Source organism: Atractosteus spatula, chromosome 4 (assembly GCF_055471065.1).
Source record: "Atractosteus spatula isolate fAtrSpa1 chromosome 4, fAtrSpa1.hap1, whole genome shotgun sequence".
NCBI lineage: Eukaryota > Metazoa > Chordata > Actinopteri > Semionotiformes > Lepisosteidae > Atractosteus > Atractosteus spatula.
The window spans coordinates 53819489-53963667 of NC_142709.1; the positions used below are offsets into that span (position 1 = coordinate 53819489).

At 37.8% G+C, this 144179-nt stretch overlaps 3 protein-coding genes across 3 annotated transcripts; 1 reads left to right on the forward strand and 2 right to left on the reverse strand.

Moving 5' to 3' along the window:
- Positions 1-10662: 10662 nt before the first annotated feature.
- On the forward strand, positions 10663-25427 carry gmnc (geminin coiled-coil domain containing). The gene is made up of 7 exons (XM_088914191.1): positions 10663-10815; positions 11854-12007; positions 18622-18824; positions 21460-21634; positions 22163-22248; positions 22855-22971; positions 23231-25427. Exons 1-7 carry the CDS (start codon positions 10663-10665, stop codon positions 23888-23890), a joined length of 1548 nt encoding a protein of 515 aa, XP_088770317.1. The 3' UTR covers positions 23891-25427.
- A 35313-nt stretch (positions 25428-60740) lies between these two features.
- On the reverse strand, positions 60741-62653 carry LOC148836570 (uncharacterized). The gene is made up of 2 exons (XM_088914192.1): positions 62629-62653; positions 60741-61450 (listed from the first exon to the last, which is right to left on the reverse strand). The coding sequence occupies exons 1-2, from the start codon at positions 62651-62653 to the stop codon at positions 60741-60743; spliced, it is 735 nt and encodes a 244-aa protein (XP_088770318.1).
- Positions 62654-63906: 1253 nt separating this feature from the next.
- il1rap (interleukin 1 receptor accessory protein) lies at positions 63907-89590 on the reverse strand. The gene is made up of 13 exons (XM_088914846.1): positions 89470-89590; positions 88243-88335; positions 86164-86311; positions 83577-83665; positions 72564-72855; positions 72168-72357; positions 71185-71362; positions 70861-70932; positions 69289-69418; positions 68618-68766; positions 68293-68436; positions 66832-66975; positions 63907-65943 (listed from the first exon to the last, which is right to left on the reverse strand). Coding segments are annotated over exons 3-13 (1749 nt in total). The 5' UTR covers positions 86166-86311; positions 88243-88335; positions 89470-89590; the 3' UTR covers positions 63907-65584.
- Between the last annotated feature and the right edge of the window lie 54589 nt (positions 89591-144179).

Consider the following 144179-nt stretch of genomic DNA (forward strand, 5'->3'; position numbering starts at 1 on the left):
GACAACGATGTGTTACACATTGCAAGAAACATGCTGCTTGTTCAAGGATTGAACTCTGATTAAGACAAGAAATTGGAGAGTTGAGCTAAGAGGACAAAGAATCTACAGTAGTTCTTAATTATTTTTGGCAATTTTTGCTTTTAGACTGCTTTTTATGGTAAATTAAAATAATCACTTTTAATATATACTGTGTATCTTTCTTCTTCATTTATCCAATGGTACTGCATAGAACATTTCAGATTCATGTTAGACAGTGTTTTGGAACAGACATATTAAATAAAGCAGCTTCAAAATCTTTTAGATTTTCTCAGGCCAGTTGTTGAAGGCAGCCTGGCTTAAGAACTTGGAGAAAGATATTTGTGAATTCTAACTTTATTTTAGATTGAATTAGTTTCCTTGCAATAGTATACAGTAGTTGGCCTATATGAAACTGGCAAGATGTGCACTTTCACAACTCTGTTACTCTGTTTCTTTTCTTTAGAAGATGTAAATTAATTAATTTCTTCAGATAAGCAACAGTCCAAAAATGACAAACATCAGACATGAATGAGACAGGAAATAACTTTCATTGTCAGCTTAAACTGACAAGCAGTGGGTGACACTGGACTTAAAAGATGTCTAATTTACTGTGTTAATCCAAGCAGAACAAGGTTTTTCTTTTTTTTTTAATGGAGATACTTTCTTCTGACCTGGGAATGCAAGGTCAAAGTCCAGCATGGGTTTCAGCAAATACCACACATAGTTAGTTACCTGCTACTGTCCAATAAGCAAAGCATTTCAGTGTGTAGGAAAAGCAGAGACCATGCAATAACACAAAGAGGTATAAGAGGATTATATTACAAATTATGCGCTAGTTGACACTAGAATATTTGTTTTTGTTTGTTGGTGGTGCTGTTTGGTAAATGGTTTTGGTTTCTATTGTTTCTTAAGTTTAACAAATAAAAAACTTGTGGATCCATTTTATTGACACGTTGCGCTTTTTTGTACAAAGGATCCTATTTTCACTGTACTAAATACTTTTTTGTAATTTAATACTCGGTAAGTAACTGCACCCAAGTCTTTTGAGCTATCTGTCAGGCATTGTGTAACAGCTCACAGGATGACTAAAACCCACATTTTCCACATTTCTATCACAAGATATACTATGCATTTGTCATAGACAAACTCAAACAATTAAATACATTTAATTGAATAATTAAATACAAAACATAAAATAAATGGCCAAATAACAGCCAATGTTATTCAAAGAATGTCACAGAGATTAAGCAGTGAATTATGTTTCGAAAGCTATAGTACACTCACAGTGTCTCATCAAAACAACAGATCACAAGGAGATTAAGTGACTTTGCTTTGACAGAGAAAATGGAAGACTTGGGTCTTGAACCAGGAACTACCTAATAATAAGCCTTCCGCCTTAACCCCTATATCTTCTCCAACGACAGGCAAAGAAGCCCTTTTATATGTTGTTCCGTCTACATCCATATCCATATCAAATGAATGTGCTTTTGACATGCTCTCAATGTTGCGCAAAGCAAACATTTCTATAAAAAAAGGCAATTATTGTATTTTACGGGCTTAAAATGACCAGCTAATATGAAAGTAATGAAAGGTTTTGAAAGGGAAATATAAGTATTTCACAAATTCCCGGCAGGATTAGGGCAGATTATGTCTGTATTGTGGTGTGCAGGCAGCAGCACCGAGACCCCCTGTAGTCTGGCGCGAGGACTGGTGGCCCAAGTCTCAATCTGTACGTGTGGTGCGCGCAGGCCGTTTGCCCCCCTGCGAGCTTAAACTTGGCTCTCCGCTTTAACTCACCAACACTTCTAGGGGCGGCAGCCTTTCGAACGCCACCTGTTTGATGGAAGTTAATAAAATCATTTCTTAATCTTTTAATTAAAAGCCAGAGTTGGAAACAGGACTGAACCAGAAGGTTGAAATTGTGCCTTGAAAACCATTGCTTCCACGTTGCAATCGCCAGCAAAAATCTGCAGGCTCTCAGCGGCACGTAGGGTGTAGATATTGTGGTTCTTTGCACAAACCCAGAGACAAAGGAAGTTAGTTATATTAGTTTAATGGTGTCTTGGTTTGTTTTTTTACTGTTTTTATGTGGGAATTTATTATGGAGTTTGGAGTGAAATTTGGTTCAAAGGGTATGTTCATTGTAATTCAGTGAAAAATAAAATGCATCATCATTACACTTAAGAGTACTTGATTTCCAATAGTGCTGTTGTGTTGCTTTGTTCTACCCAAAAGAATGATAACAGTAGAAGACACTGAGCTACTGTCTAACTCTAACATACTCTCTTTTATACTTTTTACCCAAGCATGCATTAGTAAACTTTAGCTTCAACATGAGCCGCCCATTATCTAATCATCCCAGTTTCGAATTTTCCAGGTTGTTACTAGAAGAATCAAGTTAGTACCAAAGCACCTTCATAAATTTCTAGTATAACAGTCAATGTTGCCAGTTTTCTCAATATTGTACAGTATGATCTAGTTTAAAAGAGAATCTTTCTGAAAATCAAACCATCCACACATTTTCTAACCACTTTATCCATTTTAGGGTCACAAAGGAGTCAGAGTCTACCCCAGCAAGCCACAGCTGCAAGGCAGGGTACACCCTGGGTGAGACACCAGTCCATCAATGGACAGAAGGACAAACACACAGACACACACCTGCACTCACACTAGGGCCAGTTTTCCCAGAAGACAATTTACTTACCAGTATGTCTTTGGACAGTGGGAAGAAATCAAAGTGTGCAGAAGAAACCCAAATGAAGATGGGTAGAATATATAAACTCCATACCAAAAGCAACCCAGGTCCAGAATTGAACCCAGAGTCCCAAGGGTGAGACAACAGTAAATGCTAACCACTGCACCAGCATGCTGCCCATAAACTGGTTTCTTTATCTTGTGTTCACATGTTCTGCTACTTCAGTAAAGCACTTGGGATTTGTTTTACTATAGACAGCAGGCAATTGCTACAGTATGTGTATACTGTATACGGGGAGGGTGTATTCTCACAGCATGGGGGTACCACAATGTAGTAAAAGGTAGAAACACTGGCTGACAGTTCTGGTAAGAAAATATCTTCAAGCAGCAAAAAAGGCCCAAATCTGGCCTATTTTGAAATCATCCCCACAGTGTTTCACAGCTTTTGTTGCAGGATGAAGTACAGGAAACATTCCAAATTCTACTTGGCCATGCAATGAGCAAATGCAAACTTAAATATTTAAATGCCAATAGTAGAGAAAAAAACATTCTTGTTTTCAGGGTCCCTAACAACGATCTCCTGAGCATCACGTGAACTCCAGTAAGCAAATAGGGATGCTAAAATAGTTTAATGACATCATTGGGGTAGAGCAACAGCATGACTGCATGTTTAACACTGAGCTCTGAGACAAGAGTTTTACTGCCACTCGATATTATACCATTGTTTTACTTTGGTGTTGTTTATCTTAATAATGCCAAAGTAAGGTTTAGCTTTACTTCCTTAGCACGTGTGCACACACAACCAGATGTGAAAGGAGTCCTCTTTCACCCAGGAATTTATTATTTCTTTTCAATAACCATTGTCAGACAAACTACAGCTCTCACATTACCATAATCTTCTATTTAAGTGCTGTTTTATGTCCAATCTGTTATACTTATCACAGAATAAAAGGAGAAAGCATGGTTTTCTGATTGTTTGAAAATGATGACTCACTGTGAAGGAATGCAACTTATCCATGGCAGTTGGTGGTTAACATGGTAGACAAACATTTCTGACTTGATGTTTTCAATCCGAAAGTGGAGCTCTACAGAAATTAAACACTGGTCCAGATTTGCATGAGCAGTAGTGAGATCATACTGTTTAAATCTATGCTAAAAATGTATTTGTAGGCAAAAATATTGTTTCCTTTAATTAAAAATCAATTCATATGTGACTTTGTACTCCCCTCCAAAAATAAACTGATAGTGAGTTATACAAAACTCAAGACAAGTTCAATCGAAAACACATTAATTGTAGAGGTGTTTAGTTTTGAAGACCAAAGTGGTGAAAGGTACTGTACCATCTGTAAAACTAATCATTCTCTCTTTATAATATGTGTATTATTTAACATTACTCGGTGAGTACTAAGAGAATAAATAAATATACAGTCACATCTGTATACTAGTTAACTTTTCCCTCTCAGAATAATCTAAAGGAACCCCTTTTTCCATAACAGACTTGTCTTCTTCAGAGCACATGAAATTATTTTGTACTACCATCTTAAGTTACGCAAGTAAAATTAAGGTTGAAAAGCACAATTCCCTCTGGTAATTCTAGGATGCGAAAACCCAATCAGGAAGTTGAGTCCGTTGTGACCTTTCCTTACAGTCTGAACACAGCAAAGTTTTGGGCATTAATCCAAACAGATCAATTTGAAGTGTACTTCAGTTAAGGTGTAAGGACACTTCTCTGAATGGCAGAGTGCCTCTATCTTTTTCAAGAGCCCTTAACCTACCCTCAATCTAGATGAAGCTGAAATCTCATTATGAAATGTCCTGGCTGACTACAGAGTTGCACGAAGAAGTAGTAACTGGCTCTTAAATGAGTTCTTCCATCTGTATTGTCTGGATTAACGTAATGAAATAAATAATCTTGTATTCTGGCAAACCAGAACAAAGAGTATAAATTATTGTATTTTGTCAGTGTATGTACTTCAACCCCATTCTTACTTGTTCTTGAAATGTGTTTGCTCTGAGAAGAAATACTGTACAATTACAGGACAAAAGAGGTTAGCAATTCAATTAGAATAGACTTTAAGTGAAAGTTTAGTGCTTTATTCCATCAAAGATAACTTTGTCACACTTTTCTTCAGGGGTTGCAATTTACATGCTAAAAATGGAACAAGTCATTTTCAGTTAGAGGCCCAGCTGTGACTACACTATACTAATCACTATACTACTGTATAGTACAGTACATTAATCTACAGTATAGTTTATATTATATTAACACACTTATAAAACCATGAATACTTTAATTTGTTCCATTAATAAATTGTTAATAAATGTATTTGTTACTAAATCTAAGGTGCTACAAAAAGCTTTATAAAGTTTTAGTATGAAATTTGTAACATTGAATGATTTAATCTGACATTTATCAGTGAAATAAAACCATATGTAAATGAGTTACTTTTTATACATTCTGTATTTAGGTAGTCTGTATCTGTCTATACTCATGTCTGTGTCCTGAATTTTGTTAACAAAATGCAAACTTTAATCATTCTCATCTGTGGAAGAGACTGCACTTTAATTCCTGTTTCATGACAGCCATGACTACAAAAATCCTGTCTTAAACGTAGTTCAGTTATTATTATTTTTTGCTACACTTCTTTTTGAAGAACATTTATGACTGTATCACTTTGTTTTTTGGTCTTTGCCTTTGAAAAAAGAATTCAAGACAAAGTCATGCAAAATGGCCACCATATGACACTTCTCAACTACAGATAACAGCAAACAGTTTTTTTGTGCACCAGTTATGATTGTGTGAGGTATTAACTTTTCCTATGTAAACACAGTACGTGTACTTAAATATACATGACTATTGAAAATCGATATTGCATTCTGCCTTCTAGTGTTGAATTTTAGTTTTAGAAAAATAAAAATTAACCATTTTGGTTAAACTGCTGGCTCAGGTTTTAGATCCATTTTCAGAGACTTCTATTTTCCTTTTCAGGGTGATTTCAAAAGGCATCAAAGACTAGAAAAGACCAGTGAAAGCAAGCACAATACCTGTGGACAGTAGGGGCTGCCTTACCCACTTTAAATGTAATGCATGCTGTAGTTCAGCTGCTCACACAGCAAGACTTTTGACTTTGGTGTCAATAAGCTGCTAAGCCAGTTATCTTTCTCATGTTGCAGCTGAGCTAGTTAATCTAAATGGCCACCTCTGAGATAATTGTTTTCCTTAATAAATAGCAAAGTTTAATATGTTCACAGTAGTAATCCCTTAATAACCATAATGCTTCACTGTTGTTACCTTGTCAAAGGTTGATGTTGTGCATCTTAAAACATAAACCAAATGGAGTTGGCAGTTAGTGGCATCCTTAGCTCCTTTACTGAGGTACCAAGTGAAACTTTACAACATTGTTATGTAAACCTGATGGGAAAGTTTAATACCAAAGATTTTGTATTAGGTGGAAATTATTTTTCAACTCCAAATGTAACCGCAAAGAAAAAAATCACTTTTTGTCAAGATTTTAGATACTGTTCTTATCATGATTAAATGTATTAAAATATTTTTTTAATGAATGTCAACAGAAACACAACAGAATGCACAACAGAATGTAGGACTAGCATTTATTTTGGTTTCTTTAATCAATATTGTTAATAGTGATATGGTTAATGTGCATACAACAATACAAATGTATTTGTCCTCTGAATTTGTGATTCAGGCAGGGAACTCATTTTCCTGTCTTATAACTCAGATTAATCCCTGCCCCTCCCTTTGCTAAAAAGAGCTCTACAGATAAGATACTGGCACTTGTTAGCTGATCAATAATCAGGTACATCGATTGAAAGGCAAGGAAAGATATTTAACTCCATCTACTAATCTGCTGCCTTCCTGGCTCTGTCCTAGAGAGATTTACTGTATACGCCCTCCACTCCCCAGACACTGACCTTGGACAGGTGCACCAGCCTCAGTGGTGGTTTAGGGACAAGGGTAGCTTGACAGTATGAAGCTAAAGGACAATTTTACATCATAATCAGCTATGCAATAAATACCTAAATACTTAATGCATCTGTAGCTGTATTAAACAAGCAATCACAAAAAAAATTCTGGCTGGACTTTACAGTACATCAGTTTTAGTGAAGAAAACCAGTGGTATATATTTGTTAAACAAGGTTAATTCACTTACTTGCTTAATTCACTTAAGTAAGTAATACAGTGAAATGCTTGTACTGTACAGTATGTGATCAGAGTTTGTATTGTATTCTTACTTCAGCAAAGCATCGAGTTACTGATGAAAACCTTGCACCAACAGAAGATCAGGTGGATTTTTGCCTCAGTGACTGCAGACTGTAATTTTAGAGCCTGGAATTTTAATTATTTTTGTTCCTTGTTTTGGTAACTGCAGTGTGTGATGTGTTTGTATTAAACTATTGATTTTTATTCTATCCTATGCACAAATGGCTTTTGTATTTTTTTTATGTTTATTCCGGTCTTTCATTGTATTTACCTCAAACATATGAGTAATTTAAATTAATAATTATTATAAATGTATTTTTTTTATTATAACAACACAGTGTGTCGTAATGCTGAAACCAATAATTTTAGAAAATGACAAACTCATGATGTACTTTCAACTTTGATTGCAGGACCTTTGTCTGGCTTCTTGCCTGTCCTTGTACTGTTCTGCCTCTCCATAAGTAGAACTCACACAGTTCTCTCCAATACCAGAACTTTTATCTTCCTGTTTTGTCCACATTCTTCACACAAGTGAAACCAAAGGTGAAATAATCAATATTTGATCAAAATAAAAAGAGCAGGCGGCTTCACAGAATTCTAGTACTGTTGCCTCAGAACTCTAGGATTGCGGATCGGATTCAGCTTGAAGTGTCCGTCTGTGGGGAGTTTGCACGTTCTCCCTAAATTTGTGTTGTTTTTTCCCCCGCCTAAAAATACACAGGTTTTGTTTAATCAGCTTCTTGAATTCTGAGAATTAAAGGGGTTGTTGGCCTTTCTGATGTTGAAAATGCAGAATCCTTTTCTTCTCTCATTCATGGGGTCATTCCAGTATTCTTTGTCTCACCTGCAGAGCTGTGCAATGGAATCTACTTGTAATAATTAAAGAAAGTTCAGGTTTCATTAAGGACGAAGTGAATGCACAGTGTTCCTCCAGGTGTACATCAGCAGGGCACCTTCAGCTTTCCTAAGAACTCAGGAACAGATACAAATGAAGAGGAGGGCAGCCAGCCCATTTGAATGTTCATAAAAAATAATCTCATCCAGCCATTTTGTGAAAGAAGCCGGGGTATCTTATCTGGTGTAGGCCTGGGTAGCTTGCTCCACACTCCCAAAATACAGAGGTGTCTTTCCAAATTTCTCAAAAATCTGGAGATTTATTGATACTATATCCTCCATCACAGTCACAGTGCACCTACTGTACTTTGACTAGTGAGATATAAAACTGCTACCGATGGAAAGACAGGGGGTTATAATGTGTTTATGCCATAACACACACTTGTAACATACTCAAATGTCATCCTTTTTACTGGACTATGCGAAAATGATACCCGTCTTTATACTGCCATCTGACACAAAGGCGTTTTTTGAAAATCTCTCAAAATACAAGCAGACAAGCTCTGAGAGTGAAACATAAAAGCTGAAAGCACAATAATCCTGGAGATGCCAATTTTCAGCCCTGTCCCCCCTCTCTTTAGCTTTTCCCTTCGGTCACGATCCCCCTTTCCTTCCCGCCAAGCTAAAGGGGGAAAACCACCGGGGCGACGTGTGTCCCACTGAAACCAATATGTCTCTTCTGGTCAACACAAAGGGCTCTGTTTAATAGAGCCCTGTGACTCACAACAGCCTCCCCAGTGGGGGGAACTTAACTTCCCCTCTACAACAGGCGAGGCGAATGGTGTTTGTAAACAGAGCCCTCTACCCACACGCGGGGGCCCTGAGAGTTGGGCTGGCTCGTTAATTGGAAGTCAGCTCCCCATGGTCTCCCGATTGTCTCCAGATAAAGAAGCTTAATGGCATGGGGGGGAGACAGACAGATGATTAAGGAATAATAATAATAAAGTTTTCCAAAAGTGAACTCTTTTCATGGTTGTGGCAAACTGAAGGTCCGGGCAGTGGAGGAAAAAAAAAAAAGCTACTTGGCTTTCCTGGGGTGGCAAGAAGTGGCAGGAATTAAGACGGCTGAGCTCTTCTCCCATTTGTGTTTGGCTAATTGGAGGTTAAATTGAGCTGATGAATCGAGCCGCAGTTTGAATGAACAGAAGGCGCTGACTTTTTAATGTCCTGATTGATGACAGAAGTGCTAAGCAAAAAGGGAAAAGCAGCAAAATCGGGTCTTTCAAGGGTGTGAGATTATATTCTTTTGTGTTGACTTTTGTACCCCAGTGACAAAAGAACATTATCCTAGAGATACCGAGCGGGTTGTTTGTTTGCTATACTTAGTCTGCTTCGAAGAAATTACAGTAAACTGCTTTGTACTTCTGAACCTTGATTGGCTTTTCTTTAGAAGAACAAAAATTAGTATAAAAATAAGGAACTGAATGATTTTTTCAGCACAACAAACTATAATTCCTGGTGCATTGTAGTGTTGAAATTAATAATAAGAAACGAATAAATGAAATACTTCTTTGTAATTTTATGTTTTCTATTTTACTAGATCAGTGCTGCGGTTTTCAGCAACATGCATTTATCTGAAAAGCATTTGAAGACCTTAAAATGTTGCATTTAAATATTCCTTACAACTGATTTCACAACCTTAGACCAATTTTACACTCTATCTAGAGATTTCCCTTTAGAGAAAAAAGCTACCTTCCCATAAAAGGATTCCTATACTGTAGCTTGACTTACTGTAGTTCCATAGATGTAATTTGAGCAATGCAGCTCACACACATACTGGCATAAAGATACATAGTTTTCCAACAATTGATTTTGTACATTGCTGTTATGAGAAGAGTAAGAGTAAAGTTACACAATACTAAAATTAAATCAAGGTTTTGTAAGTTAAGAATTAAAATTGTGAGAAAGGTTTTTTGGTCATTATTTACAACTATGTCACCTGCAAAAATGTGATCCTAAATAAGCCTTTCTGAAGATACTAACACCTGAATGGGCAATGCCTAGTACTGTACTGTATGTAAAATGTAGAGAGACTAAAATTGAAATATATCATTAAATATCTTTAAAACATATCCATTATTCCCTTTCCACATGTATTAAATGACAAACATTATAAACACTGTCAGTTGTCCTACAATAGGCTGTCTATTAAGCAAATAAAAACAATAAATATCAATTGCAGTCAAGCAGTACTACAGGTCAGATAAGCCATTTATATTGTGTGGTAAATATGTTGAATGAAATCAGATGGGCAAGAAAATCCTAACATTGTGTGTAACCACACACGTATTCTATATAAATATGGTATATGTATGCAAACACTCTGTAAATATGTACTTTATTTTATTAAAATGGGACATTATTGAACTACAATTACATGTGTTTCTGTTATTTTATACTCTTCCCAAAAAGTATTTTTCTTACTTGAATTCTATATTCTAATAGTAAAAATATATTTTCTTTTTAGGATACCAGAGCACAAAGGCAAAGCTTAGAATAAAGCACAATTACACTGTTAGCATGTAACAGAAAATAGATTTCAAGAAATAATGTTTATAATCATGAACAAGGATTTAGATCCTTCTAAATTTTAGTGTAAACAATATCTATCATCCAAAAAGCACTTGAATTAAAATGTATTCCTAGTAATGGTCATTGCATCCTCATTGCAATGGTACTGTCTATAAGCATAGCACACAAGACAGAGCCACACCATGGATACACCAGTCCATCTCAAAACACAGAGCATGATCACACCCTAGACAGTCCATTACACCAGTCCATTACAGGACACACATGCATGGGGACAGCTGAGAGACTCCAGTTAAGCCTGCATGTCTTTTGAAGGCGGGTGGAAATTGGATCACCTGGAGAACACCCATGAGAACAACATGCAAACTCCACAAAGAATGTTCCCCCAGTCTGGCACCCCGGACACAAGAGCTGTGTGGAGCAGCACTTGCCATCCCAATACTGTGCCACCCAGGGTACAATATTGTACATTCAGACACAACAGGCGACACGTCACACTAGACTGTACGGACCTGTACTGGTCGGGCTCTGGAATTCAAACACCCAGGATCTCTAGCTGGACACTAGGAGGTGTCCAAACGAAATAGAAAATGAGAATTTCTTAGAATGTGTAACTAACACCTACAAGTCCGTATTTTATCGATAGCTACAGTTACGACAGTTACATTACGTTCAATTTTCATAACGTCACTCTGTTACATTTTAGATAACCATGGTTATGTTCAAATTTTACCACACTACTGTCATCTGAAATATCACAGTAACTTTTTACATGCAATGAATAAAACAGTACAGACACCCATTTGTTTTGACGTATTCACGATGCTTAGAGTTCACAATAAAATGAATATAGAGATCATGCAGTTACTTTTTCCTACAACATGCCCATTACCACTTCAGACCTGAAATACAGTACCTCATCATTTGTACCTCTCCTTCCAATTCATTTTAAACTGGAAGCCACGATGTTTTGTCTTTGAATTCCTGTGAAGCTACCAGGGAATTAAGTACTCTGCTTTTACCCTATAAAAATCACATTTATGGTACCAGGAAAATCGGTATCACGTGACAAATGAAAGTAGTTTTCGACATTTGTCGTAACTGGGCACAAATGTGATGAAATGTGAATGTGTCAAATTGGTTTCCAAATTTTATTCGTGAGTAAAGAACATGAAAATCAAAAATTATTCATGATGAAGCGCAGAACCTCTGTTGAGAGCGCAGTTTTGAAAAGCTGTATCTTCCGGAAAGAATGATGTTAGATAAAAGATAATTGACTCTTTAAACAAAAAACCATAATCGTTTCAAAGGATATTGTCCTCTTCATTACTTTTGCAATGCTTAGGATCGATGTTTAGTATTATTAACCGCACAAGGCTGCCCAGTCCGTCTAATGACTTTTCCCGTCACGTTCTCCTTCAGAGCTATTCTTTCGCAGAGACATTCCTCTCCGTATTTGGAGTCGAGGTATTATCTCGTGTCCTGCTGTTCAGGCACCGCCGCTGGGTTACCAGCAGCTCGCAGCAGACAGCCCGGCTCGAACTACCTGCTGCTCGCGCACAGATTACCTCCTTTTAACACCATATGGACGGCCACCTTTCAAATTCTTCTTTCAATTCCACTTTCCAAAAGTTAATTTGGTCAGCGGTGAGTCTGAGGCTTAATAACCTGCTGTCCTGCGAGAAGGACCACTCTCACCTGCGGACGGACTGAAGCCCGTCAAACTCTCACACCCATCTGCTGGAGTCGGATCCTGGCAAAACACAGACCACTTAAAATAGTGCATTAAACCAGTTTATGAATATATTTGGAAACAGGAGCTACTGCACTTTTATAAAGGGGCACTCATTTAACCTGTATTCTAGCTAGACTTCACTAAATGTGGAGGAACAAGTAATAGGTTTATACCACGATGAAAAGAGAAGAAAGGAAACGTTGTGTTTCCTTTCTTCTCTTTTCATCTTGGTATAAACCTATTACTTGTTCCTTTGCAGCTTGTGCATGCTGACACAGCTACCCGCCTGAACTACTTCACTAAATGTGTTCTTTTTAACAATTAACAAGTTAACAAGTTAATATAGCCCAATATAATACAGCATGAAATTGGTGGATCAAACTTCTAAATCAGTACAAATTAAATCAGGAAGAGCAGCTTCATCATGAACAGAAGTCTTGTTGACTGGCTCTATTTATTCAGGTCTATATCAAACATATACTGTATCTGCTCCCTCTCTCAGAAGCACTTAACTGTGATTCTTCCTTGAAACCTGTTAATTATTAAATGCTGCCCAATTTATTCCTGATTCAAGCCAAAAGACAGTGCCATGGTGATCAGTTGAATGGGGTCAGGTGTATCTGTCAGAGGTAAACAAGAGAAGAGTACCACACCCCAATCTACATATTTTACTGATTCGATATAAGTGACAGGTGCATAATTGAGAAGAGAATACATGGCAAAGTAATGATTCATTTTCTTGAGATGCAACAATCATTTTTTTTATATATATAATCATTTAGAATGTTAATGTCACCTAAAACACGGGTTTAAGATGACTAATATTCTAATTAACTGAACAGAGTGCAAAAAATATTACAAGCTGTGATTTAGGAAATAATATGTTTAAAAATAAAAAGACATGGAAGAATGTGGAGGGACAATCTTTCAAAGTCCCAGTAATTGCCACACCGGCAGAATTAATTTTTATCTACAGGACTAGGAAGGATGGAAAAATGTAGTTTCTTCAAAACATTACTATTTCAAGCCAGGATTTTGCTGTTATCTACAACTGCCTAAGAGCCATTACACTTAATTTAATTATCAATAGGGCTTTACCCTAACGTGTATGTAAATTACAACGCAAGGATTCACAGTGCTTTCAGTTTCCTGACAGCCATAATTCCTGACTTTATTGATGGAAGGATCCAGTCTTGGTTGAAAAGACATTACTTAGATATGCAAAGGAACAAGTAATAGGTTTATAAGGGTATAAGGGTATAAGGTGTATTACTTAGATATAATGTGGTAGTTAAACAGGAAAAAAACTGGTTAAACCATTTTTTACCATCTGCCTCAAGTGGTAACCCTCATACCTAAGATGCTCAGATTATGATTTGTTTAACGACATATATCAGAATGGGAGGTTGATTTTTAAGTTTCTGATCTATATGAATTATGACTTTTCTGTGTCAATCCTGAACAGGAAACAGGAAAAACTGGTGATGCAGAAAAATGAATGGGTCTTGCCCAATGGGATGAACAACAAGAGTTTCAATATCAAAAGTTCAACATGAACAATAAAGATTCTGGTTTATGTGCACATCTAAGGTTTGAAACTATGAATAATGCATGCAAAAAGATAGATTGTTTTGAATTTGTCCCCTTTTATCCAAATGTATTTCATAGACGTTATAACATATTAGCTATTGCTATCATGTGGTGTGGTTAGATAACTTAAATTTCCTTTTAAAAAAAGGGAGAAAACTCACAGCCCCCAGCTGTTTGTTTAGAGATCTCCTTTTTTAAATGATCCTCTCTTGGGTATCTATTTGGAATATGTTTACTAGTTAACTACAGGTTGCAGATTGACAGCCTGTCACAACTGTTGCCCAACAAATCCTTTTGGTTCAAGCTTTTGAACAGACCCCTGTCATTACAATTACCAGAAGATTAAGGATGAGAAGAACAGTTTGGTTAAAAAAAAATCTGAAAGGAGCTCTTGTAAGTCCCTAAGCTCATAAAGGGCTAGACATCTGTGCTCTGACTTATAGGTTAAACTCCCAGGTACAGTAAGAACATGTGTTTCACCTTTACCTAATATGCTTTATTACAACCCCTGAGAGGGAGGCCAATTAAAAGTCGACCAGCCAAGTCAGGGCGAATTGAGTGGCGCGTGCCGAGCTTAACCACGAGGCTTCAGTGGCGGCAAATCTCTGTTATTACCAAGCTGTTGCCGAATGGAGCATGCTGCTGTTTAACAATGAGAGTACATTAAGATCAAAACACGCCCCTACTAAGGTATATCAGTGGGGTATTAGACCACACCTTCGCCTTGACTTGAACCATGAATCTCACAGCTCCTTCCTCCCACTTTCCAGTAATAACAAGGTGTCTGCTGTCTCCCTCTGTCCATCCATCCATATGTTCATAATTAGTTAGCGTTTAAAAGCCGACTGGGACACATGTAAAGGAGAACAGTGTTTCTCTCACATGGGTGTTGAAGACATCACATTCCCACTTGCCATGGAAAAAAAAAATCAAAGAGGAGTGACCTCTTCATTTCCAGATTTGTGGTCATTATTAAGAGAATTAAACATACTATTAACTCAATAGCCAACAATAGGTTTCTAAAGCTGAAGTACAAAAGCTCAAGTCAACTAAAACAAAGTCTATTTATAAGACTCCCAGGGGCTAAGTTAACAACTAGTTTCAGTACATTTACCCAGGCTGTTCTTTGAAACTGGGCTGTGAAATCGTTCTCATCGATAGGTTATGACGCCCTTATACAGTACTAACAAACAGTTAGGAACCTGTTGTCTAAAATGAAAGCAAGCTCAGACATTATTTGTGAGATATTCTTTAGTTCATGAAAGGAACTCTAAAAAAGTTTAGTTTACTTTATTTTTCAATAAATTTAGTTTAAGGTTAAGTTGGACTCTTACACTTGAAGGTCAAAGTTACTGAGTTTTTAGCTAAACTAATTATGTCATCTGTACATGATTTAAAATGATAGACATCTGTTTAGATTTTGTTTTTGTATTATAAAAAGAATGCTATGAATGACATGTTTTACTAATAGATACTAATACATGTTATTCAAAATTATTTTTTGAGTAATTAAATCTATTTATATTACTCTTATGGATATAAGGTAATATTCTGCCCTTTCCTAAAGTATTCTCTGTGTATATTTCCATGTTGCTAATTCTTGTTATTCTTCTTTAGATTTACTAGGGAATTTTGCATATGTGTTTTGATTAAAGAATACCATATAATAAATAATTCATATTCCTGACCAGATCTACCTTTCTATTTGTAGAATGCTTACAATCAGAAAAAAAATGTTTTTGGTTTTCCCATAGTGGTCCTTATTTGTAAACATATTGGGAGACCTGCAATCAATTTTAAGCATCCAAACAGAATGTGAGTGCATTTGTGTGTATATTTGGGCAAAGTTGGTGTGCATAATAACCTAGCAAAGAAAACACTTTCACAGCTGAGGTATTAAAGAACAGCCTATCAAATGTGCTGAAACTACTGTATTTCTTACACTTAGCCCCTGGGAGTCTGATAAATAGACTTTGTTTTAGTTGACTTATTACATATCATTTTGTACCACCCAAGAATAGAATTCCCCACACTTGATCCAAATCAACTCCAGCAGGGTGAAATATTTTTTTTTCTTCATACTTGGGCAAAGAAGATTACAAGGGGACTTGTGAGCAACCTGAAGAAGGCTCCAAGGCCGAAACATTGTGTTTTCTTTCTTCTCTTTTCAGCATGTAATAAACCTATTACATGTTCCTATATAACATATATATACAGTATTTGTGTGTTTCTTTAAATGCATGTTAGTGGTAGGCATATGTGTGTATCAGGATTAAATACTCATACTGTATGCAGTTCAAAATTTCACAAAGCTGCTTTACGATTGCTGCTCAGGAGAACAGTGATAGATTTGAGTACACAAACACTGACACCCACTCTTACACATACCCAAGTCCTTCACGCATGACAAAGTAATTTTAAAACCTGACAATTAGGAGAAAGAAGACCCCACACACCCTTGGAATTTTACATCTTGTGCCAAATGACACCTATTCAGAAATAAAAAAACAGGTTTCTATAAGAACTGCTAAAATCCTTTAAGGAATGTGGTGGCTAACCATTAGAAAGGAAAGCAGTTTTGAGATTTTGTCTTTGTGCAGCACAGTTTCACATCTCAAAACTGCCCTGACACCTTAAAGGAATAACAATAAACCCATTGCTTTCATCTCTGTGTTTATTTTCCTGCCTCCGATTGTTAGTTCCATTTGAGTTTTAGCTGGATGACAGCCACACCTTTGGTGAGAAGTGTTGCACATATTAATAAACATAATACAATATTTCGTACAGTGTTGATATAAAAAAGGTTTGACACAGCACACTAAAACTAAGAAAGACAATCCTATCAAACAGAGCTGTATCATACTGTATTATTCAGTTTTTAAAGCTGTTTTCTTATATCAATGAGGCCTCACATTAGATATTATCACCACCTTCACAACAAAGGGTGTCTTCCTCAACAAACCTGTTTCATTGCTTTAAGAAGAAAATGGCTGCAGCTCGAAGCTTATCATCAAGCAATAGTCTCTGATAAAGGGGATAGCACCCACCCCCAACCAACTGCTCAGAACTACAAACATCTCCAAGGTGTATATATAAGCAACTTTAAAATGCATGCTAATGACCCATTTCTTTGTCACTGAGCTTTGCATACTTATATAAAGGTACAGTAGGTTTATCCAGATGATGGCCATTGCCTCAGATGAAAGGGGTCATTGCTTTGAAATTGCAATTTAGGTCCACTTTAAATGGGTTTCAAGTGGTCTTTTTAGTGCACATTTGTGAGAAGTTCTCATTATTGAATTGCTGTGTACTCCCCACCCCATAGCCACCCACAAGTGTTTAATGTCAATACATCCTTTCATTGCTTAATGTTACATAATAAGTGAGGAAGCTTGCAACTAGGAAAAGTGGAAATATGAAAGATGTATGGCAAGTTTAACCCAGTGGTATCATATATGGTCTTATTTTTATCATTGAAGTAATTTGTTATGCAGTATTTCTCTTGCAATATTTTATAATGGTATGTTATGCAATTGTAGTCGCTCTAATATTCCTCTTGAAAAAGATATGCAAAGTCTACTTAATGTTAAAAAATAAAATCCATTATTATTTGACATATACTGTATATTGCATATATATGTCACATTCTTGTATATGTGCACCATGGTGCTTTATTTCATATACTGTATATCCACAAATATTTGAGCAATATTGAAACTAACTTGTTAAACAAGCTAATTTGTTAAATTAAAACCAACGTTGATGTTTTTCATCTTGGTAATCTTTCTTGTGTATAAAAGTGACATTCAATTCAATTAAGGTCTTGAAGAGCAACAAGCCTGCAGAATTTAAAGCAAATGTCTCCGCGGATCTCAAATACAGATGCGAGTGGAATTAACTTTTGAACTGCACATACACTGTAGTTTGTAGAGAAGAACGCGAGGTCGAAAATTGCAAGCTGTTCTTTTTTTCCTCCGCTAGATGTCACTCCTATGAAAACAGCAGATAGTAGGTGTCAGACGAAATGGTGGGCACTGGAAATCGTATTATTAATATTTATTATCGATTATATATTTTGAGTACTTTTTAAAATTGATTTGATATTGATATGTGAAATCTCATGTCAACAGCTCTGGGTCAACAGACATAGACATGATTATTATTATTGCCGTCTCTGTATTTCCATCCAGTGGAGGACCAGGGTGAACCCTTAGAAATGTTTAATATTCTCTTTCCCTCTCACCCCTTTTATGAGTATCCAATTCAAAAGAGCGTCTGTGTACAGATATTAACATACTGATGCCAGATCGTGAAATGTGGTGATTTAAAGCCACAATTATACCATGTTGACAGTAACTAAACTTGAATTACACTCATTAAATTATCAGGTCAACAGTGATGTATAAACAAGTTATTCAAAATTTCTAACCATGCTTTACTGGAAAAAAGAGACAAGTTGTGGAAAAGTATAATAGTCTAGCTGGTTATTAAAAGTAAGAGAAAAACATATGCATAAAAGTGTTATTTTTATTGTGTTTATCCTGTGTGGTTATTGCCTTTGGATGACATTATATATCAGTTAGGATGCTTTAGGGAGAATTTTCTAAGTCTTTACTTACTAAAAATATTACTTTTGTCTAACAAATCGTAATTTATTTCTTATTGTTATCCCCAAAACATACAATCAAAAACATTTTACAGAAACTGACATAGGTCTGGTGCCTTCAGTGGCACAGTGTGGGGGATGGGCATTTTTTAAAAAGTATTTTTACCCCAAGTTTTACAAAGGTTTTACGGAGCTGTCGGACGCAATGTGATGACGTCGAACTGTAAACTCTCCTAACCTTTCAACTTTTCAACATGGCCGCTGTTACAACCAGTTTCTCTAGAAAAAATGTTCATTTTATCCAAATATTAAATTATTGTTATACTCAAGGCCACCATACGCCTGTAGAACGACTTGTTGCCCTCGGGGCTTTGACACTGTCGATCTGGACATACCTCCGTTTTGTGCGTTTTGCAAATTTCGGCGAGAAGGTGGAAGTTGTGTGGTCCAGACTTGGACTTTGGGTACCACAGAGCCTTCCTAGCAAAATAGCAGCAGCATCCTACTCCCGCGAGCATCCTTCCGCCCCAGAAGTACTCTCGCAGATTCCCTCCATACGAAGACTGTAAGGCGTCTTCTGTAAGTATCACGCATTCTTGATTTAATACTTGATCTTTCTAGTCCCAAAAACTAAAATATAGTATCAGATGCGATTAGAAAATAATAAATGCCTAGACAATATTCTGCATCTTTTTTTTTTCAATTTCCACTGGTAAAAATTCACGATGTTAATGTTTCTCCATAATGAACAAAATAGGCGTTCGTTTGCATGTTGACAGCTGTCTCTGGTGTGTGATTTATATATCGGTTAAATTGTAGGGAGAAATTTTACACTACTTCCATTTGGGCAGTAGCTATGTTGTGACATTTCATTGAGTGGTGTATTTTTCGTGTGTAATTTGTGGTGACATGAGTCTTGTGCTGAAATATTCCTTTGTATAAGCCCTGCAGGTCATTTTTTGTATGCGAGAGCTTTGAAATGCATCCCATCAATGAAGTGGGCGAGACATTTTAGTAGGCACATATGTGAAGTTACTCTTTATGACCTGGTAAACACGTGTTCTCTCTATCTCTTGACAAGATCAGGTTATAAGTTAGCAGCACTACCTTCACATTGTTCTCGACAGCAGGTCACGACGCCTTGAGTTATAATGGCCAGTTTGTCTTATACATGTATACAGCACGGTTCTAATACATTGAAATACATATTCTGCAGCAGTTTTTATAAGACGGAAAGCCAAAGATTAATCGAGTTAAACAACTGGTCTATAGCTGCGCACAACTTTTCAGATCCATTTTTATTTACCGGTAGAATAAATTATTTCGTGGCCCCGTTTTAATACTTTTGTTAAAATCTATGCATATTTTTATGCCATCAAGATGTTAAGGCCATGTATAGCGTCTTCAATTTGAGTGTATCTATAAAATCTCCCCAGTTTTGACATAACCCTAACTTTGAAACGCATTAAATGCAATGTGTCAACTCTTTAGCTGGCTCTAGACTTATTCTCATCTATGTTATTGAATCAATTTATGTATTTTTGAAGTGGAATCGAAGTCCTCATTTGTGGTGCGAGGTTTGCTTATCTCGGCTTCAAGTTTGCTGCTTAATCACGTCACGAGCTTGACAGCTTCACACCAAATCAGATTGCTAGATGTAAGGGGAGTCCTGAGGCGTCACTGTTAGTTGATGTAGATTACAACTCACCTCCCTCAGACAGCTCAGTTCTCTTTAAAGGTCTAGGGAGCTCTGAGGAATACCCTTTGTATCCCTTCCTGCATAATGGTAAGCCTCGATTTAAGTTCTCGAAGGTCTTGATAGGATTTGCAGAAAGTGATATGCAGTATTTAATAGAGATGTTGGTGCATTTTCCCCGAATCCTAAAGTGATTAATTCTCCTCTGCAACGGTTTTACTTACACCTGTTCTTTGTGTGCGCGCTGCTGTGTACTGTGTGTTAAGATGATTGCAAGGAGCTGGTTGTTTTATTTTGACTGAGCTTTGCTATTCTCGAACCTGGGGCATTTGTTGGTGTTTTGCAAAACATATTTTGGGGCGTCCGGTATGTGTCCGTCAAGACAGTTGGTGCAGGTTTAATCACGCCGTGTGACTCCTGACTATGACTAGGACTGGAGTTTTTCATCTGCGAGTGGGAAACGCAACAGGCAAACTCAAAGCACATGATACTCCTCAGTTCTTATTGTTGAAAAAACGCTAAGGTCATGTGTGACCATGAATATCGTTTAGTTAATTTATACGTCTTAACGAATAACATGATAATGTTGTATGCATTTGAGTTTGGTCTTTGCTCACTGGTCAAATGTGAGCTTGCAGTTCAAAGCAATTACTGTCATTACTTGGCGAGTAGCACTTGAGAGCAGTGATTGAAACTGGATCTTTGAAAGCGTATTTTTAGCACGGGTATGGCCATCTTGAGTTTAATTCATATTTCTTATACCGGAATATATTTTAACAACAAATGGAATTAATTAAGGCATGCATTTTTATATGTGGTGTGAAACATCAATATGTTGGGAATACTAATGTTTTGGTTTTTAATGCCGTGCTTTGCTTACAGGTAGTTTTGTCAGATATAGTGCGAACTGAGAAAGAGCGCTGTTATGTTTCTATAGCTGGTAATGGTAAAATACGCAAATAGCCACGAGTTCTTATGACCATACAAAACGCGGAGAGTTCCTTGCGTGTTTGGCCATTTATTTATTTTTTTCCTACAGAATAATGGTCTTAAAACAAAAACAGTTTAATGAAACTTTAAACAATGTTCACACTGCTAGGGAAAAGCATACTTAAGGGTTAAGTTAACTTTTTTTCTAGATTTTATGGGAGATTTAAAACCCAGGTCGACCATATATAATAATCTCCTGCGTTCTTGCACATATCCATGCTTGTACGTGTATTATTACCTGTTATAAACCCCAAAGGAGTACACGCACGTCTTGAGAAATTACCAAAATTGTTAAAATCGTATATCTGCACCCTTACACAGTGTATTTGTCTCCGTAATTGTAATGATACAGCGGCATTCTTTCCAATTAAGTTTTCAGATGCTTCTCAAAGCGTCTGCATAACGTATTTTTTTTTTACTTTGGTTTACTATTAATTTCCACTCGTGCTGCTGCTCATTTTCAACTCCTGTTCAATTTGCAGAGCACTGTACTTCCCTGCCAAGACCAGTACTTTGTAGGGGGCCAGAACTATGATTGCCCCTATTCCGTCCCGACGTCAGCAGACGGTGTTGACGTTTCCAAGGAAACACTGGTCTCCTTTTGGGCCGCTGGTCTCCTGGACAACACAGCCTGCCAGCACGAGCCACAGCAGCAGGGTAAGCCTATTAAAATCAATATTAGTAGGCGACCATAGGGAAGCGCGCCATTACAACGGGCGCGCTGCGCAAACCCGACTGGAAAACAGTTTGACAAGTTGTGTTCTCAGCAGTGAAATCGATGCTCATAAAGAGAATAACAATGTTAAACCTCTTTGAGTGGCTTAGCTTGCTGCGTACATTTGAACTATTGCATTGCATTCTTCATGCAGTTTAGTTATTATAATGTGTATGTTCCCTTTTCTGCAATCTGACCTTAAACCCAGGCATTGATTTATAATCATTGTAGTAACTACAGACCACCTATTACTTATTTTATGTCCGATTTTCTTCACCTCTTTATTCCTGGTGAGAGAGAGATGTCAGTTTAAGTCACTGGACCACTGTTTTCATTTGGGGTTTTCTTTTTATTTCAAAATTATTTTACACCGTAGATAAAGTGTATTGATATAGTTGCCATAAGTGTGAAAATCTTACTGATGCATACTGTACAGCACGCTGACCTGTTTGCTGTTTTCTTTGCTCCAGACCAATTTTGTTACTTTGATTCTGGAACCCAGCATGACTTTACTTGGAACGACCACTTATCACCACATCTGCAGAGAAATAAGCAGGTATTTATTTCTTTCAAATTTGAGGTTACCTCAGACAACCCTGAATATGGTTTAGAATGATGTTTCAATGTAGTACAGTATATCAGAACTCTGTTGTTGCATGACTTGTAAATATGCATATGTTAGCAGATAAATACCACTATCATTTTTATAGTTTATAATTCTCTCATCATGTGGGTGTAATTTTCACTTTTAAAGAAGTCTGTAAAAATCTTATTTTGATATCTCATTTAGAAATCACAAAGAGATTCTAGTTGGCATTTCCAAAGTGTAAATCTTTCTTTGGCATTTGAAGAATATAATTCAGATTTCAGTGCTGTGCACTTGAAATATTTGTTAAATCTCCAGTTTTATGTGCTGTAAGACATTTAATTCTAAGATAACGGAAACAAAGCTAATCAGCAGTGTTGGTTTTTTTTCTAAATCACACATTTGACTCAAGTTGTCAAGCACTATAGAGTTTAGCTATGAGAAAATAAGCATAATAACCCCAAATCATTTACACTTCGAGAAAAACAGCATGACTGTCTCTGGAAAGAGAAATTATTAAATGTCAAAGCAATGATCCTAACTATATCACTCCTCTCTCTTTTTATTTTGGTGAAGCTTCAGGACACTTTGCTACAGAAAGAAGAAGAGCTGGCGAGGTTACATGATGAAAACAACAAACTGAGAGAATACCTGAACTCTGCCTTTGTGAAATCTTTGGAAGAAAAAACTATGGTAACTTATTAATGCATTCTGAAAAGAAAACACAACTACAATGTCATAAAAATATGTAATATAGAACTGTTTTAAATGGTTGATTGTTTTTATGTGAACTCCTAATGCCTATTTAATTTGAATGGACGTAACAGGAAGAGTTGCATAATATTAATCAGTTTAAAGTTGTTGTTTTTTAAATGGAGAGCCTGCTGAAAAAAAAGTTATTTATTGTCCATTTCTCCATCAGTAACGCAGTCCGTTTATCGTTCTTGAACAGAAACTTCTGCACAGCTCTCAGGGAGGAGAAGGAAGATTGAAAAAGAGGAAGCGGAAGTCGGAAAGCGAGGGAAGCTTCCGGGGCCTCACTGCCAGCCAGCTGCTCCCCGGGACGAACCGGAAGAGGACGAGAAGGAACCTGTCACTGGAGTTCTGCTCTGCGGAGGAGCTTGCCAGTACTCCTTCTGTCGACTCCTGGGTCCTCCAAACCCTGGGTCTGAAGGACATCAACACAATCGACGACTCAGCTAACTACAGTGCCAATTCAGACGATCGCCTGCCGTCTTTAGATGGTCCGAGTGCCATTCAGACCACTAGTGCAATGGACTATGCCAGTCATATGCCCTCTGCTGCAGGATTTTGCCCGGAGCCAAGGGTAGAAATGGACTACACTGCCAACCCATGTAGCTTAGATTCAAGCTGCCTGCTACAAGCTTGCATCGGTCAACAGCAACCTTTGCCAGTTAACACTGCACCTCCTCCGTACGTGTCACCTTATGGATTGGACATTTCCAAAAATAAAACAGAAGTCGCCTTTACCATGTCCCTCAACCCCCACAGCAATGTTAAGACACACAGCTTTGAGCAGGGCCAAGCATTCATACGCAGGGACGAGCAAGGTGGCTGGAAGTTTACATGGGTCCCCCGACAATCCGATTAGCTTCAACTACCACTGCTGTTTGCTGAAGAAACCTGTATTGTTTACAAACTTAATAATGCACTTGAATAAGCTCAGATAATATTTGAGCTATTCATTAAAGTAGAGCAATTGTTTTGTCAGTGTGTGCGTGTGGGGGGTTTACTTTTATTTATTTTTATAAAATATTTATAGTTACAGACCCTAAGCTGATTAATTTTGATACAGTTCATAATAATGTAGCATAATGCACAAAGTAATAATAATGTAGTGCAATTAAAGTGCACTTAAACATGATTAAAGCAGGAGCTAAATAAACTACCTCATAAAGTGCACATAGTTTGAAATGTGCTCATTAACAATGGCATTAAAAATAGGTTTTGATATAAAAACTTCCTGCACATATCAAAACAGTTTGATGTCCTTAAGAAGAATCAGAAAGTCTAAATTGTTATACTTAATTTCTGATCTTGCTATTTGCATCTGTAATATGCAAATTTTACACCTTTAGTAATTGTCTCAACTGTACTGTAACACAGTATGATGCACTATAGTTACCTCTCTATCCTAAGAGACTTATTAATTTCCATTGAGATTTTGAAGAGCTTTTGCTAGTTCACTGCCACAATATCACATGCAAAGGTATGTGTTACTCTTCTCTAGACCTTTAGCAACCTTTATGTGGAATCCCCCACACCTATAATTCACTAGCAGAACAATGACAGAATGTTAAGTTGTTTCTCCAGTTGGGAACCTGCATGACAGTTTTTGAAAGTAAGGGATCATCATTTTTTACAGTAAAGATACAAAAAAATCAGGTACAAATACATCATATTAGTACTTTCTCACACAGGAGTTTCTGTATTTAAGGTAAAAAAATATTTTTAATTAAAATCCATTAACAATACAAAAACACCTACATTCTTTACTGTAAATTAAGAAACTAAATACAAAGTAAAACATTACATTCCATAAATTTATGAAGTATCTCTAAATTGCATTTTCCTTAAGATTATATATAACAAATGTCTCATTGCCTGTTTTATGTGTAATTTACCTCATTAACAGGGAGATAACATTTTCAATTGTTTAATTTGATAGATTACGTAAATAAAGACAACCCTTAAAGCTTACATCTTATGTTTTTCTTATTGTTATTTTTTTCATTTTGTGAATGCTGCATTTTCTTTTTTTAAAAATAGCATTGGAATGACACATGGAACTCCTTTTTACTTGAATAACCTAGTTTATTTGTCTCATAAAAAAAAAAAAACTTTATTGCCATAGGATTAAACTAAAGCAGTTTGTAGCTGCTTTTTAAAAATCTGCTGCTGTTGAAATGTTTGGTTTTTTTCTGTCCTGAACAAATATTGTCTTTGGACACTAAAATATGTCATTAAAATGTGCTTTGTACTTTAATCACGATAACATTTAATGTAATTTAATTGTGCATTTTGACGTCTGTGACTCTTGTAATATATTCTAATTGTAAAAAAGACTAATGGAGGATAGATTTTTAATTTTTTTATTATTTTACTATAAATAAATAAAACCGTCTAACTTAATCGTCTGCTGATTTTTAATATGAAGTCGAGCGGGTAGCTTGAAAAAGGAGCCACGCAGAGTAATGGGGTTTATGAAGCAGGTAGGTACCGCTGGTGTCCGTGTTCTGTTGGGAACAATAAGGGCTGTTCCAGATCTGCTGGCTTAGACCGGTCAGAGTCTTTTGATCTTTTACCCTTTACTCCAACAAGACAATTAAGCCTGTCCGCAGGTAAATGGGCGTGCATGGACCTATTTATTTATCCGCATTGGGAAAACGGTAATGCCCAGACAGAGTAAAACGCACTGCAGAATGCAAGTTGTCCACTCTGTTAACAAAGCCCTTCCTCAAAATAAATCAACTCCAAAAGGACCATTTGCTTCAGGTGTTTTAAGTTTTATGCTGTGTCACTAGAAAAATTAATTACCACTTTACTTGGATGAGCGAGTATTAAGAACAAGATGTTAATTTCGAGTAATTATAGTTTAGCAATATGTATTACGCTTCATTAAATTGCTCATTAACAGCGCAAGAAATGTAGGATACCATTACTCACGTCTACGATTTTAGATTATATATTTAAAAACGGGGAGAATACTGTAGGTTTCCGTGATGTAACGCTTCCTCGAACATTTCCCTTCGAAGTTACCGCAGTTTAGGGGAGATGGGGGGCACAGGTGTTGGCGGAAGGGTGGCCCCAAGGTTCACAAAACTCGAATTTGATTGGTCGGAGGGTTTTGCGGAAATAAAGTCGCACACTCCAGAATGAACCTTGGGTCAAAGATTTGTTCAGATAGAGAATGATCGAATAATTGCTGCATATAGAGCTATAAAAAAGTATGAGGTATTCTTCTTTGCATTAATATGTTGTTAATGACGTTTTACTAGCATCTAGAAAGGATGCTGGCTAATTATTTTCTACAACGACGTTGAGAAAGCACTTTCTTAAGTTATATATTGCATTATATGGCCGCTGTTAGACATTTGTGTAGCATTCTGGAGATAGGGAATTGTTGTCTTAGATCACTAAATTCACTTACAGTACATTTAAAAAGTACCAATAAGTGCATGCAAATGAATTCCAGTCAAATAAGATGCAATTGTACAAAGCAATCGCGGCACAATAAACTATTTTGCACGAATGTTTTGGAGGTTCTGACGTTTTAACCGTAGTGAATGTATAAAGTCCATTCGCTCAAGCAGGCATTTTAACTGAATATTTGATGGCAGCGCCTGTTTTTTAACATCGTTTTGTAATTTTTGCCCCCCTTCTCCTGATCTCCATCAATTGCAAATACAGCAGGGCGAGCCTGAAATCCGAGAGATGGGTTGTGTCTTTGACTCCCAGACGTTGTGGGCCGTGGTCTCTACTCCGCGTGCTTTCCCAAGAGGAAACCGTAGTTGGAACACCTTGACCAGCCCTCTCCAAACCAGGATGTAATAACAAGGTAAAATTTGCCGCATACATCAAGCAGATTGCAAAGGTGAAACATTATGAATGACTATCAAAGAGCAGGTTCGCAGAAGCACGGTCCTCTTTTGCCCACCTGGTAAAATATATATTTAACTGTTTAAGATGACACCGCGTAAAATGTCATAATATTGTCAACACAATTCAATTTTTGCCTTGTTAAATAACACTAGAAACCTTAAACTTAAACCTTCTGCATGCCTTGATGATCAAATTAAAGACACAGAATAAAACCTTTCTTGTTTTCACAGCTTGAGCCGCTCGTTCCGACCCCAACACGCCCACACACACACTTTTTAATTTATGTGTTTGTTTTACAGCCTGTTTTTCTTGCGTTTTTCATAACCTTTTTACAGTAGCAACAGGTGGAGCAGTATTACATTAAAGTGCCTGGGTAGCTTGAGAGGAATATTTATTGCCGTGGTCAGAGTGTAACAGCACATTGCAAGGAAAAGTGAAAGGATTGTAACATCGTCATTATTATCTGAAACGTTGAAAACCACAAGCACTTGATAAGGGCAAGCCCGTGGTTAAAAGACACTTGTCAGTTATTTAAACACTTACTACTTAAGACTTACCTTTAAGCTGACGTTAAAAGTTATGTGGAATCTACCTAATCCAAAACGGTGCTTTAGACGTTTTGCTGGAAGGTATGACATTATTCCCTCCTCTCTTGAACTACAGCCAAAAGGCTGAAAGACATTCCAGATAACATAAGACTTGGGTATTTTCAAAGATCTTATTCCAGGCAAAATCTGCTTCCTATTTCTGGAAGTACAGTAAATGGGGAAATAAAGCTTTAAGGATAAAACTCCTAGCCCAGGCTTTTGCATATAGTGGAGCTAAAAAGGCTCTTTAAAAATCAGTCAAAGTTATCTTATTATTAGCAAAATAGTGCTTAATAAAAATTAATAATGAGCCACCAGAGACTCATTAATTTAGCTGTCAGAAGGAAACCTAGGGGAAAGAGTTAGTGAGATGAGAAATCTTTTCATTTTTTGTGTGTTTAAGGATACTTTTTAAATTGGTAAATTATGTTCACACTTGAAATAATCTAATTGCTCAATACAAGAAGAATTTTAAAAAGCCCCAACATTTTTTTACTACACTACTTATGGTCTACAAAGTAAGTAAGCTACAACTTGCTATAAACAAAGGCTTTGATTACTCTGAAGTTCCTATCCATTTTGGGATTAATAATGTAACGTCTTAAAGTTGCTGTGTACAAACATTAATATATAAAAACAATGTTATGTTTTACAATGAAGGAAACATGTCGTCTTATTGTAAACATAAACAGAACTGAAAAATGGAATAGACTACTATCCCTGCATTTTGTTGATGTGGTATCTTAGAGTGGTATCCTGGTTTAGCATGGTCAAAATATGGAAATTTAATGTTTTTTTTAAATTCCCACATCAATTAAACCAACCTGTAAATCCTAGGTCATACTTAATAGGTCACATTGATGAGGATAAAACAGAGGGGTACAGCCATACAGTATGTTACACACATACAGTATACAGTAACAGTATAAAAGGTTTACAGCAACAGAGGGAAAACTTCACAATACAGGTGTATCAGCTGTGATTTCTAAGAAGCTTACAATTACAGTGTCTAGGTGCATTGTCTGAAAGGTGTAGAAATAACATTAACTACATATTATTTGATTTGTTGGACTTAGAGCAACATCATGCATTTTTTAAATGATGACAAAAGTCTTCAACACATCTTCTGAATATGCTTTCCTGATTTTTGACATCCATCAAGACCATCCTCAGCTTTTATTAAAACACAGGTTACTACCGGGGCAGTAGCCAACCTTTCCACCCATTGAGAGCCATTCACTGTCTGACAAGATACCAGCACCACAGTTGTGCCTGTAGGAGGAGCTGTGTGTCCCTCATTGATGAAGCTGCACGTGAACAGACACCAGGGACTTCACAGAAGCCGTGGGTTCATGTAGAGCTTAGAAATCCCAGCACTTTCAGTACGACTGCCACTTTGGGACTGCCAGTATAAGCGTTCCTTTTTCGAACCTCACTTCTATTATAGTACCCTTGCAGAAGTTGAAGAATTGTTGAATCCGCTGATTCATTCAGTTTGGCTTAGTGATACAAACCCTGTGTCACACAGGGAGGATGAAGACTAGTCCAAGTGCCAGAGCCATCCTACAGGCTGGCTGGTCAGGCCTTAAGCTCCATAGAGCCTTGCAGGAAATCTGACTCCCACTGGAGGGGGGATGCGTCTCTCACTGACCACACTGCAGGTTCACATCAGACTGCACTGCACAGGGCATCCAGCACTTACAGGTTTTTTTTCCATATTCGCTCTCAGTTATGTGTTGTATATAATACAAATATTAATATTTTAAACAGTAGAAGTTTCCTTTTAACAATTCGATTTTCTGACTTTTTAGTCAATGAAAACCTTAAACATATTCCAATTAGGAAACTGGGTTCAAGTAAAGGTTCAGTTAAGTGAATTAAGGTCTGTCCTGACTAACACAAGCCCTTCCAGCCCATGCTGACACTCAGGCAACAGTGCACTGGTGTTTGGGACATCCTAGTCACAGCTGACTAGTGACTTAGTCTAGCTTCATCCCAATGGTGTTTGTATTACAGGGCTTGAACTGCACTCCACGCAAGAGCTTTTGCTTATTGAGCCAGTTAAAAGCATCATGACACATTAGACCTGAATACAATTAATTATCTCAGCAAAACAAAAACAGGTGTCTCTTTGGTGAGAGTTTCAGTGATTAATGAGTACTTCATTATGAGTAGTATATAAATCAATTATAAGGCATGTGTGATGTTAATAAAGGAATCTGTCATTCTTCTGGCAAGGCTTCTGACATCCTTAAACCACTCCCACGCAGCCTTCTTAAGACGTTGCCTTTAGTGTTCTTTTAATCTAAATAGAAATGAATTTCATAATTACTAAACCAATATGTGATCATCCTGTACCTGTTTCTAGAAAGGAACAAAAGAATGTGTTTACATTCCTTTTCTGCCTAATCAGTTGTGGTTCCTCTGCAATGAAGTTCTTTGAAAAAGACAAGGAAGAAAAAGGTTAATTATTTATCTCTGTTTTCTAAAGCAAAGGAAAGTGGCAGATGTTAGAAGAAAAGGGCTTTAATTTAGCACATATATAATATTTAATAGAATGAATTATATACATTATAATCATAGAACACATTTATCAGTGATGTGGAGCAGGTCTGTCCATGAAGCCTGATCTCCTCAGATCCTAGAAGCTTAACAAGGAAGGACTTGGATAGTGGTAGGATGGGAGACTAAGGAAAGCTAGGTTGCCACTACAAGTGCTTTTGTTGGTGTTGCCTCCCTCTGGTCCAGTAATTTCTAACCAGCTCCCTGGTATGGTAGTAGAATAACACTGAAGGAAGGAAGATTGTCCTTCAGTTGAGACATTAAACTGAGGTCTTACCTATTTGTGGTCATTAAAGATTGAAAGGTCCTAACTGGAGTCTTAGGTCAAAGTCTTATGTCCTGGCTATAGACTTCGGGCATTATCAACCCTGTCTACTGAAAATTCAGCCTTGATTCAACTGGTGAAATAAACTCCTTATCTCCGCAGCATTTTGCTTCTGATTTGCAGCTCACAAGGCAGCAGGAATACTGTACTTTGTATTGTTGCAAAAAGTGTGAAATAACATCATACAAGTATTATTTTCATTTCATTCTTTCATACCACTAACTGCTCGTATTTAGCAACTCTTTGGCTAACTCCAGACTTGGATTATTTTATGCCAATGTAATAAGGATATTATAAAACAGGGGCACCTCAAAAAGTAAAATTCTTGCCTGTCTATCATTTTATCCTCTTGTCAATGTTCCATTCCACAAATGGATGCCATGCTAAAACCATGTAATTAACTCTCAACTTACCAAGTAAGTTCTAATGACTCCCAACTTACAGTACCAGATAAGTTCTAATGACAAAACAGGACAGCTGTCTGATCATTAGTTTGTCTCACTGAGTTGCAGTGAGTTTTTATACCCACAATAGGCCTGTTTGGTAAAACATCAATAGTATACAAAAGCTCTTTGGCCAGTTAATTCCAAGCATAATATGTATCATCCAAATGGCAATATTAAAGGGTTGACTGTTCCTGTTTGCCCTTTTGTTCTCTTGCTGATGCACGGCCTGTACCACAAATTGTGCCTGTAGCAGCACAGAAACTGATCAAAGCACAGAGTAAACTACTATTGTTCAAAAACTATCCAAATTATCATCCTGGGGGAAATTCAACAGCAGTATCATACAATGGTGCTTCTGTATAAATGCTTCTGTATAAATTACTATAGCCACACGACTGTCATTAGTCAGTTGTATTATTGTATTCTGAACATTCAGACTGCTTGTAGTCCAACGTTGTATGGACGCTTAACTTCAACAATCTTCCTGGGCACCTGCTAAATAGCATATTGCAATATTATAGTACAAAATGATAATGAATAGTTTTTGGAAGCCTTGAAAAGGCTCCAAACCTTTGAAAGAAAATACATGAATGCAAACTGTGAATACGGGAGGTCTTCGGTTTAAAACCTTCCATATGATTTGTATTGCAAATGAAGAGTGGTTGTATTATCAAAAAGATTTCTGCATTAAAAAACTGAATATAAACTGGCATGATTCCATTCCATAGTTAATCCCATGGCATCACCCACAAAGCAGAGCAGCACGGATAAAATGTATAAAGTGCCAAGTGTACATTTAAGCTGCATTAGGGCATTTTTCATCAATCATTACATAGATTTCCTTATTTTTTAAATGTATTTTTCATTTTATTTCTACCCTGTATTTCTTTACAACAGCTCCCGTACAGCTCGAAGAGAATGAAGAAGGGCAGGGATACTCAGACAACGCATACATTCAATGTTTTGGCTTGCTGGAGGCTCCACAGTTTTTCCCGGGAGAACTGGCACTCATTGGAGGACCACATCTCCAGTTCATCCAGGAGAGCCTAGTGACATGAACCAAGTTAAAGCCTGCAATGAGTTGCCGTAGAGTTCAAACAGCACTTTACTGTCTGAGACACCTGAAAGCCTCCTGCTCAAAAGTGATTATTTATCCCACTGCTTAACAAAATCAGCCATGCTTCTGCATCAGTAATGTTGCAAAGAGTGTGCGATAACATCATTCATGTATTAGATTCATTTAATTTTTCCATCAAAGTCCTTGATTTTTCTGATTGAACCACCCGTTTAGCGGATATGTTTGTGAGCCACAGGTAAATCTTAATAACAGGATTCCCCAGGGTGACACAAGGGAGAGTGTCATCATTTACCATGATGAATCTACAGTGCTGAACTGATGTACTCTTAAATAAATCATCTTATTTTAAAAGGAACAGACCCATCACACAGAATTTGGCCTGTGTTGACTCCGTGGTCCTCCTCTGTATGGGAGTCAGCATTAATCAGAAATGGATGTGCTTCGCCGATCAAGGCAACTGTGGATTTATTTCTCAGGACTAGTAGACGTCCACGGTGAAGCTGCACGTAGGGGTCATACTGTATGTATTTTAACCGTCTTTCTTTACTGGAGAAGAAATCTTCTCATGACGAGTCTTTAAAGCCTACACATGTTTTACAAATGTGATTTAAAAAGAGCTTCCAAAAACTGTGCTGTGCAATGTCAACAGTCTAATTACCTCTTCCATGGATTTTCATTGTAAATATTAACTTCTTTAAACAAATTTTACTGCTGACAACAAGCCGCTTTGATCACTTCGTAATTGTTGAAACCATGAAAGCAAATCAATCCTGTGTTCCTCCCCTCCCTTTAGACAACTTTAAAGAAGCTTAAAAGTCCACTCTATGGATTATGACTGCAAACATTTATAATTATAGTGTAGTGTATGTATTTTGGTTTTAATGAGTGTAATGACTCACTGTTCACAATTAAAGGATAAATTGGGTAGTACTCTTCAGGGAAAGAGTTATGCCACTCACAGCGCATTGAGTATCAGGAAAGACAACATTTTTTCAATTGTTAAGTGAAGACCTTGAACTGATTTTGTTTGACACTGAAAGAACTGATTTCGCATTACTTAGAGTCACACTCAACACTAGAAATGAGAGCATAGTTTTTTATTGTGCTTCTTCTTTACCTTGTATTATCTTAAAATATTTGGTGGTGGTTTAAACTGCTCCCTCACAGTTCCAGGGTACTGGGTTCAATTCTGGCCCTAGACATCTGTCTGTATGGAGGTTTCATGTTCTGCTCATATTTGTGTGCGTTTTCTCTGGGCATTTTGGTTTCCTACCACATGCAGGCTTGGTGTGTTTGGGTTTTCTAGACTGGCCCTGAGGGCTTACTATTGGTGCCCATTAACCAAGTTTAATAATTATCATTCATTTCAAATAGTAAGAGGTAGGTGCGGTAGCATAAAGAGTATAATCATAAGCAGTAGTGAAAAGGTCTTGCAGCTTTATTGACCAAAGTGTGGAGCAGTGGTTAAGGATCTGTTAGAGGAGGGTTGTGGTTTTGTGTCCTGCGTGCAGCTCTGCTGTTTTTAGCCTTGCATAAAAATACTTCACTCAGCCCAGGTGTGTAAATGCACAAAATGTTAGTTGCTTTGAATGACAGCATCAACAAAATAAATATTGCCTCAAAATAGCAGAACGGTTGTGATAATGTAAAACAGCTGCCTTAAATTAGGCTTGGTTAAAAATCTGGAGTTTTATTTTAAATACTGTATCATATATTTCTTTGGCTTGGACCTACAGTAAATCCAAACATGTTTCTCCTTGTACATGTTAAAAATGTTTGGTCATAAGACAAATATTATACAAACGTGTCAAAAAAGAAAAAGAATAGACAGCCACCCTAAAGGTCTGAATATACAGTGTCTTGCAAATGATTTCAGATCCAGTTTGTAATATTACAGAAGGATGCTTAGACATTTTTTAGAATTAATATTATATTCTAAAACTGAATGCTCAAACTGTAGACTGAAGTTAAGTTACAGTTAATGTCAACAAAAACTAAAAAGAAAAAAAAATCATGTTGATTGCACAATTATTCAGACCTATAAACTCAGTATTTGGTGGAAGAACCTTTGGCAGCAACTATAGCCACAAGTCTTTTAGTCCTCTACTGACTCTGCACACTGGCCTGGTACAAATGTTGCCCACTCTTCTTAGCAAGTTTGCTTAAGCTCTCTCATGGGATTGCTTAAGTACAGCAGGTTTCAGATTCTTCAACAGATTCTCAGTAGGATTGAAGTTAGGACTTTGGCTTTTCTTCTTACGCCACTGCTGTGTAACTTTGGCCTTGTGCTATGGATCATTGTTCTGCTGAAAGGTCTTTAATAGACGGAACCATGTTGTCCTTTAGTGTTTGCCTTTTCTCTGTTTAATGTTGCTTCTATCTTAACAAACTTTCCAGTTATTGCTGAGGGGACGTATAGTATGATGCTGCCACCATCATGCTTGACTGTAGGGATATTGTTTACCGCGAGATATGCTCTATTGAGTCTGTGCCAAATGTAAATTTTGGCATTTAGACCAAAAAGTTCCCATTTCATCTCTGACTATACTTTTTGTCACATCTTTCAGGATCCCTCAGGTGCTTTGTTGCACATTCCCCGTGAGTTATAAGAAGGATTTTCCACTCTGCCATATAGGCAGGGTTTGTGAAGTGACTGGGATATTGTTGACTTTTTCCACATCACAGAATTCTGCAGCATTTTGGCAGATATCATTGGCCTCACAGATGCGTTCCTCGCCAGTTTCCTCCTTACCTGACTGCTGAGTTTGGAGGGACAGCCTAATCTAGGAAGTATCTACATGTTACGATGCACCATGAACAGTCTTCATGGATACGTTTTTGCTTGAAATTCATTGCATGACCATATGACCTCGCAGAGGCAGAAGTTTTTATTCTGAAATCATAAGAACACTGTTATTGCACACAGACAGAGGATATTAAACTAATTGTCTCAATCATTATGGTAATTTTGTGCACCTAAATTAAGGTTTGCCACACAAAGGGTTTGCATACTATTGTATTCATGGATTTTAAGTTTTCTGTCATATAATTTAATTTACTTCCTTCTTTTTATATTTGCTTTGAACGCATAGAGTGGGTTTTGCAAATAGCAAATGTTAACTGCTGCTTTTATGTGCCATGCCTACAGCTTTTAAAAACAATAAAATGTGAAACATTTTTCTTTCACATTTTTCTGCTTTAAAAACAAGACACGCAATGGTCTGAACCTACAAGGGTGTGAATACTTATGCAAGACGCTGTAAAAACAATCAGGGAGGAAACGGTCACAGTTAAGGCCTTTTTGTGTAGACGTCTGAGGCGGCGGCCTTGCTCTTGCTTAGATACAGCCTAATGCGTCAGCAATTCATCCTTTCTGTAAGAGTTCGTGAAATATTTGCGATCTTGAGTGTAGATAAAAAGAGGCTTTATAAAACGAGTTCAGGTTATGTACTTTACAAGTCTAGGCCATTATGTATTTTAATGCAAGTTCTATATTTATCCAGTGGGTCTGTCTGTAATTTTATTTTGCCCTTTTAATGCAAGCCAGCTTTGGTGTTATTTAAATAACTCTAACCACAAATATGTCTGATTTGAAGGAAGCAACTTTTAAGAGCAGGGCCTTTCTTTGGCTCGATCAGTATTGTTCTGAGGAGCGTAGCTGGTAACCAGCACTGCATGTACCAGATGTCAGTCTTAGGCAATTGATTAAGTGAAAGCAGTTGAAGTCAGTATAGCATTAACTCTGGTCCCCCACGTGGCTTCCTCCCGTGAAGCTACATATTCATTTTAAATGAGCCCATCAAAGTTGCTCATGTGTGCAGAAGTGGCAGATTCAGTCAAACAAATTGGGATTAACCTGTAAATCAGTCCAAGTTGAGAAATTTAATTTGGCTGTACCTGCTTTGTTGAAAACAATTGCACATGACATTCAGACTCCATGCAGATGTTAAAAGTAATGCTAAAAAAAAGGCTGAAAGCAAACTAATCAATGCATAAGATTGTGAACTTGAAGTTTTAACTGACAATAGCAGAATCCTTGATCACATGGTTAAAAACATGATGCAGCAGACTGATCAGGTCCACTCTGATCGATTAGCAGCTTACAGTAATCACATGTGCAAGATCGACTAAGTGACTATATATTTGGTATTTTATCTTTTTTCTCCTGTTCTTTCTTAATTCAGAACGCTCAGAGCTGCATTATTATATATGGTATAGACAAATCTACATTTTCTAATGTTATAAACTCAATGTGTGAATAAGCATTTTATCCTAAACAGGTGTTACATAATGACAGTCCTAAACATTAGGACTATTGGTCTGAAACAAGCTTAATTCCCCAATTAATGTAATAAATATAGTATGTTAATTATTTGTCAAAGACATGTTTTCTACTTTTAATGAGCTTATCAATCCTTCTATCATTATCTCTGTAAATGTTCTTAGGAATAGTAGCCATCTCTACTAGTCCTTATATCTTATTTTACTTTTGTAAATTAATTAGAACTTTGATAAATGTAAAGGGTATATCACTGACCCAAAGCACAGAACAAAAAATATTTACTGCAGTTATTAAATCAGTGAATATTTGGGTATAGAAAGAGGATGCCAATGAACTGTACCAATGTTCAAATCAACTCTTTCCTGCTGTCATAAGATTCTTCTGTTTCTGATTGTTCTGATGTCTCAGGAAAAAAATGAATCGGAAGAATAACTTATTTGGTCATCTATTATTATTTAACTTTTTTAAATTATATTTTAATATAATTTAATGAGCTGTTGTTTCAGATTTAATTATTTTTTCTATTTAAGCATCTGACTGGCATTAGAAAATAGAAGAAAAAGTGTGGGGTAACTCTTTTGAAACTACAGAGCCTTGACAGACGGGAGTTAAATTTTATCCAGAGGCAATGTGTCTTTTTCTAATTAACAATACTCATTATCTAGAAACTTAATTGGATTCTACCAATACATAATGTATAATATACTTCTGTTCAATCTCTAACCCTTAGCAGCATGTCAGACACAAACTGGGGGGTCATAAGTTGACCAAAACAAACATAAAATGAGGTTTCCTTAGACAATTGTATTCATTTTAGTTTTAACGCTGAATTCCACAGTGTTTAATGTTTAATGTTTTTTTATTGTGCCATTTTGTGTCAAGAGTGAATGTCGTGAAGATCATTTAGGATGTGCCTCTAATTTTCAATCTGTTTTATGAGTAACTACCAAAGTGGATAACTGCAGTAGAAACGTAAAAATTCCAGCAAAGAAAATACCATACAGCTCTCTTAGTAATGTCTGTGTTTTACATAATCACATAAAGAACTGAGAAAGCTTTCAATTCCATTGGGTTCTGTGATCTTCAGTTTCAACAGATGGTAGCTCCGTGTACTTGAAATTGTCATTATGTTTATTAACCAGGTGGTCTTTTCAACTGGGCTTCTATTTTTACTTAAAACCCTTGATCCTTGCCCAGGGTGACTTACAGTGATTCTGAAGTTTTATATCAAGATCAGTTATACAAGGAAAAAATAGAAACACTAAAGACACACTGCAAAGGGTTGTGGCAATGGCAAAGGGGATTATAAGATGTGATTTACCATCAGTTGGTGAGATTCACACTATCTACTGTTGCAATAAAGCCCAACCACTCAAGCCAAAAACTGTTCTCCCCACTGCGCTCTGGCAAGTGGTACTGTATCAGCAGCCATCCTTATTGCAGTAGATAACTCTCCATCACCGAGGAGAGAGGGCGGCGAGTGAATCCTTTCTCTCTGCAAAGTGGGAGAATGAAAACAGGCAGAAAAGGAGGAGCAAAGAGGGCAAGAGAGGGTGTTGGGGGAGAGAAGAGTGTGGCTTTCGAGTTAGAAGAGAGGAGCTGCTGGAGGAAAGGGGAGCCCAGAGAAAAGATGAGCTGAGGAGTTCAGGAAGAGCTGGGAAGGGTTGGGACAGACACCAGCTGTCCATTCCTAGTCCTGGAGGGCCAGTGTGTCTGCAGGTTTGCAAGCAGCAGCACCTGAAATGCTTTGAGAAGCAGTCAAAGAGGTCCAGTTCAGACTGTAATCAGCTGGTTTAGCTCATTAAGAGTTTGCATTTATTAATTTGGCGGATGCTGTTAGCAAGTCACAGCTTATGTGTGTGATGCTGCATGCGATCCTGGCATGCTGCAAAGGGTGTGGACAACAGTAGCATAAAAGAACAATAAAACCATAAAAAAAACAGTGAGAGCAGCATGAATGAAGTGCTACATTCTTGCACAATGCTAAAGAGTTTCAGAGCTCCTTGAAAGACAAGAAGCAATAACATAAGGCCATAGTCAGTAACCCATAGTATTGGATAGTCATGAGCCTCTGAAGTTAGGTATATCTTGAAGAGATAAGTTCTCAGTTTCTTGATGAAGGTGACAAGTGAGTCCTTCATTCATTCCAAGTAGGACTGAAATCTCACAGACACAGTGGTCCTCCTGGACCAGGGCTGGACACCTCAGCAGTCTGGACAGACACTTGTAGAGTAGTTGGAAGGGGCTGATTTTGCTGATCTGTGGACAATATAAGTGGGAGAGGATCGGAGTGTATAAGAGAGGAAAATTAAACAGACGCAGGAGAGGGAGGCAGCACAAGCCAAGCAAAGAGAGAAGGGCAGGCTCGGTGGAGTGAGCAGAGAAAGGTCAGATTTGTGGTCAAGCCTCAAGTCGTGCAAGACGGGACGGAGAGCCGCTGGTGTTCTTCTCTTTCTGAAGGGATACATAGGGTTAACACAATGCACGAGGCAAGTGGTCCAGTTACAGAAATTTAATATGTTGGGAGTCTAAAATATGTTGGGCAACAAGTGAAGGTGGACTCTAAATGAAAAAGATGACAAGTTTCACCTACCATACTTTCACTCTTCTACAAAGCATGGTAATATTCAGGGAAGTGAGAAGTAGTGTCCTGGAGTACAGTTTGAATGTGCTTCCCAAACCTGACAATTATAAAACAGTTCACTGTCCGGCACATTCGCCCACTCATTAAACTGTTTAGAATTAAAGAACTTTACTGTAGAATTAACTTTACTTTACTGTAGTTGTGATGAAAATATTCAATAACACCTATAAATCACTTTAGGAAAATGAAGATAAGCCTTCAGACGTTAAACAGACATAATTTAAAAAGGCAAACCTGTCCAAGATGGAAGTCTTAACAGTTTTATTTTCTTTTTTACATTATATTATGCTTTCCACCTGTATTTAAATAATTTACTAACCTACCTAATATAGAGATAATACAAAAAACCATGATGATTTGTTTGAAAAATTGCTGAAAATGTGCTTCCACAAATTTACAATGCTAAAGTTAAAAATGTGTGAACTCATTGAACTCAATGAGCTCAAAGTCCAAACGGATGTCAGTGCTGGTTGAGCCCTATGATCCTCTCATCAGGTCATCCAGGGGAGAAAACAATGAAGGAAGACAAAGATTAGAGTGTTAACTTACCTTTCCTTACCTTACTTTCTCAAACAGTGGCAGTGTCCTCCTATAAAAAAAAATTTGAAAAAAACCTTCGGCCCCACCGTCCACAGTCCCCACTGCTCTTCTGAAAACACTAGAGGAAGGATCTCTTTCATATTTGAGGACCTTCCTTCCATTACACTGTTATCATTTGCCCTCTCAAGAGATTGGGGGAAGGCTGAGCCACAGTCTCACTAGATCAACATTAAACAATCTGAGAAATCGATGATCAGAGGTTCCCAATGAAACAATTATAGGGAAAAAAATCCTATAAAATTTCACATTTCTAGACTGTCCTTCTAAATTATTGGGAGAGTGCTTTACTAGCTTGTGTACATCACATAAATGTACTTAGGGCGTTTTCTTGTTAGCATAGCGTTGATAATGCCTTCTTATGTAACTTGTGGTTTTCAAATTAAAACATTATATTGCAGTTGTGTCTGAAGGCCTTATGATATGCACGTTTTTAAGTAAATAATCTATCCAAAGAGTATTTAATGCCTCAAGAATGCAAGAAACATATTGGGTATAAAATAGGCACTCTGGTCAATAATTAATCAAGATTAGATCCTGGTAGCTACAACAATCCAAGAATTTTTATTGGTGGGATGAAAGTTGATCATATCATTGTGGTCTTTAATGATTCTTTAAAAATAAATTTAAAATTAAAATGTACACAGTGCAATTCACAATTAAATGATTGCAGTTTCCCCATCTTCTTTTAGCATTGCCAAATGCAAAGTACAACAGAGTGCTCTATTTTAGATCTGTTTTCAAAATGGTACGTAGAAACAAACACTGGTTCCATATATACAGTAGTTGCATACATTAGTGATTTATTAAGCATAATTAATGTCATTCATGGTTATTGAACCTAATCTAGTAAGTGATAGTTAAAGATGTTCTAATGAATTAACCAATGTAATACATACTGTAAGGTGACAGTCTTCGAATATGCTTTTGTGCTTTTCTGAAGTATCAAATCAGTGTAAATCATCAGTCAATATATTCTTATTTACCACCTTTCAATACAGAGCATTCTCAAAGCATTTTACAGAAATTATACAATAAAAACAACCTAAAATATACAGTAAAACCCACCATCATCCAAAAAATTAAATTAAAAGACCTGAAGTATTAAAGGACATTGAAAATGTACAGTATACTATATATTAGGCATATATGTTTCCTTATTGGAATTCCAGTATACATTTTCATTGATTATTTTTAGTTTGGAACATCATGTTTGCTAATTGAAGGGCTCATAGCCAAACTGGTTTGCCAAAGAATCATTAGAAGTTCTTCGTTCTTGTGAATTGCTAGAGAAGGAAATGTAGTTCTGTTCTACACTACAAACTGGTTTTCACCCTACATTTCACTGCATGGGAGACATTTGATTGAATCAATTATGAATACAGTATGTGCAAGGAAAGGTTAGCAACAGAAAAATGAGCTGTTTTAGGTGGTACAGGGGCATGGTCCCGAGTTTGAATCTTAGGTGTATTTTCTCCCAGTGTTTGGGTGGGTTTCTCCAGGTTCCATTACACTCCCAAATTTAAAAAATTTGGTGAATCTTAATCTAAGGTGAATCTCTAAATTGTCCTTGTTTGCTGGTGTCCTGTACAGGGTGTAGTCTATCCCAATCCTCTGTGGGTTAGGCTCTGTGCCACAGTGGCTCTCCTCAGGAATAAGAAGCTTTCGAAAAATGGATGGATAATGACCTATTTTCACTTGTACAGTTCTCCTCAACTTGAACTCTACCATTCCTACAGTCCTGCACACTTTCTTGAAAGTTAGTGCCAAAGCAGAGCCAATATTAATGAAATACTCAGGGCAGTGTTTGGTACACCTGAGGCTTATCAAATAGTGCCCTTTATCTTTTATTTGTCTAGAGGTGTATGTGCTTTTTTTTAAAGCATTGTAACGGCTCGGTCAGTGAACATTTGAAAGGCACTGCGGGCGGCAGGAACAGAAGACGTGTGCCTGACCTTGCACAAGGCGTTCTCATCAAGCATGTGAGGCACACACCAGCTGGACTCCTCCCCAGCTCAGGAAAGAACTGCTCGGAATTCACACTCCAAGGGTTCTGGGAACATCGAGGCAAGGTCGGGGTTACTGTGGCCTTCTCTGCTGGGGCAAATATGTGATCTATCTTAATTTACCCTGTGCTTGTTGCATTTGGGCATCTGTCTCAGACATGGCTGTGGGTGCAAAGAATAGTAAATGTCTGAAGTTTACGCCCACATTATTGCAGTGCTCTGTACTCTTTTTTTTAACAGGTTTCCTTACCTTAATCTGCCTTTTATCCCAGACCTTTACACATTCTCTCCTTCCTCTACAGCAATTTGCCTCCTGAAAGCACAATGTAGTGCACAATTAAAGACATTACAGCTGGGCGAAAAAGAATAATATACAAAGAACCCCTTCAGGTGCATAAATAATCCTGCTAATTAAAAGCAATTAGATAACAACAAAAGGACAATTACCAGTGTAATTTACATTTTTTTAAAATACATAGAACAAAATAAATCACAATTTAGGTAACCCAAAGAGCTCTGTTAAAATGCATGCAATGAATTCAACATATGTTGAAAAAAAATATTTCATGTTTTATATTCTGGTGGGACTTTGCATCACTTAGTCCTGATTTGACAGGATCATGCGTTTGAACCTCCTGTAAGTAGGAGTTATGTTGCAGCTTGGGCCTATCAGTCTGAGGACATGAAGAAGCAAAATCCAATTTTCTAAAATGTAAAATAACCAACTAGGACTTGAGCTTCAGGGCAAAGAATAACTGTCAAGAGACTGCAGGAAAACACACATGAAACTCACAAAATTGTTGTGTTTTTTTTACAGTGTTAAAATGTTGATGCTGTCACAAGAAACAAGTATGAGTTCACCAATGTGCTTTAGGTTGTTAAACTGGATCGATGAAATATCCAAAAAGGGGTCTCAGTTGCTGCCTTTGAAGAGTAAATGTCATAACTACACAGGTGTTGAAGCTTTGATCCAGTGCCCGAGTGCAATTAGTCAAGTGTTTCTGCTATGTGTTGACAATTAGAAACATTCCAATGTTCCATATTCCCACTAAGCAGTGTTGAAAACTAATTCAAACTGGAATGTTTGAAACTTTAATATTTATTAAAACATACATCTATGGCAGGTCAAAGTTCCCATCTTTATACCAAAAGGATATGATGCATGTTGTACAAGTTCATTTAGAGATGGTTAATGAATAAAAAAGGAAGTAGACAACATGGTTTGGAGGCTGTAAATACAGAAGATTATCATATCAATCATAGATACCCTAAAAGAGGTTGAGATGTCATAAAAGTAATGTTGTTTAACCCTGAATAAATGTAAACCAGATTCGGACCATGCAACACAAAAAAATAAACTTCGTAAACATATGCAAAATGTAAGATATCTATACATATGTTTGCAGTAGAAAATATGAGAAATTAATATAAGAATATAAGATTTCTAAATCAAACAATTCATTTATTTAAATGACAATTCATCGCGTATTATGTGCCACCTACTGGCATGAAAAACACATTGCACTACGTTATGAAACGTGTTTCAAGGGGTAACAATTTTTAACGCATAATATTTTAGCAGCAACTAGTTCATGAACTTGTATGTTTATCTAAAAAAATAACTCGTGTAACACGGGGTTACTATGAATGTTTTATTTTAAAGCATTTGAGTCTAAAGACGTGAGGCGTTTTATACACCAAAGCATTTTTTGGATAAAACTTTAAATGCTTTACGTAAGACCTATGGTGTTCTTTAACTATATCACATTTTTCAATTAGATTTTAAATTGTTTAATTTGTAAGCAGGTGGCACAGTGGATAGCATTGCTCCCTCGCTGCGCTGGTCCCTTGGTACAATTCAGACCCTGAGGCGCTATCTGCGTGAAATTTAAATGTTCTCTCGGAGTCGAAACACATACTGCTAAGTGCAGTGGTTATTAAGAAACTTGACGGTGGTCTGACTGTGTGCGTGTTTGTGCCTGTATGTGCCCGCGATGGCCTGGTGTTTTGCCCAGGATGTACCCTGCATTGCGCCCGTTGCTTGTCGGGACAGGCTCCGGGTCCTCCCGCGACCCCTGTACTGGTTAAAATGGTTAAAGGTGGATAATTTATAAGCTTTTGCATTGTCAGGCAATACATTACGTTTCGGTAAGGCTCCACAGCCGAAACGTTGTGTTTTCTTTCTTCTCTTTTCAGCATGGAATAAACCTATTACTTGTTCCATTGCATCCATTTGTAGTGTTTAGGCAAAAAGCGAAAAACTACTCAGTTTCGCTTCTAACTTAATTTGATACATTTAAAGATTATAGTGTAAGTGAGTAATACGAAGAGTCCGTACCACAGGTACTGTAGAAGTAAAAAAATAACATTTTTGGTCTTGTAGTTGCTGCTTTTCAGTGTGGAACAAAATTCTGATTGCTGGGTTTCAGCTCACAAACTGACGCAGCTTCCAACTCCAGTAAATAAGAAATAAACACCCTACGTGCATACAAATCCCCCCCAAAAAAAACTTTTTTAGAAATGGTATTTTACCTCGAAGTCAGTGAAAGAAAGTCCGCGGTGTAGAAAGCGTATCTAGTCATTCGAAGTCAAAGTGTTATAAAAATTTTAACCATTTAAAAAGTGATTGGCTGCAGAGAACATTTTCCCTGTAATCCATATTGAACAATACAGTAAACACTTTCGATTGCTTGAACACTTTTCAGCTGATAAGCGTTTCATTTTCGATTTGTGATCAAAATAATCTTTATCAAAGAAATTTATTTGAATGTTCTCTGGATAGTGATGACATTGTAATGATTAGAGATAAGAAAATCTGAGTTTGAGAATTTCATCACATGACAGAGTATGAGTTAGAGGCCTTGGCATAGGAGATCAGTTTGTGTGTTGAACAAATACTGTAGAAACTGTAAAATGTCGTATCGCTGCAGTTTTGTTGGACTTTAAATTCTTTCTTGAATTGTCGCTACAACTGTGTTTTGCGAGGTATGTTCGGCGCTGTCCAGCACAGTGTACCTCCTGAAGTCAACTGTTAATCTGTGAAGCAAAACCTTGTTTACGCTTTGCCTATTAACGGTAATAGGCCAACGTTTTAAATCTTCGTACCAACCATTATTTCAATTTAACTGAATTTGTCTAGGGTTGAAAGATCGCATTCTCTCAAATGTCAACGAGAATTTGCCGTATTTGAAATCCAAGCATTATGAATTAGCTCGAACACCCACTGATATTTTAACAGGTAAATCGAATACATTACAAAATACTACAAAAGATATTCTCAGTGCTCGATACAAATATGCGGACATAAAAATGACATACACAAACACACACAGACAATAGTGCACGATTCACAATGTACAGTACTTCGAACCTTCTCAGAATAAAATCGAGAACACGTCACATACCGCTGAAGTAAAAGATTACTTCAGGTTTCCGACTGTAGTCGCTTGATGGTCGAAATTTCACAATCAGTAATAAAAGAGGATTTCGTATTGGTAGTAAGACACTAACGCCTACAAAGTTGAAAAATGCAAATTATTTATTTATAATAGATGAAAATCTATTAGAGTTTTAACATATAGTGAATGGGTCAGCAATTGTACTTCGTTAGCCTAGATTTTTGGCTTTCTTATAAAACGTTTAAAGGAATCTTAATTAATTTATAGCTGGACATTTACCCTTAAAAAAGGCAAACTTACCCGAGAGATATGAAGTGCTTTTTTTCTTTCAAGTGTTCTCAAACTTTGTAAAGAAAGTGTAACTTACCGCTGGCAAATATATACTGTACCACGTCCGCTATCACAAAGTTTGCCATCTGTTGCTGTTTTACACCAGTCTGAGATATCAACCCCTTCCCCCGTCACAAGTTAAAAAAAACACAAAATGAAAGACAAAATCCTTGCTAATTGATCAAGTTAAAACACCTGTTCAAATATAGGGACCATTGTGAGGCAAATCACGATTCGGAGTAATTTTAACAAACTAAGAATTAAGGACCAAAGGTAAATACATATTAATTCAATAAATAAAGTGGTGTGAAAGTGAAATATTTAAAAATTACTACTAAAATAAAAACAGACACTTTGTGATTAATGCCGAGAGATATCCTTCCAAACTGTTAGGTCGTGAACAATTTGACTCGTTAGTCAAAAAGAAAGAAGAAGTTGCACAGCCTTGTGGATTACTTTCAACTTAAAAATTCTGACGAGGGATGTTAATACTCACGGTTTCTGTACAGCTAGGGTCTAGATTAGAATCAGTGGTAAAGTTAGGAGCTGCATTTGTGAAGTTTACAGACAGGTTTAAATTGGAATATCATGAATGCTACAGGAGCCTTTCAGCAGGTGCTATACAGTAGCTGCATTCAGAACACACAGCTACATCATTGATATAATTTCTGCTCTGATCCTCTGAACTGTAAGGAGAAATAGAGTATCTGGTGCAGAATCCACATTATTTCAGTGAAATCCCCGGCTTCAATCAGCATTCAGTGAAATTATTTTCATGGGAGAGTTTCTTTGTTGATAATTCTAGAGTTTACCCATACTGTACATACTGTATACATGTACATATTTATATACATACATATGTCTATATATCTTTATCACATCATTATCACTTTCAATAACCGCTTATCCAGTTCAGGGTCACGGAGGCCCAGAACCTATGGGAAACACGGGGCACTAGGCGGGGTACACCCTGGATGGGACCCCAGTCCATCACACACACACACACTCTCACACTAGGGCCCACATATTTACAGTGTATCTTTAGAATAATTTAAACTAATATAACAAGCCAGAATCAGAAACATTGTGAGGGTTAAAATATACAAAGGTTTGAAAGAGAGACAAATTGTATTTAAATGACACAGTTGTTTTACAATTAGAACAGGTTTTATGGATAGTTTTCTCATTCTTTACTTCCAACGGGAAGAAGAGGCGCCTTTTCAGATTTCTGCTCTGCACCTCAATTAAACACAAAGCACCACTGTGATATTGAAAGCAATGATTTTCAAGCAATGCTTTAACAACAGGTATGTCCCCATAATCCTTAGAAAATATATAATGGCAGTTAGAATGATTGAATGGAAATAGAAGGCTGTGTCCTTGATGGATATCAGTTATGCTTCATTTTGGATGAAGTTCAATCACAGTAAGAATTGCGTTCTGTAGTGGGTTCATTGTTTGCTGTTTACTTTCTTTTATATGGATGAATTTTAAATGTCTAGTCAGGAATTACTGGCTTGGAAATATTAGCCTTCAGAGTCCCATGATGCTGAACTGCTTGATCCGGACAGTTGTCCATTTTGTCAAGATCCTAAGTATTGGCATTATGCAGCTATCCAGTTACACAAAGAAGTGTGTGTGGAAGGGGATTTATCTTTCAGTTTTGTCCATTATTTAGGAACAGATGACCAAAAAAAGCTACAGTCAAGCTATGAAGATACATTTTTTAGATGTTTTTCTTATCTCAAGCTGCAGTGTAAAGGAATGAGAAGCATTCATTTTTCCACTTTAAAGTATCTTTATGTTAAGTTATTACTGATGTCAGCTTCTCTTTTGTCCTAAACTGTTAAAAAAAAACATTAAACATAAGGGATGTTTGTGAGATCTTATGAGCAAAGGAAGTATTTGATAATTTGAAGGGTGTGAGGATATCGAATTAAAGTATTTTTTGTATGAATAATAATGTCCATTATAATTGCTATTTATGCTTGTAGACTATTATATTATTTCAAATGGTAGCGTAGGCAGATAGGCACCTCAGAAGCCAGAAGTCCCGTTTGGCAGGATTAAATTGTTTTAATGCTAATCCTTGCAGAAATCAGGAATTAGTAAAGAAATTCCACATAGTCATTCACATATTATGCCCTTGGAATGATTCACATATTATGCACTTGAAATTTTTTATTCTCTTCACACCTATGTAATTATTTACTCCCCACACTAATACCTTCAGAGAAACACCAAAGCCACTTTGTAAAAGCAAAGTGTTTAGGAACTTGAGGTCAGATGTAAATTCTGTTTTTGTGCGAATGTGGGACACTTTAATAAAGGTATATTAATTAATTTCATTAGACTGGAGATTTCTAGGAAGTGAATACAGAAATGGCGCAAAGAAGTATTGATTCCTCCTCTTTGTGTAGAAGTGCAAATTTTATACTTCAGCCCTCCTTACTTTGTTGTTTTATTCTTCCGAAATGATAACCCATCACTCACTCCAAGGCAGTAGGGTGAGGTGCTACCACTACAATCACACTTTCTTCAATTACACCTGCCATAAATGTTGTTGAAATGCAATGATCAACATCTCTTAAGTGTCTCCAAGCATGTGAGAGAGAAGAATTCCATAAACTGAAGTTCATCTTCTTTTTTATTATTGGCTTATCTTTTACAATCAGAGAAGCGTGTTGTCAGTCATAATGTCAGGCTCTAATTCTTCCTTAAAAACAGATAGTGCAGCTATGTGCAAACATGAACTTTGATTCTTTCCTTTATCCACCTGCACCTGGTGATGACAGATAGGAAGAACAAGGCATTCCTGCTGCACCTGCTAATATACAAACTGTAAAAGCTAAAGCAGAGCCTAGCATGGGCAGGGCCTCCTTTTGGCACACAGGGTGTACATTTGTGTCTGCTGCTTCCTGCTTGCATTTAGCTCCTTTATCTCAGTATCCTTCAGTGAAACTATAAAGGAAAGGGAAGGAGGAGAACATCAGACATACAGTTGCTATCTATAAAAGTTGCTGGCCGTAAAGTCCTGTTGATAATTTGGAATATCTTTATCTCAGATGCCATTAGTTTTATTAATATAGTCAGTGAGCAGTATCAATGATCAATGTTATTATATTGTTTTGTTATAACATTGCATAACAGGGTTCATATCACATCACTTTCAGTAACCCCTTATCCAATACAGAGTCGTGGGCGAGCCGGAGTTTATCCCAGGTAGCACTGGGCACAAGGTGGGATACACCCTAAACTGGACACCAGTCGATTGCAGGGCTCTCACAGACACAGACACAGAAATGCCAGGGCCACATAGATATCACCTCAGGCCGGAATTGAACCCAGGTTCTCTGTGTGAGGCAGCAATGCTGACCACTGCACCACAGTGCCACCCTCTAACAGTTTTGTGACTATAAATTAGAATCCCCACAAATCTGTTTCTTTATATAAGAACATGGAATGGCTCGTTGTCAGTCAAAGTATACCAGTTTTAACCTTAAGCCAGTACAGGTCAGTGTTCTGCCACCTGCTGTGTGTCAGAGACTCGCAGTGCTCACCGCACAGTCGACGTCGAAGGAAGGATTGATGCAGCGCTCATAACTACTGTATTCACAGACATCTGGCAAGACCAATGTGTTAGCTTGGCGCTTTTGCAAAGCAGGCTGTATAGAGCCGGGCCAAATCAAGCCAACCCCCTCTTGACAGTGTAATTGCTCTTTAATCGCTGTTAGCCATCGTTCTTGACTCCTGCACAGCTGATTTGTTGCAGTTACCATATCTGTGTTCCTGATGTCTATCCATCCATTATCTACCCATTTGATTTATGCAGGGGAGCTGGAGCCTATCTCAGCAGAGCAAACACACACACATACCAGGGTCAGTTTTCTTAAAAGCATACCAGTGTGTCTTTGGACTTCGAAGGAAACTGGAGCACCTGAAGGAAACCCACATGAACACAGGGAGAACATACAAACTCCATGCAGATAGTATGGAAATCATAGAGCTTGAGGACCAGTTTGTCTGCAGGTTTTTATTCCAACTTATTTCATAAGACATTATTGGCATTTAATGGGGCAAAAATGTTTATTTTTTTCGGGTGCTTGTGCTCTGAAGAAAACCTGCAGACTGCACGCCCTCCAGGACCAGGACTGCCTTTCACTATGCTAATGCATGACTAACCAAGCGTGTGATACACTCCCTCTTGTGGTCATTGCCACAGTCCTGTGCTTAAATGAGGAATGTCTAGATATGAAACTAAGTTAAAAAAATGTTTATAATAACCTTTTCTCCTAGTACTCTCAGTATTAAAAGAAACATTATCACTTATAATTACCATAAATTCACTCAAAAATAAATAAATTTCTTTTTGTGTTAAGCGTTATGAAATTTTATTGAACAGCCATGGCACAGTTCTAAATTATCAGAATAGGGGGAACACCCGTCTGCCACCATCAATTTGTAGCCAAAACGTGCCAGTACGCTCAAGACACATCAGCTGTCGGTGGGGAGGAGAACAGAGTAATGAAGCCAAGTCATAGGTGGGGATTATTAGGAGGCCATGATTGGTAAAGCCCAGGTGGGGAAATTTGGCCAGGACACTGGGGTAACACCCCTTCTCCCTGGGATTTTCAATGACCACAGAGAATCAGGAACTCAGAGTTACGTCTCAGAACTCCGAAGAATATCGGCTTTGTGACAGTACAGTGCCCCCTTCACTATACTCGTGCATTAGGACCTACACAGACCGCAGGGTGAGCATCCCGTACTGGTCTCACTAACACCTCTTCCAGAAGCAACCTTTGTTTTGCCAGAAGATCTCCCATCCAGGTTTTGATCAGACTCATAACTGCTTAGCTTGTGTGTGACTACTGTTGGAAACAACTCAAACTCCGCTCCGTCCTTTGGATGAGATGTAAAATTGAGGTCCTGACTCTCTGTGGTCATTAAAAATCCCAGGGCGTTTCTCGAAAAGAGTAGGGGTATAACCCCGGTGTCCTGGCCAAATTTCCCATTGGCCCTTACCAATCATGGCCTCCTAATAATCTCCATCTATGAAATGGCTTCATCACTCTGTTCTCCTCCCCACTGAGAGCTGATGTGTGGTGAGCATTCTGGCGCACTATGGCTGCCGTCGCATCATCCAGGTGGGGCTGCACATTGGTGGTGGTGGAGAGGAGTTCCCATTACCTGTAAAGCGCTTTGAGTGGAGTGTCCAGAAAAGCGCTGTATAAGTGTAAGCAATTATTATTATTATGTAAACAACAGTTTATGTTTACTTTATCTCTTTATCATTGTTATTATTGTTGACTTATTTCATGTCCAATTGCATTGCACTGACAGAGATCTACAATTTCCTTTAGCTGAGTTCACATCACACCACTTTGATGAAGTACAGTATTAACAATGGATAAGTGCTTTTGTCTACAAGGAAGGTGGCTGGCACGTGTTACACCACTGTTTTCAGGTATGCAGTTAAGTAGTTGCTTCCATTATTACACCGATGGAGACAAACACCATCCTCTTTTCAGAGAAAATGATTACCTTCACCAACAGCAGTGCCACAAAATAGGACACTGGCACCCTAATCCAGGAGTACAATGCCATTTCTACAAAGATTCCTTTCTTTCACTCAAATATTTTTCCAGTGAAGAATGTGGGGAGTTTATTCAGAAATAAAATGAGTTCAGGTCAGTAATAAAACAGAAGCAGGAGAACAATGGGCATTGAAACTTTTCGTGAAAACTTAACCCTAAAATGGAGCCACTTCGGGCCTTCTTGCAATTAGTTGAGTATTGCTAGAGCTAGATAGTGTTTGTGACACAGAAAAAACAACTTACATACTTTTATAAGCCTCTGTTTTGAGAGAAGCATGCAACACTTTCTTTTCGACAATTCATTCATCCATTTTCTAACAGCTTCATCCAATTCAGGGTCCTGAGGGATTACACTCACACCAGGGCCAATTTTCCCTGAAGCCATGTCTTTTAACGATGGAAGGAAACTGGAGCATTTAGAGGAAACCTACGCGAACGCAGGTAGAACAGAAATTCCATGCAGATAGCACATCAGAACCTGGTTGTTATTTAGGGGATACTTTTCATCTGGACAAGAAGTTCCATAGTACTGCTCCAGTGTGGTGATTGGCACCACTGTGCTGTAAGAGGTGCCACACTTTGGGTGAGATGATAAAGTAATGTCCTGACCATCTGCACATTAAAGTATTATTTGTGAGGGTAGAATTGTTAAACCTGTTGTCATAGCTAAATACCTATTTGGGTTTTGTCATGTGGATGGATTGTAGGGTGGGTCTTGCCAAATTTTCTCCTCAATTTACTGTATATAGTGAAGTATTTTCTCACTGCTCTTTCTGATCAGCTGTGTAGTGGGGCTTCTGATGTACTGTATAATGGCTTTTGAGTGCCACAAATATGAGAGCACTCCAGGGGTAAATGAAATGGATCCTTTCCCTTATGTGAAGCACTTTAGGAATCTTTGGGATTAAACCAGTTTTAAGAAGTAGTTATTTGTAGGCTCTATGTGACACCTTAGTAAGTTATTATTCCCAGACAACAACAATCTTTCTTACCTGATAGTCATTTGACTAACAACATAGAACAACAATGCATGTCATCACCTGTCAAAGGGTAGCGAATATAAAGTTTACTATGATGAAATCCGTAAAGACTTTTGTTCATTGCTTGTTCCATTAATTTAGTATTAAAGTAGCGAGAGAGTATTATATTTCTTGAAGGATGTAAGCCTGCCAATAATGAGAAAAATGTTAAGGGGGCAGTTTTTCAACATTTTTCTCTATTTTATTTAGGAACAGTGTTTTGCCTCCTGCTGAGGAAAAATTGTCAGAGGAGAACTTGGCAGTGGAAAGTGAAAAATGTTGGTTACAAATTTTATATTCATTAGATCTGGCTCCAAGCCAGCTGTACTCAGCCTGCGAGATTAAAATACGCACAGCTTCTGCGATGTAGACACTTGTCTGTTGAACATTTCATACCCTTCAGAATGATTTAAGGCTTTAGGTTGTTCTCACTCACATTGCGTTCTGGCACCTCATGGTAGTACATTGGAAAGACATTTGGGAGGAGGTCAAAGTTCAATTTTGCACTTCCACTCTCCTATATATAAATACTCCCTGGCTACCCCCAGCTCTCTTTGCATTTTCACTAGCCCCCCTCCCTTCACCCCAATTTCACCTTTACAGCTGCCTCCCGGGTTCATTCCTTACAAGTGAAGGGGGTTCCGACGGAGCTGGCCAAAGATCAGCACTGTCATTTACTTAGCCAAGTGAGTATTAAGTAGTAGTGAGCCGTATTAAGCTCACTATCCCTTTGTATTTGTCATCTTGTTTTGTACTTTTAGAATTTAACCAAACTACTGAATTTGTGTTTTGTTATCTTCAAGTAAGTAGATTTAAACCAAATATTTGTAAAGGTAGGTCCTCTTGGAAAAGCACTTTTAAGCTAATTAAAATTATGTAGAAAATAGCTTAGTCAAATTGCTGGATATTTGTTCATGCTTTGTATCATTACATTAATCATTCCAATAATATTAGCAAAAAAAATGCAAATCACTCTTGAGATGAGTTATATTTGGTACATGTTGACAAACACAAAGAACATTTAAATCATATGTCATGGACTGACATATTAATGGAAGTGAATCTTTTTAGTTTTCTGCATAGGCAACTGTAAATAGGCTTGATACATTCCTCAAAGGTATTTTAGTAGAAGGAAGAGGGTCTCATGGAAGACTCAGAGCAGGAAGTTTTTCTTTATAATAATGATTGTTTGTGTCTGAAACAAGCTTCTGCCTCTGCTGTTGAAACTGATTTCTTGGGAGACTTCCAAGTAATGGCTTGAGGCTGGATGACATTCTTTTATCCTTACGCGACAAGCAACCAAACTAACAAGATATACCGAATGGCCTGCTCTTGTTTTTTAACTTTTCTTTAGTTCTTAGGTTCCTGTATCACATCAAAACAATGTTAATGTCCTAAATCAGTCCTAAATACATGCCCAGAATTAATCCAGCGTATTCCACACATCCAACAATTCCTGCAGAATCGGGAATTTACTCTTAAGAGTCAAGACATGAAATCAAGTTAACTTATAATGAGTTTGATCTCCCGTTGTTTTTGCCATTTGTCTAGCTTGTAACCTACTGCTTTATGGAGGTCTTGAACAAATACCAAACATTTTGTACCAGTACCCTGGTTTATTTTAATAAACAGATGGATAAGTTCCTTGGATCAATTAACTATTAACTACCAAACAAGCTAAATGGGCAGTAATGGCCTTTTCTTTTCTATATTCTTAACGTAGGACTGCAAAACAGCCAGCAGGTCTTTGGAAGGTGGGAGTATACAGGAGTGCCCAATGAAAACACATGCTAACATGGAGACAATGTCTAAGCTTTACGCAGAAGGCAACCCAATCCAGAACTGAGCCAAGGGCACAAAAGCCTTGTGGCAACAGTGGTGACCACCTCCATCACCATGTGGCCTGTGGAAGAGATCTCCAAAACTGAATAGCAAAGCAATATGGTTCACAGTTTCGTTTTGAGATTTAAGAATCACTGTCACCTCCCTTCAGATTCAGTAATTGCTGCTCGGTGTGTTAAACACCATTAAAGGTATTCAAAATGCCGGTCAAGGCATGAAAGAAATCAGCATCATAATTTAAATAAAAAAACAAGGACTCTCATTCCTTAAGAAAAAAAAACAAAACAAATATGCAGCTCAGTGAATTTCCTAGTTGATTAAATTGAGTACCTCAGTTAAAACATCAGTAAATGAATGGCAAGTTGATCAAAAAGGAAAAATACAATTTCCAAACATGCTAAAATGCAGAAACTAAAGAGTGAAAGACAGTGTTAAAAACGTTTAAGGTTTTTTTTTCTTATGGTAGGTTAAGGAGGAGAATGTCTAAGTAAAAATACAGTAACACAGCCCTAATAGTATTAAGTACTACTAATTTTGAAGTAGGGGAAGAAAAATATTATAAAGGCACAAACCACTTTAAGGATAGTACTTCATGTTTCGCTATTGTCTCCTGATTGCTTATCATATTAGACCTTATTGTTGTTTAGCTGTTATATCAATTTAATAAACCGCACATTAAGTATGTTAATCTGCTGTCTGACAGGTTTGTGGTTGTTAGTGATCAAGCAGGTGTAAGTGAATATGGAGTATTAACACTTTCTCTCAAACTGTACAAATTGCCATTTCACTATTTACATTGAATATCAAAATTTGCACGATAAAGATTGCTTTGATCTATACTTTAGAACATTGTTTTATTACATAACCTTAATTTGCCTGCTGAAGAATAATTAATTATTAGATGTACACATTTAAGATCAAATCTTCTTTTAAAGCAAATCAAATTATTTTGAATTAACATATGAAAAGTTCTGACAATTGTTTTTGGCACATGATCAGGTTATGTAAAGAAGACATTAGTAGGGTAATGTAAGGGTACATTCATCAACTTTCAAAGCTTTTGTGTCGTCATTAACAAAGGAACAAAAATGACTCCAAATCATGTATTAACTGAATATATTACAATTAAAAAGAACCAAGCTGTCAATCTTGAAACAGGCCATTGAATAGTGGGTACTTTGTCTGAAAAAAAAAGTCTATGCATGTTTGATTTAAGAGATAGCTATATAATTTCCATTACCTATCTACCAAGACACATGAAATGAAAAAATAGGAAAATGTAGAACATTTAAAAAGCAGCAAATCACAGTCTGGAGTTTTGTTTTTCAGTGCCTAGCGGCAAAATGCCTCTACAGTTTACTGTCTTTCCATATCATTCATTGTCTCCTCCTAATTACTTTAATGCACTTCAAGGAAAATGAAGTACTCAAGCCACTTTTCTACTGTTTTGACATTTTGACACAACATAATAAAATGAACAAAGTTGATGGCAACTCATCTCTTTTGAATTGTATTATTATGTGGGTGGATGTACCTACCCTGAAGCAAACTGCATTTTTCCTCTTACATTTATTTTTGGGGATGTCGTTGCATTGTTCTTGTACTGCTGCATGTAATGCAAAATAATTGACTGTAAAATGTTGTTGCCTGTGTATGAAAAATGGGACAGAGCCAAAAACACAATTTGGCTAAGCACCTGTTATTGACAGTTATGGAAAGAAAGAACATACCAATCAAATGTTTCAGTATATCACTGCAGAAACATACTGTACAGTATATATTAATTTTAGAAATGCCTGCTACCTAATGCCAAGGTATATTTTTTAGTCTGTTCATTGGGTTTTGCACATCTGTTGTACTGCCAGACCAGGAAATACAGTACAATCAAAGTTGAATTAAGCATTCATAAGATATGTTTTATTGAATTTCAGTAGTTCAGTTGGATCCTAATCAATGTGATAAAGGAATGAAATGTGTAGAGATTATTTGGTGTGACTTGATTAACTTAGGGAATGACAGCTTAGTCATGAGGTCTATAAAATCAAGAAGAAAGTGTTTGATCAAAGAAAATAAATGTAATAAAGAGAAATATGTCTCATAGCCTTCTATAGTTGTAAAGTAATCACCTCTGCTTTCTATATCTTGGTTTCCTAACAGTAGGAAAGATATTCATATTTCATTCAGTCTTGAAAATTTCTTTAGGTGGTTTCTCTGAAGACAAAATTCTGAGAATGACAATACAGTATAGCTGTCATAAGTCGTGATGTATGTTATTCTGGACTCATCTAAAATAAGAGGCTGAAAGATGGAACACTATGAAATAATTTAGGGGAAAATCTTAGACCGACAGAAAATGCATGAAAATATAGTTTTTGTCAGTTGCTTTACACTATTGTAAACTTCATACACATGTATAAAATATTTTTATAAAATATCTAATGTAATACCACAGCCTCCTGGTTTTCCAAAATTATATATTTATCCATCTATTTGTCTTTTTCATATTATTTCTGTGAGCACTTGATGGTTTATAAAAAATTGAACTTTATTTTCAGCTATATGCTTTTTTAAACAACTTACCAGTATGGGGCACACACTGTACTCTGAAGCTGCTTTTTTTCCCCCAGTGAGAGACCCACAGTGATCACAGCAGAGTTTGCAATGACGGAGGAGAGATGCAATTCTCACAGACAACAGTGTCTCAAGTTCACCTGCATCCAGCCAGTCTGGCAAAAGTATCCTGGCCATGTCAAGTCACCTAACCCAGTGAGACTTGTCCAGTTGGGTGACCCTATGCACAGCTGGCAAACTGCAAAGCCCAGTATGAGCTGGTAAAGGAATAGAAGATGCAATTGGAACGAATACCTTTACTAGTCGACTTGGGACTGTCCAGACCACACTTTTGTTTTTTAAGTTGCCTCGTTAATCCTTGATGGAATCAGAGATACATGCACATTGTTCCATTAAAACTTATTTCCAGAAAAGAACATAAAGCATGAACTTAAACAGATGATACAGATTGCAGTTTGTCACAAATAGCTTGGAATAGCTTGGAAAAGTTTTCTTAAGAAATAATAACATTATCTAAATCTTTCATTATTGTATGTAGTCCTATAGTCCTGCCCAATCTCTTCTGAAGAATAAGAATAAATTGAAATTCCATACTACTTATTAATAAGGATGTGGATGGATTTGTGTTTGTTTAGAAATGTGCATAGCTTCTGCCTGTGGCTACCATCTGTTTCTTTCCTATCCACCATGTGCACAAAGTGGAGTCCAGGTGCCTCAACACTTGAAGAATGAATGCTAATTGTTTGAAATTCAGAAGCTTGTCTGACAAGTTGAAATTCTACACCCGTCCTATAAAGAAAGGTCAGTCCACAGCTAGCTACCTTTTAATCCATTGCAACAGATTCAGTGACAGTGTCACTATAATCATCTTAAAGTAAAGTTTCTTTGCATTCAACTAGGCAGCCTTGACAATCATACATGTTTTGTGCGCTAATTCCTAAGAGCCATCAAAACCCCACCATAACTTTAAGCTGGAAGAAACAGATATCTTAGATACACACAATAAAATGTAAAACTAGCTGTAAAATGCAGCTGCCGTTAGAAAAAAATCTTATTATCTACAAAATGTATTTACTTTAGGATGGGGAAATGGTTTAGAGTTCATCTAGGCCCAGCAGACAAAATCTCACAGACTGCATACATTTCTGTTATACAACGCCTTTTTAAGGCAGGTAGGATTCCTCCGAAGAGTGAAATGTGATGAAAAGCAAAGTGAACATGTGCTGTTAAAACTTTTGAAGTCTGCCTTTGGCAGAACTGTCAAAATGTCATATAAGAAACAGTTAAAGCTCAGTGCTGTTAGTCATAGAGCAAAGTAAGACATTTCCTCGGGAAACATTGGCAAGTGAGCTGGAAGATCGTAATGACAGATTTTTGTTACAAAGTATCCTGGGCTAAAAGCCAGCTTGTTTTCTATCCAGTAAGAAAGAGAAACCAGAAGTAAAGAATGAAAGAGAGAAAGAGATACAGATAAAAAAGGAAAAAGATGAAGAAGAGAAGAAGAAACAGGCAGAAAATGAACGAATGGCTCTTTGATTATGCTAAATGTTAGGGCTGACGAAAGAGCTTACTGTCTCTGTGTCTGTCACGCCCTGTACACCTAGAGGGTGCTCTACTTCTCTCCTGTTCCTAGTTCCCTGTGATTATTCATGTCTTTCTGGTGGGTCTTGTTGTGTAGCCTGTTTACTTCCTGTGTCTGCTCTGCTCCTTGCTCAGCTTTGACGGTACGGATGTCCTGAGACCCGCCTAGCACCAGGTCGCTCCTGTCCATGGCCTGAGGGCATAGGTTTCTTTACCGACATCGTCTAACCCCGAGCCTGGGCTAACCCCCGTGTTGCCCCTTTTACCACTTCGCATAGGGTCTCTACTGGTCTCCTTGTCATTCCACAGCTTGCCTTTCCGACATCCGTGATAGTGTCATCTTCTCAACAGGACACCATGTAGGGCTCATTTCAAAAGACACAATGTAAAGAAGACATCTTCCCATCAACGAATATTAAGTGATGTCAAAATGAAGTTTATTCCATTCCCATGAGATCTGGCTGATTTGTGGTGTGTTGGTTTAGCTTCAGCCTATCACGTCATCAGTCTTACAGTACAGCAGAATAGTACTGGAACAGGAAAATCAAGTACTGATCATCAATGTTCACAATTTCATTGAAAAAGCTACCAACAAAAAATGCGAAGGAAAGGATTCTGCATTTTCATAACAACCCCTAAGAAGAAGACAGGATATGCCTCAAAATTTTGTAGGAGCAAACAGAAGTTTGTGGAGGCAACCGAAACCCTCTAGAGGGTTAACAAAGGCTGAAGTTTATTATAAATTTAGTAGACATTATAATTATCCTAGTGGTTACTTAGTGGTAAATTACGTTAAGTGGTTTGAAAGTTTTAAACAATGACATTCTAAATTAATAAAATTATATTCAACATGCATAGAGCACATTTTAAGCACTCCGTGTGTAATTGTACTGTATATTGCATGTTTTCTGCCTTAGAGCCCATATTAGTTTCCTAGGCTAATCAGGCTGCTTGTCCACTGAACAGCAATATCCACCCATTTGACATTCTTTTGCAGTTCAAAAGGTCATTTTAAAAATGAAATACTTTTAGTTAAGGTATGCAGGTCAAAATAGCCGATGTTATGTAAACACTGAAGAAAAAGGTCAAGTGTACATTGAAATGATTCATTATTAACCACAATAAAGTAAACTATGTGATAACTTCGCCCGTGGCGTGATGCTGCATTCCAGCTGGCTCACAGAAAGACCCAGAGCTTCATTGTATCTCTCAGAACTGTAACCAAAACCAAGAAACTAATTACTTGCACTTGCTACATCTAATTGACTTGATTCAATAAACTGTATTTGTTATGAATACAGTGTATAGTATAAAGAGGTATGCTGAGCAGCGTACTACCTGAAAGTTTAATATTTTACAAAGGAAGTACTATTTCTAGTATTATTGGCATTGATTCCAGTAAAACCTAATAGCACACAATTATCCATTGAGTGGATTTGGTTTAAAGTTGCCCTAGATGTATTATGTAATTATTGTTGGTGTGGTGCTATGACTGGCAGTATCATATTTTAAAGTCCTGTGCTTTTGCTGCCTGTAATATCAGAATAATATGCAGTGGTTCTATTCAAATGATAAAAAAACATCATATTTCTAATATACAGTACTGATGAGGGACTGAAGGTCTGAAAATATTTCTTGTATATATAAGGTATATATAAGGTATCAGAGTAATTGCTGGGATCTGTTAATTTAACATTTTCTATAAAAGACAGAATAAAGACAGAGTCAAGACAGAATAAAGACGACTTGCTTTAACAGCTGCAGCAACTAATTACCTTCAACAAGGTACTAAGAGTAGAAGTAATCACATCTAATGATGTCCAACACTCAAAGTGTGAAACCAACTTTTATCACATGTGGAAGGACAAGGACAAACACTTGCAAACACATCATAAACAGGACAAACATTCAAAGTGGAAAAGAAACTTCCTTCTGAGCCTGTGTATATTATGTAAGAGCTGGAAAACCTTTGCAGAGCATCTGTTTTGCAGGACAGACACAACACACGTTGCTGTATTTATACTGAGGCTCAATTATTGTATTAATGTATGATTATGTATTATGTACGTATATTGAGGCTCTTCTAATGAAGCATTTCCCACAACAATTGTGTCCATTTAAAAATAGTTTCTCTCTTGAGGTTTTTTCTTCTAGATTTATACAAACAGAAACAAACTTTCCTGTGTGTTGGGTCAGTGTTACAGCCATGTTTCTGTCTTTCAGTTAATATAAATGCAATTTTGAGGTGAATAAATGTATTGAAAAATAAGAAACATTAGCTTTCTTTTATTGTACATTTTGCCTTAGTCGTGTAATTGGAAATGCTGACACAATACTGTACTTTCCATTGCATACCAATAACCTCTTCACTGCATTTCAGAGGAAAGAGTGACATCTAGTGAGATTTTAATATTCTGCAATTCTAAAACAAAGTGAAAAATTGTATTGAGACAGAAACTAATCTCTTACGCATATAAATCACTTTAAATATCTGAAGACATGGGTAAAGGTTAAATCGGAACAATCGAGCAAGTAAAAATTCATGCAATCAAGCACCTGAACTGCAGCAGGCAAATAAGTCACTTGTATTCAAAACTTAAGGTACAGGCCTGGAGCTCCTTCTATGTGAAGTCTGCATGTTCTCCGCAAGCCCAGTGTGGGTACCTCCAGGTACTCTGGTTTCCTCCTACATACCAAAGACATGCTGTGCAGACCAAACATACAGTACCTAGAAATGCTCAAACCCCATTCCCCTCAAATATAAATATATTAAAATAAAATCTGTTAAAAAAAAGGCAAGCGCTTTAGTCATGCACAAATCCTGAGGATAATGACAGAATTTGTTTTATATCTCCAATGTATGGAAAAAATGATGTGCTATGGAGGACTATGTGTCTTAAGGACTAGACCTCACATTTGAATTGATTTATCAAGGCCTAGCAACACACCCCTCTCATGCGGGAAGAACATCATTCTAGAGAGCACACAAGTTGTTATTGTTGGTCATGTCACAGCAGCACTGGTCAGTCTGAGAGTGGACTGGTTGTCTGTTGTGCTCAAAGGATGGTTTAGGCCTTGTGTGGGTCCAGCTCACCTCTGTGCCATAGGTTACGGATTTACAGAGCCTTGTCTGCCACACAGGCTGTGGCATCCCTTGGCTCAAGAAATTAACTGGGTCCTTACGCTCCGAGAACCTCACACAAGCCCTGCAGGTCATACAAGGACCATTTCTCTTCCTCGGCCTCTCCCCTGTCCTGAGGCCCGCCGCAGGCTTTGAGGCAGGCCTTGTTTTTCTGGGCTCAGAGGGCCCCTTCTTGACTGGAAAGGCGCCCATGTTCAGGTCCGAATGGGAGGAGGTGCTGTCAATAAGGCGGACTCCCAGGGCCAGCGTTCTCAACGGCAGCGCCAAGCGGAGGCGGGTCCAGAACCGGGAGCGAGGATGGCTGGACTTCTCCCCTTTCCACTTGATGACCGTCGTCTGTTTCAGCTGAAGGATTTCGCTGGAGGGGAAGCTAACAGGCTTGTAGCGAATGGCGATTATCTTGGTGTCGGCTGTGTGCTGGCAGAGCAGTCCTAATCTGCACTCAAGGAGGCTGATGCTCTTTTCTGTCATATAATCTGGACTTAGAATCACAATTAGCCTGCGGCTTTTCTGTATAAACTTTAAAACATCTTCAGGTATATCTGAAATCCAGAAAGAAGAGAAGCACTCATTTACAGTAGGTACTCAGAAACCTGCTGAGGCTTCCTTTACAACATATGTCACAATAAAAAACAAAAACATCTGGAGGCTGGATACGTATGGTTACATGTGAATAGACAGCTTTTCTTAAATGTATAATGTACAGTACACTCATCCCTCATTAAACAAGCACTTCACTTACAGTACAAGAACTCACTAAAACAAGCAATACATATACATACCTCTTTTGTTACACTAGTGATCTTCCCTCGCTAATATGAGCTCCAAGAGAATGGCTCCCTCTTCCATCATCATTCTCTACCCTCGGCTGTTGTTGTCTTAACTATCTTATCAGAAACAGTAAGGCTATTTTACTAGTTACAGAGTTGAATAGGATTTTGATTGTATAATTGTGAAGTGTTTCATTTTGATTATGCATGCTATAAATGCACAGTATCACCAAACAGCTTAACGCTCTGTCTTTACTTTTATCATTATGGATTCCATAACTGCACAAGATTTATTAATTGATCATTTTTGCTTGGTAAGACATTTTCGATAAGTTCACATTGTTTATGTGTACTATAGAGATCATGCAAATTTTATTTCCTTACATTACAGATTCATAATACATTTTAAACATTACAGCACACATGAAAAGTGCTGGTTAAGTCTACTTATTGTAACATATACTAGCAATTTAAGGTGCCAAGCTATTCAAATACAGAATTTCAATTCAATTTAGAAAAGTGCCTAAAGTGAACTGATTTATGTTCAGTTACAAGCACTTGGAATGAATCAGAGACTTGCATGCATAGTGTCACATTTTAAAGTTTTTTCACCTTTAAGGAGACATTTTGGAACCAATTGTGCTCGTATAACCAGGGATGAGTGTATCTGGAAAGAAATCTAGTTGACACTTACATACTCAGTCAAATACAAAAGGTGTTTTTAGAATTACTCATTTAAGAACAGTGAGGTTAAACAGGTTAAGGATTACTTAAGACTTCCCCAGATTCTATTTTGCTTTTTTTCACCTGAAAACACTCTGGAAATATACTGCAAGGAGTGATTGTTCATTCACCCCAAAACACCTCCGGTAATTATACTGTATTGCATCTTTGGAAAACAGGCATATCTTTGTTCCAAGCCCGTGCTAAATCCCCATGAAACTACAAACCAAACAAAAAGGAGATGGCCGGCATTCATGCCATCTACATACCAGGAACAGCAGAAAAGCATTGTCAGGATATCATTCAGAAATTTCTTGTTTCTTCCCCTTAAGTCCTTTACAGGCTTTTACTAAGCAGTCGGTTCACAAACTATGAGGAAAAACTGGTTTGACAAGTTGGAATCGTAGAAACTACAAAGTTATGGCTGGGCTCTTTCTCCGTAAATACTCTTGCCAACTGGAAACAGGCAAGGCAGGAATCTTAATCACATTCATCCCCAGACTGGCCCTGATAATTACGGTGTAGAGCATCTTTGGAAAATAAAAGAGCCTCGTCTCATGTCCCTGTGATACCCTCACGAAACTCACACACCAGGAGAGTATTATTTCAAGTATTATTATTAAGGAGAGTATTATATACCAAGATTTTAGGTTTCAACTATTTGAGTAGATTTGGTAGGCATGATTCATGCATTCTCTAATTTAATCCAGGCAGGCACAATTCACGATTTCAGGTGATTGGAACATACTAGTGACAATAACTTCCAATAGTCACAAAAAAGTCAGCATTTTCATCTGCTGCCCTTCTCATTGTCTTCATGTTCACAGACGGAGAGCCTGAGTAAGACCAGATTGTTAATTACTGTAATTAGAGTACAGGATTAATTAGTAGGCTTGCATACGGGTTTGACATCAGATGCGAGAGCCGATGTGAGATGTTCCACTCAATTCAACTGGAAACCAAGAAGGGAGTAATCACAAGGAATTATACTTCATTAACCTCGGCAGACTTTTTAAAGGTCTGGGGGTGAGAGTCAAGAAAACCAGTTCCAATAAATTCTGCGGTTTTCATCAGTCCAACCAGCTGGGCTAAAGGGGTTTAACTAAATGGATTCATAAAACGTGATGTGATGTGATGTGATGTGATGTCATGGTTGTTTAAAAAAACATGGATAATGATCATATATTTCTACATCTTATTTATAATGTAATTAATTCTTTGGAGTTTGCCAAGCCACAGTGGTAAATCCAATTCTCTAGAATTTGTACTATCAGTTAGTATCGAGGACAAAGCACTCCAATTACTTAATTGACACATAATTCACCCTCCTGCAGAGGTAAGAAATGATTAGTTGGCAACAAGGTTGGAAATGGAATGAAAAGGCCAGGGCTCCCCTTTTCACAAAATGATTCAGAAAGGGATGAGCTCTGACAGCTGTGGGATTTCCAATCTGTGCAACAAATATATACAAGAAAAACAATAAAACCCTAGATATCACCATCACACCAGAAAGAAAAAAAACCTTTATTTTTATGCATGAAATGCAAATGAATACTTACAGTTTATACAACATCAAAATACAAGAAATTAACAAATGACGAGGGGATGTGAAAATATATTTACATGTCAAGCATTTGAAAAGTCATGTGCAAAATAATCATAATGTCACTATATGAAAGGCAATGTACATTAAATAAATTGTCTCTCACAATTAATGATACAGTATTTACAAGTCTCTTTATGGCCTAAACAGCTTCTAGACTTAAATATTTATCAATTGTCTGCTATTACTATATGAAAATGCTATATATAAAATTCATCCATACTTTTTAAATTTTTACTTTGTATGAAACATTTCTTTCAGAAAATGAATACATACTTACTGCCTTTGTATATCATTTGTAATACAATGCTACACTATTCTTAAATCTCACACAGCAACCACTCTAAATATATCACCATTTCAAGTGATCGGAGGTTGTACTCTTGAAAAAGAAAGAAAATTATAAGTAAAATATGCCTTGACAACACTAAAGTTTGTGCTTTTTATTAGTTTCTCAAATACTTTGTAAACTGATGGATATATTATAAAAAAGCTGCAATCTACTGACATTTGGTGTTGGATGCTCTGATTCTGTTAATTTACCATGACAAAGCCATACTGCTTGCTTAATTTATTTTTTGGTTTCCCAAGCTTACTAAACCATTTTCTTTAAATCTCCTAAAATTACCAATAACTAAATGAATGTCTGGTTCACAACTGGCAAAAGTAAAAAAATAAGCATTTGAAAAAATAACAAACTAACAAAAAAAAAGGCCATGTTACAGAAACTACAGGTTACAGAAATTATAAATTGATATGATTAATGCTTACACAATAAGCAACGCAACAATATGGCACCTACACAAGAAGACAGAAGTCCAAAGGGCACAGACAGGACACAAATACAAACTTCCAAAAACTGATAAAAAACTTTTTGTCTTACTACATGTGAAATTAGTGCCTACAGGTCTGTGACACTATATTATAAAATCATTTATAATTAAATGGATACCTAAGTATAAAATAAGCTTATAAAAAGATAAGATAAATATACTAAAATATACAAACTTTGTAGCAAATTTGGAAAGGCACAGTAAATGTAAGTGAATAAAATTAAAATAGGAGTAAATAAAAAATAAACGCAAGAAAATTCTGAATAGGGAAAATTTGGTAACATTTACAAGTGCATATAAGTTGCATTTCATGTTGTTGTAAATACATAAAGAACTTTTTTGCGGTCAAATAAAATGTAATTGTTCACATACTGTTAATCATCTAGTTTAAAGCTTCTGTAAACTACGTGTCCGGGCGGATCGTTTTCAAGATGTCTGCACATGTGTTATCGCACCAGCGGCGTGCCCTTGTGAAGTTGCAGCCTTTGGCATGTCTTTTAGTGTTATTGATGAAAGGCCAAGTGAGGTTGCCAGTGCCTTTCAGTACAGCTTTAAGCCACACCACACCACAAGGATCCCACCACAGCATCCTAAATGCAAGTAAACATCCTGGAATTGAATGTACTACTTCAGGTTTCAGAGTTCGTTTCTGTTTTAGGTCCTCTTAACGGTAGTTTTAATGAGTATTTGTGCAGTTTTTGACCTGCTATTTATACTATGTGATAATATACAAATAATTCTACAACATTAAACTAGTAAGTTCTGGTTGGCTTTGTCGCAGGGCACTGTCTCTTTCACCTTCTTCACAGGAAGCTCCACGTGAAGTTGTTTCCAGAACCTGGAAGATGTGTCTTTGGATTTTTTCCCCTTCCATTTGATCAGAGTCAGGGCCAGACGTGCCCTCTTCAGCTCCTTTACATACACTGCCTGTTTCACAGGCTTAAACTCAACCAAAATGACTCGGAGCTTTCCGGTGAGAGCCATGTTATCGATGCCGGCTTTCAGCTCTAGCAAGGCCTGGGTGCCCTGCTGGAGATAATTTGGACTCAGCACAACAATGAGACGTCTGCTTCTCCGAACGAAGCTCAGGGTGTCGTCGGTTATGGCTGGGGAACAAGGCGTTGGAAAGTGAGGTTCTTCTTCATCGACGGCAAGAGGCTGCAACTCTCTAAGCACCTGCTGCTTTAGTTTCAAAGAATGTGACAGAATCCTTATGACTTAGAAAAGCTGGTGTTAAAGTGGGGTTTATCACTAAGGACGCTAAACAACAAAAAATGCAAATAAAAATCCATTAAATCGATTCATGCCTTGTAAAGAGATCAGCAAAGAGAATAAAGCTGATCTGGTGTATTCTCATGTACAAATTATACCTACGATTCGGAAAGGGTAAAATTAACGTGCCAGTTGCATGCAAAACAGAAATATGAGTCAGAAATATTCCTGTCAAACCTGATTAATTTTAAAAAAGGCACCAGAAGATTTTGCCTCATTATTTCACCTCTGAGGCTGTGTGTACATGACAACAGAACCCTCCTTTCAGAAACCTCTTTTCCTCAAAAAACCTTCTCTCTCACAGTGCCTCTGTCCCTTTCCATTCAAGTCCATTCCATGTCTTTATTACAGCCTATCCTTATTTTGCTGAGATACTTCCTTCAGAAAGATCAACTAAGTGACTAAAGTACCAGCTGGATCAAAGTTTTGCAATGGAATTAACAGGAAATGGCAAAGTGGCCTTCACTTTTAAAAGATATCAGAAAAGTAAAGTACACTGTGCTAATGAAATGGTACATGGAGGCATAGTACAAACTGTGGTAAATCACAGCACAATCAAGTGCACGTATGGTATTACCCACAGTAAAACCACACAAAATAGAAAATACTATGGACATTCACCACCACAAACATTCATAAGATTAGCCTGAGCAGCCCCCACCTTTGTCTGGACAAAATCCAATGATTGTAATTGCACCCAGAAATCTCAGCAATATACTCACTCCCTCCAGGCAGGCTGTCTCTGTCAAAGATGCACACTTTATATCCCCAGTCATTCTCCAGAACAGTTCTGAGAGTAAGAAGCACAAACTCCTCCTCTTCTGTGTTCCTGGCATAAGAAATGTAGATGTCGTACTCCTTCCCATCTGACAACCAAAAACAAGAAAAACTCTTCAGATTTATTAAGATCTTTGATTTCTGGAGGCTATGGCCAACACATTCTTAGACAGAGCAAGAAGCAGAAGGTTTAGCCATTCAGAATCTCATCTATTCAGACTAGTAAAGCATTACCCCACATGGCTGCCTAGCAAAGGATGACTGGCTATGATTATGCCCCCTAACTCAGAGAAGAGTGACTGTCACTTTTAACAATGTACTTATACTGTATGTGGTAAAGCATGTCAAAAGATTTTAAAAAGCAAAAATAATCAAAACCTGATGAAATTTGTGAAGGGATACAATTGTAATTTTTTACTCTATCGTGTATGTCTTTGTTGTAGAATGTATATATCAGGCACAGATATGTGTATCTAGAATTATGAAACTGAAATTTAGAAAGAGCTAATCTGGATATCTAAATTTCTACATGTATGACAAGCTTTGTATCCTAACTTGCTTGTAATGAATAAAAGTGACGATTATTGTTTCAAAAGTCTGTTGAATAACAGCCATCTACTGGATCATTACATGTACTTGCTATCCCTTTATCAAACACACAAAATCCCCATTTCAAATGATAAAGATCTGCCAAATTCTCATCCATGCCGAGACATAAATTACAATCAACATTAATACTTATCAAACTTCGGTATACAGCTCCCCTCCACAAATGTGTATTTTCCAAAATGGACAAAAATGCTCTGTAAACTATTACTAACACCTATAATTTTAAAATGATACACAGACTGTAAAATCTACCTTTGGTTTACATATCTTATTTAGACAAACAATTCGCTTTGTAACAGCAATCTCTATAATCTACAGTAATACAGAACTCAGATTTACACTAATCACCACTAAGAAAATATAGCCTGAAATTAAAAATAAAAATGTAATTACCTCTCTTAGGTAAATAAAACTGGATCATCAAATCTTATTTAAAGCACCAGATGGGTTATTGGATACTTTTAATTAAATGTAAACATTTGTTCAAAGGAATAAAAACAGCTGAAAAACAAAGCTATGACTATCATGTGAGAAATCTTACAAACAGAAGTCAAATTTTTAGATGATGACATAATGAGATTCTAAATGAAGTGAAGAAATAATTTATTGTACCTTTATTTCACAATGCTTTTTTTTGTAAAAGGAGCATATATCTTCAGGAACCATAAGAGAATTTATTCAAAACTACAAGCAAACCAGTTTGGTGAGCAAATTATATTGAAAAGAAGCTGTTTTCCAGTCAATTGTTAGGTGATATTCTGCACTCTGGAACTCAAAAGGGTAAGAAAAAGGCCTACCTCCTATGGTCTCATCAGTTCCAAAGTAAGCTCGGTACAGCAGCACCAGTTCCAACCAGTACACGTGGTAAACCACTATTAATATAACCATGATGAAGAGGGTAACACCAAGGCCGCAGCCAAGTTCTATGGACGGAATGTAAGCTGAATGGGAAAAAAAGCAGTTATGAGATTGGTCAGTAAAGATCAGTCATATTCAGGCCAACACCCAAATACAAAAAAGCCTCGTTCTCCAAACACAGCATGAGAGAGAATCCCGACTTTCGAACATGCTAAAGTAAGCTTGAACTTTCTTTCTTAACTCAGTTAGCTTAGAACCACTTGCCTTGTGCAGCAACTCTGGCCTTGCTGTTCACCTCTCCCAATTTATTTTTTGCAAAGCATGTGTAGTCTTTTTTCAGGTCCTCGGAGGTGAACTTGTCAATCTGCAGGATTCGTCTTATACTCTTGTGCCCCAGCTGTTCATGAACTTCACTGGAGGAAAAGGAAACTGCAGTTTAAAAGGGCATTGCTGCTCAGAGGTTTATTCTTTTTGTTTTGATGGGGAGGGTCCTGAAACTGAGGAAAATGTCGTGGGTAACCGAAAATCTTGACAAAGTTTCTTCAAACGCGGTGTCATGCAGGCATTCTTTGAAAATGCTGCAACCCACTTATCAATCAAGAGAGGCACAACACAAAAAAGTAAAGCACTGATCTCACACTGGTTACACAGGCAGGCCGAAGGAACGGAACATTTTCAAGAGAGAAGACTGACACAAGTATTCAATATCATGAAAGGCACTGACAAAGTCAGCCTGACTCAATTCATCTGAATAAACAGTGAAACATAAACCGAACGATTCCATGGAAGTGTATTTAAAACAATACAAAGGAGGCTCTTTTAAGCAAAGGGATGTGGAAAAGGAGAACAAGCAGTCATTATTAATATTTGTACTGTATGCATATGTATTTTTAAATACAGGGTCTTCAGTGCCTAAAATAAGGAAATACGCAGACCTGGAGTTGATCTTCATCCTTTTGTCGGAATTTGGATCCACTCTTTTTCCATTCACAGACCACCACACTTCAGTGACCGAGTCTTTCAGATAGTGAAAATATGCCTCACAGAGCAATTCAGCCGTCTCTCCTGGGAACAAAATATTAGGAAACAAAGAATGACAGCAATGAATATGGAATTATAATTATTATTTATGTTTTAGAAGAAGGTTAGATATCTACTGTACTATACATTCAAGTATTTCTTTGTTTTCAAAAAGCAGGATGGTAACAACTTTGTTACAAGACACGTCCTTTCATTCTTCTCTAGGTGTTACTAAGATGAGGAAAACCTCCTAAATTGCTACAGACATTAATTGTAAGTAACAGGGGAAAGCTGCAATCATTCATCATGGTGGACAGTAACTGCCTATAATCCACTTAAATCAATGATACAGCAAATGCTGATCATCTGAGGGTTAACTGGGTTAATTTGCGCTACCATTCTCTAAAAAGCATAGGAGTTGGTTTTCAAGGATCAGTACTGTAAGTGCAGTATAGCACAGCTATAAAGGCAGAAAAGTCTAAGTTCAGACATCAAATGACTGTCTCAATCAGTGACAGCTACTTCTGTTCCTGGAGGGCTGCCATGTCTCCTGTTCACTTAATGGTTTCATTTGAATCAAATGTTTACTTAATTTGTTTTTATTACCATGGTTTCAAGTTTTTTACTCCTTGTGGACTGCAGCCCTCCAGCACCAGGAGAGTACCTGCCCTGTTCTGCTCTTGGTCAAGACTGGGCCTGTATGCCCTCAACATTGTGTGGTAGCAGGAAGAAGCTCACGAGAAAGATGAATGAGGGCTTACTGATTACTACTACTGCAATCAGGCATTCACTTTGTAACTACAGTGTAAAGTTCATTCTAAGTTTCCTACCATTACACAAATTCCTTATTTTCAAACATCTTGTGTTCAGAACCTTGCAATCAAATAATAGTTGGCTTATTGCCTCCATGTTCACATTTTCTTCTAATAATCCCTTGCATTTATATGGAGCTTTTCAACCCAAGTAACCTCAAAGCACTTTAAATATAGGAGGTTGCTCATGTGCTCTATCACTGATCTGCAGCCCTCCCCCCCACCCAAGTGATGCATGGCAGCCCCACTCCACAGCTGATCAGGGAAGAGAATGGGAGATTTCTTCAGTCGAATTAAGTGAGAACCTTAATGAGACCAGACTAGGGAACTGAGCCAGTAAATGGGGATGAAAACCCTTAAGGACAGTGCCTTGGGTTCTTTAATGACCAATTCAGAACCTCATTTTAACCTTATCTTATTAAAAGGCTGGCTTCTTCTACAGCACAGTGCCCCTGGCTGCCATACTGGGGTATCAATCTGGGCATTATGGTCCAGATGGAAGAGTGTCACCTACTGGACCACCAACACAGTTACAGCAGTAACTCCATAGTATTTAGAAGCCTCCCATCCCACTACAGACTAGGCCCATTCCTGCTGAAATGCAGAAGAGCTGGTAACACTATGGTTGCCAGTAAAAAGGAAAAGCAAGGTGAACAGATTTTATTTTTAAATTACCAAGTGTCACAGTGAAAGTAAGTTCTTTATTTGGAATGTGGATCACTGGTTTGTACTGTAAACGAGATGAACCTGAAAAACAGAGAGAGGTGACTTCATTATAACAAATTATAACAAATTTCTTTTAAATGAGCACACATATAAGTCTGCATTATTTTACAGCTCTCTTTGAGGCCTTCATTAATAGAACTCAATAAGAATAACCGCAAAAGGTTAAAACATACATGAAAAGTAAGAAAACCTGGCCTGAGTATGGTTAAAAGCAATATTTTGATTATCTTTGGTTTTACCATTTGCTTTCGACACAATAACCGTTAAGCTTACCAACAGCTTTGACATTTATGGTCCGAGTGAGCGTCACTGGTTTGCCATTTTCCAAATAGTTCACCACACAGGTGTAGTTCCCTTTACGAATTTCCCTCATGATGTAAAAAATGAATTTATTGTTCTTCACAGCACGGTCAGAGTTACCATACTTCCCATTAATCCAGGGGTGACAATTCTATGTGACAGGAAGATGTAGATGTCATTATTGAAGTGGAAACAAATTGTGCATCAATTCAGACACATGCATGAACAGCTGCCACCAATGTTTAGATATCCTTAGATAGCGTACACAGCTGGGCTGTGCATCTGAACCGCTGTCGCAGCCCAAGGCACTGGGACACAGCCCAGACAAGCACCAAAATCGCTACGCTGGAAGACTGGTCACATGCTGTGAGGAGTGTTAGTGCTCTTGAGAGTCCTAGGGCATGACATCTCTCTCTTCAACTAGAAGAGATCTCAACCCTAAACTCTACTGTACCTTCAGCAAATGACAGGCATCACTCTCACCCATTCAGGTCTCAGTACCACTGTAGCATGATCAGACCCCTGCTCAAAACACTATTTCAGACATGCCTCTGAATGCACAATCAAAGCCCAGCAAAGGCAAGCATGAAACCCCAACATCACTGATTTCTTGATTTTTCCTCGAGACAGAACAGCTGCATCAGGTTTACTTCTGATTCAAAGTCTTTCAGACTCTTAAACAATTCATTTAGAGATTTTAGAACATTTTATTTTGTATTAGAATTTTAATTCTAAGATTTTACAGCTGAGAATAAACATCGATGAGTTACAGTCAAGTAAAAACACCTGCAAAATAGATCAGCACATAGTACCATTATTAATGGCATTACAAATTATCACATTTTTTTTGCTGAGGAAATGAGTGCTTTCTTCTCAAGCATAGTCCTAAAAATAAGATCTGAATGGCAGGAGGCTGATTCACTTCTTCTGTACTGTTTTCATTGGTTCTTACCTACCTCATGCCAGGTGACATCATATTTAGCTGCTGGTGGTATAAATTCTTCAATATCGGGACAGGTGAGCTCCTGCTTTTCTTCTATGGGGATCAAAGCAGTGACTGTCTCCATCTGATCATTAACACAGGAGCCATTGTTTTTCTGGAGAACTGTCAGGCCTACCGAGGCCTTCACGCAGTAGCTTAAATTTCTGAAAATGTTAAGAAAAAACGGAATCTTTCTGAGATGACAGACTTGTAACCACATTAATTATCAAACAGTAAACTACAAAACTCAATGCATCATGCGGGATGAGACGTCGCCTGAACATAATGGTTTAAATCCATATTTGCTGAGTGCTCATCACAACAAGGCAAACTGTAAAATCCCAATGCGTTTATGCTAATAGGTTCATACCTCAGCAGGCAGACATACTCTCCGGTGTCATTTAATAGGGCAGGCTGGAACCACAACTTCTCCTTCCGTTCAACAATTCTGTGGTCTGGGAGACTGAAATCCACTGGCTGCTCAGAGCCCTGATCTGGCTTTGCCTTCCAGAACCACTTCAGACTCAGATCCTTGGACTGGGCAAAGCTGGAGTTACATGTTCCAGAAAACAAGGGGCATTTCAGTCTTCCTGGCTCACCATCATAAATCTTCACACCTTTCGCTGCCTCTCTATCACAGATGTCCTGGTCATGGCAGTGTTCTTGAGGAAAACAAGAATATCAGGATGAGAACAATGACAAGGACGAGGAATAGCAAATTCCTAAACAGTAAGAATGTAGGGATTGCAAATCACACACTGTATTTTTAAACAAATTACAGACTACCACCAGTGATTCAGAACTACGCTGCATTAAAAAAGGAATCAGGCATGGAATAGCAAATGTCTTGATACAGTGATAACAACGGAAGAAGAACATTCAAATAACAATCAATAATAGATAAAACGTTCCTAAAACGGTGTAATACTCATCAGTTACCTATGGCTTTGAGCTCTACATCAAAGTTCCCTTCACTTGCAGGGCTTTTGTCCAAGTCAACATCAAGTCACAATAACAGACAAACACAATCTGCTTCAACTAATAAGACACAAACAGTTCACATGGTCAATCACATGGTGCTGGAGTTAAGAGGGTGGAAAGGTCCTGCCACCAGGACACCTGCCCCTGTTGGACGACTTTAATTTGAGGGCTTCTTGGAGAGGAACTTGTGCCACCGCTGAGTGCAGGAGGGGATTTTATTGGTTGGGATTGAATGTATTTGTTTGGCAAAATTCAAACGAATAAGGAATCGCTGACAAAAATGAAGCGGACTTTCTGTAACATCTGCAGTACTCGGTTCAGGCTTGTTGGGACACCAGACTGTAGCACAGCCAACGCTTGGTTGAAGTCCTGGTTAGACAATCACCTGCTCAGGACTTACTGCCACTCCACGTGCCTTGTGCACCAATCCTGCACAGACTGCAAGTGTACCAATAAATAAACCACATCTATCACTTGTCACATGTGCAATTTGGAGAACGTATGACATCATGATAGATCCCTTGCCTTTGCAGAGCATACAAGGCATGAATCACAAACATTAACCGGAGGATATGTTTACAAACATGCCACGTTTGTTATGCAAAGATGATTTTTAGGGAATTATACAAATACACATAATAAAATGGTAGTTAAAAGAAATAAAGTGGAAGGCTGTGAACAGGTACTGTGTTCTTTCATTCTTGGGAGTTCCTCCACAAAGACATTAAGAATTTGTGCTTTTACCCTGGTGCACTGCAGCAGTTTACTGAATTCAGACAGCACGCACCACTGCTCGGACAAGAAAAGTCCCAAGGCTGTTAGGCTCCAGAATCTCAAGGGCACTGACTCAGTGAAATGAGTCCTTCTAACAAATAGTCCGATGCAGTCACTCGTGCCACACTAAGCAGCTTAGTGTCAGATCCCCTATGTCATGATTTACGATCAGCTCCCCAGCATGTTTAAACTGCTAGCAGAGAAGGCCGCTTGTTGCGGTCATCACTATTAATTACCACAGAGAGAACAAAAAAAAATCTCTGAAGTAGCTTCCATATGAATCTATCATCTTAAACTGGATAAAAGCGATGCTTTTGCTCAGCCTCTAGAAAACAACCACACAGGCCCTTATACAAAATCAGTACGGATTTGTTTTCCTTTTATCACTGTCCTTGAGCAGACGAGAGCAGACATCAATGCCACAAAGGTCACAACAAAATCCAACAGCAGAAATCTTCTTTTACAGCAGACACCATTATTGAGACCGAGCACAAAAACTTTGGCACACAAGTGGTGGTCAATTAAATATGGTGAGATTGGTTGGATAGCCAAAATAAGGAAGCCTAGTCAAATTAAATTTTAAGATTACAGTCATTATGCTTAATTTTGTTTTCTTAATTTTAAGGTTACATCTTATTTGACAGCCTCATTCGTTGGTTCTCATCTTGAGAGACAACAGCAACAGATGCAAATGCCACATCTAGAATGGACTGGAGACCTTTTGTTAGCTCTCTTGTGCATGAACTAACTATGCAAGAACACACAGCTGGCCAAGACACAGCTAAGCAGGCAATTGTCCAATTACTTTTGGTCCCCTAAAACGGAAGGAATATGTATAAAAAGGGCTGTGATTCCTATATGGTTCACCCAATATAAACGCAACTACCCTCGAATTAAAGCTGACATTCTGTACTTCAACCTCACAGTTTCATTTCAAATCCAATGTGCTGAGGTACAGGACCAAAACAAACAAAAATTGTGTCACTGTCCAAATACTTACTGACTGCACTGTATGTGAGACAGGTAAAAAGTAAAAACAGCGTTGCTGACATTCATTGGAAAAAAGTGCTTTTCGAGCAAAAAAAATCAAGGACTGACAACATAATGTAAGTTCTTTATTTGTCATCTAAAGATATTTATTATCTGCTTTAAGAGTCAATCAATAACATATACATATACATATTATCTCAACTGGTGCTATTTATTTCAGTAATGTTTGTTATTTCAGTAGAAATCTCCTTAAAAACCCATAAATCAGAAAATCACATACAAATATATTTATTTCTTTTTGGAAACTAACACTTGCTGTTAAATCGGCCTTAATGGGACTTTTCTATGACTTATAAGTAGCAGACTTCACAAATCCATCCATTTTCTCACTGCTTTCTCCAAAACAGGGGGAGCCAGAGTGTATCCCAGTAAGCAATGGCAAAAGGCTGAGAATACTCTCTAAATGGGATGACAGTCCATTGCAGGGCACAAACAGACACAACCACACACTCACACCAAGACCAATTTCCCCAGAAACCAATTAACCAACAGGATGCCTGTGAGGAAACCGGAGCACCCAGAGGAAACTCACACAGACACGTGGAGAACATACAAATTCCATAGGGAAAGCACCCCAGGAAATGAACCCAGGGCCCCAGTGCTGCGAGACCACAATCCTATCCACTACCCCACCATGTCACCCATCAGAATTTATCTATGCATAGCAATTTTATCACACCCTGTGCCAGGCCGGTTTCTGAAGGGACTGCAATGACAGGCATGCTGCCACCAGAGGGCACCAGAAGGCCTCTGACTGGTAAACAGGCACACAGGGGGTCTCTTAGTGAAAATCACAATAAATGATGAAGGGCATAAAAGATTCAAGATTCAAGATATTGATTTGCCATATACAACAAGTGTATTGGAATGCTTACTCGTTTCAGCCGTACCCAGTAACAGTAAAGAAAAAATGGGCACAAATGAAAAACAAACATGGACAATAAATTTCGACAATAGACGTTATAATACAGCCAAGACAGGACATAGTGCAAACAGAGGAGTACCTTAAAGTGCAGGTGCTAATTTCAGCTGGTTATGATGTGGACTGCTTGGGGGAAGAAACCGTTTTTGAATCTACTGGTCAGTGTTCTGATACTGCGATACCTCCTACCAGAACCCAGGGGTGAAAACAGATCGTGGCCAGGGTGAATTGGGTCCCGAAGTACTGTATAGCTCGAGCCAGGTTGTGGCAGAGGTCGAGATATATCCGATCGATGGAGGGTAGCATGGTCCCTGGTAGCGTGGACCTCACAACCCTCTGTATGACTTTTCTTTTCTTAAAAGCCACAATCTTACATGTAATTAATAATGTTCAGGCATACAAAATCTTTAAGGGTGTTTATCTGGGTTGGGTTTAGAGGAGCAGTCTGGGGGAGACTGCTGAGACTTTAGATGAAGAGAAAGGTGCTTCCCTTGAGTACTTGGTGTATAAGGACTATTAATCCTGCACTTTTTTTTTTTTCCAGTTGGCTGGGTCAGTATAGGAGCTAGTGTGCCAAAGATTAAAGATTAATTAAATCATGTCTTTCAGTGCTGCACTGTTAATTGTACATTCATAGTAAGTCACTGGGGTTTTTATTTTGGGTCTTCTTTGAAATCAAACATAATGAAGATTAGATCAAGATCAATAACTTTAGTATGAACTGCATCATGTGGTTCAAGCCCTTTTAAAACATAGGTCTTGTAAATAAAATATCTACAGAAAAAAAATCGGCAAAAGGGAAACTGGTGGCTGCAATCAAATATCCAGACCGTGGCAAAACAATCAACATTTGATTTTAATATTTTCATTCTAAATGTTTACCTGATAATCGCATTTAAGTCCCATTCAAACTGCAATTAAATTCTACAGTGCAGCTAATCTGAAACCTCCCTTGCATTTGTGCGATGCTGCAGAAAAGAGGCACAGTTCATTATTGTGATGAAAAAAAAATTAAACAGAAATGAAAGAGATTTTTTGCCCTGTGTTTCCTGCCCTTCCTTTTTGTAAAAAAATTGCAGGAGTGCATTGGAGCATTAGGCAAAGGCACTACAATTATTCAGCATTAAAAACTTCACTTTAAGGTCCAATCCTTTAAAGCAGTTATGAAGTGAAATGTGGCACATAACTTCCACCAGTAGCAAAAATAATGCAATAAATGGTTGAGAATCATTTTTGGATTTGCAATATATAGACAAGCTAATGACTTTGTGACTTGCGTTTTCATTCCATGCAGTGATATGGGGTATTTTGGAAAAATAGTTTTGCATATTGGGAAGACTGTCTGAGCAGAGGGGCTATGCAGAGTTTAGCTTGTCTCCAATAAATTAACCCAAAACATAAAATTATGTAGCGTGCCTTGCACTTATTCGATACCTTATATAAATGAAATATTGGACATTTCTTTTTCAAAACCTATTCAAAGTAATTGATATTTTGAACACACATGAACTGGAAAATGACAGAGAAAGCAGTGGTTACGTTTAAAAAGTGCTATACAAATTAACTGACCTAATGTCAAAAGCCTCTGTCAAAACATGAACTTTCTGTCACAGCAGAAATGAACAGAGCAAACGCCTTCATTTGATTAACATTCTCCAAAAAGTTCTCTTCCCTTTCAACCACCTTAAAAAGGTGCATTACCCTGGGAGTGTTTTCTGATGGCCCTGTGAAATATTGACTGTGAGTTATTGGGCTTCGCTAACATGCGAGTATTATAGAGGAACATTAAAGCACATCTGAAAAGTACACTTATTGTTCTTATGCTTTATAATTGAATTTTTGTGCTAGTCCCTTTTTGCAGGGGTGGCAAGTTCTGGTAATTGCGCTGTCTAAAACCTAGGGACTATAAATTAGTCTTCCTATTTCAATTTTTGTAGAATTCGTGAAGTTCTGCATATTACAAATGGATGCTGCAAAAAGTAATCCATTTTCTATCATGACATCGAAACATACTTTTGACCCTAAAAGCACCGTTGTAATGACAAAATTCTAATTTTAAACAATTTCAGGTTTAGGAATGAGGGTTTTATGGATATTAAATTGAATTCCCTTTTAACTCACTAAAACATAATTACAAATTTCACTGCTCTTGCCAGCAGTCAGTCAAATTCCATTTCACACAATATAGAGCCCAGTCCAGTATGCTTCACTTCAGTACTTCACTATTACCTGGTCTTTAAGTGTTGTATTAATCATGCTAATCATTAATTAAACTGGCAGTATCAGCATTACCTCTCTGTATCAGGACAAGAGTCATATCAAGCGTCTTATACTGTACATGCATATCTAACGTAAAACACCTTTTGGTAAAGATGTCAGCAAATTTTTTTTGCACATTAACTAAGGTGCTGGGTATTTATTTAAGCAGCACAAAGCTTTCATTTACCACTTTCTATTTCTGTACATTCAGTAAACTGAAACTAGGGTTTAGGGAAAAATTGTGAAATTTTTCTTGATGATACTGGAGAGAAAAGTATTGTCATATCATGTGGGAAAAATCTTATAATAGGAGGCATTTTACATTTTTTTTCGTATATATTATTTAATAAGTATATACCGCATTATTAAATTTATCTGATAACTACAGAATTCCCTTTGGAGATTCCAGTTCTTACTTGTTTTAATACCTTAGCTTCCTGAAAGGCTTTGTGTAATCATTCACATTTTAACTTACAGCACTTTGAAATGTATTGCTTTTACAACTTGCAAGGTCACAAAAGAGTTACATTACTTCACGGACAGCTACCATCTCCTTTATAGGCCCATATCATTCCTCTGTTGTACAAGCACTGTCTACTAACCATGAAAACTGCCTTAATAACATGTCAGACAGGAAACAAAAAACGTTAATATTAAAAACACCAAAAATATTTTGCACTGTTTAAAATGGTATTCTCACATAATGCCAGTCTTTCCAAAAGTACAGGCATCAATAAAGCCACCATGGAGGACTTCATCAGAACAAACTGTGAAACCGAACCAGGGGGCACAAGTGAAAACAATGTAGACATACGTTTAAAACCGAGAACAGGAGGCACTTCCCTACACAAAGGGTGGCGGGAGTCTGAGTGGAACATATTACCCAGTCACGATATTGCAACCAATACCCTGGCTTGATGAAACCCTACAATCAATTAGCTACTATCAAAACAGGTTATAAGGGTCCAATACCATCCTTTTTTTTAAACTTATGATGTTCTTATGAACAGTTTTATTCAACCACATATAATATGTTCCTCTGCAGGTACTACCTCTCATTACATTACATTATCACGCCCTCTTACTGCCAGTGTTACTGCCTGTCACAGACTTTGTGAAAAACTACAACTTCTACAACAGAATACAACTGAAAAAGATCTGCATTCATATTATCCCACATTCTCCCATGAACACGCTGCAATTTCCCAAGAGGCTTAAGCAGTAAAGGAATTGGCCTGAGTGCAATTTGAGCTCCATGATTCACGTGTAGCGGGTTCAAGCCTGGGTTATTCATAAGTCAACTGTGACTTACTGTAGATTCACCAGGAAAAGAGACATATCTGGAGAACGACAGGGTGAGATTGAACGGCCAGGCCTCTCTTGGATCTCCCAAGACATCCTGGCCAGCTACAGGCCTATAGAGTTTTGGTCTCAACTGAACCTCCTGTATGGGACTGCAAGGTGGAAAAGAAATAACCAGGCCATCCTCAGCACAATACAGCCAGGCACAATAAAGTACATAAAAATAAAAAAAACAGACGTTGATCAAAGTACTGCAGTATAGTACCTTGAAATATATTGTATATTAGTTATCACAGCCAGCAACCATCACCCTGCAGCTCTCAATTGGCAACCCCCGGAAGCTAAGCAGGGTTGAGCCTGGTCAGTACCTGGATGAGAGACTGCGAAGCTATGGTTGCTGCTGGAAGTGGTGTTATTGGGACCAGTGGGGGGCGCCCACCCTGCGGTCTGTGTGGGTCCTAATGCCCCGGTATAGTGGCGGGGACACTATACTGTAGTGGGCCCCATCGTTCAGATGAGACGTTAAACCAAGGTCCTGAGTCTCAGTGGTCATTAAAGATCCTCAGGCATTTCTCAATAAGAGAAGGGATTTATCCCGGTTTCCGGGACAAATTTCCCCCCCTTGGCCTTTACCGAGGCCTCCAAATTGTCCCCATGTACTGTATGATTTGCTTGCACTTGCCCTGCGATGGACTGGCGCCCCATCCAGGGTGTACCCTGCCTTGCACTCATTGTTTGCCGGGTAGGCTCCAGCTTCCCGCGACACCATATGGTATAAAGTGATTTGGCAAATGACATGACTATTTATCACAGCTAAAATATTGAGATATGTATTTTTAAGCATATGGCCTCTAATTGAGAGTATGACAGTATTTACTCTCCTTTTACATTAACATACTGTGTTACAAAAAGGTTTTTGAAAGTGTTTGCATGAGAATATGTAGCTGCTATATACAAATGGTCTCATAGCAAGTTCTACCTCATAACGGACTCATAACATATTGTCACAGATTAATATGAACACCATTTACAACACAAGAACATGTATGTGCAGCATCCTGGCACTTAAAACAGCTGATACTGTCCCTGGAAGGGCCCTGACCATGTCTCCTGCAAGGCATGGAGCAAGTTCTACCTCAGATATGGTCAGCCTGACACACTTTTTGTCACGTTCCACTTTTTGTAACGTGTTTTGCTTTCATGTTCCAGTAATGTTCTGTCAGGGCTCTTTGCTGACAAGTTCAACTAGAATCGCAGAGGACAGAGAGTAGAGAATGTTGGAGATGATGATTAAAGAGCTCCAACTTACACTTGAAATGTTTGGCTTTCGAGTCAATGAGCAGTGCAAAATAAAAACACCTGGCTTTTCTTCCAATTCATACATTAAAGGAATATGGGAGTGAAGTTTAAGTCCAGGAAAAGATGGCCTAATGGGTTTAATAGGCATATTAAGAAAAAGCATTAGAAGGAAGAGAGCACTCCACAGACTGTGCGTAAGGGCCCATGGTTATAGAAAAAGAGTGTACAGAGCTGCAGGTGCAACAGAAAAAAGATATCAGAATCACCAAGAGGAAAAAAGAAGATATTATGCAACAGAGGCAAAAAATAATGTGAAACACTTAGAAATAGTTATATATAATGTGAAACAACTCTCACTTACAACAGGATAGCTCCTCATTGTACAGACAAGAGAATCCCAAATGTAACAAAATCTACAAAATCTAAAAAAGGGAGGGTGGAACAGAACCAGCAAACTACAGACCAGTCAGTCTAATTTCAGCTACTGGTATATTCGAAAAATAATAAATAAATAAGTATTGTGTTTCATTATTAAAGAGATGGGTGATTCAAGGATATGGGGAATGCTGGTATTGACTACCTTGGACTTACATCAACTCCAGCAGTGAAGCATGGAACATATCAGATAGGACAGTTCAATTCAGCTCTTCATGGTCTAGTTAAATGTTCTGGTAACAGTCTCTGTTCAAGTTTAATTTCAATTCAGTCAACCCAGATAGAGAGTTTTTTTTACCCAAATTACAAAAGGTTTGTCTCTTTTTATCTCAATTGCCATTAAAGAAGCCTTTGTCATTAAAGAGCTAGGCAACGTTTTCCATGGGTTAAACAAGATCAAGCAGCAGCAAATTATACTAGAAAAAAATAAACTTCTAAAAAATCATTACATCTCTGCTCATACTTTTAGAAAACGATCAGAAGAGGGTAATAGTGGAAGTAAAAGTGTCATTTAATGATACTATGGCCATTGACACTGCCATTTGATGTGTTAAGGATTCTTTTGAAAACAATATAACAGTATTCTTTAAAAAAAACACATACTACATGCAAGCAGTCATGACATCGTTCCTTTGTCTTTTCCCTGTTATAACAGCTTTAAAACACATTATTTGCAATCTTTTTGAAAGATGTTACCAAGATTGTTTCCAGAATGTATTGCTGCACTACAGATGGGATCTCCAGTCTGAAACCAATGTGACACAGTTGAAAAAAGCTAGATTGTTGGTTGTATGTTCTGCTGTCTGCTTGAAAATGAGTTGTACCACATGTCCCCTTGAGGGAACCTTTCCTGCAGTCATTTTGTGGAACAAGTGATCTTTCCTATTATTACAAGTCCAATGTAAAAGCAGATAAATAGTGATTATACAGCATATACATGTTGAAAATTCATATATTCTCCTGTATTCTCTAGAAATGCATAATGTACTCAGAAACAGCAAAGCGAGAACACCTCCTCACAATAAAATTTAATTGTGTTTCATTGAGCATACAGTGATTCAATCTGGAATGGTACAGTACATTTACTGTGAGTCAACTTAATTTTCGTGCCCACCAGCACTGAAGCGCACTTGACTCCCTGCTACTCCACAATTCCACAACTGCGATAACAATAATAATAATAATAATAATAATCAAAACTTGTTAATCGGTTTTACAGTAAATTAGTGAATTCTATGCCACAAGGTTACACAATGTCTCACTAAGGACAATCACCCATCAGAAAGGATCTTTAACTTAAAATGTAACAGAAAACAAGGCATCTTTCAAACACAAAACAATTATTGACCAGTATAAACTGAGGAAGTGTTTTTTAAAGTCAATCAGATAAATAAGAAAATGAAAATATAAATATCTGAAATAAAGGATGCAATCTTCAAAGAAAATTGCTGGCACCAAAGACATTTAGAGATCATATTACCAAGTTCTCAACCTAACCTCTATACTGCTGCCCATCGTGTTTTCATAATATGGTTTTGTCAAAGCACCACTGTTAACAAAAACAACACTTAATTTAGAGTTTGAACATTAATTTTAGAACACTATTTAGAATGAGGTTCAAAGGTTTCCTTCTTTTTTATAAATATTAACACTTGATTATCGTATTCATGTCTACTGTTATCCATGATGACTGACAGCTTCTTTACAGTTATTAGATGGAGTGAACAGTTATTCAGTCTTCATCATTGGATCCAACGGCAATAGTCTGTGCAAGGCTCAGGCCCCTTTTCTTGATTTTTAAATCAAAGGCAAAAAGAAGAGTGTTTGAACAGTATAATGAGAATAGAAAGTCACTATGCCTAAGATTCGTTAACTACAAGTGATTGCACTATCCACAGAAAGATCAGAAGGCAAGACAAGACCGAACAGGTATGCAAATTGACATTGATGAAACCAAAATGTTTTCAGACACAAGATGAATGAGAGAGCTGAACACTGATCTGAAAAGGCCTTCATCCAGGAGAAGACTGAAAAGAGCTGATGAGGAAAACGAAGACCATAACAATATGCTTCTAGTGGCTTCCTGGTCTCAGAACGTGAACAGCTAAAGTAACAGCACATTCCTGCCCAGTCTTTCACACAATATTTTTCCCATTAACGTCATCGAACATGCTGCAGTCCATCCAGCAGAACCGGTGCTAGGAGTAGACTAATGCAGCACTTTAACTTCAAAGAAATGCAATCTGCTCTTCAGACTTGAAAAATGGTATACACAGGGAGTAAATCAGCACTTCAGAAATGAATAAGCCTTTTCTTAAAAAGCAATCAATCACTTTCCAATCTAACAGAACAATCACTGACCTGATAGATAATGTTGCGTTGGCTCTGAAGTAGCGCTGGATATTTCTGTAGTCACAGCAAACACAGAAAACAGCAAAAGAAAAAGTCCCCTGCAAAAATAAATGCAAATCTGTAATGTACACCCATTTCATATTCTTAACCAGTTTTCAAACAGCTTGATGCGATAAAAATAAAGTCCATCAAATTACTAATCTATTTAACCCAATACAGGACTATTGTGAAATAGTGCCTATGCCAGTAAGCTATGGGCACAAGGCTGGATACACCCTGCATGGGACACCAGTTCATCACAGGGCACAAACCAACACAAACACCTTCCATCCAACCATCCATTTTCTAACTGCTTCTTCCAATTTTGGCTGACAGGGGGAGCTGAAGTCTATCCTAGCAAGCAACAGGTGCAAGAGACGATGCACTCTGGATGGGACATCAGTCCACTGCAGGGCAGACAGACACAAACACAGACACACGTGCTCTCACACCAGGGTCATTTTTCCCAGAAGCCAAATAGCCTACCAGTACCTTTGGACAGTGGGGGGGAAACAGGAGGAAACCCACTCGAACATGGATAGAGCATAGAAACTCTACAGATAGCACCCCAGATATTGAACCCAGGGCCCCAGTGCTGGAACCACTGAGCCACTGTACCATCCAGGTACTGGTTCTCTCATTTGAAAAAATGAGTTACCAACGGCGTCATTTAATATGTAAGGCAAATAACAACAAAGCTAAGTGCATCTTGGAGATAATAGATAACCTACCTCCCAACCCCAGTCAGGATCTGTGAGTTTGCGTTGCTTACTTATAGTTCACTGACACCTGTGCATACTTTGTCGTCAGGAAATTGTAATGCTATGCAATATGTTCTGAAACTACCTATTGCTTTCAGTTCATCTCATAAAGTGTTTATTCTTAAAAAATATCCTTATTACAGTTGCAAAAACCTCTGTACATAGAGGTATCCAAATTGATATTTATCCCCAATTTATTTAAAGTAAAAGTTAAAACTGAACTGGGTATACATCCAGTATTTTACAAAACAAATAAACATTAAAACTACTTATATGTCCTTCAGCATACCCAACAATCAGCAATTTGAGAACCATCATTTGGCCTTGAGGAGGCATCTCCCATAGCTTGTAGCCTGTTAATAGGTTCTTGAACTTCTTATAGGGAGACTCAACCGCTCCTGCAGGCTATATGGTATGGGACCAAAGGGGACTGTGATGTGCAATCCGGAGCATCGATTTTATTTTCCCTTAACCATTTGGTCATTGGGCTTGATGCAGGCTTTATGTACTGTAAAGTTCATTTGTCAGCAAGCTTGAGCTTCTTGACAGAAGACACCAGGTTCTGGTTAAATTTCTGTGACAAACTGTTCGAACAAGCCCTCCAGGATCAGGAGATGTACAGCAAACCTTAAAGCAGAACCGAATTTTTTTTAATTATTTTTCAATTGAGAGGATGATGAACTTTTTCAAGATGAACATTTCGTGATTGAATGATTTTACATTACTCGTTACCAGTTACAGCCCCTGGGTGTTAATTATACCCCATTTTGTAAGTGTTAAATGTTAATTATAAAATATATGTCACTTAATTACTTTTCAGACTGCAACTGTGGACAAAACTTTCTTACAATCTCTCCCTGGAAGGGTAGCAACCTCTTACTATTACTCTTGATATCCCTGATGATGGACACTACGATTTTTTATCACTAGAGTTGTAGAGTTGATACTCTTTTTTCTTATATGGAGAGGAAATAAGGGCTAAAGGACAAAACATAAAATCAAAACTTATTTTCAACATATTTACAGTTTATGAATAAATCTCAAAATTGTGGATTAGGAAATACATGCAATTATTTTTACAATTTTGAACAATGAATTCTATGAAAAAATAATTACTTTTACAATCACTGAACACCATTCATGTAACACTTTACATACATTTTAATTCATTCAAATTGAAAGATATTGATGTGCACCTGTATTTCATTGCTAAATCATCTTTTAGTTACAGTTCCCCAAGGGTACATCTGGAGACTGCTACAGATTTCAATAAAAAATCTATTAGCTTATAACCTTAAACTATCAAATAAAGTCGTAGACATTAGTACATTACTTAAAAAAGAATGACCTCCTCTACTGGATGTATTTCTGACTAATTACTATTTGAGATTCACCATTATTCCAGTTCACAGCAGTTTCTACAACCAATGTTGGCAAATAGTGTGACAGCATCCAGTGCAGCAATATTTTAGCCAAAACAATCAATTACTGGAGTTGGATTAAATGGCTGTCTGGGCTATATGACAAATTCATTAAGCAGACAGTGCAATTCACAACTGTGTTTTTAATGCATGTGGAAACTTTTTCTTAACTGTACACGTAAATGCTATCCTATACTGCAACATTTTAAAAGATATTTCAAGAGAAAAATAAAGCTATCATCAGCAGAAGCAGAAACTCGTGCAATTCAGGGCCTCCCACAAAAACATAATAAATGCACACAAGAATCTACAAACTGAAAACGCAGAGGTTTGCAATGAAGAGAAAGGAAGGCAGACATTAAAAGAAACACTTACATTTCCACAGTTGAGAAAAGACGCCGTTTCTCCTCCTGTTTTCCGACAGTCAGTGCTGAAGTGTCCGATAAATATCAGCACCAGGGTGGTGCATGGAATCAAACCACTGGAAAAGAACTTGTGCCAGAAAGGGAAGATCCTGAGGTCTCTGGTGGGAACAGCAGTAAATTACCACAACACATCCCCAGTGCAGTGCCTAGCCAAACAGCAAAGTGCTTTATTATTTATTAAGGCTTGTCCAATCAGAGACCGGAGCACTCAGTGGCATCCCTAAAGCTGGCTTGGTGTTCAAGCCCCACATGAACTGCAAAATGCAACAGTCGTGTTCCTTTCTCCACTGTGCATAAACTGTAAGGCCAGACTAATACCTATTCACTTACTGCTTAAGTAAATTAGATGTGAATGAATTACCAGCATTATAGAAAGTTGTGATTTTTCCCCCATCAATAAATCTGGATTGTTCCTTAAAAGTGAAAAGAAATTACATAAAATCTTGTCTTCCTGACAACCGCTTTAAGTATTGATAATATATATACTTAATATATGGTCTCTACTGATTTTATCCTAAAAAGGATGTATTACACTACTGTTACTCAAGAAGCACTCCATGACTGCCTCCTTGCCTTCACGTTTTCAAGAAAAAAAACTTTGATATACTGAGCTTACCACAGTTACCAGAAATCAAAATGATCCGGAATAATATAATATTTTTTGTAGCAGGTGCACTGAAATATATCGAACAGATACTGTATGACACGGGCAAATGTATTATGTTGATCAATAGGGATGAAAGGTACAGTACTCAAACAATGGAAGTACTATTTGAATACAAGCTATATATCCCTGACACAGGCTTTACACCAGGTCTCGTGGACTTCTGCTTATCTTGTACAGCCTGGATAAGAAGGTGCATGTTCTCTGGTCTCCCAATGTGACTCAAGTCTCGTGAGTAGGACAACCAAAGTGTTAACTTTCAAATGCTCTTGTTACATAAAAGGCATGAGAAGCATGGGGACATGTGTTGTCCTGCTGCAATATTGTCACTTCACGATGAACTCGCACCATCAGATGCAAACAAGGGCCCATAACATGATCAATGAGGCACCATGCGATCAGTTAGCCATCAATCACTACAGGTGATCTCTGTTGGGACTCCTACCAGACTATCACACTTGAACCTAACAACAACTGCTCCAATGTATACGAGAATTTGTTCAGTGTAAGCAAGCAATCAAATATTTTAATCAATATCCAAAATCCAAATATTTCCAATTTCTACATATGCAGTGTCTTTTGATGTTTAGTATATTTAATGAATGTGAGCAGAGTGGAATTTCACAAAATCTCACTCACAGCTCCTAGTAAGTTCACTTTCATCTCCAATCATTTCACTCCAAAATATAATGCATGTAAGAAATAAAGTATTGATCGCCCCACCTCAGACACATTTTGTATCCATGGCCGTAATTTCATCATCTTAACTCAAAATTTAAAAAAGGCCATGCCCACTTTGTGCAGAAACACCATTGTAATCACAAATGAACAGCTCTTATATATTTTAAGAACACATCTTATATTTGACTTAAATTAAGCAACTTGCATATAAAATTAATATTGCTGTCTAACTAAATTTAAAGTTAGGAAGTCTGCTTTACACTGTGGGTTGAGGGTCGGTATATCATGCTTAAATATTATACAGAACATACTAAACACATTTAATAATGATCTTTATTGGATTTGCCTTTATTTCATCGCTAACTGTTTTGTGATGGTTAACTAAAAGTTAAATTAGGATATTGCCAAACATACAGTTTAATGCAGTTGTTTCACAGAAGGCAAATTAGTAGCTAGAACATTCTTAAATGTACACGACATTTTAAGCATCGTCACTGTATTATTGTTTTCAGGTATGTGTGATTTATTTTGTCCGGTGTGCAATACAGTTCTTTCTGACTCTAAAAACTAAATTCATAGTGGATACACATTATTTATTTCAGCTTATAACCAATGTGAAATGCAGTGTATACTACGGTTCATTGGTCAAATTATTTTAAAACTTCCAATGAATAAAACTGTTACCTGGTTGTAGGGCTCTGTGCGGCATGCACTTCTTAAGAACTTGTCCAACACAGACATGTGAGCCATTCAGTTGTAGGGTCATTGTACGCCAACCTAGCCAAACACGCACAGTTGCAGACAGATGTTATTAATCAATACTTTATTACATGAGTACACTGTGTTTATCAAAGTAGTGTTTTTGGATATTTAGGGCCAATTCTAGGACAGGCAGCGATAGAAGAAATTTTCCAAGCACAGCAAATGTGTTTTGACAGGGGTTGTCAAAGGTTGTAAGTCTGCAACTCCTCTGATCTAAGGCAACCCATCTGGACTCACCGAATGTTTTACTGCTCGTTAACATGGGAAAAATACGGAATTGCTAAATAAATACAGCCCTACAAAGCAATTTATTAAATCAAAGCAATTAACCCTAATGAATACCAATTAATGTGGTTGTAGTCTAAGACGGTCGGAATCACGGAGGACAGACAGATGCTCAATGAAATCGAAAGAAACAAAGGGGAAATATCTTGGATGACGACAGTAACAATAACGGAGGTTTCTAGATGTGAAAATGTCAAGGGACTGAAGAGCACAGGATAACTGTGGTCGACCAGCTAAGATCTTTATCTGAGATCGTTTCCGCACACAGTGAGCTCTATATCTAATTAGCCACAAAATAATTAACAATTAATCATTAACCCGAATACATTAATAACTTGAACTCTCAATACTGTACAATTCTTCAGCTCTTCTAAAATCTGTCGGTTTAATAATAATAATAATAATAATAATAATAATAATAATACCGAATATCCGTTATGCTTAGAGCTCTTATTACTACATCTATTCTACCGTGACCGCTAATTTACTGTTTTTAACACTAATAAAAACGTCATAAAGCTGGCTAGTGTTTTTTTAAAATAAATCTATAGATTTTGAACAAAAATGTAAATTACCACACCTTTAAGACTCCGGTAACCCCAGGCTGAACGCAGGAAGTGTTGCGTAATTGAACTGTCACTTCAAATACATGCATACAGTAACTTATTTTTCTCTAATCTGTCATGAAAGAATATACCAGGCCTACGCAGAAAACAAACAAAACGTGAGCCTTAAAACTTAAAACTGCTTTTCAACCTGCTACCAGACTGAGCTAACTTAATGCAAGCTATATATAATGTTTGAACATGCCTCAAAAACAACACTGACACTTCAATAAATCGTAGTCTGTTAGATTACACTTACCTGCAACATCCATGGGGGTAATTATTTTTTCCTTCGTTTTGCTATACCATTTTTTACTTTATATTAATGAATGCTTTCATCTTTCTGCACTTCTGTTGGTACACGTGATCGGAAATACACAAAGTTACGGGAAGCGGCTGCCACGGGTCCTCCCAGCAAGAAAGTCCGAGTGACGTCATCGCTGGTTTTGCGGCAAAGTTCTGTGCTGTTGTCTTGTGTAGAAAACAGTTTAAAAAGTGGAATTCAGATTAATGTTCAGACGGACCACGGATACACATTGTGTTTCGTATTTTATTTCCCAACACACATTGAGTCGGTTTTTTTTTTACAAAATACGGTAATTTATATATAAACAGCAGAGGAAAACGCCAGTCCATTGACACACACACTCACTCCTAGGGTGAATTTGCTCAGAAGCTAATTAACCTACCGGTATGTTTTTGCACTGTGGGAGGCACAGGTGGAACAAATATAGTACATTAGAAATGCATCATGTCAAAGACTTTTATCCTAACCCTTTACCTTGTGTACACCAGAGAGAATAACCATACATCAGTGTCTGCATGTATGATTTCAGAAAACTAAAGAATATGGATTTTTTGATAGCGTTAGCTATAATACGCTATTTAATTCCCAAATAATATTTGTCATAATTTAATTTATAGATTATTCTTTACTGACTGTTCTGTGCTTTCAAAGGACTGGTGTCAGTGGTAGAGTTGATCTCACATAGGTGATTAAGGGATTTAACTAGATTAATGTCAAGTCTGAATAAAGAGAATTGAAGAAATAAGAATAAAGCTACATATCAGTACAGTCTCTGAATCCATATGAGTAAATGTAAATACATTCTGAAGTTATAATGTTAGGAGTATGTCATAGACCACCAAATACAGATGTTGATTATAATTTAACACTGTATAATGCGATTAAGAATTTATGAGCAGAAAAAGACAGTTTTATGGGAGACTTTCCCCACATAGATTTATGAAAACCTATAAGAATGTCAGCATCAGAAACTGAAATAGTAGATTTGGTTAATGACAGCTTTCTTACCCAGTCTGACAGAGCACCTACAAGAGGGGAAATGCTTGTATAGATCTCGTCTTTTCAAACTATCAAGAAAGAGTGAGGCAGAGAGAGATGAGAGAACCATTAGGGAAATGTGATCATAATATGGTGTACTATGAACTATACTTTGTACCGGTTGAATTCAGCCAAATGAAATTCAGAAAGTTCACAGGCCACTGTACTGTTAAGGCCATATACTGTACAACCACTGCCTGACAAGTGAGATAACCATGATGCATTGTTAAAAATGGTAGTGTACTGAATGGCGGAAAGGAAAGCTCGGTCTTATTTCATAATGAGCAACATCATAGTTAAAACTCTTGTGTTTCAGTGGTGTATACAATATGTACTTCTTAAGTTTTAATTTTACTGACTCTGGTGGAGTTTATTTCTAAAGCTTCATAATACTATTTACAACCTAATTTGCAGTCACGAGCAAAGCTGTTGAGTTCTTTTTTAAAACCTATACTTGTAGAGACATCTAGTGGAGGCAACATGAATATCTCCTGAATTTGAAACTAAATTTTAATTTAATTTGTGCATAGTTAGATGGAGAAAGACATCAGACATTTATCATTCATTTTTCAAGATGAATGTGGCCAGACAAGATCATAATATTAATTAAGCACTAAAAACCAAGTGAACTAACTGACAGATTTAACCTTCCTCTTGTTGGCCAATTATTTATTATTATTTCTGAATTCTGAATTCTGGAATACTTATTAAACTAATCAAGTCTGCAGCTTATGTCCAAATATGATTAGAAAACACTGTAGAAGCAGTAAATGAAATTCAAAAATATTTAGATAGAATTCAAGACTGGGCACACCACTGGCAGATGATGTTTAATTTAAGACAAATGTGGGGTTTTGCAAGCAGGCAGTAAAAACATAAATTATAAATACAAAAAGGGGAATGGTGAGCTAGATGAGATGAAAAAGACTTAGGTATTATTTTTGATTTACATCTTTCTGACAATGTGAGGAAGCAATTAAGAAGGTGGAGCCGTGGTAGCTCCGACAGCAAGGGTGTCTCACTCCTGACAGGAAGGACCTGGGTTCATTCCCGGGTAGGGGTAAGCAATCTAGCTTGCTCTAATTCCTTCCAGATGGCTCCCAGGTCCACTCAGCCTGCTTTTCAAATGAGTACCAGGTGTTAATCCTTCCAGGGGTTATAGGCCAGCTGGAGTGTGATGCTGACCACATCACCTCCTCCTCCAGCATTGGGTGGTTGAGAAAAATGGTGGCCCTTGCACCCCATGGGCTTTTATGGCCTGAAAAGGGGACCTAACCTACCTAATTAAGAAGGCAAATAAAATGCTGTGATAAACAGTAAGAAGAACACAGTTCACATCAAGGGATGGTATGTTAAAATTATATGATGTACTAGTATAGCCTCATTTAGAATATTGTGAACAATATTTGTCATCAGGTTATAGAAAATAAGTGATTGCTGCCTCACACCGACAGGCTTAAGGAACTGGTCTTTTTTAGGCTTGAACAGAGAAAATTATAATGGTACAAGTATTCGAAATCACAACAAAGTCAACCCAGAAGATTTCTTCTGAGAAACAGTGATACATAAGGGCCCAAATGGAAACTATGTGGTAGTGCATTTAAAACTAAAAACAGGATGTATTTCTTTACCCAAAGGGCAGTGGGAGAATGGAACAAACTACCCAGTCATGTTGCTGAACTAGATACTCTGGCTTCTTTCAAGAAACAGCAGGGTCAATAAACTCCTAACTACCAAACAGGGAAGACCTTGTTTGTAAGCTTTCTTATGTTCTTGTGTTTTCAAGAGCAGCAGTGAAAGCCTCTCAGGACAATTAATAAAGAAAACCTGGAAAAAGCACAGCTTCAGATAAAAATGTATTTTTTGTTGTCAGATGGGATTATACTACGTTAATCCCCGCGTAATTAAAAACAGTAGTTGTCATTTGTGAATAATATGAACTAGCGGTTAGACTCCATTCCTTTTGAGGTGAATTTGTTTTTCATTTTGTCCGATATAATGGCAGAATTTCAAAAGGAGCCACAGTACTTGTGGAACATTTTTCCCTTTTCTGTTTCTGGGCTACTGAAACATACTTACTTCATGTTACTTTCTGATCCATAAAAAAAGCTTGCGGAAAAGAAGAAAAATGAGAAAATCACTTTTTGACTATGTCAAATAATCAGCTGCAGAGTCCACACGATGTTTCTCTGATGCTCGCTGAGTAACAAAAGAATAGGATAAAAAACAAATAGTATCTAAAGAGATGTTAAAATGCCCTGCAAGTGATTGTATAACTGATGTGCAAGCACAGTTTGTGCAGTTCAGTTTCCTTGAGGATCTTTGCTTTGATGCGGTGTTTTTGCACGTTACACTGCAGTGGTTTACTCAACAGCAGAGCCACTGATTCCTGCTTTTGACCAGTGATAGCCATATGCATGCCCCTCCAGACAGACAGTACAGTATGAGGAAACACACCTTGGGAGCTCCCATCAAATGTAATGAGCTATAACTACCTGGGTACTCGTTTTAAAGCAGTTCCATGAAAACTTGAAAACACTTTCTTAGTATAATGCTTAACAGGTGTACTATACTAGTCTGTAACCCAGTCATGCATTATTAAATTTGTATGCTGGAGGTCACCCTTTACCAAGAGCAGCATATTAACTCCACTCCACCCCTTCTTTATTGCTATATAGAAGTAGAGAAAAGACATATTGCACCTAGATGGAAAATTTGGTTAAAATAAAGCTAACAAGAGACTCCAAATGGCTTCAAAAGCACTCAAGTTGTCTCCAACACGGCACATTATTTTTTCTGTGTATTGGATGTACAGTATGTACAGTAAGTATAAAGATACTTTAAATGTATTTTTAAGAATAAAATGAGAATTTGCTTTCTATGATCTTACCTACCTGCACAGGTATCTTATCTGCACTTGAAAATCAAGAGGAAATTAAATAAAAGGAATATATTCCATTATCATCCACAGTACGTGATCACCTTTTTTATCCAGCAGATGGAGCAAAATGCATTTCAAATCCAATAGCAGGACAGGAATAGGAAGATGAAACACATACAGTATGGTGTCTTTATACTGTAGATGTAACACAACTCCTTAACACCGATATCGATAAGATAGTTTGCTGGCCAGCGAGTGCTTCTTGTGTTCAGAATGCTCAAGGAGGTGAGTGTATTGCTTAATGGAAGAAACATAGGGTATTTCTTTATTAAGGGTTCTCTGAAATCAGTTACATAGTACATTTTAGACACAGCACAGAATGAAAGGGGAAACAGGATACAACTATTATATGTTATATATTATTTATAAACAACTTAAATAAGTCTAGTCTGTGCTATACAAAAGTACACACACAGAACACACAGCAGGAGAAAATAGCACAGTAAGTTGACTGAATAAAGGAAAGATTAAAAAACATAATTATGTATTATAGATTAAAAGGTAAAGTAAAATATTCCTTAAGAAAATTATATATATTTCTATATAATTCAGCGCCATGTGGGACACTTTAGCCATGCACACGCAAGGCAGGCTGGGAACAGCACCTGGGGGCGGGACTACTGGACTGTACATGGTGGGACGGAGGCTGGGAGACAGCCACTTCCCTTCATAGGTGCAGTGCTGTGACCCCTGTCCCTGTGTATGCACCTTTCCCCGGTTCTGGTTAATAAATGTGTTGTTTAACCCCTGTTCCTGAGTCCTACCCCTGCTCCATTGCGTGCCACACCCCGCGGTCGTTACAATATATAGTTTGTATACACAAGATGGTGTCCCACAAATCCATTTAAACACAAAGAATTATTTTTAATTGACCGGGTAAGTCAATGAAGAATAAATTCTCTGTCACAGTGAGGACCTGGAGACCTGCTGTACTGCAATGGTTTTGAATGGATTGTCCTGCTCCAGATTATAACATCAGTGCCTCACTCAGGATTTGAATCCACAACCCTCCAAGGTGTGGTCTGAGAAGCCAAACTGAAGAACTGTTAAATTTGATAAAATAGATTAAATCCTTCTTAGAACACAGCAGCTCAGAATGCCCGGTATCCTCCCTGTCACCTGGTGTTGAGCAGCTGAGAGCACTTGACTCCCCCTTGGACACTGGTCCATCGCAGGGGTGACCTCCAAGCAATGGTGGTCCTCACTGATACAACTGGGTGAACTGGAGCCACTGGGGTAAAGTATCTTATTCAAGGCTCAACACCTGTGTCTGCAGTAGGTACTTGAACCCACGACAAATCAGTCAGGAATCTGAAACAAACCAAGCATTTATAAAATGAAGAATAATGTATGGATCTTAACTATACAATTCCTTGGATTGGATCCAAAGAATTCTTTTGGTAAAGAGTTTCTAAGACAAAGCTGATATTGTTAAGAGACTGAAATCTCCTGTCTTTTTCTGATGTGATCTGTATGCATGGTTCGTTTCTAGACAGGATAAAATCTAAACCTTGTACTTGTTTAAATGCCTCTCGTGAAAAAAAAACAGCATCATCTCACAGCTTAGGAGGCTTAGGCTTGGTTTGTTACTGGGCATCCAGCTGTGTCCCTATGCACTGGTGGATAGTTAACATTGATGTAGAAAATGAAAATGTTACTTGTATTTTGAACAAGCAAGTAATAAACACCTACATAGAAAACACAATTGTATTTATATTTTTTAGAAGAAATGTAATAAAGTTTTGCTTAAAAGATTCACTCTCAAATTATAAATGGCAGGTATTCAGGAAAATGTGTGTATCTGGATTGAGAACTGGCTGGGGTGAAGTAATTATTGGAGTCCCAAAAGGATCTATAATATGATCGCTGCTCGCCAAAATGAGAGGTTTAGTAAGCAAGGCAGAAGCAGAAAAACAAATTGAAAGGATTTTGATAAAATTTAAGACTGCACAAACAGCTGGCAGATGACACTAAATGTAGAAAAGAGCAGAATATCATGTGTAGATAGCTATAGCAAAATATACAAAATGAGAAATGCTGAGCTTGAAGAGGCTACTTATGAAAACTGTTAAGGCTAACAAAATGTTAGGACATGTAGCATAAAGACAGAATTTCAATCAGGGTATATTGCATTCAAATTGTACAATGCACCAGTAAGACTCCATTTAGAATATTGTGTACAATTATATTAACCGAAAAATGAAGCTGAATACAAGTCTCTGGAATCAATCTAGAGAGGAGCAAGCAATTACTCTTTTGAGCCTGAAGGAATGTCCTACTGTACTGTACGTGCTAAAACAACTGAACAATTTCAGTCTTGAACTGAGAAAAGTATGAGAGGACTGTGAGGAGACTGTCCAACACAATGGACTTCTTCAAAATAAACAGTGAAATACAAACCAGAATGGAAACTTTAAAATTGATTTAAAATGCATTTCAAAGTGTGAAGGTAGCTTTCAAAGTATGTTATTGAAGCCAATATCCTGGCTTTTAAAGAAAAAAACAGACAAACATGGGTGGGTTGGATATGGATGGATAGGGGATGAGATACCCCAGGTAAATTAACTTTTAATTATCAAATTGGCTGAATGACCTTAGTCACAAAGAATGACTTTGCTTGAAACCATTTTTTATATTCTTAAGACCAGACATTTATAAACATAATTCTTGTCTCTTTCAGATTTGCGTCAATTATTTCAAACACCTTTGAAAAATACATTCAGTTTTTTAATAGCCATTTTCCAGAACAACTTTGAGCTTATTGCAGTGCTTGAAAAAAATCAAATTTAAATAAAATTGCACATTTTGAACTTGTTAAAAATTAAATGATGTCTTCAGTAAAATATTGCTGATGTAAAAAGGCTCCCTTAATTTCTTGTGTTCCTTAATTCCATTTGTTCCTTATTGTCCCAACTCTGTGTCTTGAAAACTAGATTGGTTCACTCTGTCAGAAAGACCTTTCAACCACTTTTTTTTAAATTCATTTTGAAGTGGATGGACAAAGACCAATAATGAATGAAGCCCATTTGATTCTGCACATATGAACCCACACACTAAATGGCCAAAAGTATTTCAACAAAAGAAAAGATAAGAAATGGTACTTCAGAAAGTAAACAATAATTCCACTTTAGACATGCAGCACACACTTCAGAATGAGCAGTGAAATGTGAACCAGAAGACACAAATGTACAGAAAAGTACATTTACTGTATTTACGCAAAGGGTTGTAGGCATCTCGAACAAGCTACCCAGCCACATTGTCAAAGCTGCTACCCTTGCTGCTTCACAGAAATGGCTGTGTGAGATCACTGGCTCCATAGCTTAATTAATTACCAGTAAACCAATAATCTAGATGGGTGGATTGGCCTCATTTGTAAATGTTCTTATTTTCTCATATTCCAGACAAAATGGGATGATCAATAATCTCAAGATGGATGGCCCCCTAAAACAAGCAGTAAAACAAGCTTGTTGGGTGCAGATGAAAGACCTACAGTAGATCTGGTGTTTCCTATATATAATATAGGAACAGAAATGTTATTTCTAATAGGGGTTTATGAAAATAATCAATATCAGAAAATACTCAACCAAATTAATCAATATGTAAAATAAATGATTACAACCAATCACAAGAATATTTTGAGTGGTTGGTTTGCAATAATTAGAACCTGAGTTCTTTGTTCTCTGGCAAAGCTGTGGTGAAAATATTGATAATTCAAGCACACTGGGTAAAACAAATATTTATTAACAATAACACTACACACACTAAACTACACACAACATAAACATACAACATACAAGTATTAACAAGGAGTCCCAAAAAAACTCCAGACTACTACCAAGTATTCAACTCATACTGTAGATTGTGGAAATGCTCAGTTGACACCCCAGCTAGGGTTAGGGTTAAAATTCATGCACTACTTAGACAATTTTTAAGGTCAGCACTGGTTTTTGGGGCCCAAGTCAGGTTTATGACGAGTGATCTTTTGCTCCTATCTGAATTTTTTTTTTCCGGAAACTCTCTGGGGCCTTGATGGCACGGTGCACCGTGCCATAATTATATGCCAAAAGTGAATCAGTCGGATTAAAATTTGTAACCAAGCATTATTGAATCTCATTCACTTGCAAGGGCTTTGATCAATGGTCTTGATTGTTTCACTCTCATACTTTTTGGTTTGGGTAACATTTCAAAATCCGATGACAGGAGAGGTTCAGATATAGATCGCAGAAAATGCTCAGTTGACACCCCAGGTAAGGTAAGGGTTTCCTTTCACGCACTACATAGACAATTCTAAAGCTCAGTGCTGGATTATGGGGCCCAAGTCAGGTTTAGGACCAGTGATTTTTTGCTTCATTCTGAATTTTTTGGGGAAATTCTTTAGGGCCTGGATGGTGCGGTGCACAGTGCCGTAATTGTATCCCAAAACTGAGTCGGTCGAAATATTTTTTTTTAAAAAAAGCATTATTGAATCTTATTCACTTGCACAAAGTTTGATCAATGGTCTTGATTGTTTCACTCTCATACTTTTTGGTGTGGGGATTATGCCAGAATCCGATGCCCAGAGAGGCTCAGATATACAGGTACAATATATACCGTATGACCTACAGTACAATGGCCAAAAGAAGAGAAAGCTGCCTTCTAAACTAAACATAATAGACCTACAGTTAAATCTCTCTCTCTGTAAACCTGGATGCTACAAAATCAATGGGAACCTATCTCCCTATTCTAAAAATGTATGCACTAACCAGGATGTGCCATCTTTAATTGAGGGATTCTTTACACTAGAGATCAGAGTTTCTAGCAATGACAGAATGTCAGGCTCTCTTTACAAGGTCCAAATCTCAAACAGCTCCAATCTGCTCTTTGCAGATGATCAGGTTAATGAGCTCTCTGGTATTTTCTATCTGCCCCTTGTTATTTCTCCCATGTGCTCCTTTTTACTTCTGTGTTTTATGCTGTGCATCTAGTTCTTCGGAGGACACTCTTAGTCATTTACCAAGTCATTTAATTAAGATAAACCAAGGTAAACATTCCAATTGCTTTCATCACTGAATCTCCTACCTCTACATATAAGCAAACCTCTCCTTGCTTCTAAGTTCCCTGAGAACTGGAAATGTTGACACAAGCCAGGTTTCACCCTCTGTATCTAGATTCTTAAAGGCACTCTAGCAGACATTTACAATACCCTGTAACAATAGAAATAAATTAGTTAGCGTACACAACAATATCTTATCCCAAAGCCATAAAGAAGGGCACAGCCCTATTGCAGTTCTGCTCTGTGTCAATTATTGCAGCCATGTTCCATTTTTCTGCTTTAATTTCAATTCAGGTCACTCTCAATGTGAAATGCCAGTGGGCCATAGGATTTAAATAATGTGCTGATCTCAGCATGAAATGCTGTAAAAGGGCTTTGCATTGCAAGAGAATATCAAAACCATTGTGCACTGTCAACACTGCTGTGTCAATTGGATTTAAGAATTTGAATTTAGTAGTAAACTAACTTATGGTTATGTGAAAGGTGTTTTTTCTTTTTCAATAAAATCTCTAAACACTTCACTTTTAATTAAGATGGCAGTGTTTCACATGTGCTAATTATTTAATTGCAGGGTACTAACCACAAAATAATACAAGTACAACATATAATTCTTCAGCTCTCTCTTCATAGAGAACTTCACTCTGTTAAATGGAAATTAAGTGCCTTCTCATGGATATGACCTTGATATCATACATAATGCATGTTTTAAACTTACAGCCATCACTTCTGATTGCTTCCTGCAGAGCACAAGATGTCTTTTAAATTAAATTAAAAACAGGCCTCTTTTCATCTAAAAAGTACATCTAAAAATGCAAAATTGTTTGAAAGAAAATGTTATGGGTTATTATATATCACTAGGCAAATCCAATTACTAATCCATGACCAAAGCCTTAGTTACCATGAAGGGTTGGACTGAGTATCTTTGCACTTTCACCTATAACAATCTCAAACAGGACATCAATATCTATAAAACTGTGAAAAAAGGAGAAACTGCATTACCAAAAACTCACAATGATCACACAGTGAAGAGTAGAAGGCTTTAGTATGCAAGAACTCCTTTTGAGCCTCTCCCACTACTAGTACCACACACGCTTTTTACATACCAATCAAAAGCCTAATTTCACCCATATGAGAATGTGGAATTCTAAACTTTTTAACAATTGAACAATAATTAAGTCATTCTTGTGGCTATTTACAAGTAATCAGAGGCAATATGGCGGCTTCTAGTGCCAGGTCAGCTGTAACTACTGCCCATACTTAAGCCGGTCTTCCACAACTCCTCGCCCCACAACTTACTCTTAGAGGGAGAGTGTCATCTGCCATAGACAATGGCTGAAGGGGCACAGTTTTCAAGGCTCTTCCTGGGTTGAATAACCTTCACTGTGAGTCATTTCCCGTTTGAAGGACAAATGCTACAAGTCCCTGCTTTTCTCGACAAGAATCAGATATTTGTTACCAGATGTCTCCTGGAGGCTGCGTGCCTTTCTGTGGTTCCTTCTTGTTCGGTTCTGGGGTTTCTTGGGTCAGACGTCATGGCAGCTCTCTCTCACCCCATGGAACTCCTGGGTCACAGTTGCTGAACTTTCATTACCACTGCGCACTCTTGGGTTAAACTCCTCTGAAAGTCTTAGTACTGCTTTCCGGCAACTGCCAGTGCTTTGTTAGCCTTTAAATGTTGCTGTGAAAGACTCTGGATATCGATGGTAGAAAGGTTTCTCTCTTCCAGCTGTTTCTATTCTGAAAAGGACCTGGCTGGCCAGAGACTGCAGATTTTTCACCTGCGCCCCCTTTTCTTTCACTCCCAGTAATGGAACTCAAAAAGGGATGACATCTCCTGCGAGGCCTTTTCCAGCTCTGCCTGGAGACTGTGGCAGCTGCTCTGAGCCTTTTCCAGCTCATTGCTCACCTCTTTCAGTTTCTTCTGAAAAGTGCTTCACTTTCAGCCTTTCAGCCTGGCTAGGCTGGCTGATCGGAGTCTCACAGAGGGTTGGCTGATCCGAGCCACTTCAGGAGTCTGCAGGGCTTCACTTGTCTCTCAGTTCGCAGGTTATCTTCGACGCAGTTTTCCTAGTTTTGAAACCTTCCTGGCTCCCTGTCTACATGGTGATCTGAGGGAGTGCGTCCCACAGAGTAGTGTTCTCCCACTGTAGAATGGTTTAACAGAGCACCACAGCCATCTTCTAGCTGCTGCTGGCTCTGAACCTTCGTGTTATTTCAGTCTTTGGTCACGGATGCTCATCAGCTCTTTTGGAAGGGGTGTTATTGCATAATACTACTTATCCAAAAAGTAAGTCAGTCTCTCATAGTGTCACAATTAACAGTAATTATTACAGTAATTACAATCCATACATGTAAATATAGACATTGATGGGTTTTATTTTGCCCATGAGCAATGGGTCAGTGTGTCTGGTTAAAAAGCTAAGTTGTTGTTGACGTTCCAATCTTTCCAATCAAGTGTACAGACTAGTCCTATAAATGACTAGTCAAAAAATAATCTCTAAGGTAATGAGTTTTGTCAGCCACAGCTGGGTATAAAGCCTGCGCCATCCTCTTACTTGTGCTTAAGCTGTAGCGTGAGCCTGTCAGCTCTCCCAGAGTAACTCTAAGCAGTAAAAAAGAACAGCACATTGCAGAAAGGTCAGAGGGGTTAAAACACCGGCCTATAAAGCACTCTTAGCTACCCTCCTATTGATGAGAGATAGTCTCTTAATAAATTACGTCTGTTGATCTCGCCTTCTGCTGAAAGAGCTGGGGTTTTCCACACAGTGTGAAGTTCTGCGGCTGTCTCACGCCCACGCACAGTACTGCAGCCCTCCCTTCCCCTCCCTCCACACACACACACCTCCCCAAATGGCCACCTCGACATCTACCTCATGCTCAAGAGGATTGCCTCATTTTTATCGCCTGCAAAGAGACAGCAGAGCTAATGCAGCCAGTCCCCGGCCTTCTGAAAAACTCCAAGAAAAAAACCCCGATGAAATCTCTAGTTTAAAACAACGATTTATGCCTGGGAGGGGGAAACTACCAGCATCAGCAGCCTCATTTTCTCTCACCTTTTTTTCCTATAAATAAGACAAGGGCACTATACTGCAGAGACACCCAGAGCTCCATTTCAAAATACAGTAGAATATCACCACAGTGGAAAAAAGGGTTCCATTATGTACAGTACCAAATTTAATTAACAGGCATTTTCTACCTTTTGTTCCTTGTTTCACAGAAAAATAAAAAAACATGCATTTTTATCTTGTTATGTAATAAAGTCTGTAGAAGAAGAAATTTAATTTAAGATGCATAAAAGATAGAAATGAAAAACTCCCTTTGTGCAATGACTTGTGCTTAAGTGTAATCAGATTTTCTGATTTTGGGGAAGCACTTTGGAATCAGGATTTCCATCAAAAATAGGGTTAGACTAATTTGTTTTTCTGCTGTGGATGTCTATGTAAAATCTCGACAAAATTGTTTTGAAATGTAGTGCCTATTAAGGATGACCTGGGATATCACATTAATAAGGTTTTCTCTACATAACATTTTTAAAACTCATTCAAGCAGATAACACATCTGTGGTGCTGTTATTTTCAGCTTTGAAGAAATAAGTAACATTAAGTGTGCTAAACTATCAAAAGTAGTCTGCCCACAGCTAATGGGTTTTAACAGAAGTTAAAATCAAATTATGTTAATGAGGTCCTGTACAGTATAAAACAGCCTGTTACAGCTTACTCCTGCCTCTGTGGCACATGGATCACAGCCGCCAATGTTTCATAATAGGCTGGTAGCTTGTCTCTATACTGTACTTCACATATGACCATCCTTATGACTGTGGTTCTCAAAGACCACTGAGGTGAAAAACGCCAGAAGTGGAAGACACTGTGGCAGTGGGACCCAGACAAGGCACTTATTACAGACACAGCACATCAGACAGTAAAATGTGTTTTTGTATAGAAGACTGCTGAGATGAGCCAGAAAGCTGAATCAGGAAGAGACTATATAGAGAAATGGTTCTGATCCTCTCAGGTTGCCTAACAAAAGCTATTATTTTGGCCGTTGTCTCAGTAATCCAAAGAAATATATCGATAATTGTTAGCCTATGGAGAGACCAGGTGATTCTGCAACAGACAGACCTGTTTACAGTTTGTGTTAAACAGATACAGCTGTATCCGGTCACCTCAGCCAATCAACGTATTATAAAATTTCAAATCATCAGCCATAAAGCCTTCGGCTCTCGTGGACTATCAATTAGCAAAGAGGAGCAAAACTACACAACCTTTGCTTAAAACACTATTTTATGTGTCTGAATTTGTGCTTGTCTCTACAAAGGTATGAAATACTTTCCCCATATTTATACCCATACAGGCAGTGGCTTTTTGTTTTTGATTTTGCTATTACAAATTCAGGTTTTAAAATAGATAATTTCAAAAAATGTGGGATTGAATTTCCAAAGAGACTAAATCTATGATAATTCCCAAATTTAACTGAGCTCTATTAACCTTAGGAGTGTGTTAGACATACAGTATATTACATAGTAATAAATACAGATTATGATTGTGAGAGCTGCTTACTGAGCAGCTGTATTCAAATCATACATAGAGGAACAAGGCATTACGAAATACAGACTGGTGCATGCATTTCATTATAATATCAGACTTAATAATGCAATTATCTCATTAAAACACAATAATCATTGTAAAATAACATAATGTTATCTTGCTGAAACACGTTATTGAAAGCAAATGCAAAGTTGTCTCAGAATAATGGTGCTAATTGGTTTCCATAATAAAAACCAATAATCATAAAAAACATCAATTAACCATTATTGAATTAAGAAGCTAACTCAATAAATGGCATGATGTCTAGGATTAATTAGCACGACTTCCCATCATCATCTTATTTTCTCCAGGTTTTTGTTGGCTTTAATGTTCTCTTCACTCTTCACAGTTCTATCTAACCCATCCTTTCATCTTCTGGTTTTACCCTTGACTCCAGTGTGATTAATTATTTGAAGTAGTCAAGCATGGCCTCTTTTCAAAATGGCTGTACTACAGAACACTTGTTCAAAGATCTGAATCAGGGGCTGTCTCCGGAACAGTGAGCTCTCTGCTTCTCTGCCAGGGATGTGACATGGTTACCTGAATCTTCAACCAGTCATTTTGAGTTTTTCTTGTTGTTGCTTTTTAAAAAGAGCATATTTGCTAAAGGTACTTCAAAGGAGTGGCCCAAAATAAATGGGGCAGTGATCATATTAAAAAGCTAGGACAGAAGTGGATATCTGGATATGAACAACTCAAACAGTTATTTATTCAAATGACAAAGGTGACCTTAATGGGAGAAAGAAAAAAAATAATCCCTGAGGTAAACTCATAATGGCCCTTGTTATATCTGTCAATATGTGAAATGAAACATTTGTTCATCTCCTGTGTATTTTTGTTAAACAAGACTGGAAATCCCAGGAAAGCAAACAAATGGCTTTATTGTAGTCTAAACACTGCATGTACTGAAGACATTAGGTGCAAAACATATTCAGAATAATCTAATTTTCTGGAAGGAGCTAAGTCTACATATATAAAGAGAAGCTCTTCAAGAATGCAACACATATTGACCTGTTTGAGTACAGGTATACTTTTATGAGATAATGCAATATGCCTGTGGAAGTGCTTTGCTGGTAGAAAAGTTACAACAGGATATCACTGGGGGATCCATCTAACATCACAAGACGTCATAGTGGTATCTGAATAAAAACACCCATGATCCACCCAGACCATGTCTAACAGTCACTCCTTCACAGCAACAACATATGCTGATACAACAGGGCACGACGAAAGACTTCTCGCCTTAGTCACAGTCACCAGGCCTTCCTATAGTAGTAAAATCATGACCCTGTCTGCAAAAGGGCAAAGCTGGTGTTTCCTGGTAAATCCTAGAGCTGAGCCTCATTTGGTAATGGCATTGAATATGAAGGTTTGATTGGCTGCCTTAAATTGACCTCATTACTCTCCCCTGTCCACTATCCGGAGAGCCTTTCAAGCTATATCACAAACTACAAAAAGAAGCCCCCTCACTCTTTCAATAGTTGACCTGTCTCTTTTGAACAAGCTGAATGGGTATTACTGCAGATTTGATAAACAAAGATTTCTTAAAAGGAGAGATTTTCTCAATTGTAGATTCTGTTTAGCCAAAATGGATTGGAGTTTTCTCTCAAATATCCATTTCAAAATACTTTGGTTCTATGTACAAAACAGGTCTGAACCCTGCAGCTGATGAGGCAAACATACAGGGCCTTGCACCATTTTCATATTTTGTTACTTTAAAGCTTTAGGTTATGACACTTTGAAGGAACAATTCATATTTATCATATACACAATCTACTCCACACATTCACAGCAAAAAAAAGGAAAGAAGAAAAAATATAATATGAAAGACAAATGGAGAAGTCATGTTTGCACAAGTATTCAAATCCTTTGCTGTGGCAAGCCTAAATTAATTTAGGTGCAGAAAATTACCTTAATGAGCCACAAAATTAGCTGAGTGGCCTCTGCCTGTAATAATAGTTGTTTATGTGATTTCAGAATAAAAGAATTGGAAGGCACTCAGGCCTAGATCAAGCTGTCTTTCCAAACTGAGTAATTGGACAAGGAGGATACTGGTGAGGAATACCACTGTGGTTGAGATGAGAAAACGTGTGCATGGATCAACAATAAAAAATATCTTAACTTCTGCAAGGGGTTTTTGACAAAGCATCTGAGTGATCCTACAAACATGAAGCAATCAACTTTGCTGTCAAGCAAGACAAAATTGTATCTTTTTCATCTAAATGCAAAGCGCTACATCTGACTCAAATCCAATAGTTCATCACTCAGTCCACACCATCCCTACTGTTAACCATAGCATGTTGTTGGAAGAATTATGTCTTCTCATCAGGAGGGGCTGAGAATCTTAAGACTGATGGGAACATAGATTGAGCAAAGTATAGAGAAATCCTAGGGGCAAATCTGCTTCAGACCTAAAACTGGGACAATCATCTTTCAGCAAGAAAATGACCCAAAGCAAAAATCTACACTGGAGTAGGTTAAGAATAAGAAAGTGAATGTCCTTGACTGGCCCGGTCAAAGTCCTGACTTAAACCCTACTGAGAATCTATAGAGAGACTTGAAAACTGCTGTCAATAAGCAGTCCTCAAGCAATATGCTGGAACTTAAGGAAATCTGCCATGAAGAATAGCTAAAAAAGTGCACCAGGTCCATGTGCAAAATTGGTACAGACTTACCCAAAAAGACGTGTAGCAGTAATTGCTGCCAAAAGGGCCTCCACCAAATATTGAGCCCATGGATCAATCAACATATTTCAGTTTTCTAGTCTTTGTAATGTTTGCTGACATTTACTGTAACGTTTTGAATCCTTAGTTGTACCAGTTTGAGCATTCAGGTTTGTAATAAAACAATAATTTTTAAAAATGTGTATGCATCATTTTGACATTTCAGAAAACAGGACAGCATAGGAAGGGCTTGAATTCTTTTGCAAGGCACTGTAAAAAGCAGAAGTAAGAAATGGTTTTATCAGAGAAGTAACCAGACTGCATCCAAATTTCTAATACACCCATCATGGAAGAAAGGATGTTAGAAAGCTTATATAGAAAAGAATAACATTGTTTTAAAAAGTTTTTGCTATAACACTTACATTTGCTATAAATATATATTTTTTATTTTTAATAAAAAAATTACAATTCTATGTACCCTGTGACTCTATATTGGATAAAGTGGTTAGAAAATGGATGGATGGAAACAGTATGCACTTTCAGAATGACAATATGTATACCAATCTACCAATTTTGTTTTGTGATTCTATAATCCGAAAAAAATGATACAATGTTTGTAGATTGCTTTGCAAACAAGCATATACTGTATAGACCACCTATAGATAATAATAGATGGTGCTAAGTTAGCAAACATTTTATTTCAGTTTATCTGTTGCCAGGAGACCATAAACACAGTAGCTTGGCACTGGAACCCAAAATGTATTTTTTCACCATTAAAAATAATTGGCTTGTATTAGGTGTAAACCTACTGAGGACTGATTTAAAAACAAATCAGATGGGCTTTCTCTTATGCCTGTAAAACGACATACCATTTAGCTCAAATATTTTACAGGCCATCTGAGACAGAGAATAATCATTAGAAAATCTTTGACTGAGGAAAAGTGCTCTGTTTTAATAAAGATTTTTTAATGTAATTAATCTCTATACTTTAAGAAAATAAATAAATACATTTTAAAATATTTTTTAAGCACAGAAGAATATTTCTATCTTGAAAAGGCTATGGCCCCCCATCTGTCTACCACGATGAAAATTGTCCTTCAGACATCTAGTTAGACATCAAGTAGTTATACACATTGATTTTAATATGTTTACGGTACCAGGAAACTCTTTTTTAAAGAAAAATACATTTTAATTTTTAGAATTGGCTATAATTTGTTATTATACCCACCTGCTTCTCATGTCTCAGCTTGCCGATGACCACAGCCTGGGGACCAAGAGGAAGTGTGGGCTGACTGCTCTGAACTGACCTTCTAGACACTCCCCTTTCAACATGACATCAGAGCCCCCACAGACAGGCCCTTCCTGCAGTGCCCCCACTGTCCTGGAGGCCACATGGTTCACTGTGTCACTGACAGCCAAGAGAGCTCTGGACTACTAGGCCTGTTCTCTACCCTTAACAATAGGACTGTTTCATGCACTCACATGTCTTATCTGTCTCTGCAGCCTCTATGCACTTCTAAACACAGAGCAGAGAAGCAGAGTCACTCTTGACTGAATTAAATCACTTTACTTCCCGTGTACATTACATGCTGTCTTGGTGCAAAATCATAGATTTAAACAGTCAATAATACATGTTCACTTCAGAAAATCAACTTGTGCAGGTCCACGGTTACATACACACTACATCCCATACTCATGTGTTCTGGCTAAGCAGTGCAGATGCTGGGTGGTTTTGGTTTTGATCATCAGGTCGCATCTTTCCAAGGCAAATGTTTGAAACACACGATGTCCTGAATGAAAGGAGTCATTGACAATTTTTTCCAATTGCTGAGTTTAGACCGATCTTCAATAGATGGGAAATGGCAGCCAATGACTGTTGCGCCACGCCCCCGGAGGACTCGGCATTCCAGCACGGTTCCCAATTAGACTTTTACCCCAGCCCATTTAATGCTGCTTCACACTCTCCCCGGTGCTCAGTATTAGGGTTTTCCTGGCTAGAGCTGCTCCCAGTCTCATTGTTATTTACTACTTGGTTTTTGGCTTCCTGACCCTGGTTTGTTCTCCGTCTGCGTCTCCTGGTTTCAGTTTTGGTACTTTTGCTCTCGTTCTGGTTTTGACTCTCGGCTTCCTCACGGATTACGGCTCTGCCTCTGGTTATTTGTACTTTACCAATTACTAGTTTACCTACGGCTTTCAGACCTCAGACTGTTCTTTCGACTACGCCTTTTGGAGTTTGCCCTGGTTTTCTGCATAGGGTCCTCACTACTAATTCCTAATGAAAAGACTTTCTCTTCACAGCCAATCATACATTGCACTTTGTCTCTAGAATGGACAGACATAGCCAAATGAAACAATTATAGAAGCTATGAGAATGCTCTGAATGGTTTGACAGAGGAGTTGCTGGAGTTACAATCATTGGTATACAGGGAGTAATGGGGAGAGTACACAGCCTTGAGATGCACCAGTGTTCTCAGATGAGCAGTCTGAAATGTAAGACCCTGTCCACTCATACTGCTTTCTGTTTGTTAGGAAGTTGATGATCCACTGATACGTTGGAAGGCCCACATTCAGATGAAACAGTTTATAGTGGAGGAGGTCTGGGGTGATGGTGTTGAATGCAGAGCTAAAATCAGCACAATCAGTTGTGTCACAAAGTGAAAAGAATGGGTGTTTAGGCACCACATGTCAAGGGCTGTATGGATGTTAAATTGCATTACATGGGCAGTGGCACCCTAAAGTTGATGCAGTTTAATGCCTTGTCCTCTGTGTTTCCTGCCCTGATCAAAGCCCTCTTATCACAGAAGTCGGGCAATTGCCTCACATTCAGGGGTTAAGTGTGGGGTTCAAACAGGTTCGACTGAACCTGTGGTTGAGAGGGGGCACCCAAGGAAGGATGCCGTGCGACTGAATAATGCATCTTTACACCTGGCCATCTGTGTATAGCCATTTCCTGAATGAGCCCTGGGCAGCTGGTTCTGCTCATACCCAAAGCATCACAGGAACACTTCCACCAACTGGGGGATTAGTCAAGAGTCCTTGTTAAGAAGGCTTCAGAAGCCCTGGTCAAGAGGGAATGCAGGGTTTTTGGAAGAGGAAGGTTTGCTGGACAGATTACAGCATTAGGAGAGGACTCAGACTCTACAGGGAGCAGCTGAGAAAGGCTCCAGCATAATCTCCCCCCCCATCAGTTTCACCAGTGGCATGCCAGCGATTTCCATGCAAATAGGAACACATTTGCTTTTGAGGTCTTATTACACAGTGTAGAAAAACGCATTTAAATCAAAATCGTGTGTTGTAAATGATATTTATTGCTCTGGAATGCTCTAATCTTCCTTGTTGAAGCATAGTATTGATCAAGAAAGTATTTCCGTTTTTAGAGGTCAAACATTCTGTAAAGAACATTGCAAAACTGGTAATGAAGAACACCATTTTGTATCTTCTTGACAAAAGCACAGTTATTCATCTCTGTATTCTCTGAATGTACAAGGATAGATTCAAGCAGTAATAAATATTCAAGTCAAGACAGCAGCTAAAAGCAAGGTTAAAATATAAGTTGGAGTGAAAGTGTTGTATTTCTATATGAAGGACCAGATTGTATGCCAGATATTATACAGTAAGTATTATTATATTTGTTCTAGATGTTGTTGCCTTTATTCTTACATTTCTGAACCGAGTTGTATATTACATGTAAGCTATACTGTAGATCAGTGATTCTCAAACTTTTTGGACCAAATACCAGCCCTGATCAAACCAAAGCATCCAAGTACCACCTACAAGTCATCTTCTCATAGGAACCCCAGAAATTCTCAATGACCAACAAGAGCGCTCGTGTGCACACACACACTTACACACACATATAAAAAATATTATAATAATAAACTTATAGCGCCTTTAAAGGTGGCTTCTCAAAGCGCTTTACAGAAAAAAAACAGGAACAACACTGTAGAGGAAAGCAGATGTGAATTCGTTTTTCGAGCCTTGATACAATTCACAACAGAGTCTAACAGATTTTAAATCGTCAGGCATTTTCTTGACGGCAAAGGTCTCGCGGTGGATGTTGCAATGTGTCCATTCATTTCTGAAGCAACCTCTCTAATTCGTGCAACTACACCGCTGTGTCGGCTTCTCATTGCTCTAGCGCCGTCTGTACAAACTCGGACATATTGTATCCAGTCGATGCCATTCTCTTCGATAAATTAATTCAGAAGCTGAAATATGTGCTCTCCTGTAGCTCCTGTTGGTAGCGGTTTACAAGAACAGAAAGTCCTCATGGGACGTACCCTCAAACTCGTATTTAACGTAAACGAGCGAATTGGCCAAATAGACTACAGAGTCATCTAATTGCAGTGAAAAGCATCTGATCATCTTAACGCTCTCTACCAGCGTATTTTTGATATCATCCGCCATTTCAATAATTCTATGAGTGACTGTGTCTTTCAGAGGGGGGAGCAGGTCGAGTTGTTTAGCAGCTTTTTCTCCACACATAATACGTGTCAGCTCTTTTGCCAACGGTAAATAAGGTTCTTCAAAAATAGTGTGGGGCTTACCTGCTTAAGCAATCCGCAAGCTTGCATTTTTCCCCGTTTCCGTTTCAGGAGTCTGTCTCAGAAGTTAAAAGAAGTTTTTATTTCATGCGCATGGGAGCGAAACACAGAGACGCTCGGTGTATTGTTCTCAAATTAACCTAGAACAGTTCTTAAATAATTTTCTGTTATCTATCACGCTTTCCTGTGCTCACAAGATTACCAGCGTTCTTAGCACGCATTTCTATGCATTCCTGTTTACAACATTGGCATTATTCCAAAATCACGCACATTCTCCTACCTCCCTATTTGCTGGAGATAAGTTTTTTTTTAATACAATTGGTCACTTTCGTTCATAGCACACATATAGAGTGGTATAGAATTATAATAATAATAATAATTGTTTACACTTATATAGCGCTTTTCTGGACACTCCACTTAAAGCACTTTACAGATAATGGGGACTCCCCTCCACCACCACCACCAATGTGCAACATCCACCTGGATGATGCAACGGCAGTCATAGTGCGCCAGAACGCTCACCACACATCAGCTATCAGTGGGGAAAAGAGCAGAGTGATGAAGCCAATTCATAGATGGGGATTATCAGGAGGCCATGATTTGTAAGGGCTAATGGGAAATTTGGCCAGGACACCAGGGTAACACCCCTACTCTTTTCAAGAAACACCCTGGGATTTTTAATGACCACAGAGTTTCATGTCTCATCCAAAGGACAGCACCTGTTTACAGTATAGTGTCTCCATCACTATACTGGGGCATTAGGACCCACGCAGGCCACAGGGTGAGCACCCCCTGCTGGCCCCACTAACACCTCTTCCAGCAGCAACCTTAGTTTTTCCCAGGAGGTCTCCCATCCAGGTACTGACCAGGCTCACACCTGCTTAGATTCAGTGGGTTGCTAGTTGTGAGTTGCAGGGTGATATGGCTGCATACAATTACACTGTAGCTCTGTGTCCACTAAAGTATTAGCGCGTAGTAGTACATAGGCTACGTATTCGACACGTCTTAAAATAGAAAATATGAAAACCCTTCCCGATTTTTCAGTGCACACAAAAAAAGTTCCAGGGTCATATGGCGTACCAGCTGGCGGCGCTCCACGTACCACTCCTGGTACGCATACCACAGTTCGAGAACCACTGCTGTAGATCATTTCAACTTGGCTGTGTCAGCAGGAGAGTTGCAAAGGACTGTTGAGCCCATTCAGGTGTCTGAAACATTACATTCTCTATCTCTTGGCACTTTTATCCATGGAAGTAACTTCTTCTTGTTCCTTTGTATTTCTAATTATTATATCATATCCACTGTGCTTATTTATATAACCCCTGCTTTATTTTTCTTCATATTGGACTGTTTTTCCCTTCATCACCACTGTACTGTTACAGGCTGAACTATATGACAATGGAAATCTCTCTAAGAATCTAGATACAAGGGGTAATGTGAGAAATACTGATCAAAGAATCTTCTGGTTAACCTTGGTTAAATTCTGGGTAAATACCCAAGTGTCAATCAACAGCTCAGGAAGACAAAATATAAGATCATATCAGGAGAAGAAGAGGAAAAAAGGAGCGAATGGTGAGACCACAAGAGAGAGAGGAGTCATGAGGAGCTGGAGCTTGAAGCTTGTGCCAGGCGAAAGCCCCTGCTTCATGATTATCCAGAAAAAAACCCGATTACAGCTAAGTATTTGAACCTTACTAGTGAGAGCTGGCTATTCTCTGTTTTTAGGGAACTTTGATTTCCTGAATCAATAATATCTCTGTTAACGATGGTCTTTCCTGCTTAGGCATGCATTTCTAGAACAGGGAGATAGGCTCCCATTTGTTTTGTGAAATCTGTGTTTGCAGAGAGAGAAATTTAACCACAGGATGTATTGCATTCTGTTTTATTTATAAGGCAGCTTATCTCTTCTTTGGCCTCCATAGGAATTATTTAAGAACCAAGTACTTGGTAGCAGTCTGGGGTTTTCTGGGAGGTTAGAACGTTAGGCCTTGTCCTTACCTGTACAGACTGTAAATTCAGAAACGTGTGTGTTTGTATGTTTTTGTTGGTTGTAGTCTAGTGTTTGTATTGTCATTGTTAATAAAGTGTGCCTGGGTTATCACTCTTTTCACCAAAGCTGTGCCAGAGAACAAAGAATTCACGTGCCTCTAATTATACCATCTGCTCAGGTATATTTTGGAGAAATCACTTATAAGTTGGGGGTCATGAAAAATTATTTTACTTGACTAAACCTGATCAATTCATGATATTCACCCTTTTTGTAACCCCCCCATTTGTAACAGTATTCTTTTTATAATGTGACCCATTCATTCTACATATTCTTTACTTTTTAAAGACATTAGCAAATGGCTCTACCTCTGCATTTATCTCTTTTGGATGTACACTCATTTAGGAATAGACAAGGTAAATACTTCATATACTTGTGAGTTTTATTTCTTTTACTTTGACAATATTCAACAATAAAAAAGAGCCTGCATTTGCTTTTTAAGCTGTCTTCTGAAGCAAAAAGGGGAAGTGGCACAGCTGGGTACAATAAGTTGGAAGTACAAAAGCAGCTGACAATTATTGTACCTTGTGAAATATGACCACTGTTGTATCTCATAAGAACATAAGAACTTTTGATTAATCACGAAAACAAAATAGGAATTTTAAAACAGGGCAAATTCTTTAGCTGCTTCTTGTTACAGACACAACACACAGCAAAACATGCTATATCACACTGAAATAAATGAACCAAGGAATATGGCTGGTTTCATCATAATACGACCCGGAATAAAAAAAAATCAAGTTCTTTAGCTGCATTATTCTGATACTACAAAGTGCAATTATTGTGGCCAGACAGTGGTGCAATATGTCAGCATACTGTCTGTGACAGACATATTTTAGGTTTTGGTTTATTTCAAGGTTCTGTATGTTGATGCCTACAGCTATTACACTGTCAAATGTAATTACAATATTGTTATAAATTCAATGAGAAGTTATAACACACTGCAATACTGCTGACATACTCACCACCATAAGCCCAACCCTTCGAGCATGTTACCTTATTTTTTTGTGATTTTAAAGGGTTTGTAATTTTTCTTTTAAATCCCCTCCAGGTTCTAGTTATTACATGGCATTTTCTTCTCAGGGAAGTCTGTACAGTCTTTCTTTTTATTTTTTTTTACTTTTCATTCAAATGCACTTCTTTTACTGTTACTTCACTGTAATTTGTTATTCTTGCTCTGCTCATCACTCTGTATTAAAATGAATGATTAATAAAGACAAATGGGCACCAGAGTTTTTGAGATACAATTCACTCCCTGTCACCCAATCACAATCATAAGTAAAAAAAAATCACTAGTAATCAAGTAATCATCTCCTCATTCTTACTGTTTGAAATCAAATGTTTGTTAATCATCTTTAATCATCATTAATTAATCATTGTTCTCAACACTACACTGGTTGATCCTGTCTGGCCAGGGACACAGCAACAGTCAGTTTAAACTATAAACAGTACTAATCTACTACTCTACAAAGATTAATTTACAATCAATCCAGGCAAACATACTAAAACTGCTAAATTCACTCTGGATCTCTCTCTTTACCCAATCCATAACACAATCCTTGAAAGTTTTCATTATCTCTTTCTAACTCTTCAACCTTACACTGGTGTTAGAACTGCCAGCCAGCAAATGATGTTAAAGCACAGGAGAAAGATACTGTCTCCTTGGTCTAGTGTAACTCTGTACAATTCTGCAAATCAATCAAGGCAGGTGTGTCCAATTTACTCTCTAGCAACAGGGGGCTGCAACCAAGCCTCAGCTTGCTCCATCCCACTCTCAAACCACACACCTCTCTGCCAACTCCAGCTATATAGACCTTCTCTCAGCTGTGGAGAAAGCCAAGAGCCAGGCAATGCCTTGCCAGGCAATACCCTAGTCCTTCAGGTGCGAACACCTCCAGTCAGGCATAGTTCAACTGACTAACCCTGTTCCTCAGAAGTATGCTTCAACCCTATTGAGCCTGCACAACAAACTGCTAAGCATTAGAAGCATAGAATGCTGTTTCTCCCTTACATTCATGCTGAGGTTAACCTTAAACTGCCTCCCACATCTTCATTAGGATGTTCAGTTAAAACAATCAACTTCCTATATAATATACAGCCCGTCTGTCAATAACTTGTGACACCCCCCCCATACAGTATATAATGTACCTCCTTCCAGATTGAAGCCTAAATACAGAATGAGACCTTTTTCCGTCTGGCTGATCCTATACCCCTTTCAATTCGTGGCATTGTGGCCCTTTCAATTTGTGGCGTTCCACAACAGTAAGGTAAACAGTAGAGCCTATCCTTTCAGCTCTTTTACCTCATGTGGATTTCCGATCCCTCTGAGTGCCAATTATTTAGTCAGTCCAGGTGTGCCTCATTGTTTCCATTTTCTTCCCTTCAACAGGTGTGTTTCTCTAAAAGACACCTCACACTGTCTCACACAAAACTAAACCTACTTCCAGATAACAGAAATAGCCTGGTTAGAAATTGTTCAGCTCAATAAAGAAAGGGTGTCAGTCAACACAAGTCAATGGTGTAAGCTACCACAAATGATTGAAGCTATCTTAGCAATCTCTTAAGACTTTGACATGCCAGATTCTATGAATACTGGAGGGGCCAAGGTTGTCTAAATAACACCCCATATTCTATTTTAAAGTCTTCTAATCATCCAAAACATTATATGGAGGATGAGGGGAATTTTGGTTCTACTGCATTTTTTCATATAGTAGAAGAGAGGCTGCAAGCTGTTTCAAGCATCTCGTAAAGCAAAATTAGCTAAGGCTGTGATTGCCACAGAAGGAACCCGTAACAGTGGACTGGAATGAGAACACACTTGAATGCCTATAGTGTCATCAAAAATTAATAAAGCTACCTGCTTTTTTTTGCATTTACAAGCTCTTTGCAGCTATATACATTCCAATAACCCAGGCATAAAACTAACTAATGCGACAAATACCTTTTCATATCAGCTAATTTAAAGAGGCATTTTTCCTCCCTCTGCCACTTTAATTTTGGGTAGGTAGAGCAGGGCTGCCAATGTTGCAATGTTAACTGCAGAAAACATCTTATTTTGCATCTCACTGTACATGCATTATTCACGTGCATAGCAGTATGTAATTAAGACAGTTACAGAGAACTGGAACTGCTCTTGTTAAAGTTGCATTACGATTTTGGTGGTTTTAGTTCTGAGGGTGAGTTTGGTAGGGTGTTCTACAGGGTTTAGAATTGGGACTCTTGCTCTTTATTATTTAGGATTGTCATTTTCTTCTTGTCACATGCTACATATACGTGGTCTGAATTAGAATTGCCATAGAGAGATAGATACTTTATTGATCCCATGAGGGAAATTGCAGTGCAACAGCAGCTTAACACAGACAACACAGCAACAGTGTAACGAATGATACAATAATAATACAATACATCCAATACAATCAGTACAGTGAGAAGTGCACTAAGAAGAGTTACTCACAGTCCAGAACACACAAAGAACAAACCAGAACAGAACAGTACACAAAAAGTTGTATTGCACAATATAAATATAAATGTATTGCACAAGTCCCTGGCATATATTGCACAAAAACAGTTGTAAACGGGAAAAAGAAAAATAACAGATGTAGCAGTTTACTGTTAAGTCCAGAAACAGGTCACTGTCAATGTTGCCTCTCCTCAAACGCAAAGTGGATGCGTTGTACAGTCTTATGGCAGAAGGCAAGAATGACCTCCTGTAGCACTTCCTGTTGCACCGTGGATGGATCAGCCTATTGCTGAACGTGCTCTTCATTTCTACAAGCATATCATAGAGGGGATGGGAGATGTTGTCCATGATGGCCTCTAGTTTGGACACCATTCTCCTCTCAGCCACTACTTCCAGGGGGTCCAAGCCAGACCCAATGACAGAGCTTGCTCTTCTGATGAGCTTGTTCAGCCTGTTAGAATCCACTGCTCTAATCCCAGAGCCCCAGCATACCACCGCGTAGAAAATACCAGCGTTCCCCACAACCGACTGATAGAACATATGTACTGTAGCATCTTACTACATACATTGTACATTGGCCAGCATTGCCAGACTCTATAAAGAAAGCCGCTCCACTGTGTCCCAACTGCAGAGAAGGTTTCAGCAGACCAGTAGGACAGATGACCATCCAAGATCCGGTTGCCCTCGAGTGACCACACCAGAGCAGTACCGACACATCAGACTCGTCCACCTGAGAGATTGTTTTAGATCTGCCACTCGCACTGCTGCTGAAACTTCCGGCAGATACAATGCCCGGATTAGTGACAGGACAGTGAGGCTCCATGCTGCTGGCCTTAGAGCAAGGTGACCTGTCAGAGGCCCTCTGCTCACACCTCCTAGATGTCACACCCAATTGGCTTGGGCCAGACAGAGGCTGTGATGGACTCGTCAGCAGTGGCATCAGGTCCTCTTCACAGATGAGTCACTCTTCAGCCTGTTCCACGCGGACAGGAGGGCCAGAGTGTGGAGGAGGAGGTGTTGTGTTTCTTTTCCCCATCAGTATATTATGTTTTTTTTTGCTTTTTTGGATTTACAGATACTCATTAAAACTGGACTTTCTTAAATCTGCAGATCTGGTTGAGTGGCAGCCCTGAGGTAGAGGATTTTAGTACTATAATTGAGTGGAGTATTCAGTAAAAAATGTAGTTCTAAATGTGAAAGGACACTTTCAGTTCTGTGAGGATGATTTTAACTCAACTCCATGCTGCAGAGATCCATTGCCTTCCAAATGCATTAGAACTGCAAAGTGAAAAGTTATTTCCTCTTTATAGTCAAATAATGTATGTATTTTTAATAATGAATTGAACATTGATGATAAATACCATTTAGTATAAGTTTCATTTTTAGGTAAATTCATTTATACATTTTATTATATTAGAACAGAAAAAAATACTTTATGTTAAACCTAGCGATTTCAGGAACATACAGTACAGTAAGTAGTAGGACATGTAGAGGGCAGTAGGTTCAGACAAGATGGTGAATGTTCTTATCAGGACCATGTTCTCCAGAATGAGCTGCTACCCTAAGTCACCCAACCAGTAGGTCATTAAAAAACTAAAAAGCTGAGTATTTCTGTGTCTGATGTTTGAGAACAGAGATGGTCTGCTCTCAGGACAGAGAGATGGTACTTTGATATGCAAATGACGACAAAGAGAGGGAGGGAATGAAGTAAGTTTCTGACTGACAAAGCAACAACAGCAAACATTGTAAGCTTCAGAAACCGGGACGTTTGTTTTTTGAGGTGGTAAGTAGCTTAGCTGTCCAGCTACTGTTAGTGAGAGACTTTTGAAGAAGACTAAGTAGAAGCTCAAAGAAGAGCTTAGTATTTTGTTTTGGTTATGGTTTGTTTTTTTAGTTTTTCCTTGCTCTGTAAATAGAAGTACTTACTCTTTACATGGCTGTCTTATGTGTTTGTTTCTCACAGTTCTGCTTATCAATGCTCCTGTTTATGACACCCCAATCCAGAGTATGTCAAAGGAAACATATAAGTAATTTTTTTTGTGTGAAAATCAACATTGGTATGGTGACCACACCAGCAACGGGCTGAATTCCCTTAACCTGCCTGTATTTGACAATCCCCTGAGCCAAGCATATTTAGGGATATTTTAAAAATGAATAATACTGAGCAGAAATTCATTGGCTATCCATCACGTTTGACAATGACTGTCTGCCATGAAGCTAAAGACCATGAAGTATAAGACCTATGTGGGATCTACACGTAGAGCAGTGGTTGTCTCAGGAGATACCTGGTTGTGTATTGCCAAATACATTCATGAAGATCTCTCTTCAATGCTTACACTTTGCTTCCTAATTTTGAACAGAAAAGTGCCCAGCTCCTTCTGAGATATTCCTCTTCCATTTGGTTTGGTCTAGAGCCATGATTTTCCAGGAGTGATATTGAGGTTTAATTATTTCATGTCTACTTTCACCACTTCTTTGAATTTTTTCTTCTGTCCTCCTCTGGTGTGATTGCAGTGATGGTTGAGAAGGATCTTGTAACCGGATTAGCCAGCAACTGAGATTGGTGTTGGGAAAACACTAACACAAACTCGAGGCAAGGCAAGGAGATAAAAACATGACAAAGGTCAAATCCAAAGACAGCGAACACAACAGGAGCAGAAAGAATCCTGGAGCAAGCTTCGAGACTTTTTTCAAGAAAATTTATGACCAAAGTGTGAGACCCGCCGCCTCACTGTAAGTAAAAAATGTACAGTACATCACATGCCTTGGCTAAGATGGATAAAAGGATCATTTTAAGTAGCCTGGAGTCTGAAATTCCAATGACAATGAAGCCGATGGTGGATGGTCACAGCTTCACTGCTTGTGGTGCTGCTTGAGGGAGAACAGAGATGTTTATGTATCTGCCCTCCCACTCCCACCTCTCAAGATACATAAAGCGTTCTGCAAATAGTGTTGGTGATATCACTCCAGCTTTCCAGCTAAAATTTATAGTTCATATACCACAGCAGAGTTCATAAGGGAGAACTGATATTCATTGGACAGAATCTGCAGCTAAACCTTGCATGAAATTATGATCTTTAAAGCTTTTAAACCAATAAGTCACACAGATGAATCATTACAGTTCTTATACCTACAACTGTGGGAAGTATGAATTATGGCCTGTTTGTCATCTAATGTGATTTCTCTTTTTCTGAGCTAGCATTGCATCTCCCTGCCACCTCTTCAGCTCATAAATAAGAGGTGCTAGACAATGAGATTTCAGGGAATGATTTGCATTTTACAAATTCACATTAAGTCACCTTGGTGTATGAAATCATAGTCAGAGCTTTATTTACTTTTTTAGCTATTCAGCACTAAAGCACTGCTGTAGGATGAAACTGAAAGGTTGACCCAGTTCATGCTTCTTGACCCATATGATATGACAAGGTCTGGATCACAAGTTTTAAAAGATGCAGAGAACACCCTGTTCCAATTTAAAAAAGTAGGAAATGTTTTCATTGAATGAAGAGAACAATAAAATTAAAAAAACACACTAATACTTTAAAAATCAATATTCTAAATGCATCAAGGAGTCAACAGAAATTGCTAGAAATTATTTTGTGTGATGTTCTTTCACTGAATTAAAAACATATTTTTTAATTTTAAGAATAAGTTTTACAACTGAAAGCATTGTTTTGATATTTGTGTTTGAATATTCTCAATCGAGGGAATTTTTAAAAACTGTAAAGTCTTATGCTTGCATGTTTTTTCCCTTGTATTTCAATGTTTTTTTTAGTTTTGCTATCTTTAATTTCTCGGCTACTTTTTTAGTCTTGAAGATGTCATTCAGAGTCAGCATTCTTTAATCTGCCTCCTGCAGTTGCAATCACTTTCATGCCAGTATAAATCAGCCAAGAGAAAGCTGCTCTAGCTGAGAACTACTCATTGTCAGCTGTGTAGATTTTCGATGGTAATATAAATCTGCAACAATGGGAATGTGAAAAATTGGCTGAAATACAAAAAGACCCTCGCCATTAACAGTTGTAGTGCTGTCCAGGGTGTGGAGTCCCTGAGGGGCAGAACCCTAGTTGAGAGGTATGCTTTACAATGCCACCATAGATGGGTTTGTGGGCTGCAGCTTTAATTACTCTGATAAGGGGAGAAGACAAGAGTGTCAATCTAAGAGGAAGTTGAGAAGAAGTGTTAAGATAGTGAGAAAATGCACTAGGGAATACTGCAAGGGCCCAGGTCAGAGCGATAAGTCTGTATGGAATCATGAAAAGAGATCTGCTTGTTTAAAGTGAAGGGTTAAAAATTCTTTCTCTGTACAGCATGTTCCGCAAACCACCAGCTGCATCATTAAAGTATCGGCTGCTGATAAGACCAGGAGCCTGTAGACACAAAGAATGCTTGTTTTAAGAATCCCAAAGAATTGCTTTTGTGTAGAAGATCAACTGTAACTACCTGCTTTTAAAAACACTGATATAGTTCAATGACGTAGACATCTTCTGATTAAAGTAGAAGTTTGCTTAACCAACAGAAATTAATTAAGATTGAAGTTATTCTTTTTGAGACTTAAGCTCTTTGTATTCCTTATCAAGTAAATGTATATAAGGTCAGTTTTGTTTTCTAATATGATCAAAGTTATGCATATATTTATCCCCAAAATGAAATGTATTCTGTACTGAAGTTATCATTGATTTAATATCATTAACAAATGATAACTTTAACAAAAGTTTGAGAGGGATGGCAACAGCCATGTTCAAGCAGACTCAGCTGTCAGACAGGGTGTGAAAACTTATTTAAGCAACTATACTTACAATCTATGAAACAATGAATATAAAAAATAGCATTTTCTATCATTTTTTTTCCTTATAGAAACATAATGTTACAGATCTTATGTTACAGTAGGAATGAGATTCTAGTTGTAGTTGTTGTACCTAGTTGTACCATAGCCTAAATGTTCAGAGACCCAGATTCAATCTAATACTGTATCTCAGAAACCCTACTAAGTACCCAAGTTTCATGGGTAGAATGAGTATCCAGTTCCCTTAGCCAGGAGAATGGACCTCTGACCTAAGGGAGATAATCTCATGACACATTTCCCTTTCAAGCCCAAACTGAAGACTGGCATTAAAACACGCCTAACTTTATTGTATATTGTAAGCACAATTTTCTTTGCACAAATATTATATCAATTTCCAAAAGTAATTGGAATCCGCTGTAATATTTATGTATTCTTTGAGTTGGGTTACGTTGTTGTTAGGTTGAATATTTGAATTAGACTTAAGCCTGGAATTAGTTACATTTAGGTACCTCGGGTGTATTTGGTATTAGTTAAAAGAAGAGGCTTTAGGTGGCTAAAATGGAGCATTATTTTCTCATATTGATATACTGTATTCTGTTAGTAAGACCAGGGAAGGGGCACCACAGTACCATTTTTTACAAAAAAAAAATATTTTGTTCTAAATAATTTGCCACACACTCACAAAATTTCAAATATCCAGTTGTGTGGTCTCCTCTCGTCGGCTCACAGCTGCAAACCTGGAACTACACACAGGGGAGAGAGAGAAGTCTTGATGGCTCTGGCGCAGGCTGACTTCCAAGCATTCCCCGTGCCTTAACATCAGCAGACAGATGGGCAGTCTCAGGGAGTGAGATAATAGAGAGAGAAACCGCAGACCCAGCTGCTGCCCTGCCAGGGATGCAAGCGTTTGTTGTAGAGGCAACTCTGCCTAACAGAGTCAGCTGGAGAAGAGCAAGAATGGAAGGAGCGTGGATAATAGGGAATGGTAAATACTCCAAAGTCTAGTTACTAGGAAAGTCCGTAGTGAAGAGTAAGAATAGACAGCAAGCTTGGAGCCATGGAGTAAGTCAGGAAAGAATGCTCCAAAGCCTGGTAATTGGTGAAGATGGTGTGAATAGAGTGAGTGCTGAGTCAGAGGGAAGAGGTCGACTCAGTCTTCTATGATAGGAGAACAATGTGATAGAACTAGAATCCTGGAGGTGTCCAAAATAGTATACTTAAGAATGGAGAGTGATAACATAAAATCATGAAAAAGTAAGGTAGCACGCAGATAGTGTATGAGTTTTTGCTAATATTTGTTACATCCCATTTTTGATTTTTACAAATATGTTATCCTGCTCTTCTTTTAGGAATTTACTCTTCTATGTGTTTCTTTGTGCCAGATCACAATCATTTAGTTTTTTTACCCTTCACGGTTGAAACTAGAAGTACAGTAACAATCTTCTTCATCTGCTGGCTGTGAAGGTTGAGGACAGAACATCTGTCTTGTTTCAGGAGGTTGACATTTACAGAACCACATGTCAAGAGGTGCAGCAGACATTAGTCCCATTGCCATGGTCTAAAAACAGCAACGCTTCATTTTTAAAATCGTCCCAGCTTAATCACAAACCACACTTACCCCCAGCTGCTTCTTGTAATATGACATGCATTTATTGATGTATCCACTGTGTGATACCACGGGGGCTGTGGCCATCAGTACAGGCATGAAACCCCTCATAACCCCTCATAAGCAGTTGGGAAATGTTTTCACTTATTTTCTCTACTTTTCACACACTCTCCTCTGACAGTGGTGATGCACAAGGCCCCCCAGATCAGGGCAACCGATTACAAGGCACCCATATGTTAAGATCTCTGAGCCCTCAGCTCAAGGACACTCAGGGCTCAGAGTCTTCTAGCAATGCAGATTTGAATTCTTTTTTTGATCTTTTTGGATAGTCCCTTTCAGGGAGTAACAGTGGAAGACCCTCAACTTGGTTGATCCTGTTTGGCCAGACCTGCTCTACCACCTTCTTTACAATACCAGTGGGCCAACATGGCAATGACTGAAGCTGCTACTCTTTGAGGGTCTCCATACCTTCATGATCTTAACTCACTAGAAGCCTCCATGCTTCTAGCTACTACACAGAGCTTCCTGCTTTCTCACTCGGAATCTGGAGCCTCCTGCTCCTCTTCTGTCATGCACTTCACAACAGGTATGTCCTCCTTCACTCAAGTTGGCCCATGAACTTCTAGGTCTGCTTTCAGTTGCTGGCGTTACCAGGATAGGTCCACACACACAACACGGACTCTCCAGTGCTTCACCCTCATGCCCAGACTCAATTCTAACATTTATCTAAGTCTGCAGTGCCTCACTTGTGTGCTCAAACACAATACTCTTATCAAAACCACACATCCTCTCTAACGCCTCAGCCTCGAGTCTCAGACTGTGCAACTTGCAGCTGCTTCAGCACCCTTTTAGCATGCCCAGCCATCACTGCCTTTACTGTTTGTCTTCTCACAGCTTCCAGCACATAGCTCTTGCCTGGTCTTCGCTGTCTCACTCAATTGTCACCACTGACTTCTGGCCAGCAGCCAAACAAGCCCTTTTCTTCATTCCGTGCTTCAACACGTCTCGAGTGAGGGATCCTTTACCGCAACTGGGTACACACCTTCTCTCACTAATACATATTAACTCATATACTACTCACTAATTCTTTCAATCAGTGGACTTTCTCTTGACAGCTCTGTCCTTTAAGTCCAAAACAGTTGGTCCCTTTGTAGAGTAAAAATCCACCTTTTGTCGAGCAGAAGAGGAGTTTATTGTATATTCAGCCGAAGAGAAGCACCCTTCCTGCAATTAGAAGGATGGTTCTAACAAGAAAAGTTACAGCTCGTGTTCAGCCCATTGATTTGAAGTGTTTTTAGGTATTAGGGCACATTCACTTTAAGTCAATTTAAGAGTGTAAATGTCAATATTTGATTGCTTTTCAGTATGAGGCAGATCAGTTTGAGTTTGAGGTTGTTTTAGGGCTTTCCTAAAAAAAAGCACTGGTGTAAGTGTGGGCATGTCTATCTGTCTGTGCCTTGCAATGGACTGGTGACCTGTCCAGGGTGTACCCTGCCTTACCCCTGTTGCTCTGACTCTGAATTGAATAAAGCTGGTAGAAAATGGATGGATGGATGCTCTTTATAACATTACACAATGAAAATAGCCCTCACATTTATATGATTTGTAGGCTACTTTAACACCAGCAGCCATCCCAGCCATCCTAAAGTCTGTATCCAAAAATGAATCCAAACAGACCAATTAAGGGACAAAGAACTTAATGATATTGTACTTTTAAGAGATCATCTTTTAGCCACCAGTAAAACATAATGAGCAAATATTTTTTTTCTTAAAGAAGAATATCTGAGTTAGCTTAATTAACTATAAAACTCAGCTCCAAAGTATGTGCATTTATGATTCCAGTTTTTGACCTCAGGTTACTCTCTATTAATTCAGCAGGAAAACATCTACTCAATGGAACTCATTAATCAGGGTCTTTAAATAAACTGCAATAAAATACAATTCCTTCTGTTGCCAGAATAAAAACATAAAATATTCAGGTATTCTCCATAAGATGATATTAAGTTAAATGTATCATAACCTTTCTGCTGTCAGTTTCGCAAAACACTTTCATGGGGTACAAAACACTGCTGACTGGTCTTACCTTTACAATCCTCATACCTTCCCCCAGAAAAGTTGGTTAAATTATTGCATAGGAAACAATGAGTCATCTTAAAGAACAGAACCTCCAAATGTGCTGATGGAAACAGTGGCCTACCCCAGGGATCTGTTTTCATCCCATTGTGTTTCTGATCTAGATCAATAATTCACATTCTGATAAAAATAAATTCCATAAAATTAATTTTTACAAAAATGATACAGAATCCCGGGACCAAAATCAAGAAAATCAAAGAAAGACTTAAAATCATGGAGTGGGCACAGACATGAAATTTAACATTCACGCATTCATGTGACATGGAGGATTCTGAGCTGCAGGAAGGTATTCATGGAAGAGTTCATATAGATTTCTATATATCCTTATCAAGACAACGTGGGCAAGAAATAATAAAACATGATTGGATGCATAGCAGAAAGCGTGGAATTTAAATCCAGGAAATATTTGCTCTACTTCAGACTTCAGAAAAAAATGCAGAATCACAACTTGAAACTATAAGAAAACTTGTTTAGGACAAAGAGCAGGAAACATTTTTGTCATAAAGAGTTGTGATTAACTACTGTATAACATGTTTCCCAGGCCAACTGATTTCTGGCTCTGTTGTGAGGTCACAGTATATGAGGATATACTTATATATAAGGATATATTGTAACCCTGTTCCAGACTACCAGTGTCTGAACTATAGGAATCAACTTAATTGAAACACTTTGGAGGCCCACAACATTGACACTAACAACAGCATTAGCTGCACTGGTTTTCAGCTAAAATATAGATCAGTCTTCAAATAAGCAGTATTCTGCTTTCCAAAAACAATTCGAATATGATGGCTTCAAGTCACTTTTCTTTTTGGGCTGGCAAAGGGAAGGAATTTGTCCCAGAGTCACAAAAGTGGGTGCAGGGCTCTGGCTTGGGGGCTACTGTACTGTATATTGACTTCACGAATGCCTATAATGGCCAGGGGTTCTGTCAGGAGTTGGGATGTTTCTCTTTTTCCTGTTGTCGGTTTCCTTCCCTTTAAGCCTTCCTGGTGCAAACAGTGGGACAGGTGTCAATCAACAAAGTTTGAATGGCAGACTGTCTGCCCAGATGAGGTCAGAATTGAGGTGACACTAAGCTACCTTACAGCTAGGGATAACATGTGAGATGTGCATTGGTGCTGGGACTGGCTTTAAACAGACCCGAGACAGAGAAGAAGAATCAGAACAAAGGAGGAAGGGGCCATGCACTGTTATACCTGGTCAATAGCATACATTCAGTTCACTAATTAGTCACCACTCATTAAGTCTGCCTCACCCCTGGTGATCATCAGAACACCCGACCCTCATTTGGGTCCTGGAGTTCTGGCCAGGAAAGGGATATGCCTGGCCAGGGGAACTCAAGGATTACTTGGACACAACAGATGGAGATTGTGCCTCACAGTGAACTTGGGAATGAGGGGGGAATTCAACAGAGAGAAGAAAGAGGAGGGCTCAGGCATAATCTTGTCCTCCTCTCTACCCCTCCCTCTCTGTTTGCAGAGAAAAGGAATAGCAGGGAGTATAATGGGACCTACTGTTCATACTGTTTGGGACTGTCGGAACTGAAGAGGATGCTTAGGGCAATTTAAGGAGCTACATTGAGTTTTTTCTCTTTCTGTGGTGTGGAGGACAGAGGACCACTGTACACATGTACAGGATGTTTAGCTGTACATCTTGAGTGTGTGTCCTTTAAGTTCTTTATGGGTGTAGACAATGATGACTTACTGTAGATGATGCTGAAATTAAGCGACTATTATGTAGTATACCTGTTTCGTGGTGGTCCATGTGCACTGGTGTTTCTGGGGGATACAGTGGCTCTTCAATGGGGAGAATTGCTAGATGGTGTAGTTGCATACAGTTTCTGCATGTTGTGGTCACAATATATCTGGGACACCCCTACTGTGACACAATATGGTTTCATTTGGGGATTCCAGAAATAATCATGAAATTAAAGATTTTATTCTACCTTTATTTATTTAATTAATATTATTTATTCTAAACTTCCAAATTCCAAATATTGAGAGTTAAAATCGTGAAACAGTGCAGGAATTACTGTATATTCAGATTGAGATGAAGGCTTTCCAAAGTCATTTATCAAAGACTCTTTGATAAAAATCTTAAATAAGCATTTTCTTAATTAACATCACTTCTTCATTCCCGGGTGTTGTGAAATTAAAATAAAGAAAAACTGTAGATCACCAATGGACCACTGTTTCATCTCTAAAAATACAGCATAATCATATATTTGTACAGTATACTGTACAACATCATCAAGCTACATTTCTTGAATTGCCTTCATGAAGTGAAGTAAAAAAGAAAGAAGTAAAACAAAATATTTTAATTAAGAAAAAAGATATGCTTTTCTGCTAACAGCTATTAAAATGTTAATAAAAATGATCTTTTAAATTTTGGCATATATATTTGTTTTAACATATTATATAAGGTTTCTGTGACCAATACACAGTTATTTACCTTGATTTATGGAACACAAACATTCTTATAGAGGACAAAAGGTTAATTTAAACTCAATTTTAGACTTCATTTTATTATCTGCTTTAAAGGAAACTTTCTTGATTTACGATGGTAGCGTTGCTATCAGTGCAATATGACTATAATTAGAGATAATAAATAGCTCCATTAGTGGGGCTGTTAGCTGTAATAATAGTTTCTAATACTGTTCTTTCCTTTCTTGCTGAAATGCATGTATGGAAAAGTCATTGAACACAATAAAATACATAACATAATACTGTACATCTTGAAATGCAATCTACAGAAGCCAAGTATCTGTAGAATGCTAGAAAGTATATTTTACAATTTAATTAACTCTTAGTTGTAATTGTAAAATAACTGGTTTTGATTTTAAAAAGGTTTCATGCAGGATTCTGCAGCACTAAGGTGGACATTTAAGTTGACCATTTAATAATACCCCTTTACAAAAAATACACATCTGAAAACGCTGGACTTTTCTAGACGTCTAACATAATTAAAGGGTGTGATAGGTATTCAAAGGGCTTTTCAGAAGAGATATATAAAAACAATAACTAATTGATACTTCATAAAATATTCTTACATCATTTTTCCTTCAAATAAATTCTCTAATGAAACAACTTCTTGAAATCCATTCATCAATGATGGATTTCAGGAAATCTGCATTTTGAAATTGTGTGCCATGCAGCAAAGATTTCAGCTATGAGAACAAATGATAGCCTTTTAAGTGTGGGATATAGGTTGAATGATTCAATCCACAAAGTTAAAAGCTGAAGCAGTAGATAGCCATTGCCCAACATTCCCCAGTGTATTTTATGAATGCCTTTATGGGGCCCAGTCAGCACGTAAGACAATATTAACCAACGAGAATAGTTGTGTGTGACATACAGTATAATCAAAAGTAGCGTTTTTGAAGATTCTTTCTATAATCTTGCCATCCAGGACCATGGTGCAGAATTTCTATAGGTGAAGAAATGCTGAGTGTTTCCGTTGCATTGATCTAGGCTTGGTTTCCTGGCTTGGCCATCAGTAACTGAATGAGACACGAACTCAAGGCTACATGCTTTTGCAAAGTCTGCAACTTTGGTTGAGAACCAACATTATCATCTATTCCACAACAGCAATTGCCTGTGGATTGGGCATGTATGAGTGTCAGACTTTCATTCATCTTTGATCAGTTCTCTGCCATTTTTGAAACTCATCCCCTTGCATTTCTTTGGAATAATGAAGGGTGCCTTCCCTAAAGGCTCTCCTCCATACGTCCTTGGATTTGCCTTGCAAAAAAACAATCGACGACCGCACTATTCTCAAGCTTCGAAATGTCCATCATTCAATGACCCTGGACAGAACAGAACAACATTCATCATCCAGAGATGGTGATATGAACGTGCAATTAGTCACAAACTGGAAATATATATGTGGAGTTCAATAATGTATATATGAGCCTGGCAATAGTATAGATTGAGTGTTGCAAAACAGTTCAAGAAGCTTCTTGTATTCAAAAGCAGCAAGATGATGCTGTGCTGCTCTCACTGCTGCATTTTTTTAAAAAAGGCTTTCCTCTTTTAACAGTGGGGCCAGAGGATATGACAGATGATTAATCTCCCTGCAGTAGAACAGCACCACGGCTTTTCAAACCCATCTATCATTCAGCTCTCCACCTTTATCTGGAGCCCAGACCCCAGGCAAGCAGAGTGCCTGATTGGTGTCAGGGGGATGAACATTTCAGAGCTAGAGACAATAATCATGGAGGGAATCTCTAATAATAGTCATCTTACATTCCAATAAAAAAAAAACCCTTTGAGAAGCAAATCAATCTGATAAACAAACATTTTGAACCAGTCTCCTCTTTACTGCACTGTACATTACAATGATACAAGTTGTAAAACAATACACAAAAAGCTTAGAAATTAGTGTTTTAGTGCTGAAGTGAAACGTATTTGCTCTGCTGCATTCAGGAACCATTAGCCAAACAAACAGTACATGCAATCTCTTAAAATAAACACATTGCAGAATCTGACTTTCAGACTACCTTTATTTAAATGCTGTGTATGGAGTGGTGTAGGGATGTGAGATACAGTATTGTCTGCTAACCCTGTAGTTGTAGTGTCAGAATTAAAACCTGCAACAAGCATATTCAATGCTTTGATAAACTGTATGAAGTGACAAAGTACAATGGTGTTTCAAAATGCAAAGGTGATGATATTGAATTTGTGAATTAAACACGTTAGTGACTATGTATCTTTTATAGGACAGTTCTCTATATTGCAACCCCTCCTGAGTTTTGAAAATGAGTATTCCAACAGCTTACAGGTTTCTTATGCTTATCTGGTAGAACGTTTATTGCACAACTTGCTTCATCATCACTGGTGAACCTTTGGTCTTGAAGATGTCTTTTGGCATCTAGGTAGTACACAGGTCTGCTGCAGACCGACACTGTATGACCATATAGTGCTCAAACAATCATTGGCTTTTTAAGGAAAACTTCACATTGAATCTCCAACACCTTCTCACAGTCTAGATTGTTTTCATTACAGTCCCAGGAAGGATGCTTCTGAGCTTGAAAATTAGCTAGTCTTCATGATATTCACAAAACAGTATAAATGTGCCTTATTTTTGCAACCAAAATGTGTATACCAGTATCAGAGCAATAAAGCTCTGAGTTGATGAAATGCATGTATTGCAAATGAAGAATAATTTTTGATACCAAGACACTTGGAGTACTTGTTTCGTTTCTAAATTGGCTTTATTTCTGAAATACCCTGAATACTGCTCTTTTGTTATTTTCTTAGTTTTCTTCCCACTATATTGCAAGAGTCAGCTCTGGTGGTCACTATAAAACCCTTCAGAAGTACTGTATTTGATTAAACATAACTCCTGAATTTCTGTACACCCCGACTTTATTGTATATTGGAATTTTAGGGATCAGAATTAGCTTGAGATTGGTTTTAACTAAGGGTCAGAGTTAGGGTAGTTCTCGCAAAGATTTAGAGATAGGGTCAGAGTTGTACGTGTGTGAATAGAAGACAATCCAGTAGGCTAAAGTAATGCTGGGTGAATTTTTCTAATGGACAATTGAAGAATGTGAAGAGAATAATTTATGCAATAAATGTAGTATTTAATTCATTATACATTCACATCGCTTCAAGGTGACTCATTACAAGTCTCCTCCATTCATGGTTACTACTTTTCAACACTCATCACCTTGTATAATGAGTAAATGAACTGTCCCAAATGCTGAACTATTGTATCTTTTGCTGAACCAATTAACATAGCCCCAGTGCTCAGGCCTGACACATTTGAGTCTTGCTTTTGAAGCCAATCGATCTCCAGAGGCCAAGACAAACTGACCTGAACTGATTCTCTAAATTTTGTGTAAATTAAGCTATGCCATTTGGGATTGTTTAAAGGAAAAGAGCATATTGCATTTTTTAAAAATCTGAAAGAACAGCAACATGCAAGCACTTATTAAAAATCTCTGAACCATATCTTTGTTTCTGCGTACAGTTCTCCTATACTGTATATAGTATTTATTTATTTAGGTATTAAGGAACAATAGTACTCCTACTAGTTTTGTTACTGTATCTCTCCACCCACACAAAACTAAAAAGTAGAATGAAAATAAAGTTTTGATAAGGTCCATTATGGTGTAAGCATGACAGGAAACTGCGGCATTACTACAATGTATAAAAAGAATTAAAGTAAAAGTTTTAAAATGCAAAAACGCTATGGTGAATTCACGAGATAAACGTTCATTTATTGGTAATGTTCAAGATTTGGTAAATAGGTGTGAATTGGGCAAAGGTCAAGTCTGTTATGAATGTGTGTGTCAGCAAAAAGTACCATTTCATTACTCACAGACAGAAATGTTTTGTCCCTGACAGCAACAATTCTTGAAGACTTGAAGGTGTCCCTTACCAGCCCTTCTACACGCATTCTCTCAATGATCCTGACTGAGTCTCCTGAGACCTCTCCACAGTGGAGTTGAAAACAGACTTCTGTATGACATTTCTTGTTGTATTCGCCAGTTCTGAACTGAAATGATACAGGAGAAGTCTAGACAGGGATGCCAAGCCAAAAATTGCTCTTCTGTTTAATTAGCAGTAGATCACTTTTGACCTTTATTGTTACAAATGGACAATGTTTTCAGGAAGCTTTGTCCTATTTCTAGTTGAATTAAATTGTTCTGTCTTCATTTCAAAAAGCACACAAAGTCTGGAGGATTGGATGTCCTTTCCAATATAATATTACTACTTACAGTAACTCAAAATATATGGTCTCTTCTGGTCTGCAAAAATACAATAAAATATGTGCTTTTGTGGACATATAAAATAGATTTGTAATTTGAAACACATTACATTGGACTGTTCAGGAGTCTTAGCCAGTGGCTACAGAGCCTGTTGATCTTGACTAAGTTAAGAATAATGGTATCACACCTATGTCCACTATTTGTGTGTGTCTATGTGAAACGCTACAGTATATATGGTGTATACCTAAAGCCAATACTAATGTCTTATGTGAATATAATTTTAGCAGGATTAATTTTTCCCTTTCAAAGCACTGTTGCATACATGAATAAATAATTCATTTTCAGTATGGTACAGTACATCCAATTTTCTGTACCTTTAAAATATTCATTTTAGCTGCATTAGCGTAATGACAGTGCCAATGTCTGACTATGCGCAGACTTTTGATTCGCTTTTCAAGAATACATTGTGTTTACAAAGGGGGAGCTGCCAGAATCAAAGCAGAGAAATACTTCATCCAAAAATGATTTAACAATGTCTGTCTGTCTTTCTGAGGTTTATTGATGTGATAAGAAAAACAGTGCTATAATTTATACTGTAAATCCAATTGAGTGCTGATTATTACAAGTACAAGTCAAATAGATGTCTGGTTTCCAGTACATAATTTTATGTAGTTTTATTTTTTGTTTAAGGATTGAGGATTTATTTCTATACCCAGAAGTGAGCTTTTATGAAACCTAAATTAAAGTGTATTCCGCCATGTATTGTTGAATGCATTATTAAAGTTTTGTTTAGTTAAATAAGGGTTACGCTAGTGTCTAAAAATGGAATACCACTTGACTGATTCTCACTTGTTTGTAAGAAATGGTTCACTTAAACTATATACGGTAGATCTACAAAAGATTAAAAAGAAGAGTTTGGGAGGATTGTTTCAGTCATAATCCTTGTTAGGAATTATTCAGAAAAATGTCTGTAAACTGCTCAGTAACATGTTACCTACATAATTCCAGAATATCCATCAAATTCTTTATGTGTTCCTCATACAATATAATTTTTACTAATTTGAAGTTGAAACCTAATTATTCCCAGATATCTATATTTGACTGGTGCTCAAGAATGAATAACATTACTAAAACAATCTGTATTGAACCATCCTACTTCTGATTAAATCAATCATTTTTAAAGAACACTCTTTAATATATGGATATATATTTAATACAGTTATTATGCACAAAAACACACAATACACATCTAGATGACCATTCACTAGTGTAACATTTCATATACAGTATACATTATTTTGATTTCCATATGCATTTCAAAAATCAGATCTAAAAAATGCTGATTTTCATTGCATGTAAGCTTTCTTCTATTTGAGAGAAATATCCACGTTCCTGTTCTTTTGTTTTGAAGGTCAGAGATAGCATTGCCAGCCACTTACAAAGTTAATGTATTGTCTAAGCCCGCCCGTTAATTGCTGTATCAGTCTTGCCAAGGGATGGAGAGCTTTTCTATTTAATATGACAACCTCCAGTTAATCATCTATTTTGTTTTTATCCAGATTAAATAGTTTTAATCCTGAAGTTATTATGGTTTTACTGTACTTTCTTTAGTCAAATCTGGGGAGAGATGCATCTTTATTTTGTTTCCTACACAGAAAAATGAGTTGATTATTCTAATGCTAGCAATCTAATACTTGCATTTTCTTTTGTTTTGAACATTTCTGATTTTTTTTAAAAATTGGAAAAAACGGTTTAGTATTTACATTTGCATATAGTTTGTAAGGAACACAAAGCCTAATCTCTCACTTACACCTGCCTATGTACTGTATAAATATTACTTTTCTTTTCTGTGCATTTCCCATTTCGTATGCCTTCCTTCACCCCATCTTTGCCTTGAGGTAGCTCCTTGGGGGCAGGACAGAGGGGGTTCCGATAGCCCCATTCGCAGTGAGTGGCCTTTCTCCTAAACAAGGCATGTTACTGTACCTCTAAAAGACTCACTATTCCAACCATACCTATTCTCCGCCTTAATAAGGATTTAACTGAACCACTGAAATGAAACTGATTGCTATAAAATTAATTTTAATTGATTTAATTTGTTCCAGGCATCTGTGATGAACTGGTGTCCCATCCAGGGTGTATCCTGCCTAGTGCCTGTTGCTTGCTGGGATAGGACCGAGCACTCCTGCAACCCTGAATTGAATAAAGCAGTTAGAAAAAAATGAATTAATTAATTTTGGTAGTAGTGAAGAAGAGATGAGGGAAAATACAACAAATTATGCAATAAAGTATTCTTATGATACCATACTTCTATGTAGGGTAGTCTGTAAAAAAGACCATCTATTCAAATTTGCTTTAATTTTGTTCTGGATCTCAAACAGTTTCTGTTATACATAATGGAAAGTAGGGGAATCCTAAAAAAAACTGAAAAAGAAATTGCCATATTGGATGGATACCTACTCTAGGCATAAGTACTTAGTTTGTCTTATTTTACAGAAAGCTAGGAAGGAGTCTGTCATCAGCATACAATGAAAAAGGTGTTTGGACGCTTGTACAGGATGTTGAAGGGAAAGAAGCTGATGTGTTGTCTAACATACTGTGCCAGGGTTTCTCATGAATGAACAAGTTACGATGGTGATAATGGACAGCCTTTTCAAGTGCCCATTGTGAACTGTCACTATAGTCCTTTCACAGGTGGATAGACATACTGATGACTTTGAGTGGCCAAAGCCAACGTGCTCTAGAACAGCCCACAGAATTCTATTCCAAGTGATCAACTGAAGAAAACACGATATTAGAGGCTAATTCACGAGGGGACTGATCCAGAATATGAAAGAGGTGCTGCACAATAAACAATTCAGCCTCTCAGAAAGCCTGCCTGGTCATGATTTACTGTATTAGCTGACACATGTATGTCTCATCCACTTAGACTCTTGGCACATAGTCTAAGTCTAATAGTTATAATTATTTACTTACATAATATCTAGAGGGTTCTAATAGGTCTTTAGCATAATGTCTAACGAGTTTAGTAATAGTTATTGCTGGAACTAAAGCCAACAAGCATGACTTTTTCCTGTCTTTTATTCATCAGAAGTAGGGAAGCATCTTACATGGTCATCCTTAAATGCTAAAGGGCCTGACGGCAGATAAGCTGTCAATCTAGTGCCGAAACTGATTGTTACTTCCAGCTTTCTCTGTCTCTGCTTTCTCATCCTATTGACCAACTGTGGTAAAACCAGTGGAATGTGTCAGAGATGGAGTACGAGTTGAAATGGCTGCAGAAATGACCCCATCAAAGAGATTTGCACACAGATGTCGTATTCCAAATTCCAGACACATAAGGTTAATGTCTCTACAAAGTCCCCTGGTTGCAATAATACTTCCATCAAAGTTCCAGTAACTGGAGGCCCTCCAAGAAAAGAGATAAGTGATAGTCCCTTGTGTGCAAAAACGATGACTTTGTCAACCTAAGAAGTGTTTTCTTCTAAAATGTTCTTCCCAAAACTTTTGGAAAGAGAAAGAAGACTAACTGTGCCAAGAATAAAGTGGTAGGATTCAGTACATCTTGTGCTGTCAGAACACATTGAGAAATGGACTTTATGACAAATTCTTTAAGGTGAATTTGAAGTAACCTAAAATAATAATACAAGGTATTTCTGCACTTAAATCTTAAAATGGCTACAATTTTGCATAATAATCCACTTATTTGGCAGTAATTGTCTCAGTTTTGTAAGGATTGAGGAAAAGTATCAGCCATCCTACAAAGTTCATTTGTATTTTTCCAGACATAAAGAAAAATCCATTTATATCACAACACAGTTAATTTTTTATAAACTGCGCACTTAAAACTGAAGGACATAAAAAACAGTACCTCTTTGGGGAGAATTATTTATAATTCTGTCTTGATATATGGTTGGATGCATCTAGAGTTTGTGGTACACGTGATGGATGAAGTCAATTAGTGGCAGAGCACAGGAATGTTGTACAACAAGGTTGAGCCCAACTTAATACAGACATACCTCAGAAATAAGCCTGAACTCCTTCACAATGTTGTTTTTTTATAGCTGGCAGAAAAGAATTATCCTTTTCCTAGTAGACAAGGTAACAGCTTTTATGCAGAAGTATGACATTTGGCCCTACATAGAAAAACTGCAGACTTACTATGGTACAGTAAGGTAATGTCACAGAAACGTTATACATAGATAAACACCTTCAGTCTACTAATATAAATCCTCCATTTTATGGCTGAGTAACGCTGCTCTCATATACAGTAAGCATATAGAAACGGATCACATTGCTGAATCTGCTGATTGCTTCAGTAGGTCTCTTACAGATTAGGATTTGTACCAGCTATCAATGAATGTCCAATATGGGTTCTAAAGGTGTTTGTCATGTTGTAGTCATCTCTTTTTGCAGAGGGTATTCTTCTTTGCAATCCACATTGATACTGGTGACTTCAAATGGTAGTTCTGACATTTTGTATCGTGAAGATACCAGTATCTATTGGAGAGCACTATTTCCTTTGAATTCACAGTTTCCTCCCAAACCACTTGCTTCACAGACTGTGGTAGTAAGACACAATTGGGCCCTCTTCTTGGTAGTGTGGCCACTCTACCAGTAGCCTTAAATGTCGTAATAATAGACACTGCAGGGAAAGGTGGCAGATTCTAATTTTTGTGGATTCATTTATAAAATCCCCCAACCTGTCAAGATCAATGGCCATCTGCAATGATGAAACGTGCTACTATTGAATCTTTTCCATGTGTGTAACTCCATTTGTACTCAAGGAAAACAAATCGTTCTGAGTTCCAGAGTATAGAGTTCCAAAGGCTCCCAATGCGTTCCAAAGAGTAGAATGTTACTGTAGATTAGTTTTTGTTGAATTTTATTGAAAGAAAAATTTTGAGTTGTAAGTAAATGTGACCCACTTGATTTCTGAAATTCAATTAGTTATTTAACTATGACAAATATGATTTTGCTCTGAGTCATGCTGTCATGGTTACTTTTTTAAGTGACACATTACCCTGTCTGGAACTCCATCTGTTATACTGTATAAAGTTTCTTGTTCCTGTTTTATTGGAGGTGTGAATAAATCTGGAAGGCACTCTGCACCATCAGTGAATCATCACCTGCTTGACAAAAAACTCCTGTTCTTCTCCCAAAGCAACTGGCTATTGGCAAATATTATCACAATTTCCCCTAGTCTGCTCATCCGCTTACTGTACCTGTACTGTATGCCATTTGTAACTTGTATGCAGAATTTCTTCTTTCTTTAGGCATTGTCTTTCAAGCTCTGACATTCTCTAGATTTCTTTTTGCTACATTTTATTGTGGAAATTTGAAGCCTTTGAAGATTTTCTGGAAGCCTTATACAGTAGTTACAACAAATATGACTGAATGCAACTGTATTATGATTATTGTACTGTTTGGCACTACATTTGATTTGAATCTTAACACTACATGTTAATGACATAAACAGCATAAACATTCATGTCAACACTTTTAACCATGGCCAACATCTGTCTGTCTATTTCTTTTACTATTCTCCAAACATTGTTATGGGTTATGTAGAATGCAAGTTGAATTCCACAGACAATACATTGGAATTTACACTGGCTTAAAATAATGCAAATTAATCTTTGTAGATTCAAGACTTCCTTTGCACAGTAATTGTGACATTTGGAAGAGTTGAACAGCACAGTCTCAACTTTCAGGGAGCTGTCTCAGAGGTAGCATTTTTTGTGTATGCTCTGTATCTCAACCATGCAATTCAATTCCACATTCAGGTGCTCTTCTATTTAGATTAAGCTGCCAACATGAATAAATGTAGGTCACAACAGCAGGCATGAAAGCAGGCATGAAAGTTTTTCATCCCACAATGATTGATTTACAGTTTTAAAAGTGGATATCAAGGCAGGCAGGCTATCGTGGAATAAAAAGAGCAGAATAAGTGAACACATTTATTCTTTTATGAAGTTAGGGCTTGAACTACACCCTAACTAAACGTTTTACAGACGGAAAGAAAATAGGTAAGAATATTTTTTTCTTTTTTCCAGTCACCTCTAATCATTAACAATACTATTAATTACTGCACAGAAGTAGCTTATACATTCCTTACACTTGTGGAAACAAAATGGCCTGCATGTTGCCAGTATTTCACAAAGAGTGACTATTAAAAAAAAATAGTTAACATTCACATGAATCAGAAATTAATTTCCTAATTAAAATCATTGTATCTATTAGCAGGTTAACAAGCTGTCATTTTTCATGCTAATACTATGGCCCAGAATCCAACTTAGCCACATCTGTCTTCTGCAAATGAGCTTTCTAAATTTAACTTAGTCACACTTACTGTATGTCTTCACACCATACAGCTCTGATTTTCATGGCTGTACGCGTATAACATGATTGAAAGAATTATCCAAGTCCAAGAGTTATGTACACTTCAGTTATATTAATCTCAATTCATCATATACAGTATTAACTTTCTTTTTGTTTAATATTTTCATTTTTTCTGAATGTTTTTTTCATGAATATTCTGCTTATTATCTGCTTATTAGAACTGTAGCCTGCAATGAGGTATTAAAGCTAAGCAAGACTGGGCCTTGTCAGTAATGGAATAGGACACCTAAAAGACAACTATAAGTGGTGTTATTTGGACCAGTAGGTGGTGGTCTTCCCTCTGGCCCAGGAGTAATGACACTATTCGTAGTAGTGGCGTGACCCCAGTGTCCTGGCTGTCCAATACAGTGCCAAGGTCACTGGGTGCAGGGCAGGATACACCCAGGTTTACCTTGTAGTCCGTCACAAAGCAAACACAGATACGCACACAGTCACACCAAGGCTAATTTTCCCAGCAGCCACCACTAGAACCTACTAGTATGTTTTTGGATTGTGGATAGTTTAATCATAATGTGAATGCTTAAATGGAACTTTTTTCTTGGGTGAACAAAGTTAAATGTCAGAAATCATGTTTACATAGTCTCTTAATTCAATTAAATGGGACATCATTGAAAGGGTGTAAGCAAACCACTATATCTTGTTTGGCAAGTCTTTAAAATATGACATATGTGGTGTATTAAAATAAAATGACCATCTTTGGACTAACAAAAACAACATAGATATCAAGGGCCTATTTCAATAGTCTTAAAAGGCATAGCAAATTACAGTAGTTTTGATACTAGGCTATTCTTTGTGAAAATTTAACATTCATTTCAAATTTTTCCAATAGAAATTTGAGAATTTGATTCCAATAAAAATTTTAAAAGAGATAACTCTGAGCTGCTCTGAAGACTGATGTTAATTACATTACAGAACAACTACAGTCAGTTACAGTAAATTATGATCTAATTGAGAAAACAGCAGTTTTCTCTACTCAGCCCCCTTTCTATTAATAGAAAATACTGTAAGTTTATTCAGTTTCAGATCAGATTATTAGAGAAAATGCCATGTTTCTTTTGTTTTGCATCAGCTTATTACTCTAGTTTCTCTTTTCTCATTTAAAATTGTCTTCCCCACAGGGCAGCTGAGACATAAGAGATTTAAAGGACAAAGAAAGCTGTCCAGCTCTAACCCAAATGGTATCTGATTCACTTGCTGACAGAATTTGTTATAACCCAGAACAATAGCTCTTAGCTATAGCTCTCAGTAACTAAAATGAGATAAATCCCCCTTAATCAGTGCATGAAAAATTAAGGAGGTAACATAAGCATATATATTTTTATTTTAAAGGGTCTCTTCTGAAATATACACATGATTACACCTAACTATATGGCTTTTAAGATTTTTAACATGACACAAAATAGATCAATTCTTTAAGTCAAACTTAAAAAGTACAGACAGCCTAAGAAAATAGATTTCTTTACATTTTTGACAACATGATAAATACAGTAGTTTCAAATTTAGCCTCCAGTTTATACCTTCATGACCATATCTGCAGGAGGTGCTAATCCTGACTGGACTTTGGATTCAGTGACATGGTGGTAGAACCAGTCATATGTTCATTTATAAATTGCTTTTGCTAGTTTTCATTTCTGAAGTAGAAAGATGAAGAAACTATTATGGACAAAATGATGGAGGCTCCTAAATGACTCAACCAGGGAATATTTGCTCAGAGCACAGCTTGAGCTCAATGATCCAGATGTCTCCAGTTTGAGTTTGGGTCACTGTGATCTGGATTCCATCTGGCGATGGACAATGGGCAGAGAGCCTTGGGATTAATCATCAAGGGGTATCTTGACTGGGTGGACAGCTGCAGGCATGCAATGACCTCATTGAGAGACATCCAGCCCCTCCAATCAGCACAGCCTCACCTGTCAGATATTGCTAATCTTCTAGCATGGGCATGAAAATGATAAACATGGTCATATCCACTGGGAAGCCAGGTCTTCAAACAATTTAAGATTAAAAAATACTTGTCTAAAGAAGCAGCTTCTACAGTATATTTAACATAATCTGGGGTTGTGGCCCAGGCTGGGATGATATCTATAAGAGGGTTACAGTTCTGATCTCAAATTTACTCCTATAAACTTTAATTTACTATACCATCAGTGTTTATTGACTTCATGTTCCAGATCAACAACTAAAATTGAGATAAAAGCAGAGCTGTATATATGCCTGTTATAACTTTTAATGGGCGTTTTAATTCTGTAAATGGGCTCTGCCACAGGATACATTTGGTTATGGACTGCTCAGCACCAGGTACAGTGCACCCCCACTGTCTAAATCACTTGCATATGGTCATCTTCTGCACTCGAATCAGATTCACACAAGAGAGTCTCATAGATGGGACACTGAAAGGAAGACACCCATGATAACTGGAGCAGCTACCAAAGATGATTTTAAAGAGCTTATTAAAATGAATAAATAGATCAGAATACAGAATCTGGGGAAAAATACTAAAAATACACAGCAGCATGAACAAACATAACAGACTGACTTCACAAGCACATGCTTCTCACTTTCACTGATACCAATACATAAATCTTCCTGTGCAACATCAACACATACAGCACCAAGTGACAGTCTGCAAGTCACTTTTGGTTTTCATGTTTGTATTTCAGACAAGATCCTGGGATTCTAGATCCAACATATTGGTCCTCTCAGGGAAAACTGCATGGTCATCTTCCCTCATTTTTTTTTTTTTTATTCACCTCCACTGATAACTAACCAATGCTTTCACATCCTCTCAGCCTGGTTTCTTATACTCTTCAGTACTGCAGGCATTGGAGTATTCAGTTAACTCCTAGTCTCTCATTTGCAGCCTTCACTTTAATAAGCACTACAACAGCTCTGTCTCACTCTCCACTAAGCACTGCATCTTCACTGGCAGTCCCTAGTTTTTCCTCATTAACTTTTGTCCAGAGACACTCTTTAAATGAACACTCACACCCCTGTTACAGCAGCCAGTTTGTCTCTCATCACATTTTGGAGATAGCCCAGCTGCTGATGTTAACTCACAGGGAGTATTCAGGACTCAACTTGCCATCTAGACTCTTATCTCACACCTACTATACAAAAGGAGCATTCACTGCTATACTGAACAGTAAAGCCCACTCCCCTTAGGCCCTAATACCTCAATTCAAAAATATAAAAATTCCTACAGTACAATTCTCTTTTACCTACACCTAACAAACAAGAATCAAAACACAGAGAATCTTTACCTCCTACCAGGTCTTATAAAACTCTTAATTAGTTCAGAGGCGTGACTAATTCCACACAGAGTCTATCCCTCCCTTCCCTCATGTGGAATTTCACTCTCTGAGTACTAATTACTCATTCAGAGCAGCTGTGTCTCACATTGCAGGTTCTCGCAATTAACAGTCAGCCATCGTGACTCTCTTTTCTGCACACCTGAACCTATTTTTATTCTGGCTACCCATACCAGTTCTACCAACTCACACAACTTATTAACCTCTAATTGCTAACAATTTGCAATTACAGTACAGTAACCATACAGATGAACGTTCCAAACCATGTTCAATCATTTCCTTTTTATAGATGTTTATAGACATAGGCCTGTTAAAGTATTAGTCCAGTGAATGTTCACCTTCAGAAAAGCCTCACGTAATAATTTGTTTAACTAACAAATTTCTGGGTTGTCTGTTTCTGTCTGTTTTTAGTAACCACTTTGTTGGTTCAGTTTGGAAGCTCTTAAACTCGAATATATGAGAAGTATGGTGATTCATCAAAATGTAGTCCATTTTCATGCTGTAGGCAAGACGTTTAACTCTTTTGATGTTTCATTGTCTGTTACCCTGAGTATTAAGACCTTCCTTTGTTAATGTCATTATTCAATAATGTTCTTCAGTTATCAGTATATTACCATGACAAAGTGATTGGACATTTTCATTTTTAGATTAGGGTGGGGGTACACATCTCTTAGTGGGCAATAGGTCACCTACAGTACACATAATCAAGAACACCATGGATACCAAAGGATTCATCCCATTGTCGAATACTGATTACAACTGTTGTCAGGGACAACTGATAAGTTCATCTTCCAAGAGTTTTTCCTCTAGAAACACAGATGAGACAGATTCAATAGAGGTATTTGACTGAAAAAGAAAAGGACGTTTTCTACAGTATGTTGTACACAAAGTTAAAATGATTCAAGAAAGTGAAGTGCTGACTTTCCCTGTTTATTGTAATATGTCTATGATAAACAGTGAATTTCTAAGAATTTAATTTCCCAACTGCAGGATGAATGTAAACATTTTGTGCAATATGCAAAGATAAAATATAATTGAAAGTACTTATTATAAACCTGTTAGGTACAAAGTATTAAAAGCAGAACAAAAGCTGGCTGTCAGAGCATGTTTTGATTTTACAGCCAGAATTGCAATTAAATGTTTTTTGTTTTTAGAGATCCCCTATTCATAGATCCCAAAGACCCCCAGGGATCCTGTAACAGGGCGACCTATATTGGACTACAGAAATGGGGTTGAACCACCAGAGGGCAGTATTGAGACCCAATAGCACATTGTTTGCATTCCCACAAGGAAATTAGGGAATTGCCTGCACCTGGGAATGACAGTTCTCTATAAAAGCACTCACTGACGAGACAGAAGTTATCTAATCAGTTCTTCACAGTCACTCTGGCTAGTGAGGTTGCATTACCGCAGGGTGAGCCTTTGAGAACTTAAGTTTAAAACTATGCCTTCAGGGGTAAAAGCAAGGTCAAGACTTACCTTACCATGTTGGTCTGCTGGTAAGAAAGAAGATGAGTGGGAACAGATTGGTTTAAATAGGATCAACAGGGTGAGGCATTTCCCCTGCTACCAAGTTCTGATATGGAGTTAAATGAGCACGTTTAGGTGTAGCTACAGAGTAGGGAAAGAAGAGTAACATCAGGGTGGCTCTATCCACCATTTCACCTCCCACATTAGGGTTAAAAAGAAGAACGAGAACACAACGTTTCGGCTGTGGAGCCTTCTTCAGGTGTGAGAGAGACAGGGCAGTAGGCAAAGGTAAAGTAGCGGGAGGACAAAGGTTGGGAGGGAGGAGGAGTGAGAGGCGGGAGCAGGGGACAGAAAGAGAGGCCAATCAAGAGGTGTGAAGTCAGAATGGGTGCAGAGAGGTGTGAAATGAAACTTCCAATGAATGGAGAAAATTTAAAAGAACAGTAGTCTGTCGTTAAGGGAAGGGAGAAGGTGTGATCCTAGCTGCAGAATAATTTTAGTTTCGGTGGTCTTTCTGATGTATGAGTTTGGAAAACCGTCTTTGAGAACACAGACGGAGAGATTAGAGTGGTCGTGGCCGTCAGAGGTGAAATGAGAAACGATGGGCTTGGAGAGATCTTTAATCTTTACAGCCCTGACGTGTTCTCTGAAACAGTCTCCGAGTCTCCTTCCTGTTTTTCCAATGTAGATGGCTGGGCATTTACTGCAAGAGATACAGTAAATAAGGTTGCTGGAGGTACAAGATGCTGTCTGGGTGATCCGGAATTGTCCTGAGGGGCCTTGAATGAGTGTGGTGGTGGCTGTGTATTTGCAGGTGATACAGCGAGCTCTGTTGCAAGGGAAAGTGCCTGGTGTGGATGGTTGTTGAGGGCGGTCAAGGGAGCTGTGAACAAGGAGGTTACGCAGATTAGGTGGTCGGCGATATGAGATGATAGGGCGATCAGAAAAGAGGGCCCCAATGGAGGGATCATCCTGTAGGATGGAAAAGTTGTGGTTAATGGTCCTGGGGATAGGAAGTGTGTTAGGGTGGTAAGGAAGCACCAGAGGAATGCGGTTGTTATGGCGGGAGTTCCTGATCAGGTTGATGGTCCGGGGGGTGTTTTTGGCTCGGGCAAGGGCCCTGTCAATCACACTGCTGGGGTATCCTCTGTTGATGAAAAATGAGTACATTTCGAGGGCTTGGTTCTCGAAGTCGATGTCGTCGCTGCATAATCGTCGTAACCTAAGGAACTGTGAAAAAGGAAGAGAGTTTTTAGTGTGGTTGGGGTGAAATGAGCTGTACAGGAGGTAGCTGTGTGAATCCGTGGGTTTGTAATAAACTGAAGTGGACAGTCGGGGGTAGTTGATAGACAAGTGGATGTCTAGAAACGGAAGAGTAGTGGAAGATATGTTAATCGTATATTTGAGGGACGGGTGGAAGTTGGTGAAATGGTGCAGGAAGAACTCAAGCTGATCGTTGGAGCATGTGGCGGCACCGACGCAGTCATCAATATATCGTTTGTAGAGGTCAGGGACATAGCCAGTGTAGGAAGCGAAGAAGCGTTCTTCTACCCAGCCGACAAAAATGTTGGCATAGCTGGGTCCCATTCTGATACTCTGATACCACCCAGAGTAACACTCAGAGACTTCTAAAACAATTTTCTAGGAAACTAATGCTCTCTACCATTTTCTCCCTCAAAAAACAGATTATCCTTTCCGACAACAACATCAAAGAGGCTAAGGAATTTCTACGGCTTACAGCTCCACATCATCTTCCCTTCATAACTAACCTCATTAGATCTCTCAACTCTAAACTCTACCAGTTTCTCACTACAGAGAAGGACAAAAAACTCAGTCATCTTCTACAGAAGAAAACCATCAACACCCCGAACACCCTCACCAACCCTAACCTTGTTGTCACCATACCTTCTGACCTGTCCCTTTCACAGGATGAG

Excerpts from the sequence above, each read along its gene's own strand:
- il1rap (XM_088914846.1), bottom strand. Across the intron at positions 70,933-71,184 it reads CATAAATGTCAAAGCTGTTG|GTTCATCTCGTTTACAGTAC; the intron begins GTAAGCTTAACG and ends TCTGTTTTTCAG. Across the intron at positions 66,976-68,292 it reads AACTGATGAGACCATAGGAG|ATGGGAAGGAGTACGACATC; the intron begins GTAGGCCTTTTT and ends TTTGGTTGTCAG.
- LOC148836570 (XM_088914192.1), bottom strand. The coding sequence starts at position 62,653 with ATGCCGGCCATCTCCTTTTTGTTTG. Across the intron at positions 61,451-62,628 it reads GGCCATCTCCTTTTTGTTTG|ATATACCTGAAGATGTTTTA; the intron begins GTTTGTAGTTTC and ends TCTGGATTTCAG.
- gmnc (XM_088914191.1), top strand. The coding sequence starts at position 10,663 with ATGTCTTTTGAAGGCGGGTGGAAATTGGATCACCTGGAGAACACCCAT. Across the intron at positions 10,816-11,853 it reads CCAATACTGTGCCACCCAGG|GCACCGCCGCTGGGTTACCA; the intron begins GTACAATATTGT and ends CCTGCTGTTCAG. Across the intron at positions 22,249-22,854 it reads ATCTGCAGAGAAATAAGCAG|CTTCAGGACACTTTGCTACA; the intron begins GTATTTATTTCT and ends ATTTTGGTGAAG.